General features: G+C 43.4%; 1 protein-coding gene and 1 long non-coding RNA gene across 5 annotated transcripts; one reads left to right on the top strand and one right to left on the bottom strand.

The window, feature by feature from the left end:
* Positions 1–7224: 7224 nt before the first annotated feature.
* On the bottom strand, positions 7225–120205 carry AKAP12 (A-kinase anchoring protein 12). 4 transcript variants are annotated; one of them, XM_061428331.1, is made up of 5 exons: positions 120190–120205; positions 119530–119871; positions 57912–58026; positions 10735–15688; positions 7225–9978 (listed from the first exon to the last, which is right to left on the bottom strand). In XM_061428331.1, the coding sequence occupies exons 2-4, from the start codon at positions 119689–119691 to the stop codon at positions 10743–10745; spliced, it is 5223 nt and encodes a 1740-aa protein (XP_061284315.1). In that variant the 5' UTR covers positions 119692–119871; positions 120190–120205; the 3' UTR covers positions 7225–9978; positions 10735–10742. The 4 variants fall into 4 exon arrangements, with proteins under 4 accessions (XP_061284315.1, XP_061284317.1, XP_061284316.1 ...); XM_061428333.1 differs by lacking the exons at positions 57912–58026; positions 119530–119871; positions 120190–120205 and adding exons at positions 19931–20017; positions 21238–21569; XM_061428332.1 differs by lacking the exons at positions 57912–58026; positions 119530–119871; positions 120190–120205 and adding an exon at positions 33960–34171.
* Positions 35654–36601, top strand: LOC133254192 (uncharacterized). Its single transcript, XR_009738594.1, has 2 exons — positions 35654–36258; positions 36360–36601. It is a non-coding gene; the product is annotated as an uncharacterized LOC133254192 (long non-coding RNA).
* Positions 120206–126118: the final 5913 nt, after the last annotated feature.

The raw sequence follows: 126118 nt of genomic DNA, 5'->3' as shown, positions 1-126118 counted from the left end.
CGTGGCCATTCCCTTCTCCAGGGGATCTTCCTAACCCAGGGATGGAACCTGGGTCTCCTGAATTGGAAGCAGATTCTTTACCATCTGAGCCACCAGGAAAGCCCTTGGAAAAGGGCTATATATTTACATCTTACAATTTAAATGAGAGTCTTGTGCCAAGTTAGCTTCAGTGAATATCTGAAAGGGAAAATCAGAGTGTGCCTCCCAGCCCTTCTGGCAGACAAGGGGGTCTTGAAGACCAGGAAGTCATGGGAATCACTAAGGATCTGATAGGTGAAGAAGGAGAGGTAAACGCCCGCATCCTGATGAAAAGGGCAGGCACTCTGTTCCCCTGCTGGAGTGCAGGCGCTCTTAACAGCTTGCAGCCGCCTCTTCCGTGTGGCAGACCTGGACAATGCCGATTCCCTCCCTAAACCAAAAGTCGAGTACAGATAAAGAAGCCAACCCTACCCTGGGATGCTCTGTTCCCATTTAACCCCAAGAGGTTATAAACTAACACTTTATTCTGAGTTTGGATGGTACCAATTTTTTTTTTTAATTTTTAAAACATATATCTAATTTTTGGCTGTACCGGGTCTTCATTGCTGCCGGCAGTCTTTCTCTAATTTGGGCGGGGGAGGCTGCTCTCTAGTTGCAGTACACAGGCTTCTCATTGCAGTGGCTTCTTTTGTTGCAGACCACAGGCTCCAGGGTGTGCAGGCTCCTTGGTTGCAACACACAACCTGAGTTGCCCCGAAGCTTGTGAAATCCTCCTGGAGCAGGATTTTGCTGCACTGGCAGGCAGATTCGTAACCACTGGACCACTGGGGAAATCTGATGGTACCAGCTGAAATAAGCTTTGGCCATATCAGTTGAAGGTATGAGCAATCTGAACACCCTAAGCTTCAGGATGAATTTGAGCTGCTGTGGTGGCTCAAGACAGTAAAGAATTCACTGGCAGTACAGGAGCCACAGGAGACATGGGTTTGATCCCTGGGTTGGGAAGATCCCCTGGAGCAGGGAATGGCAATCCACTCCAGTATTTTTGCCTGGGAAATCCTATGGCCAACCCTGGCAGGCTACAGTCCATGGGGTTGCAAAGAGTCAGACAGGATTGAGTAACTGACACTTCCCCCACACTCTAGCCCTTATTAACACCACTGGGTCTATTACTTTTCCTTTCTTGGGGAAAACAATAAATGATTCATTCAACAGATGTTGCTAAAAAATAGATTTGTAGGAACTGTAGGATTTTATGTTACCATAGGAAATATGGGCTTAATGGGAAGAAAGCATTCCATTAAAATGTATTTATCAATTATCCTTCAATTAAGCTGAGAAATAAATTAACAAGGTAGCTTGGATAATAACAGAAGAATGGAGTCTAGGGTGGACCTCAAGCCTTGTTAAAGTCACAAAACCGGTCACTATTCTTGTTTGTTAACTTTACCTTGCCAGAAGGGGAAGGGCTGAAACATCCAAAGTGAATGCTTCAATTTCAGAATGTCAGACCTCAGTCACACATTTCAGGGAAAATCCAAATTGCTGTGTTTAAAGAGATAGAAGCACTTAGAAGGATAGTTACAGAGGATGGTATGTACGCGGTACCTCCTGAAATTTGGCTGGGAATTGTGATGGGGGAGGGGAAGCCCTCTCTTACTAATCCACTAGGAATTAATTCTAAGATAAAGTATGAGAACAGGGAGTACAGTTTCTTGTCATGCAATTTAACTTGTTCTTCAGGTTGACTGCATTTTGTATGACAATCTTTGCTTTATTCCTCCATTTTGGTCCAGAACAAGTTATTGCTATATATCACTTGCAGGTAAGAAGGATGCAGACCTAGAAATCTTTAAGCAGATTAAAAAAAAATTATTGAGCTTAAGATACTGATCGATGAAACTTCCTCTTCTAGAACTAGCTCTCCCAAAACACAATTGGAAGAACAGCACTGAACTGTTAACTCTCTAAATGAAACTGTTAGCTCTCTAAATAAAATAAAAATTAAACTGAGAATCTAGAGTATTTAAAAAAAAAAAAAGGACCAGGGTGAAATGATGTTCCATGGTTTCGTTCTTCTCAGACAAAATGTTTTAAACATAAAAAGTAGCTGTGAATTTTTGACTCAAACTTGTGCTAGTCTGGAAAATAGTCAAACCTGCCCTGCTTAAATTCCCTGATTACTGGGAAGATCGCACCTCATGAAGAAGGCATTACACACTGCAGGGCTGAGCACGCAGAGGCAAGATCCTGTACTGGTTGTCTGGGTGCTCCAGGTTTAAAGTAACTCCTCCAGGCTGTCCTGTCAGACACAGGTGCTGTTTCCAGTTAAAGAAATTGAGGCCCAAAGAAGTTAACCAATTTTCTGAGGTTGCCCAGTCAGGATTCAAACCATGTGGCTCAACTCTTACCTTCCCAAATGTGCAAACATCTTTGTGGACTAGAAGTGACGGGGGGGAGGGTTGTCAGGAAAGGGGTAAGTATCTGAAAGGGAAAACTTTTTCACCTGTTAACCTATTCATGCTGCTATTGAGGAGATGAACCTAAATCTGATTTATTGCCTTTACCACAGAGGTTCTAAAACTTCAGCACATCAGAATCTTCTGGAGGGCTTCATAAAACAGACTGTAGAGTATGTGATGTTGAAGCTTTCCAATACTTTGGCCACTTGAAGTGAAGAGCCAACTCATGGGAAAAGACTGATGCTGGGAAAGATTGAAGGCAAAGGAGAAGGGAGCAGCAGAGGATGAGATGGTTAGAAAGCATCACCTACTCAATGGACATGAATTTGGGCAAACTCGGGGACATAGTGGAGGACAGAGGAGCCTGGCTGCAGTCCATGGGGTCACAGAGTCGGACGTGACTTAGCGGCTGAACAACAGCAACAACAGAGTATTTGATTCAGTCGGTTCAGAGTGGGGCCCAAGACTGTGCACGTTGAACAGGTTCCCAAAAGAGGATGATGGTGATGAGGCTAGTAGCAAAATTTGGAGAACCCCGCAGGAGGAGAAGGGGATGACAGAGGATGCGCTGGATAGATGGCATTTAGTGGACCTGAGTTTGAGCAAACTCCAGGAGATAGTGAAGGACAGGGAAGCCTGGCGTGCTGCAGCCCATGGGGTCGCAAAGAGTTGGACACGACTGGGCACTTAAGCACAGCGCAGGATTTATTCTAGGCACGCTACAGTCATGGGGTTGCAGAGTCGGACGCACTTAACAATTGCACAAGATTTGTTCTAAACCTCTCTGTTCTCGTTCTGAATGCCTCTAATCTGAGCACAGAAAAGAATGCAGCCAAAGTAATTAAACACCCTAACTAGTTTTTGAGGAGGCTACCTAGACAATCTTCCTTACTCTAAGAGAGGCAAAGATCTGGATGAGGAAACAAATGGTGGTCATTACAGAGTCCAGGTCTCCCCATCCAGGGTCCTTTCAGAATAATGACGTTGCTGTTTCTGAAATATTAATACCATAAACATCTTTTTTCAGACATGTTCTTTTTGTGCATCATCTGCGTTTCGTATCTTTCCTCCTCTCCCTGTTGCCTTCTCAGTTTCTGCGGTCTGCTAGCCCCTCTTCTAGGGTGGAGGTGGGGGGCATGCACTGTGGGGGAGGGGCTCTGCCTAGGAAATCTCTCTGCCTAGGAAATCCTTCCTTGCTGTTAGCCATTTATTTCTATGATTTTTTATTTTTTTTTGATTAGCAAAAGACAAAATAATCCTTTTATCCTTCCATTTAGATGAAGATGCCCGGAAACAGACAAAGGTCCGAAGGTAGCCAGCCAGAAAGAACTGGGCACCAGGAAGATGCACGGTCTAGGGAGCCCTGGGAGAGGCCTTGCAGGCTTGGCCCCCTTCCAGCCAGAGCCCCTCCCCCACAGTGCATGCCCCCCACCTCCACCCTAGAAGAGGGGCTAGCAGACCGCAGAAACTGAGAAGGCAACAGGGAGAGGAGGAAAGATAAGAAACGCAGATGATGCACAAAAAGAACATGTCTGAAAAAAGATGTTTATGGTATTAATATTTCAGAAACAGCAACATCATTATTCTGAATCTATCTAATTACAACTGTCATCAGGTTGCTTCTGGTGGGTGGTTTTATTAATTACTGATGTTAATGTACTATGGTGCATTTTGCTTTCTAGTTTATCAAGCACCTTGCGAAGCACCTAGTCATACATTCTGAAACGAGGAAACTGCTGAGACAGGGTAAGCCTCATCTTTCTTTGCCACCAGAGTCTGTGCCTGAGATTTTTAAGCAATGTCGTAGGGATCTGTGTAGGTTATTTTCTCCCTTCTGTTTCTTCCAGGGCATAGAGAGGACAGAAGAGCCGTTTATGTCTCTCTGTCTTTTTCTAAGACCCATATATCCAGCTACTGATCCTGCATTTTCTCTTGGGAATCTCATAGGACTCTCAAATTGAACGTTTTCCAAGCAAATATCATTGCCCACCTCTACCCATTTCAGTGTGTGTCAGTGGCTCAGTCGTGTCTGACTCTTTGAGACCCCATGGACTGTAGCTCACCCAGCTCCTTTATCCACGAGATCTTCCAGGCAAGAATATTGGAGTGGGTTGCCATTTCCTTCTCCAGGGAATCTTCCAGACCCAGGGATCGAACCCCAGTCTCCTGTATTGTAGGCAGATTCTTTACCATCTAAGCCACCAGGGAAGCTCATGTACCCATGTCTCCACATCCATCTTGGCAATGCAGAAACTTCATTTTTTTTTTTTTTTCCAAGGCTTGTCATTTTATTTGGGGAAGGGATTGAAGGGGTTTTGTTTTTGTGTTGGTTTTTTGTTTGGTTTGTTTTTGTTTTTAGTCACGCTGCACAACTTGCAGGATCTTAGTTCCCCAATCAGGGATTGAACCTCAGCCAGTGAAAGCACCGAGTCCTAACCACTGGACCACCAGAGAATTCCCCAGAAACTTCATTCTTCACGCCATGGTATTCCCACAACAGTTAATCAGGTATTGTGTCCTGTTAAGTTCATCTCCTAACCATCTCTTGATTTCCCTCTTAGCTCTCCAAGCCAAAGTGTCACTATTTTAATATACTCCAGTAACAGCAACCCACTCCAGTATGGGAGCCTGGGAAATCCCACAGAGGAGCCTGATGTGCTGCAGTCCATGGGTTCGCAAAGAGCCGGACACGACTTAGTGACTAAACAACAACAATTATCTCTTGCTAGCTGGTGATGATGATGGTGGTGGTGATGATAGCTATTACCATAGTAACATGTTAGTCTCCTTCTAACCTCTGATCTTTAATTCTCGAGTAGCAACTCTCTAGAAGCATTGGCATTTTAGGTAGAAACTTCCTTTTTTAAGAAGGGTTGTCCTGGGCCTTGCAGGATCACAAGTATCTTTGGTCCCAACTCATTAACACCCTAACCACTAATCACACCCCTAATACCCTAACCAAAACTTGACAGGGGAGTGGGCAGAATTGGGCACTTGACAGGCAGAATCCCAACACTGCCTTGGGAGAGCATCTCTTCTCTGTTAAACTAGTAACCGTTTAGTTTAAATCCCACTCTTTAAAATGGTCCACTGGCCAATGCGGCTGTACCCTTTCCATAAAGCCTTTACAAGGAACTCTATGTCCAGGTTTTAAGTCCTAAAGACAACCCCATCTGCTTTTCCCGGAATTAGGAGAGCTTCTGAGGCTAACAAGCGTAATTAGGATCAAACACAATGTGGTTTTTAAGTTAACCTAATGTAAAGTATTCTGTGCTTGTTAATTATATCAGGTTATGTGGGAGTTTTAGAACAAACAAGAAAAAGCAGAGGGGCCAGTTAGTGCTAGGACTTAGCAAACATATCCTGTTGTTGGAAAATAACATATTGAGTCCTAATTTCGTCATTTAGGAAATATTATTCCAACTCTGGTTTCCAAATATGAATACTATCTATAGGCAAGTTTCTCTTAAGGTTGGATGTAATACTTCTCTTGTGTTAAAATTTTTCATGTCAACAAGAAATAGGAGAATATGCAAAAAGTCACGAGATTGCTTTGGATACTGTACAGATGGGGGCTTCCCTGGTAGCTCAGCAGGTAAAGAATCCGCCTGCAATGCAGGAGATAGGTTCAATCCCTGGGTTGGGAAGATCCTCTGGAGGACGGCATGGCAACCCACTCCAGTATTCTTGCCTGGAGAATCAAGCCTGGTAGGCTCAAACATGACTGGTGGGCTCAAACATGACTGAATCAACTTGGCATGCACTATACAGATGCCTGTTAATATTTAAACATCAAAAAAGTGTGTGTGTGTGTCGGGAGGTGATTTCTAAGCTGTGACAGCACTTAAAAAAAAAAGAGTCATGATTATATTATTTTCATTACAATGCCATCTCTAAGTCCTGGTCACCTTAGCTACAATCTGTGTGATCGCATAAGGACAGGTGATCTATATCTCAATTTTCTAATTTATAAAAGGAGAGCCAAGTCATTTACCTAATTCCAGCGATATACCATAGGGTGGAGATGGTAAGGAACTTGGTAATGAGGAACTTGCATTTGTACAAAAACTGTGCCAGGCTGCCCAGCAGATTCATCCCTAGAATCACATTAGAGGTGCAGTCATGTGACACCAACAATAGGATATGGGTGGCTAAGGGGACTTCCTGGTGGCTCAGAGGGTAAAGCATCTGCCTGCAGTGTGGGAGACCCGGGTTCGATCCCTGGGTTGGGAAGACCCCCTGGAGGAGGAAATGGCAACCCACTCCGGTATTCTTGCCTGGAGAATCCCATGGACAGAGGAGACTGGTGGGCTACAGTCCATGGGGTCTTAAAGAGTCAGGCACCACTAAGCGGCTTCCTTTTCTTTCTTCCCTGTGACACTGGTCACATTCAGGTGCCAGCCTCTTCCTGGGAATCCTTGCGCTGTGCCCATTTCCTTTTCTGCTGTCAGATAAGGGTTTTCTAACTCTGGTTCTGGTTCCCGGTTGGGATTTCAGAGTGTGGCTATCCAAAAACTGCATAAAACTGTGCTCATTTGTGGGGTTGGATGTCAGCCAGAGACTTACTGAGCATCTAATCAAAGGGGTCCCTAACCCGAAAAGCTAAAGAATCACTGAAGAGATTTCTGTGCACTCGTACAGTCCCAGGAAGCTCTGTGGACAGTGTCGCAAGGGATGATTACGTATAGTTAAAAGTAGAAGTGAAATGCGTGATGAATCTCACGACGGTAAAGAGCAATCAAAATTGAATTAAGGTGAAATTACAGAAAGAAAATCCATGGTATTTAATTAGGTTGCATTTTATTTAGATAAATGAAAAATCTGCATCCCCCCCAAACAGAAGTAAGAATCAAATATTGTCTCAGATTAAAGGAAAACCGCTAAGCTTGAAGCTTACACTGAAAGCTAAAATTTCCAGCCCTTCAATATCTCAAAGGAAATATCGGAACAAAGTTATCTGTGTGGCAGAGAGAGGCAACTCGGGTGTACCATTAGCAAAAGAACCTGAGGGGGAACATTTTATATTCCTCAAGTATAAGAAACGGCAAGTGTACAAGTCTTGCATTCCTTTCTATTGTACATGGCTCCATAGTAATGCAAAAATTAGCAAAGTTTAGGCACTTGCTCCAACTTCTGCAGTTTGCATTTGATGCTTAAGGACTTCACAACAGCAGCTTTAAAATTATAATACAGAATTGTATGTCATGCTACTGTTAATAGCATTCCTCCTGTTAATAAAACAATGATGCTTAACGGACACAAGTACAGAACTTGAACGGGAGTAACCCAGGGCACATCAAAAGAGCACAGTCAGCAAGCAACTGCCACTGAAAAACCAACTGTGATGGCTGGAATGACCTGGCCAAGACCAAATACCAATAGGATGAGCGGCAGGATGGAATTTAAACCCCCCAAAATGATCACCAGAAACTACACAAATCTTTAATCTGTTCAAAACAGCACAAACCTTCTTCCTGACATAGAAAGGAAGTCAGTCAATAATTAGAAGTCTAATGAACTCCTTAAAAACTGCTGTCATCTCCAAATTTCAGTTGATCTTCAGAAATTGACACCAGCGTTTAGGTTTTTTTTTTAAGTCTCAAGCTGGCAAAAGAAAGATCTTCAGATCAGAGGGTATTTTTAATTTGGAGATTTTAAAGTTTAATAATTAAGCATAAGTAGCTATTAAATGTGCAAATAACTCCTAAAAGGATATTAAATGTTCTCCAACTGCACGGCCATATGCTGTTAGCATGAGGGGTGTTTCTAATATGGCCAATATTTTTTTTTTATTGTAATCAGATTTGTTGGTTTATGAGAAATTACTTTCCAGCTTTTAACAGCCAACTTTCGGCTAAAAAATTTAAAAAAAAAAGGACTATTCTAGTTTTGCTTGAGTGTTATGCTTTAAAATAATTTAATCAGCAGTTGAAATTTCAGTTCTCAAACTGGAGTACTGAGTTTACATAAAATTTAAGAAGTGTATACACCAGACCGGTTCTCTACCCATGAAAAAGTAGAAACTCTCCAGTAGATAGGGGATGGTTCTGTGTGTGTAGCAATTGGCTGACAGAATCTTTTGTATATTAGCATGAACTAGAAATCATTTTGATACTTTAAGAATTTTTTCCAAGATCACCGGTTAGGCAAGGCATTCTTACTGCTAAGCCTTCCTAAAATGTCTTTCTAGAGACATTTGTCATTAACACGTATTAACAAAGAAAACTAACCTTTTCAGGAAGCACCACCAGATGGTAGCATTGTTTCAGCACCTTCAATCTGAAAAGCTCCTGGTTTATTTCAGCAGAAGCCTCTCTGCCCTTGACTTCCGCTAACCTGAAACTTAAACCGACGTAAAGCAGTGACCCTGTGTAGTGACTATATTAGAAAGTTCTAGCTTCTCTGCTTTTCGGATGCAGTAAACATAGGACCCAGGCTTCCTATTATCTAAGAAATCCAGCAAATCTAAGTGAAGCAAATGTTTTATTGAAATCGGTTGTCAAATCACAATTTATCCAAATGAACATAATGCTACACTGTTCTTAAAAGAGTGGGCACAAATATGGCACAGATAACAATCCAGCATCTATCAAAATACCATTTGTAAAGACTCTGACTTATTTCGTGCTGTGTGTGAATGGGGATCCAGCATGTAAGGTTGACTCAAAAGCAGTCAATTCTTTTCTTGATACTGTGAAAACATTTCACTACTTTGCCTCAAAATGAAAGCACACGCATCCGTCCAAACAACCGTAACAATTAGGAGAAAAGACTCCAACTTAATCTGCTCCTGAAAAAAACTTCCTTCCAACCTCCACCCGGGGGCTAGGAAGAAAAATTTCCCAGCAACAATGGGACATTCTGTATGTCTCCCCAACAACCCCCGCAAAAAAAAAAAAAAAAAACTTTTATTTTTAGCATACTATGCATAATAGGAAAGGGACCTATTTCAGAGTGATACTGAACATGTAACCTAATCCTTAGTGAATTTTAAAAGAGATGGAGCTTCTGATCAGGAATGTTATTTCTAGAGAGCTGTTTTCAAAGGCTGTAACTGAGGCAGCAGAAAGCTTCCCGAGACTTCACTGTGGCCGCATGCCCCGTCATATAATGTGTGATACAAAAGAATTGCACTACGCTGTACATTTCCTTAGACGTTAAGAAAAAAAAAATATACAATAGATACAGAAGGAGGGTTACTTGAAACATACATATAAATACATAAAGAATGATACTCCAGTTTGAGAAGCAGACCCAAGAATTGCCAACTCCAGTTCCGGGCTAAGAATTGAGGACCTTGAATCAGAAACATTATATGGTACTGAGGGAAAATGTCAGTGTGGTCTTGACAAGAGGAAATGTTATCTGGCTATAGCTCCCGATGAAGCCTCAGGATTGTCAGGGGTTCTCGGGAAATGAGCAGTTGACACGTCTGTTCTTCGGTTTCCAAAGTTCTGAAAGACTGGTCTCGTCAGCAGCATTCGATTTCTTCCCCTACTTGTCTTCACATTCTGGTCTTGCAAGTACACAAGTGTAACTGTGGAAGGAAGTTAGAATCAAAAGTAAATGAAATCTGCTTTTCCTCTCTCATTTCTGCAATAGCACCAAGAGTTGTGAGAGTGAGATGCAGCCAATGGGGACCCTGGTGCAAACCATAGGCTGAACTCCGTAGGAAACAAACCTGGTGAGGAGTCCAAACACAATGTCCTTTGCTACTGAGTGGGCCAAAAAGTTCGTTCAGGTTTTTCCATAAGATGTTCCAGAAAAACCCAAACGAACTTTTTGGCCAATCCATACCCAAACAGCAGTAGTTAGGCTCTCATATGCACAGGAAATGTTTTTAAAGTGCTTGTCACTATGCTGGAAGAAATCAATAATTTTCCCAGAGAGCTTCAAGCAGCAGCGTATAAACCTACTTTGAACTTCTAGTTATTTTTTTAAAAATGCAACAAACTAGCTGAGTGAGCACAGCATAGTTTTTATGTCCTCGGGCCAAACACATACACAAATGCACACTTGTGCGCACACACACAGGCCTCTTTATTTTCTTAGAAAGCAGTCATACTGGCGGTAAAACGAAGTCACTACTCTTAGGACACCAGTAAGACTGATGAGTATGTCAATGAGAAAAAGGAAACTAACTTGGGTCTCCTAGTCTGGTTGATGGTTATTTCCCCAGATGTAGGTTCGGCATAAAATCCTAATTACCTGAACTCATAACAAATCTGCCATCTGAATGGGGGGTGCGGGGGGTGAAGGGGGAAATTACTTTAAAAAAAAAAAAGTTACTTACGTGATGTTTTAGGATTCCGTGGGTTCGAGTTTTGCCAGATCTCTCTCTTGGTTCTGTGTCTCCTCCTGTGTTTGTGTTTTCATCTCTTTTTCCAACTCGCTCTGCACCTTTTCCTCTTGGCTGTCTCCCTTCTCTTTCAGTTTGGGTCCATTTGTATCTAGGGACTCTTTGGTTGAGCCTCCCGAGGCCTCAGCATCCTCTGGGGTTGAGGTTTGGTTTCCAGGGTCACCGGCAGCATCACCTTTTTCATCCTCTCGGGATTCAGATGGGGACTTCTTTCTTTCTCCAAACCCGGCACTGCCGTCATCTTGCAGCACAGACTCTGTTTCAAGGATTTCTCTCTTTTTCTGGGATGGGAGAGCTACCTCTTCAAGCCGCTGGTCGTCTACCCTGGAACCTTCTATGCTAGTGGCTGCCACCTTCTCTGAAGCTTCATTTGCATCTTTGGAAACACTGAGATGCGCATGTTCGCCGGTGCTTAGTGGGGACTCCTCTTTGGCTTCTACGGCTTGTGTTTCATCCACCAGGCAGGCCTGAGGTTTGCTTTCTTCTTTCTCCATTTTCTGCCCAGCTTCCTGGCTGTCGGCTTCTGCCAGTTGAGCCTGGGTCTGGACATCGGTGGCCATTTCTTCTGTACTCCCCAAACGGTCAACGGCTGTCTGAATCACGCTCTCTACAAGTCTGCAGCTCTCCTTCTCAAGTTTCGAAATCTCACTTTCCGCCTTGCCGTCTTCCTCTCCTGTGTTGCTCTCTCTGCCTTCCTGACCACCAACCTGCTCGCCGTCTCCACCCAACTCCTGTTTCTGTGATGTGGTTTCATCTCCTTCCAGGTCAGCGTCGATGCCTTTTCCAGGCGTAATAGATACTATCGTCGGTATTGATTCTGCTTGAGACTCAGTCCCTGTGGATGCCACATCTTCTTCGCCAGGCTGGGCAGGAAACTCTTCGTCTTTTTCTGAGGACTCTTCTTCCGGTACTAGATGAGCTTCTGCAGATTTCAAAGCCTCGGTTGTTTCTACAATCTTGATAGCTTCTCCTAAGACCTTCTCCTCCACGGCTGCAGCTATTAGAGCTAATGCTGCCTCAGAGCTTTGAACTGAGATTCCCGTGCATGCCTCTTCCTCGGAAGCCAGCAGGGGAGAACTTCCTTCAAAACTGACGACTTCCTTTTCCCCATCCATGATGGTGACATTCACTGTCTGAACCAGTTGCTTACTGAGCTCTTCACATACGGCCACAGCTGGTTCGTGCTCAAGTTTCTCTTCATTCCCTTCAGTTGCCTCCACTTCCACTGTTTCCCTTTTCCCTTCAACTACCATCTCTCTCTCTGCTGGGGTTGGAAGAGACTTAGCAGGACTCTGGAGTTCTATATTATTCTCTTGAAATTCAACTTTCTTAGTAACGTCCTCCTCAAGGACAACTTCAGTTATCTTTTTCTCAGTTATTTCTGTGTCGGCAGACAAGGCAAGTCCTTCCATGGATGGTTCTTCTTTGGCTTCCTCATCAGAGCACTGGCCAGTCTCTTGAATCATCTCAGTCTTTGAAAGGATGGCTACAGTCTCCACTGTTCCCTCCTCTTCATCCGTGTGTTCTAGACCCTCTGCCATCTTTGAAGACCTTTCCTCCTGCAACTGAAAATCAGAAGATGCTGCAGGCAGCTCTTTCACTGCAGGCAGCTCTTTCACTGCAGGAGGCACCTCGCCTTCAGGGACCTGGGACTGAGTGCCGGCTGGAACCTCACCATCTTCATGGACATCCATGATCGTGTCTGGCTGGCTTAGATTTGAAGCGTCAAGATCTGCTACTGGGGTGCTTCCATTGGTCTCACTGTCCGTGAGGGTTTCAGTTGAGTCAGGAGCAACAGCCTGCTCTGGGGCAGTCTCTGCTTCTACCCCAGTCCCGGTTTCAGCAAGACAAGTGCTCGCCAGCTCCCTGGCCTCTGCACTGTCTGTGCCTGGAGGAACTTCTCCCAAGCTTTCTGCGGTGGCCTCTGCAACCACCTTCTCCTGTGTCAAAGTCTCAGTTTCAGTATCTTGGACAAGCACTTTGGATACTCCATCCATCACTTCCTTCAGATCTAGGGCCTGAGAACCCTCCTCGGCCTCTTCCACTTTCTCCAGTATTTTTGCTTGTCCTTTCTGGGTTGTCTGGATGGCGTCATCTGGCAGCTGTGACTCTTCTCTAACTTTTTCTGCAACAGCCTGCAGCACCTCTCGGGTCCTTCTCGCCTGGTCCTCCGCGTCAGGCACGCCTCCCTCCACCTCTTGCACTGGTGTCGCTTCCTCGGTGGTGTCTGGAGAGTCGGTTAACTGAGAGACAGCCGAAACCATGTCGGTGGTCTCTTCCGCACCAGAGGCCTCTGTGGTTTCAGCGGCTGTCACAGCTTCTGAGGTTAATTCCACCTCGCTGGCCATCGTGTCATCACCCACCTCCTGGCTCTTTGGCAGCGCTTTGGTAACGATGGGGGTTTCCTCCGCAACGACTTCTCTTTCAAGCACCTCCTCGCTTGGTGGTGTGGCTTCACCTTCGGCTTGTTCCAGCGGTTCTGTCACCGAAGCTGAGATCCAGGAGGGTGCCCTTTCTTCGATGTTGGTAATGGCCCTTGTCCCATCCACGACAGCCACCGACACGGTGTGAACCAGGCGCTTACTGAGCTCCTCCGACACGTCGACATCCACCTGCTTCTGCTCGGGCCCCTCCTGGCTCTTGGGGGCTGGCTGGGCTTCGGTTTTCTCTCTTTCCACCGCGTCGTATTCAGACAGAGGGACCACGGCTGGGATGTCCGCATCGTCCTCGTTAGCCTCCGCTGGCCCCGCCTCTTCGACAGCGGCTGGCTCCTGCTTCCCATCTGACCTTTTCTTCCTTCGCCCAGGAATAAACTTCCGGATGGAAACCCAGGACTCTTCTTTCCCAGGCTCAGCCTCTGAGGCTGCGTGTTCTGCGCCAGACCCAGCTACAGAGTCTTCGCTTCTCTCTTCCAGTTTTGACTTCGATTTTTTTCTCGAGGTGACCAGTCTTTTAAAGGTTTCCCAGGTGGAGACGCCCTCCCCTTCGGATGGGCTGCCGGCCGGCTCGGGTGAGGAGCTTCCCGGCGGTTGCTCGTGGTCCTGGGAACCGGCAGCGGCTGCCTCCGGGCCCGGCTCCTTGTCCCTCCCAGCTTCCTCTGCTTTCTGGCTGTCCCCTCCAAGAGGTTTCGGCCCTGCTTCATCGTCGGAAGAGGATGCTTTTCTGGCTCTCTTCTTGGATGACCCCACGCAAATCAGCGCTTCCCAGGACACGGAGGTGTCGACCTTGCGCTTGGGCTCCTCGGGCTTCGGCTCCTCTCCGTTCCCTTTGGCCTCTTCCTGTACTTCGGAGGCCGCGCTCTCTGTGGAGGACAGGGTGGCGCTTTTGACTTTGTCTGCCTCGTCCTCCTTATCGCTTTCAGAGAGCCTTCGCACGCGTTTCTTGGGCGTCACCATCTTTTTGAAAGATGCCCAGGGAGTGACACCACCTTCCCTCTTCTTCTCCCCGTCGGAAGTGGTCCCTTCCTCCGCCTCCCCATCCTGTCCCGGGGCCTCCGCCACCCCTTTCTCCAGGCAGGTGATCTCCTCGGGCTCTTCTGGAGACGAGGCTGAGCTCTCAACGCCCTTCGGTTCGTCTGGACTGTCGGGAGAATCCATGGAGGCTGAGGGCTGCTCCCCGGACTCCTCGTCGCCGCCTCGTTTCCCTTTCTGTTTCTTTCCAGAGAGCTTTTTCAAGCCGGTGCTCGTGAATAGTTTCTTCAAAGGGCTTCCCTGCACCTTAATTCTCTCCTGCGAGGACAGCATTTCGGCCTCCCTCACGGTGCCCTCGGGGGGCGTGGACGGCGATTTCGCGTCCCCGCTGAGCTCGGTTGCCTGGGAGTGGTCCCTGCTCAGGGCGCCCGCATCTTCCTCCGTCTTCAGCATCTCGGCCGACTCGGCTTCCTGAAGGTCGGCGCTCGTCTCGGTCGACTTTTCGGGCGGCGAGAGCTCCACTGTTTCTTCCGCTTCGGCTTTCGGCTCTTCCTGGTCCTTCTCTACAGTGCTAACGTGGACTTCGGCGACAATCTCGACCTTTTCATCAAACACTTCGGTTGCTAACGGGGCTGGTTTCTCTTCGGGAGGTGCCTGCACTTGGTCTTCAGGGGGCAGCTCCACTTTTTCATACTCGGCCGACAGCCTGGCATCCTGGGTGCTCTCAGGAGCCTCCTGGGCAGGTGGCTGCTCGCAGGGCTCTTCCATCTTCTCATTTTCTTCGGCTTTTTCTGGCTCCTGTTCCTTTTTCTTCTCGGAAGCCTCCAGCTCCTCCTCCCGGGGCTTCCTGAAGCTGGTCTTTTTGCGCCAGCCGGCCCAGCCTTGAGTGAAGAATTTTCTGAAGGGCGAGGCGGTTTCGCTGGCCACGGGACTAGTCGGGGAGTCTGCAGGTCTGGCGGTTTCTTTCTCTTGTTTCTCTTCTCCTTCATCTTTGCCTTCCTCAGCTGCTTGACCAGACTCGGTCTGAAGGGAGATTTCCGCGCAGCTCGGCTCACGTTGGGGCGCCTCTTCGGGTTTCTCGGTGGACTGTTTCAGTTCACCGTCTTTGGGTGTTGCGTCCCCCGTCTCACGGCTGGGCTCCGGGTGGTCACCAGCCCCGTCGGACTCTCCTGCCCCTTCACTTTCATCCTTCTTGACGGTGAGGAGCTGCACGCTGTCAGATTTCTCGGTTTTATCCTTTTTCACGGTGAATTTGAAGCCAACAAACTTGAACACCTTCTTAAATCCCACGTCGTTAGCCTGGGGCTCAGGGGGTTGCATCAGCTCGTCCACGCTGCTTTCCGAGGCAGGGATTGGTTCCATCATCTCAGGCATTTCCTCCTTTCCCTCCTTCGTGATGTCTTGAACCACCGCTGAGTTAGCAGCCATCTCTTTGTCTGAGTCCCTTTCACTCACATCTTCAGACTCTCTTTGTCCAACTATTAACAGAAAGAGGGGGTGGTGGGGAAGAAAAAGATAGACATGATTATAATTCAAAAAAATTAAATATTTAAAAACCATGACTAGTGAATAACATTCCAGCAATTCCAAGATCAAGATCAGGTAATGGTCTTACCAGCATCTGTAAATTTCAACAGATTAGGCAGCTTTCAAATGATCTTTTAAAATTCAGGTTCAAAGGTACTACTCTGCTCTTTCTGTTCCTTTTAGAGGGAAAGTTAACAAATTCAACTAGCCAAAAAAAAAAAATTTGTTATAGGTAAGAGGCCACAGCATCACTGAGGGTCCTGAGCTGCAACAAAAGATCACGCATGACCCAAAGAAGACCTTGCATGCTGCAACTAAGATCAGGCACGACCAAATCACTAAAAAATGTTTTTTAGAAAAGACAAGAGTTAGGGGGAACATTTTTACAGATGAAGTTTGAAACCAAAGCAAGGAAATTATTTGATTGGCTATAGCTTAAGCATTTGCCTTATTTGAGTATGCCCAGTTGGCTGTTTGTCAACAGACTTAAGGGAAAAAAATCACATTTACTAACACTATTCTAATAACTCATTCAGTCAAGGATCCAAAGATGCTAAAACTTTTGGGTGAAAGGCTGTCAGCACACCTACAGTTTTAGAGTATCAACACACAGGTGACTTCATTTCAAAAGGAACTTCCTTTACAATGGAGAAATCTTCCAGGCACTGCCATAACCAAGCCATCAGAATTAACATCCCCAATAAAAGGATAAAACTGTTGTCATGCTTCCTGATATGAGGCACTGAGAAGGCCAGTAAGTCACCTACATAGTACTCCTGACAAAAATGTTTAACAGAACAAAATCATGTGAAAATAGTCAGACAACAGCCCACAATGAAGAACATTCTATAAAATAACTAGCCTGGACTGAAATATCAATGTCACAAAAGACAAAAATCAAACAAATACAAACGGATGTCTACAAATAACTTTCAAATAGACTAAGGATAGAGAATGAGGGGGTCGGGAGAAGAGGAGAGAGAGGAAGAAAGAGCATGAGATAAAACATCAGTGAATGGTGACTTTGGTCATGTGTATAGGGGTGCTTATTCTATATTTTCTGTAGGTTTATATTCTAAAACGTTGAGTGTTAAAGAAGCTAGTCAATGAGATTTAATAAAGGGTGGGATGTGCTAAATCTAAAAAATTAAGAAACCTAACAACCAGAGATGCCAGGCATGGACTTCAGTTGGATATTTGTTAGCTAGAGCAAGTCAGCTCAGTGACACTCCTGGATCTTCTTGGGAGAATGATTTGAGATTCGAGGCGATGCATTTTTACCGAAATGAACTGAAATGAAAGGGTAGAAATTCTTACTGATAAAGAAAAACAGGCTACCAAACAGTCTATATACTACGACCCCACTTTGGTTTAAAAACTCTGTCTCTCTCTCTCTCACACACACACACACACACCGTTCACATATGACTTCTGGAGGATTAGCATGTAATATACTTTAGTTTTACTTGTCCAAATTTTAAAAATTTTCTACTTAGTATTGCTATTGTTTGCTTTTCTACTTAGTACTACTTTATTTTTTTTTGGGGGGGGGGCCTCAAAAATCACTGCAGATGGTGACTGCAGCCATGAAATTAAGAGATGCTCGCTCCTTGGAAGAAAAGCTATGACCCTAGACTACATATTAAAAAGCAGAGACATTACTTTGCCAACAAAGGTCCATCTAGTCAAAGCTATGGTTTTTCCAGTAGTCATGTATGGATGTGAGAGTTAGACTATAAAGAAAGATGAGCACTGAAGAACTGATGCTTTTAACTGTGGTGTTGGAGAAGACTCTTGACAGTCCCTTGGACTGCAAGGAGATCCAACCAGTCCATCCTAAAGGAAATCCATCCTGAATATTCATTGGAAAGACTCATGCTGAAGCTGAAGCTCCAATACTTTGGCCACTTGATGTGAAGAGCTGACTCACTGGAAAAGATCCTGATGCTGGGAAAGATTGAAGGCAGGAGGAGAAGGGGACAACAGAGGATGAGATGGTTAGATGGTATCACTGACTCAATGGATATGAGTTTGTGCTCTGGGAGATGGTGAAGGACAGGGAAGCCTGGTGTGCTTTGGTCCATGGGGTCGCAAAGAGTCGGACACAGCTAAGCAACTGAACTGAATGTCAATTAAAATTGACACACAAAAAGGTCCTAATAATGTTGTAACAATATATTTAACCAGTTTAGATACCAGTGCTTGGAACACAGCAATAAATACTTGAAATACAGAAATTCTTTGGAAATACAGGAACAATTTGCATCTCCAAATCCATCATCCAATTTACAACATCTTATTTTTCCATGAAAATTTTATTCTTTATGTGAAATATTACTAACCTATGTCTACAAATTTCCATCAGAGTATTTATTGGGTTTGACTTTCAAAGTGAAGCCTAGAAAGTTCAGTGAAAAACTGTCCTAAGAACCACCCAAGTAAAGACCAGAGTCGTGTTTGAACATGCTTTATACTGTGCCATATGTGCTATACCCTAGGGGCTTTCCGGGTAACTCAGCTGGTAAAGAATTGGCCTGCAGTGCGGGAGACCTGGGTTCGATCCTTGGGTTGGGAAGATCCCCTGGAGAAGGAAGTGGCAACCCATTCCAGTATTCTTGCCTGGAAAATTCCATGGACAGAGAAGCCTGGTGGGCTACAGTCCATGGGGTTGCAAAGAGTGGGAGGACACGACTTTGTGACTAAGCACACATGCCCGCACACACCTTACCCTTCTTTTTTCCCCTTGCTTTTTCTTTTCTAACATGACCAGGTTTTTTGGATAGTCCCAGATAATGATTGCAGCCCTGATCATCTGGGCTGCTGCTTCTGCTGAGAGGAAGGAGAGATACCGAGGAGGTGCTCTAGCTAACCATGTGCGACAGAGGTGGGTGGGGCCTTGTGAGAGTGCTGCGGTTGTCTCTGTAAGAGTTTTGAGTATCAGGCAATTCTCACTTTTTTCTCACTGATATCAGTCAGAATCTAAAGCAGCATTAAAAAAAATAAAATAAAATAAAACCGAACTGAACATCTAACTATTAATTTTTTTTTTTTTTTTTTGCTGCACCACGCAGGCAGGATCTCAGTTCCCCAACCAGGTACTGAACCTAGGCCAAGGCAATGAAAGCCTGAATCCCAACCTCTAGGCTACCAGGGAACTCCCCAAACTGAACATTTTAGATAGACATTTTAGGAAGACAAATGAATTTGATTAATTTCAAGTGCTCTTCTTAAAGGGTAGTTACCCTTTCCTTAAAGGGTAGATAAGAAACAAATCCTAAACTCTTGTTAATGACATGCATACTTGAAGTGTTCAGGAGTGAAGCATACAGATACCTGCAACTTACTTTGAAATGCATAAAAAAGAAGTAAGCTGCGGGTTTCCCTGGGGCTCAGGGGTAAAGAATCTGCCTGCCAGTGCAGGAGACACAGGTTTGATCCCTGGTTTGGGAACAGCCCACAGGCCATGGAGCAATCAAGCCCATGTGCCTCAACTATTGAGTGTGCTCTAGAGCCTGGGAACTGCAACTGTGGAGCCCTGGAACCTCAACTACTGAAGCCTGCGTGCCCTGGAGCCCATGCTCCATAACAAAAGAAGCCACCACAATAAGAAGCCCATGCACCACAACTAGAGAATAGCCCCCACTTGCTGCAACTAGAGAAAAGCCCACGCATCAAAGAAGACCCAATAAATAAATAAATTATTTTTTTAAAAAAGGATGGATTCATGAATGGATGGAGGGATGGAGGTATGATTAGGCAAGATGGTAAATGTTAATTATAATACCTTAAAATTTTTTCATAAATAAATTGGGGGGGGGAAAGCTCCCTGGGTGATAAAAAATCACTTGGAAATACACATTGGTGACCAACTTTAGATTTTATAAATAAAGGAAAAATTACAGCCCACATTAAATATTGAGGCAAATATCCCAAGAGAGAGAAAAATCCAGACATATGTGACAGACTGTCCCGTGTACCCAGCTCTGACATTCTTTTAAGTCAGAATCTTCTAGGAACACTCTCTCCCCATTATTTTTTTAAAAGTATGTATAATTTTCTGAAATAAGAAGAAAATGCTCTAAGTTTTCATTTGTTCCTATTATAAACCAGCTCTTAAGTTTAAAAATTCTTGAAGTTAAGTAGATTTCCATGAACTACTATACAAATTTTCCCAATTATAAAAGCATACTCACAAGAGAACTTTCTGCAAACGCTTTGAATGCAACACAAGAGATGTGACCTTCTTTTTTTAAAAGGTGGATGGTATCACTGGAAATATACTGGAGGAAAAAATCAAATCCCAACAATCAACTCTATTCTACTATAATTTTACTAGCAACGCATGCACATATAACTTTCCTGCCAGCAAGAGGTAAAAATACTTATTAACTAACCTCTCCAGAAACCATTAAAAAAGGCAGAGACACTCTGCTAACAAAGTGGGAGGCAGCAGGTGTTATACGCATCATTTCTGCCCTACTTCCCCACTCTATGCTTCTAATCTGCATTTCAATCCGAAACACTTCTTATAAAACTCTGGGATGACTGGAATGTTTACAGTCAAAACTTGGGGAGGCAAAGAAGAACAGCAGCCAACTGGCAGAACAAAATCCTATTGAAGGTTCTGTTATAGCCTAGCAATATTCACATGTTCTTGTTAGAGTGATATATGGCTGAAACCCAGTAAAATAGAAGAGTCTTTAGGATCACAGGAAATTTTTAAAAATCCTACCTGGTCTGCAGTCTCTTTTGACCTAAGTGATCCTAGGAACTACTATTGTCAGAACAATCTTCCAGATTGGGCAGGGCCCCTGCGGACCCAGATGGTACCTCTGTGCTTTCTGCACAAGGCTGGACAAACCCAACTCCACTTGCCTTCCGCCCCAGCTGGACCTGTACAGTCCTTACAGAGAGGCCCCATTCCCTAAACTACCCTGCTCTGATCACATCAAGAAGGTAAGGTTTCAAAATTTCCTAAGGATTCCAGGACCTACAGGATAATCTAAACTACCTAGCCTGCCAGCCAAGGCTTCAATTATGTTCTAACACATTAGCCAACTTGAAAAAAATTTTTATTGGATACATATATGTGTAAATGATTTGCTTTGCTGTACACCTGAAACCAACACAACATTGTAAATCAACTATATTCCAACTTTGATCTCAGGCTTGCAATTCAGAGGTCTGGAACCAGACTCAAACCACGTGTGACCACGTGGCTGCCCACTCAACTGGGAGTGAAACCTAGATCCATTTTCACAAGCTCCTTTGGTATTTCTTGGCCATCACTCCACGTGCAGCAGCCCAAGTGGCAAGCAAGGCCCCTTCCATCCTGTTCAGCACCCCCAGGTTCGCTCAGCTGCCTCTGGGCTCTCCAGTGGGGGCAACTTGTGATTTGTTTTGGAGGGGAGGCCTATATCCTTTTCTACTTCGCCTCCCGCCCACCTCCCAGACAAGGACCTTCCCAGGGGACCCCACGCCGCACAGTCTTTATCCCAACCTTCACCACCATTTCTTCTCTGTCCTTGTGTTCCGGGAGGTGCCCCTTTCTGGCAAGAAGCAACCTGCAGCCTGGGACCTCCCTCACGCTGGGGTTATTTTTCACTCTCCAATTTAGGCGCTGGCTGTGGGAGCGGAGGGTTTGGGCGCCTGTTCCACCGGCCCCAGGGGGAAGCCTTGCCCCTCGGGGGCCTCGGCAAACCCAATGGAGCCGAGAAGATGGTTCTGTAGCCCTGGGCATGCAGGCATCCTGGGGTGTCCCTTCCTAACACCACTCCCTCCACAACCACCACTGCGCACTCCCGGGTCAGCGGTTTGATCGAAGCAAAGAGGAAGGCTGGAAACCCACACACCCCTCTAACCGTCCCGTCGCAGGGCGCTCCACGTGATCCCGCCCGCTGGACGCCGGGCGAACCGCCACTGGGGGCGCGGGGCGCGCGCTACTCACAGCAGAGGCTGTTCCACCAGGGCATGGCGCGCGCCGCTGGCAGGCAGGGGCAGGCCGACAGAGGCCCCGGAGGCCCAGCCGTCTGCCCCCGGCTGCCCCATCGCTGGATGGAGACTGGCGGCCGACCCCAGGCCCCGCCGCTGACGAGGGCGCCCCCTGGGGGCCACCTCGCGCGTCACAGAGGGCGCAGCCTCCTCGCCAGCCTGCGAGAGGCCACCCCAACCCCCGACTATCACCCACACCGGGGATCCCTCCTCCAATCTAAACACACTCAAAACAAACTCAAGCACACACACCGAAAACCCGCCAGATCTCCCCAGCCAGAGGCGCCCAAACCTCACTGCCGCTGCATTCCTGAACCACCCCTCTCTCTTATCCATACTATATGCCTTCCAGTAGTTGATACAAAACCCACACTGCCTAACAGAGGCCTGGGGTGTGACAGGCATCCCTGCATGGGTTGGTTTGGTGGTTCAGTTCAGTCGCTCAGTCGTGTCCGACTCTTCACGACCCCATGGACCACAGAACGCCAGGCCTCGCTGTGCATCACCAACTCCCAGAATTTACCCAAACTCATGTCCATTGAGTCAGTGATGCCATCTAACCATCTCTTCCTCTATTGTCCCCTTCTCTTCCTGCCCTCAATCTTTCCCAGCATCAGAGTCTTTAAAAATGAGTCAGCTCTTCGAATCAGGTGGCCAAAGGATTGGAGTTTAGCTGCAGCATCAGTCCTTCCAATGAACACCCAGGACTGATCTCCTTTAGGATAGACTGGTTGGATCTCCTTGCAGTCCAAGGGACTGTCAAGAGTCTTCTCCAACACCACAGTTCAAAAGCATCAATTCTTCGGCACTCAGCTTTCTTCACAGTCCACCTCTCACATCCATACATGACTACTGGAAAAACCATAGCCTTGACAAGATGGGCCTTTGTTGGCAGAGTAATATCTCTGCTTTGGTGGTAAGTGCTTTAATTTGCTGAGTATTAAAATCAAAAGTGAGGACCTCGCGCAGGTTCCTATTGCCAAGCTATCATTTCCAATCATAAAGCCTTAGAGCTGAAAGGTAGAGGTCACCTGATCCCTCCAAATGGTTTTGTTTGTTCAGTGGCTAAATTGTGTTCCACTCAGTGACCCCATGGACTGCAGCATGCCAGGCTTCCTTGTCCTTCACTGTCTGCTGGAGTTTGTTCAAATTCATGTCCACTGAGGTGGTGATGCTATCTAACCATCTCATCCTCTGCTGCCCCCTTCTCCTCCTGCCCTCAATCTTTTCCGTGCTTTGGCCACCTGATATGAAGAGCCGACTCACTGGAAAAGACCAACTGGTTTACAGGGGAATAAACTGACTTCAGAAATGGTGTGGGAAATGCAAAACGGTACAGCCAGTTTGGAAGACAGCGGGGCAGTGTCTTGCAAAATTAAACATGCTCTTACCATTTGATCCAGAAATCCTGCTTCTTGGTATTTACCCAACTATCCTTGGTATTTACTCATATCCACATTTGGTATGAGTTGCAACCATGTTCATACAAGAACCTACCGGTGGGCATTTCTAGCAGCTTTATTCCTAACTGCAAAAACCTGGAAGCAACCAGGATGTTCTTCATTAAGTAAATGGATAAATAAGCTAGTATATCCAGGCAATAAAATATTATTCAGCACTAACGAGCTGAATAGCAAATGAGCTAGCAAATGAAGACATGGAGGAACCTTAATAAGTGCATATAACTAGGTGAAAGAAGCCAATCTGAAAAGGCTACACACTGCACAATTCCAACTGTGTGACATTCTGGGAAAGGCCCATTTGTGGAGACAAGAAAAAGATCAGTGCTGCCAGAGGTGGGGAGGAGGGTGGGATGAACAGGCAGAGCACAGAGGACTTTCTTAGGACAGTGAAACTGTTCTGCATGATACTCCAATGGTAGATACACTTCATCATATATTTGTTCAAACCCACAGAATGTACACACCAAGAGAGAACCTAATGTAAACGAAGGACTCTGGGTTATGATGATGCCAAGCAGGCCGAGGATGGGAACAAATGCCCCACTCTGGTGAGGGATGTTGATAATGGGAGGGACTATGCTTGGGTGGGGGATAAGGAGTGTACAGATACCCTCTGTACTTTCCACTCATCACTGCTGTGAACCTAAGACTGCTCTAAGAAATTATTATTATTTTTTACAATATTATTGTAAAAAATATGTACTGTATATATTACAACAATAATATAAAATATTATTTATTTATTATTTTTTACAAAATAATGAAGTTTGTCTTTAATTTTTTTCTTTTTAGTTTTGGCCTGAAAACTCAGTTTCAGCATGTGGGATCAAGTTCCTTGACCAAGGATTAAACCTGGGTCCCCTGCATTGGGAACATGGAGTCTTAGCCGCTGGACCACTAGGGAAGTCCCCAGAGTTTGTTTTTTGTTTATTTATTTAGTCTTTCTAAAAGAAAAATAAACCCCATGAACTTTCAAAGCATTAAAATTCTTATTCTCCATATGTCATTATAAGTGTTATAATTTATAGATGCCACTTATGATAAGAAAAAGTATTTAGACATGCCAACAAAGGTCTGTCTAGTCAAGGCTATGGTTTTTCCAGTGGTCATGAATGGATGTGAGAGTTGGACTATGAAGAAAGCTGAGCGCTGAAGAATTGATGCTTTTGAACTGTGGTGTTGGAGAAGACTCTTGAGAGTCCCTTGGACTGCAAGGAGATCCAACCAGTCCATTCTGAAGGAGATCAGTCCTGGGTGTTCATTGGAAGGACTGATGCTAAAGCTGAAACTCCAATACTCTGGCTACCTCATGAGAAGAGTTGACTCATTGGAAAAGACTCTGATGCTGGGAGGGATTGGGGGCAGGAGGAGAAGGGGACGACAGAGGATGAGGTGGCTGGACGGCATCACCGACTCAATGGACTTGAGTTTCAGTGAACTCCAGGAGTTGGTGATAGACAGGGAGGCCTGGCGTGCTGTGATTCATGGGGTTGTGAAGAGTTGGACCTGACTGAGCGACTGAACTGAACTGAACATCTAAAGAAACTACTGCTGTATGTCTGATGTGGACAGCAGTTCAAATTCTATTTCAGAATAATAAGCAGTTTTTTTCATGGTTACTGTCATAGTTTAAAATAAGAAAGAACACATATATCCTACTGACTCTTCTGACCCAGATAATGGTTCAAAAGATCACCTGAGCATGCCTGTAACTTATGTCATCTTGTACATCAACTCTACTTCAATTAAAAAAAAAAAAAAAAGATCACCTGACCATCATTTTGTCACTTTGTCAAGGTAAAGACTGGATAAAGGAAGAATCAGTGGGAGCTAAATGGGGGGGAGGGGGAGTTAGGATATTTACATGCCTAATAGTTGAAAGGATGGAGAAATCAGACAACTTAACATCAACCTATGAGGAACAGATGGACACTGTCTACAATACCCTGAGGAAGACACAATGTCACGTGTGGCGAAGGATGCACAACCTAAATTCAATTAACAGAAAACACACACAAAATGCGGGTGATAGAAACGGGAGAACTACATGCTTTGAACATGTCAATATCTAAAAGACAAAGGCTACACAAATGTTCCAGATTAAAAGAGGCCAAAGAGATGTTGACATCATACCTGAGGCTGGGTCTTGTAATGCTAAAGGGGACATTATTAAATAACTGACAAGATTGGCAGACTATGTGAGTCTTGTGACAATGCAAATATCTGACATTGATAATGGTATTAGGGTTACTACAGGAAATATCTCTATTCTTAGGGAATACGCACTGAAGCATTTGGAAGTGAAGAACTGTGCTGTGTGTAACTTACTCTCAAATGGTTCAGAAAGCTTCACACCTCATACCTACGTAAGACTTAACAGGAACCTGGATGCTGCTTTAAGAAAAATATTTATCTGGCTGCTCTGGGTCTTGGTTGCAGCATGTGGGATCCTTAGTTGTGGCGTATGGGATCTAGTTCCCTGACCAGGGATCGAACCTGGGCCACCTGTGTTGGGAGCTCAGGGTGTTAAACACTGGAATACCAGGGAAGTCCTTGTATGCTGTTTGGTTTTGTTTTTATTTTTGGTTTGCTGGGTCTTCATTGCTGCGAAAACCTCTCTCTAGTTGCTGTGAGGGCTTTTCTTTGTGGTGGTTTCTCTTGTCTCGAAGCCCAGGCTCTAGGCTGTGCAAACTTCAGGAGTTGTGGCTCCCAGGCTCCAGAGCACAGGCTCAATAGTTATGGCTTGCAGCCTGAGTCGCTCCAAGGCATGTGAGATTCTCTCAGATCAGGGATCAAACTCATGTTCCCTGCGTTGGCAGGTGGATTCTTTACCACTGAGCCAGGGAAGCCGCTGTATGCAATTTTTTCTTTATTTTGTTTTCCAACATAGACGAAAAGAGTAAATAATGAAGCAAATGAGACAAAATGTTAAGAGGTGAATTTAGGTAAAAGGTACATGACGTGCCCTGAACTATTTTTAATTTTGTTACTTTCTCTAAGTTGTTTTAAACACTCAGAAGACTAAACAAGTGCAGATGACTAATAAAAATAAAACAAAAATGGAGAGGGTAATGGTTCACACTCCCGGCTCTGCCTCACGCGATATACCGTAATACAGATTTTTATCAATGATTAAGTAACCGCCAAATTCTTCTCCCACCTCTCAAAGAAGAGACAGAATTCAGGTAGAAAGGAAGGAGATCAAAGGCCAGAAGTTCTGGAGCAGACTGGTGTTTCCATTTTAGCTGCACCACTTCCTAGCACTGGGTCCTTGGGCACAATTCTTGAAGTGTCTGTCCTCAGCGTCCTCACCTATAACATGGGTGCCCTGAACTACTCCCTGAAAAGGCTAGTTAGGAGGGTAACACATCAGTTGGCTGTCTCTAATAAAAATAAAACAAAAGCCATTAGAATGGCTTTTTTTTTTGCTTTGTTTTCCTCAGAAGTTTTAATTACTTTTACCAATTCCAACAATCATCTATATAAATTGCTGAAGATTTAAAAATACAGAAAATTGGGAGTAACATCCATAAGACAATGTCCAGCAGTAACTGTTGAAAGTGTTAGTTGCTCAGTCGTGTCTGACTCTTCGCAACCCCACAGACTGAAACCCGCCAGGCTCCCGAGTCCATGGAATTATCCAGGTGAGAATACTGGAGTGGGTTGCCATTCCCTTCTCCAGGGGATCTTCCTGACCAGGGATCGAATCCGGGTCTCCTGCATTGCAGGCAGATTCTTTACCACCAGGGGATGGTGGCTCATTATCTGAGCCACGAGGGAATGTCCAGTGATAATCGCTATTAATATCTGTGTCTTCTTCTGGATCAATTATTTAATAGTCTTCAAATGGTTGCATTTTTATGTCTCCTTGTTTTTAGACAATTTCTGTTGGTTCCATTTTTCCTTATTGTACTCATGGGTATAAAGTCATTGTCCAAACCCAGGAAGGAGCTTTTGAACAGAAGAGGGTAGTGTGAGCAGTCTTCAGCTCTCCAGAACCGGAAGCCTTGAGACATTCCTAGACCTTCAGGACCACAAGATGCTATGGAAACCATCAATACATCAAGTTCAGCTGCTCTTTAAAGTTCTGTGAAGTCGAATGCCACATCGCACCTGTTTTTATCTCTTTGACGCCCAACACAAGGACTTCGAGGGGCATTCTGAATTAGTTCCCTACCTGTTCTTTTTATTTGCACCATGAAAAGATCTAGATCTTTCTACCCCATTTTGGACCAAGTGAAGGATCATATGTGACCAAGCCTTTCTTCCTGTGTGGACCTTCCTTCCTCACCCTCCCTGCTTTCCCAGCCCCCAAATCTACACAGTATCCAGCAGCATCACCTCACATTTCCCAGGTTCAGGCTAAAGGTGGAGGTTGGGAGACTGTCAAACATCACGCCCACCTTCCAGTTCGTGGTTAGCAGATAGCTCCTCAAAGGTGTTTCTATGAGAAACACCTCTAGTCTGCATGCAGGTTCTGAGTGAGTTCCAAGATCTTAGCTTGGTCAGCAAACCAGGTGGCTGTTACACACGTAAAAGAATAGCCCAAAAATGTGGGGTGGCAGAGAGAAGGGACCAAGCCAGCAGCTTTGCTCTTGGGAGTCAGGGAAGCTGCCAAATGACAGGAGGCAGATTGTGATGGGGGCGGGAGCGGTGGCAGCTTCCAGGAAAGACCCAGTGTCCACCTATTTGGACAGAGCATGGCAGAATCTACTCTCGACCACACTAATGAGCATTTTATTAACACAAGTCCTTCCCCGCCCCCCCCCCCCATTAATATATTCACTGTTAAATGACTCCAAAATCTGCTCTGCTCGAATTTTTTCGAATTTATTTTTTGGTTGCACTGGGTCTTCCTTACTGGGCACTGGCTTTCTCTGGTTGCAGAGCCCCAGCTCTAGGTGCTCGGGCTTCAGTAGTTGTGGCACTGGGGCTTAGTCGCTCCATAGCACATGGGATCTTTCTGGATCAGGGATCGAAGCCGTTTCCCCTGCATTGGCAGGCAGATCCTTAACCCCTAGGCCACCAGGGAAGTCCTCCCCTGCTCTAATTTGACATCAGCTCCCTATGGAATTACGGTCTGCCTTTAGATTTGTCCAATGGGATAGGAAGAGGAAAATCAAAAAAGCTTGATTATCTAAGCACCACTGATTTGGAAATGTACTTTCTTGGCACCCAAAAAGTCCTTCCACAGGATAACTGGTTTTAGGCTGAGCCTTTCTGATACAATGCATAACTGTCCCTTCTGTGGAACACTGAATTATCCAGCCATTTTGCAGAATGCTGCTATTAATACTGAAAGTCTCCTGAATCTCCATAAAACCCAAACAAGGTGCTCACATATTCGGTGATGCTATGGTTCGCCTAGAAACTCCACATTGTCATCGGGCATCAAAGATGGTCAAAAGGTTGGGGAAAGGAGTTGGTCCGAGTGTCAATGGGGAAGGGCTCTGGGAGGCAGGACTGGGAGATACTTTCATCTTCATGCAGTCCTGCTCGTCAGTGGTCCCAGCCCAGTCACTTCAAAGGGTGAGGAAAGATTACAGTCCTTCCTGATCCACACTGACCAGCAGCACGCTAAACACAGTCTTACCAGTTACGTGGTGTGTGTCAACATGTTTTTCCACTAAAGCCACTTGGGGAAGCAACATCATACAAGTCTTGCTTCTTAAGTAAACATTGGCATAAAAATAAAATATTTCTATTCTTCTTTCCTGGGAGAAGATTCTAGTCATATGTCTTCGTGAGACAGTGTCAATATGCTGGAAACGTTACTTGGAAAAGAAAAAGATGATTTAAAAAATGATGTAGAAAGTGCTTTAACTCACTTGAAAGTGTTAGTCGCTCAATCATGTCTGACTCTTTGTGACCCCATAGACTGTAGCTCACTAGGCTCCTCTGTCCATGGGATTCTCCAGGCAAGAATACGCAAGTGGGTTGTCATTTCCTTCTGGGGATCTTCCCAACCCAGGGATCGAACCTGCATACTCTGCATTGCAGGCAGATTCTTTCCTGTCTGAGACACCTCTGCATATGACCTAGAAGAAGCTTCCTTAGGGTGAATGTATAGCTTTATAGATGCAGGAAGGATAAAGGGAGGTCCCAGGTGAAGTGATGGTACAGTTTCTGAAGCTGTCTTGTCAAAACAAAGACTCGAGTAAGCTTTTTGTTTGTTGCTAGGTTTTTCTGAGACGCATGAAAGATCCCCTTAAAGAAAACAGTGTGGAAAGTGAAACAGAGAAGAAAAGTGGCAGCTGGTCGTGCACCCTTCTGCCGCTGCATTTTAATTTTTAAAAGTGTAAGCTAGCCTCAGTTACTACTTTATAGGACAATACCTCAAATCTGTGACAATAATAATCTGAGTTGCTTAATAGTTTGAACAGTTTAATAAACCCTTCCAAGGCTTAAAAGAAAAGGCGACTGAACATTAGTAAAGTGAAATAAACTTCAAAATATATGAATAGTTGTATCTTCAGTAATGTCAAAAGAAACCCAAATTTGAAAGTATTTCCTGGATAGAAATTCAACTTTGGCAGAGAATTGTCAAAGCTTTTCCTATTTTGGTGTCATCTTCTACCAAACTCTGTTTATCTGCTGATAAATACCCAGTCAATCCCAATTTGTAAAATCACTCACAAGAGGTCTATATACATTTTTCTTGTAAAAATATAATCCCCCACCTCTCAAGATTCAAAGGGTCCCTGATCCCAAAGGTTTAAAGATCCAGTCCCCTGCCCTAATCCCCACACAGACACTTCCCACCCCAGTCTCCAGAAAATGCAAGAACCAGTTGTGAGTCCAAAATCTGCAGGATCGACTTTCTTTTCTTACTCTTCCAAATACTCAGTGATTAAGTGATGAAAATATGACTTATTTTCTTTTACTTCAGAGGTTTAGAAGAAAAAAAAACTTTTAAGGAATGTGTCATATTATAGATTACAAAATGTTAATGTTTTTATCCAAACTTAACTGTTTATCAGAGGAAAAGTGCATCTCGAATACAGTTATAACATCAATTTTTTTTTGTTTTGTTTAGTACAACCAGCTCTTTGCAGTCCCCGAGCACTTCAGGACTGCTTGCTGTGACATCTGGAACTGGTTAGCTTTCCCCCACGATTTGCAGCATTGTCCTGGAATTTCTCCAGGAATTCTCCACATTCTAAATCCATCCCTTATATCTTACACACCAAACCAACTCCCCTTGTTCTAATGCTCATCAACCAAAAAAGCCTCCAGGAGATGTGTAACTGGGTTTAAAACTCAGAGAAGCAAAGGCCAGTATAGGAGCATACAGACTTGGATACTGACATTCCCTGGTCCCTTTTACATCTGAGCTGGCGTGTGAAATTGTGTGCATCACAAAACCAGTATCATCCTTTACGAGAGGAAGAGGTCCTTTATAAATGACTCCACAGCTGTGCTTCTTAGTAGCTGGGAACACCAAGAGAAAATGAGGTTTCATAATAAAAAGGGGATTATAGGTAATCACCTTTTGCAGGATTATTGTGGGAAACAATGATAAGCCACTAGAGTGGGTACTCGGTACAAGGCAGTTACTGAGCCAGAGTTGTGAGGTAATTAATTTCATGTCTCACAAGTCCCTTGGCAGAGAGAAGCAGCCATGTGTGTGTGTGTGGGGGGGGGGGGGGGCGGGTATTTTTTTAATCCTATAAAATGATTTGCATAAAGATATGTATTATCAATAATCGAGAACTGGCGTGATACGGGAGGAGTCTTCCCACTCTACTTTAGAGATCAAGAATACTGTTGCCTTAATTCCTCATATTCTTCATTTAGTCTCAATAATGTGTGTAAGTTAGGGAAAACAGGAAAGATATTTTCCTAATTCAAAACAGTCTTTTTTTTTTTGCTACCATATCACTGATATATGGGTGGAAAGATGATACCTCTCTCATCATCGTCACATTCAATTACTTATTTCCTAGTATTTTTTAATATAAACTTATTTATTTTAATTGGAGGCTAATTACTTCATTTTCTTGGTCATGCCACATGGCAAGTGGGATCTTAGTTTCCTGACCAGGGCTGGAACCCATGCCCCTTGCCTTGGGAGCGCGGAGTGGTAACCACTTGACCCCCAGGGAGGCCTCTATTTTCTACTTTTTTAAACCAAGGCCACTGCTAACACAATGTGAGGGAAAGACTTCAGGAAAGGCAAGAGCATGTGATGTGAATAATCAATCATCTCCTGCTTCAAAGTTTGTTGTATTCATTTCAGGAGGGGGGTGCACAAGGTCTGGGGAGGGGACAATAATGGTCAGTATTAGGTGACAGCTTTCCCCTCCTTTACAAAATGAAAACTCATTCCTAAGCAGTTCTACAAAAATGTCATCAAACCTGTCCAATTCCTATTAAAAATGTCATCAACCCTGCCCAATTACTATTAATTGTGAAACTGAAATACATTCTTATGTTAAGGCCTTCTCACTAAAGAAGCCAAGAGTAACTTTCTCCTACATTATTTAAATGAGCAGTGCCTAAGTGACAAGAAACCTTTTGCTAGTCAATCAATCCTGAATGCTAATTTTAAAAGTCTACATTGCTTTTCAAGATTCTGACCAGCTATTTAAAGAATATTGATTGCAAATCTTCCTCGGTAAAATAACTTGCAGAGGGAAAAAAAATAAGGGGGCGGGACTTCCCTGGTGGCTTGGTGATAAAGAATCTGCCTGCCAAGGCAGGTGACATGGGTTCCATCCCTGATCCGGGAAGATCCCACAAGCCAAGGAGCAACTAAGCCTGTGTGCCACAACTATTGAGCCTGTGCTCTAGAGCCCGGGACCCACACAAAAAGAGATGCTACTGAACTGAAAAGCCCGCACACCGCAACCCAAGAGTAGCCCCTACTCGCCCCAACTAGAGAAAATCCAAGCCATCACAGCAAGGAAGACCCAGCACTGCCAAAAATAAATAAATAAGTAAATAAAGTTATTTTTAAGAAGACAGCTAAAATTCCTTTTTAATTTTCACTTCTACTATAAAATGGTTATTTGTTTTGATTAAAGCTTTGGAGTTTAATATTTTCTGCATACTTTGTTTTAACCAGGAAAAAGTACCATAATTTGTCACATCCTTCATATCAACATTGTAATAAAAGTAACTCAGGAAGCAATCAACCCAGCTACCTAAAGTTACTCTAAAAATGAGACAGTCCTTCCAACATTTAGCATTCCATTAGGAGCATTCCATTAGGATTATCTGAACCAATTTTTTAAAGTCGCCTCAAGTATCACCCACTCCAGTATTCCTGCCTGGAGAATTCCATGGACAGAGAAGCCTGGTGCGCTACAGTCCATGGGTCACAAAGAGTCGGACAAGACTGAATGACTTTCACTTCACAAGCATACCAAGTTGGTGAACTCAATTTTTGCTAAAAAGGACATTTCTTCCCCATAAGAAACTTAGCATGTGATAAACTCATCAAATAGTGAATGATAAAGATGGTACTAAACACAAAAGGCACTCAGAAAAAGTCATCATCATAGAAACCCCACCTCCAGCGGTGACACCCCACAAACCACACTCCCAGGCAGCCTACCCAGGGTTGAGCATTTTTATATCTCATTCACAGAAAACTTAATGATCTGGAAAAAAATGAATTTTGTATTTTTTTATTTTCAAATGTTGTATAGTCTAATAATTTAAAAAAGGTTTTTTAGGCATCAGGTAAATTTTCACACAAGTTAAAGTGTAAAAAGGCTAGCTGAGTTAACTTGGGGAAGGAATGTTAAGGAAATCTCAAAGTAAACAAGTTAATCTATAGGAAGTGAAAGGTATTTTTTGTTTCACTAAACTTTCACATTCATTTCAAATTCCAGAGGAGGAAGAAGGCTTTGCAGAGGCAATTACATTGAGAAAAATTTTAAGTCTTAGAAATGCTACACTGCGCTTTTAAGAAAACATTTATTTGGAGAGCAATGATCTCAAATGTTTAGAGAGGAGCTGATATTATAAACCTAAATTAGCAGATGGAGTTTAATTTTTGATGAGGGGAGAAAAGGCAGAAAGGGGGAGGAAACAAGTAAATTCCTAAGGACTGAAGCTACAGTATAAATTGCATGAAAAGATCAAATGACAAGTTAGAAGAGTCCTGAGTACATTCCAAAAGTTTGATATCTGTAACTTATTTGCTAGAGATGGCTATGATATATTATCATTCACATTCACAGCCAGATTTCTAGAAAGCAAGCTTATGTTAGTCACTAATTTTATAGTAACTATGGCTTTATTGAAACCACCACATAAACCACAGCTAACATTGTAGTCCCCTAAATGATCCTTCATTGAAAGTTCTAATAAGCAGGTCAATATGCCAAATATTGCAATTTCTCAACAAGAATTTTTTTTTTTTTCATGACTATAGCGGGCAGTTAGGCTGTCACAATCTATGTTCAAATTCACCCCACTCCAACATGCATCTTCAGTTCGGGTGGGGCTGTCCTTTCCCTCCACCAAGGCGAGAGGTGCAATCCCATACACACACACACAAAACATTACAGGTCTCCCCTGGGCATTAGGAAGATTCCTGCACGGGCAAGAAGCAAGCCCTGAGTTTGCGTGGCCCTGCTGAACCAGAGAGAGAATGCTCTTCGGATCAAAAAGTCAGCACAGCGAGAGAAGTAGCGGTCCATCAGGGTGCGTCGAGCCAGTTGCCCTGCACCACCCCTCATCCCCACCCCAGGCCAAGGGCAGGTTCCTCCACCTGCCACGGGGGCAGAATATACAGCAGACCCAGCCTCCGCCTTACCTGTGATCGTGAGGACGCCCAGCATCATCCCACAGCGCACCTTCGAGCAGAGAGAGCTGCGAGCCTCGACCTCCTAGGGCGGGTGGCCGGAGCCGTCTTGCCAGCGGCCCCCCACCGCAGCCTACGCTGGGATCAGCAAAGAGCTGAGCGCCAGGCCACCCTCGGAAGATCAGGGAAAACCAGAGGCGCCGTCGGAGCTGCAGCCAGAAGCGGACTCAGGCTGCCTTCCCCCGGCTAATTATACGAGGACCCACCCACCCCTCCATCCACCCACCCATCCGGGCCGGCGGGCCGGGGGGCTGGGAGCTGGCCCGCCCTCCCTGCGCTCCGGGGACTTGGCACGGCGCTCACGAGTCATGTGTTTCGCTTTAAAGGAGAGGAACCCTCCCCGTAGCTGGCCTCTGCTCGTGGTCAGTAAGGCTCTGCGGAGACCCGGGGAGGGTTTCAGAGTTGCTGGGATGAATAACACCAGAGTCAGCAGCATTTTATCTAAACCGTTACTTCATTCCTGGCACCGATTTACTTTTGTGGCTCAGCTTTTTAATATTACTTTTAAAAAGACATTAAAGTCTACCGCCATTAAAAAAAAACACACTGTGTTCTGTATCCTTATGTTTGTTTAGAGGCTGATGAGGTGCAAAAATGCTGTTCCCTTTTTTAGTACCTATAGTATTTTATATTTTCACCATCTGCTTCACACACACACTGCACTGATCTGGGCTTGGCAACCCTCAGTTGTCTTGTTTCCTGAACTCTTTGAGAAGGGCTGTTACAAGGCGAACATGTGTCTTCAACACTTAATCAAGGCAACTTAAAAAAAAAAGAAAAAAACCTAAATATTTGAACATTACTTTTTTTTTTAATGGCAGAAGTCAGCTAACAGACACACAGCATGAAAATCAGTCAGAGCCGATATTTAAAACTCAGAAATTGTCAAGCAGCCCTACATATGTAAAATCTTTTTTTTCAATGCAATTTCAGATTTATTCTGTATAAAGACACAGGATAAGTGACAAGTTGGAGGGTTCTTACGATTTTGACATTATTTCCCATGTTAATTTTCTGTTAGCACAGGTCCGTTTAGGTCCCCTGGGGTTTGTTTCCCTTTTTTTTTCATCCTTTTCCTCTTTATCACTTCATGCCTTGCCTGTCTGACCCCATTAGTACAGGCTCTCCCTCTAAGTAAACCAAAGGTAGGTTTTACTTTTTCTTCGTACAGTGAAGATCTTGCTCATCCCTGCTCCAGGGCCAGGGAGAAAGGTGGGGGACTTGGGTGGACCAGAGTGGGCACAGAAAAAGAGGAGGGAGGAGGGGAACAGAATTATCAAGAAAAACCCAAAAAGCACAGACAGGCAGGCAGGCATGACACGTCGTTGCTCCCTCTGGCCGCGAGGGGGCGCCACGCACTATATCAGGCCTGCACTGAGCAAGGTTAAGGCGGCACCGCTGCCGGCGATCAGACCTCGTTGAAAAAACCGTCTTCTGCCTCTCTCTAGATCCGACTTCCCCCTTATATTTCCGCGAACACCCAGCCTAGACAAACGTCCGCTTGGGAACAGCAGTGATGCGCCTTGTCTTGGGAGCTGATTCCCAGAGACAGCCACTGAGCAGCCTCCTAACCCTTTATCTTCCCTAGGAGTCTTCCCTTTGGTTCACAAATTGCTTCAATCACAGTCCCTCTGGTGCGTGTGAAATGTTGCTGGTGCCTATTGTCCCTCCAGAGTCCTCGTAGCCAAGGGGTCGGAGCAGCTCTGCATTCTTCTGCTCCCCGCCCCTATCTATCTATCCCCGCTCCCTCCCACCCCCAACCCTGGAGAGTCCCTTAGTTGTGCAAAATAAGGGAGAAAGCCAGCTCTGCGAGCTGCTCTGCTGGCCTCTTGAAATAAGTGGTCTACATCCAAGCTTCCAAAACGTGTGCAGCAGCCTGGGCTCCCCGGGGAGCTGAGGTTTCAGCTTCGTCATTTCTCAGCACCAGCTGCTGGGGGCAGCAGATGACTATCACCTGGGGCCACCTCAAGGACAGTCCAACTTCTAGGTGCATCTGTCGATTCTGACCTTGCTTGGCTGTGCCACCAGCTCCTCTCCTATCTAAAAATCCAATTCTGGGACTTCCCTGGCGCTTCCACTGCAGGAGGCATGGGTTCCATCCCTGGTCAGGGAACTAAGATCCTCCTGTACCTGTGCAGTATGGCCAAAAATAATTTTTTGAAATAAATAAAAATAAAAGTCCAAATTCTAACAACAGGAAGGCATCATCTGGATGGAAGAAACATCATCGGGATGGAGAAATATCACAAACGTAAGGTCTATTTAAAACATTTAAAAAGGTAAATGTACTGCTATTCAGCTTTGGTGCTTGAACCTTTTTTTTTTTTTTCTCTTTTTATGACATTGGTGAAGACACCAACACTGCGGACTTGATATTCTTAACGAGGCAGTTTAAACCTGGAGGCCAATCAAGAGATCATGTGGCAAGCTGTCACCTCTCCTAGCAGACAGTCCTTGTTGGATCTCCACCTCAAACAGTAATCAAGGACAGGGCGTGTGGCACAGCTGCCCGATAAGCCTCTGTGTGTCTTGGATTTACAGAGAAAAGTCATCAATAAGGATAAAAGCTGGATGGAGTAACGATCAGACCCCAGGTAAGTGTACAATGCAGGCAACCTTCTTTGGTTATCACTTCCATTCCTTATTTGCTTCTTTTTGTTACATCAGAATTTTTAGAGGAATACATCATCACCCAAAGCAAAAAGCAAAAATGATGGGAAAACGTTTACCAGTATCCTAAATGAATGGATGATTAGGGAGGAAAAAAGTGTTTTTCCCAAACTTCCTGGTTCATTCAACAAATATTTACCAAGTTCTAGCATTGGGGTGGAGAAGGCAATGGCACCCCACTCCAGTACTCTTGCCTGGAGAATCCCATGGGTGGAGGAGCCTGGTAGGCTGCAGTCCATGGGGTCGCTAAGAGTCGGACACAACTGAGCGACTTCCCTTTCACTTTTCACTTTCACGCATTGGAGAAGGAAATGGCAACCCACTCCAGTGTTCTTGCCTGGAGAATCCCAGGGACGGGGGAGCCTGGTGGGCTGCTGTCTATGGGGTCACACAGAGTCGGAAACGACTGAAGTGACTTAGCAGCAGCAGCAGCTCCACGTTAACTGTGCTAAGCCCCTGGGGATACAGTTGGATACTGTCCTTACCCTTGGGGACCTCAGTCTTGGGTGGTAAACACACCCAAGGGAAGAAGTGGGGTCACTTCAATATAGCCCACCTCAGGAAACATCTGAGCTAGCCTCTGAAATGATGGGAGATTTGACGGGGCAGCCCGACCTGAGGATGAGCATACGAAGGCAGTCCTGCAGAAGGGCGGCATGGGGAGAGGCAGGGAAAAGGGGGCATTAGTGAGCTTTTTATAGCTTTGGGGCTTCCCAGGTGGCACTAGTGGTAAAGAACTCGCCCTGCCAACGCACGAGACTTAAGAGATGAGGGTTCTAAGATCCCCTGGAGAAGGAAATGGCAACCCACTCCAGTATTCTTGCCTGGAGAATCCCATGGACAGAGGAGCCTGGTGGGCTACAGTCCTTGGGGTTGCACAGAGTCAGACACGACTGATGTGACTTCAGCCAGGCACAGGCTCAGAGTCAGCTTAGGGAGACTGGGAGCAGGAAGGGATAGAAGTGATAACTAGAGATGAGACAAGACATATTACATTGGAGGCCAGAGTATGAAGGGACCTGAATGACATCTTAAGAACATTGTAACAAATAACCCAATTTAAAAAAAAAATGATCTGGATTCCCTGGTGCTCCTGTGGTTAAGACTTGGTTCTTTTATTGCCACAGCCTGGGTTCAATTCCTGGTCAGGGAACTAAGATCTCACTCTTGGGCCACAGCTAGAGAGCCTGCACGTCACAACTGGAAAGTCCATGCACCACAACGAAGATAATAAATATATTTTAAAAATGATGAAGGATCTGAATGGACACTGCTCTAAGGAGGACAACACAAACGGGCACGTGAAAAGATGCTCAAGGTTATGAGCCATTAGGAAAATGCAAACAAAACCACAATGAGATACCAATTCACACTGACTGCTACTGCTGCTGCTGCTAAGCCGCTTCAGTTGTGTCCAACTCTGCGACCCCATAGACGGCAGCCCACCAGGCTCCCCCATCCCTGGGATTTTCCAGGCAAGAACACTGGAGTGGGTTGCCATTTCCTTCTCCAATGCATGAAAGTGAAAAGTGAAAGGGAAGTCGCTCAGTCGTGTCTGACTCTTTGCGACCCCATGGACTGCAGCCTATCAGGCTCCTCCGTCCATGGGATTTTCCAGCCAAGAGTACTGGAGTGGGGTGCCACTGCCTTTTCCATCACACTCACTAGAATGGCTATAATCAAAAAGACCAACAAGATAACAAACAAAGAAACTGGACCCTCGTACATTGATGTGTTGACATATTATTTAATTATATCGGGAACAGGCAAATCTATAAGGACAGAAAAATGGACTAGCAGTTACTCAGACCCAGAGAGCTGGAGAGAGAGGCTGCTAACAGGTATGGGGGTTCTTTGCCATGAAATGAAAATGTCCTAAAATTGACTGTGCTGATGGTTTCACATTTCTGTGAATATACTAAAACCCAAAAACATGTATACTTTAAATGGGTCACCTGCATGATGTGTGGATGATATCTCATGAAACCTTTTTTTTCTTTTTTTAAGAAAAAAGAACTTCATATGGGTTCTGGAGGCTGCAGGGAACCATCAGAGGCTTTGGAGCAGAGCTAGAGTCACACAGTTTGAACTGTGATTTAGAAAAAGTAACTGGGCAGTAACGACAATGAGAAAGATGCTCTAGAAATAACATTGATGGAAACCATGGTGCCCAAGGTGAGGAAGGAGTCAAAAAGTTGGCTGCACTCACATCTCTGAGATCATCCGAATGGAATGCAGCAGGTGAAGTCAAAGGTCTGGAACACTGAGGAAGATGAATCTGAACAACGGCTCTGAGAATGGACAGAGATTAGAGGCCATCAGGGAGAAACCGGCCTGGAAGCCCAAGGTGGAGAGGACTCAAAGACGGAAACAGCAGAAATAGTGGGATGCGTGCGCATCATAAAGCAGTGACTCAGGATGAGAACTCAGGAAGCCTCGAAGTCCAGCGAGGCTGGACAAGTGGACAAAAAGCTGCAATCAGGACAGAGACCAAGACACCAGGGTCAGCACAGAGGCGAGGTTCATTAACTTCCTCCAAGGAGGCATTTAACCTACACGTGAGCATCGTCGGGAACTAGGGACTTGTGAGTGCATGCTAAGTCCATTCATTCATGTCCAACTCTGCGACCCCATGGACAGTAGCCCGCCAGGCTCCTCTGTCCATGGGATTCTCCAGGCAAGAACACAGGAGTGGGTTGCCATTTCCTCCTCCAGGGGAATCTTCCTGACCCAGGGATGGAGCATTGGGAACTGGAGACTTGGACTCACCCCAAATCTACTCCCAACCCCCATCACCCCTCCTTTCATTTTTCTTTTCACCCCAGCTTTACATTCAGAGGAAAATAAATCCAAACCCAATGAGGTTGCTTTTCCTCTGGCTGCAAAGGGCAGATGAAATCTAAATGAGCCTCTATGCACTGCTGCTCCTTTAAAATGCTTCGAAGATCATCTCGGGTTGAATTAGAAGTTGCTGCCAGCTAATAACCATGAAGAAGATGAAACTATACACTGAATTAAATGACATCGGGCAGGTTCTCCTGGGCTCAGTGTATTTTCAAGTCTTCTCTGCTCCTTTGCTACGAACACAGGCAAATACCAGTTAATTGAATTTTATGGTCCAGTTGAATTGGACATGTTTGTGTAGACATGGTTATTTTGATTCAAAATCCTCAAGACAAATAATCTGAAGACTAGTTCCTCAAAGGGACTATTGTAATACAACAGAAAAGCTAAGGGGGATTTAAAAGTCACTTAGCCAGACAATTTATCAGAAAAAAGGAAAGGGGGAAATTAAATATTAAAAAAAAAACTCAATCCAAATAATAAAAGTGATATAGAATAAGTTTATTTCTCCTCTTTTTGAGTTCACATGTTGTAATATTCGACTTGGCAATTCTACTTTTATTAGCTATACCAAAACTAGAATTGCCAAGTCGAATATTACAACATGGGACCTCAACAAATATTAGCTATACCAAGGAAAAGGCGATGGCACCCCACTCCAGTACTCTTGCCTGGAAAATCCCATGGTGGAGGAGCCTGGTAGGCTGCAGTCCATGGGGTCACGAAGAGTGAGACACGACTGAGCGACTTCCCTTTCACTTTTCACTTTCATGCACTGGAGAAGGAAATGGCAACCCACTCCAGTGTTCCTGCCTGGAGAATCCCAGGGACGGGGGAGCCTGGTGGGCTGCCGTCTATGGGGTCTCGCAGAGTCAGACACGACTGAAATGACTCAGCAGCAGCTATACCAAATCAAAGTATAAATTTATATATGAAAATTTTAACTGCTTGGGATGTATAATATATTTAAAGAACTTAAGTGTCCCAATACTAGGAAAATAGTTTATTTAACTCTTCACTGGACTATCTTGCAAAACAACGTGTTTGAAGCAGTTAAGGACATGGAGAAATGCTTACATTGATATAGAAAGCCACACACCTCTTTGTTAAGTATATAAACTATATATTCAATACAATCTTGATTTTGCTTTCTAAAGTATGCTCACATAAGTGAGGCTGAGCAAAAAAAGAGCCCAAAAAGAAAACTATCAAAAACCAACCATAGTGGAATTATGGGCAATTTCTCTCCTGATATTTTCCTCCACTTTACAAATCTTCTACAACAAGCTCTGTTACTCTCACGGTTAGAAGGCAAGCACATCTGATGACCAGCTTGTGGTTGTTGCACAGAGGGGACCGGCACTGCCAGACCTTGCACCTTCCAGCGATACCTCCGATTCCATTAAAAAAGCAAGGCAGACTTGGGGCTTCCCTGATGGTCCGAAGAATTCGCCTGCTGATGCAGGGGACATGGGTTCAGTCCCTGGTCCAGGAAGATTCCACATGCCACAGAGCAACTAAGCCCATGCATCTCAACTACTGAGCCCCGTTGAGTAGCAGCTACCGAAGCCTGTGCGCCTAGAGCCTGTGCTTCACAACAAGACAAGCCACTGCGACTAGAGAGCAGTCCTCGCCGGCCACAACGAGAGAAAGTCCTCTCGCAGCAACAAAGACTCAACGCTGCCCCAAAATAAAACAAATAAAATGCAAGGCAGTCTCAATCATGATCTTCAACTCCCAATCCTGGACTATATAAACTAGCAAGCTGAAAGCAGATTCACGTCAAAGTGTAATCTTCTAAAAATTAGGATATAAGCATAAAGGTGTTTCCGTACCAAATCTGGTCAGGTGTTGGCACAGGAATCAGATTCTCTGCTGAGTGCCTTGTGTTCAAATCCTTTATTCTTCTTAAGACTCTGAACATTGGTATTTGGTGTGGTCTAAAGAAGATTGCAAAGTCTTAAAAAGGAGTTGTAGTTCTGGTTCTTCTGATAGCAATGTGGCCAGGAGTAAGGAATTCTTCTAACTCTCTGGGCTTCAAGTGATGGGAGAATAAAGACACCACTAACGCTAATGTTATCTTAAGCTCTACCAAGTGTATCTGAGAGACATAATAAATGTTACCTATTATGCCTAAACTATCCGCTTCCCAATGGGGTAAAAATTGGTTCATGGTTGACCTTATTCTTTTATATATGAAGCACAGATTTTAAACATACACATACACACACACACACACACATACACATACAGACACACACACACACACACACACACACACACACACGGCTTCCCTGATGCCTCAGTAGGTAAAGAATCTGCCCACAATGCAGGAGACCCAGAAGATGAGGGTTCAATCCCTGGGTCGGGAAGATCGCCTGGAGGATGAAATGGCAACCCACTCCAGTATTCTTGTCTGAAAAATTCCATGGACAGAGAAGCCTGGTGGGCTCCAGTCCATGGGGTCGCATGGCTGAGACTGAGCACAGCACAATATATAGAGACAGACAAACAGAGGCATCCATATTATTTAAACTGGTGTACAGTGTATCTCTGCTATAAAAATGTTGGGGGGGGGATGAGTTACAGAAAAAAGACTTAGCTGGGCAAGGCAGTGGTGAAAAGGTTGAGAAATACTGCTTTAAATATACTTAAGTCTCATTTTAAAAGAATCCTTTGAAAAAATACGTCTATACAAAGCAAGGATGCCCTTTTATCATCAATTTCTCAGAAATGCATCCTGACAAGAGAAGCATCATCTTGCACTAACAGTAATTAACCTGAGGTTCCTCTGGATCTTTCAGAAGAGAGAGACCATCTTTGATTTGCCTGGAAAGTCCTTCTCAAAAGGAGTGGGAGGGAGAGGCTAGCTGAAGGTTCGCACTGAGAAGAGAGCACTAACGGTAATGACCTACCCACTGACTGACTGCAGCTGCTCATCTGAAACTGATGTGAGCCCACCAGCAAGCCACACACAAGACTTTAAATTTTCTTCTTCTGTCACTTTTCCTTCTTCTCCCCTTCCTTCCTTTCTCTTTCCCTCACTTCCTTTTTTTTTTTAGGGCGGGTGTCTTTCTTTCTTGTTGACTGCACCATGTGGCTTGCAGGATCTTAGCTGCCCAACTAGGGGTCAACCCTCACCCTCGGCAGTGAAAGTGCCAAGTCCGAACCACTGGACCACCAGGGAACTCCCAACTTTAAATTTTCTAGTAGTCACATTAAAATGAATAATACTAAACAGTGAGGTTCTTTCTAATACATTTTATCTAACCCTGTATCTATATTTTATCTAGTCCGATAATGCCAATATGTGCTACAAATGAAAAAATATTAGGAAAATATTTTACATTCCTTTTTGGACTGAGTATTTCACATGAAGAACACATCTCAAATAGGATCAGCCACATTTCAAGTGCTCAACAGCCTCATATGGCCAGAGCACAACTTCTAAAACTGTAAAAATAACTGAACATCTCCATGGACTGAATTGTCTCCTAAGGACAATTCCTGCTTCTTTCAGGACAGTTCCACCCAGCTTCCATCTCCTTGCCTCCTGAACAGAAACCACCATGCTGTCCACTCATAGAACTGTCTTCACTTCTTCAGCATCCAGTCTAGTGATGACTCCTTTGTTTTCTCAGAATCACCCGCATAAGCACAAATCCTATAATAAAGCCCTCCCACCTCCCTGTTACTGAGCCACCCATCCTAGAATCCTCCTTACTATAACAGGCTAAGGAAACCTAACTTGGTTTGACCACACACGAGTTCCTGGTGGCCTCTAAGTGGCAAGGAATTAAATTCCCACTGATAGATTTAATTGGTGCAGCTGTCTCTTTCACAATTTCTTAATTTGAGTTAATATATTGAAATCTGGGGGCTTCCCTGGTGGCTCAGAAGTTAAAGCGTCTGCCTGTAGTGTGGGAGACCTGGGTTCGATCCCTGGGTTGGGAAGATCCCCTGGAGAAGGAAATGGCAACCCACTCCAGTATTCTTGCCTGGAGAATCCCATGGATGGAGGAGCCTGGTGGGCTACAGTCCACGGGGTCGTAAAGAGTCAGACACGACTAAGTGATTTTAAACATTTAAACAAACAAACATATTGAAATCTATTATTTTCCCACCAACTTTCACTGTAATCACACACAATAATAAAGTGTTTAAAAGGAAATATATATATATATATATATATATATGAAACATCAAAGTGAAAATTGCTCAGTCATGACCAAGTCTTTGAGACCCCATGTAGCCTGCCAGGCTCCTCTGTCTCTGGAATTCTCCAAGCCAGAATACTGGAGTAGGTAGCATTTCGCTTCTCCAGGGGATCTTCCCAACCCAGGGATCAAACCCAGGTCTCTCGCATTGCAGGAGTATTCTTTACTCCCAGGGAAGCTCATATATGTATATATATATGTATAGTTATAGTTATATAACTACCAGGCTTCCCTGGTAGTCTGAAACTATATAAGTTGTATATATATATAAAACTGAAAAGGTCGACTAGGGACTTCCTGGTGATCAGTGGTTAAGAATCTACCTGCCAATGCAGGAGACATGGGTTCAGTCTCTGGTTCAGGAAGAACCCACGTGTGGCAAGGCAACGAAGCCTGTAGGTCTCAACTGCTGAGCCCATATTCTAGAGTCCATGCCCTGCAACAAGAGAACTCACCGCAGTGAGAAGCCTACACACCAAACTAGAGAGAGGGCATGTGAGGCAACAAAGACCCAGTGCAGCCAAAAATAAATTAAAAATAATAAAAAAAAAAGACCAACTAGACTTACTTAGACTGGCTTCAAAAATACTTGCAAAGCAAAAATTTACACTTGCAGTAGTAATAAATTTATTTAACCCGTATTCACATGAATTACAATTTACTTGTAAAGACAACTTTTCTACAAATCTAGAGTGTGACAATAAAAGTATATCTTTTAAGTCAAGGCAGAATCCACTGCCTAGATGAAGAATAAAATCCGGATGACAGAATTTACTTCTGATTCTTCCATAAAACAAAGTCCTGCTCACCAAAATTTATTGCATAAATTCCAAGGTCATGGGAATTCCCTGGCAATCCAGCAGTGAGGACTCCACATTTTCACTGCAGACAGCCTAGGTTTTGTCACCCTGGTTGAGAAACTTAAGATCTCACAAGCTGAACAGCTCGGCCAAAAAAAAAAAAAAAGAATGGAATGTTTAGAACACAAATCAGTTCTTAGAAATTAAAAATACAGTAACAAGATAAAATCTAGGGACCTCTCTGATGGTCCAGTGGCTAAGACTCTTCGCTCCCAATGCAGGGAGCCCAAGTTCCATCCCGCATCAGGGAACTAGATCTCACAAGCCACAAATAAAGATCCTGCATGCCACACTGAGTGGAGGCAGTCAGGCAGACAAGGAGAAATGTCATATGACATCCCTTATATGTGGAATCCAAAATGATACAAATGAACTTACTTAAAAAACAAAAGGAGACTCACAGAGAAGGAACTTATGGTGGCGGGGATGGGCAGGCAAAGTGGGAGAGGGTAAAGGAGGGATGGTTAGGGAGTTTGGGGGGAAAATACTTGCAGTGGAAAGAACAGTATCAAGTTTAATTTAAAGAAATCCTTTTGTGCTAAGCAAATAATTCCTCTAACAACATCATTCAAATGTACTTTTGTAAATTATACTCTTCCTGAAACTATTAAATAATCAATAATTCTGAGGGGGAAAAGAAAAAAAAGATCCCGCATGCCACAGCTAAGACCCACGCAGCTAAACAAATAAAAGTATTTAAAAAAAAAAAAAAAGATGAAATCTAACCTTGAGGACATATTCCAAGAATAAAGAGATGCAAACTACATGGGGAAAAAAGCTTTCCTTAGAACCATTCTAGAAGTTCTAAAATCGGAAGAATAGTAATCCCCAAAAGAGATCAAAGAAAAAGAGGGAAAAGCAAGATATAGCTTCCTAGGAGTGAAGTTTCATAGCTTCCTAGGAATGAAGTTTCTAGACCCAAGAGGTCACATGAACCCAGCGTGTTGACTCAATGGATTCACATGAAGATTCATCACTCTAAAATCTTCACAAGACGGAGGACGAAAAGGACTCTGTGAGCCAATGAGCTACCCAGGGGATTAAGATCAGAACAGCATCAGGTGCCAATGGTAATAATACATTTATCAACGTGACAATGATAGAATCCTAGTGCATCAGAACACAGAGCAGAAATTAACACAAGTGGGGGACACTCAGGGCCAAGGCTTGATGAGCTTGAGGAAATCGTCGGATTTCTGTACACTGAGCTTACAAAGGGAGGCCACGAAGCTTTTTGATGGAGATTACTGTTTTACATCATCCACTTCCACTTTATTTTTTTTTAAAGCTATGTTTTATTTATTTATTTGGCTGTACCAGATCTCAGTTGTGGCATGCAGGATATTCCATCTTCCTTGAGGTACTCGAATCTTTTTTTTTTTTTTAAGTTGCGGTATGGGAACTCTTGTGCTCGCTAAGGCAGCACATATGACATGCAAATTCATGAAGCATTCCACATTTTGGGGGGCTTCCCTGGTGGCTCAGTTGGTAAAGAATCCACCTGCAATGCAGGAGACCTGGGTTCGATCACTGGGTTGGGAAGATTCCCTGGAGAAGGGAATGGCTAACCACTTCAGTATTCTCGCCTGGAGAATTTCATGCAATGTATAGTCCACAGGGTCACAAACAGTTGGACACGACTGAGCGACTTTCACTTTTTCTTTCATGGGAACTCTTAATCGAGGCATGTGGGATCTAGTTCCCTGACCAGGGATTGAACCCAGGCCCCCTGCATTGGGAGCATGGAGTCTTAGCCACTGGACTGGTCTGCCAGGGAAGTCCTGACACCCACTTTTTTACAACTAACAATGCCTGGGATGTGGGGGTGGGGGTGGGGGAAATCTTCCACTTTATTTACAACAATTACTTAGGGCTTCCTAGGTGGCTCAGTGGTAAAGAATCTGCTTGCCATTGCAGAAGATGCTGGTTTGATCCCTGAGTCAGAACAATCCCCTGGAGAAGGAAGTGGCAACCCACTCCAGTATTCTTGCCTGGGAAACCCCATGGACAGAGGAACCTGGCCAGGTACAGTCCACCGGGTCACAAAGAGTTGGACATAACTTAGCAACTAAATAATAACAACAATGACTTGGAAAGTGGAATTTCTCCTATTTGTATCCCTAACTGCTCCATCATGTAAGGCTGTCTGCTTACCATCACGGTGAGTGGCGTACCAAAAGGGATGAGCAACAATTTGTCACGTGTCATTTGTCATGTTTTCTTTCATTGACATGGTCTTCATTCTATCTGACGGTAGTTCCTCTGACAACATCCTTGATAGGGGACCTCCTTTCTATGCTTCTGTATCAGTTTACTTTTCTACACCAATCAATTTTTTCAGTACTTAATCCTTGGTTTAAAGCAAACTAAGTTGTTCTCATGTTTGTGAAGAGTCTGAGAAATAAACTACTCTTTAAAAGTGGGAATATTGAAATTAAAACCCAGTTATGCTTGGCAAGCGTCCATCAAGGACATCCATATCTGAACGTATACATCAGCCCTGGCACTTTTCTGTGAATGTGAGGCAGCTTGTTTTCTCTGGGGACGTTCTGCCTGCAGGAGAAAAGATCAAAGACACGATAAACGTGTCTTGGAGGGCCACGGTGTGGAAAAGGGAGCTGAGTTTGTGCTTTGTGGTTCCAGAAGGCAGCGCTAGGAGCCGGCGGCAGTTGGTGGGGGTATATTTTCACTCCGGTGGAATAACGGGTTTCCTTTTATGGAGAGACTCCCCAAACCTTCAGAGTTTAAGCGGAAGAGCCTCCTATGTGGGAGCAGGAGCCTGGCATAGACAGCCTCGAAGTTCCTTCTCCCTGAGGCTTCTGGGTCCCAAACCCGGCTTTCTGGCTGTCAATCATGAACGCAGGTGTCATGGGCTCAACTGCATACTCTCCAGATTCATACGATGCAGCCCTAACTTTTGACACGTGGAAATGTAGCTTTATTTGGAGAGACACCTTTCACAAAGATGACTAAGTTAAAATGAGAGTGGACCCGAATGCAACCTGACTGGTGCCTTATGAGAGGCCATTAGGACACACAGAGACACCCGGGGTGGGCAAGGCCACGGGGCCAGAGCGAGAAGGCGGCATCGAGAAGCCGCGGCCGAAACCAAACCTGACGCCACCTTGGTCTTGACTTCCCAGCCTCCAGGACTGTGAGAAAATACATGTCTGATATTGAAACCAGCCGTTCTGTGATGTATTATTTTGGCCGCCCCAGCAAACTAACACAGCAGGATAACTGCCTCATGCTTTGGTGTCAGCTGAAACAGGTACATTTTAAGACACATTAAAGCAACCGGTTCATTCAGTTAATTCAATCTAGCATGTATCAATTTTCACCAAAAGTAACTAATGCATGCATTGTTAACTGAGGGGTGGGGTGGGGCTGCCTGATATCACATTGTGAAAGTGAAAGTTAGTCACCCAGTCGTGTCTGACTCTTTGCGACCCCATAGACTGTAGCCCATCAGGCTCCTCTGTCCATGGAATTCTCCAGGCAAGAATTATGGAATGGGTTGTCATTTCCTTCTCCAGGTATCACACTGAACCTACTCGTTAATTATAAAAGCAGTTAACAAACATTCAAAGTATGATGCTTAAGAACAAGGCTCAAGTGATAGGCTAAAAAGCTGTAGAACTTAAGCTCTTCCAGAGATACATACAAATATAGATCAGAGGATGTACATTCTCAAAGCATCCTTTCATATAATACAGGGACATTGTGCTTGGAACATACAATGCCAGAACCATCTGGGGGATGCTATATTAAGTGAAACTGTGGCTGTTTTAAGAATGTCTTTGAGAAAACATCTAAAGGATTTTTATTCAATAAATGCTAAATTTAATGTTTCCATTCATGGCTTCATCACCATTAGAAAAAACCACTTATTGCCATGGTCCCGCCAAGGAAAAGTCTGAATCTTGGCAGGTTATGTAGACAAGTCCACAGGCCATCTTACCTAGGCTCCTCCTCACCTGGGCCAGAGCATCCATCCTATTCATGGGTGTACAGAGCATTCACCCTCTTCATGGGTGCCCTGGAAAACTGCAGCCATCTGTAGGTAAAGCTTAGCAGTAATTTAAGATTACTGACAAGTCTTTGGGGGCCTTTATCAACAGTTTTCACTCATCTTACTGGGCCAGAACCAGATGCTATTACATGATTCCCATCTTACTTTGTGGCCACACTTAGGAAGCTCCTATCTTTCTTTCATATCTAAATAATTACATAGGGAGACTTTCTTGAATGCTTTCCCAGCTGAACTTTTTGTTCATTAAAGTAAAACTTCAGAGACTTCTCTGGCGGTCCAGTGGTTTAGACCCCATGCTTCCGATGCAGGGGTCACGGGTTTGATCCCTGGTCAAAGAACCAAGATTCCACACACTGCATGTTGTCGTTCAGTCACACATGCCCTCCTCCCCCCAAAAACCCAACAAACACTAAAATAAAAAAGCAAAACTTCAAATCTAGAAAATGGCTTATAAGATCAGACTGCAAAGAAGAGCATAAAAGTGTTTTTATAAAAAGGCATAATGAAATTGCCAAGTAGATCCCTACCTACCCAAAGTCACCTGTGTATCTTCACTGGCTCATCCATCATTTGGTTATTTTAATGCCTGTATTTCCAGCACTTATGATGTGACTCAGTCATAGAATTTCAGAGATGGATGAGGATGTTCATTTTACAGATGGAAACTGATGCTCAATGAGATAAAGGGATGTATTCAACTCAAGGTCACAGAAAAAGAGAAAGGCAGCCTGGCCCGGGTTTTACTCTCCTGCATTGAACTGATGGACAGAAGTCTTACTCATTCTTTCTCCCCTTCACACCAAATTTTTCAAGTTACAATGAAAGCAAAGTTTCATCGCCCTGGCAGACTTAAATATACTTCAGAGAGGGAAAAAAAATCTCTATATAGCTTGGTTGTTAGTTACTGAAAAATAAATCTGTGTTTCTTTAAAGATGAAAGCAACAGAGTATTTGTACCAGAAATTTGTCAATGACATAAGTAATTTCAGAGAGGCACGCTAAAAATATTGCTGCGGAGCAGAGGGCTGAATTAAAACCAGTTCCCAGAAACTGCAGACTGTAGGACTTTTGCCTAAGTTCAAGGCCTATTTTGTGAGTGTTTCAAAACATTACAAAACAGGATACAGCTTGAGAAAATGTCATGCAATAATACTGTATTTGAAATACCAGAGTGTTGGAAGGGAGACCCCTCTCTCTGTCTACCCAGCCCTCACATGTGAGAGCATTGCTGGGAGTTATCATTTAATTGCAGGCAGGTCAGGGTCTGATTTCATGTTTCCAGGCAACAACACCTGGATAACCAATGGTGGGCACCTTCAGAGCCCAGCACTGAAAAGCAGCTTTGTTAGTGCTAATGCAACACAGGAAACAAACAGAGCCTTGGATACACCTAAAGAGCCCTGCATCTGGGGATGCAGGGAATGAATTGATATAAAGGGAAAAATCAAACAGATCCTCCTCTCCCATATGAGTGAAAATGTAATATTGTTAACTCTAAGTTGAAAAACTCTGTGTTTTCACTTATCCAAGTACTATTTGTGAGGGACTTCCCTGGCAGTCCAGTGGTTAAGACTTGGTCTTCCAATGCAAGGGGTGTGGATTTGATCTCCTATTGGGCAGCTAAGATCCCACATGCCTTGCAGCCAAGAAATCAAAATAGAAACGGTATTGTAACAAAGTCAATAAACACTTCAAAAATGGCCCCCATAAAAAAAGAAATCTTTAAAAAATATTTTTTTGAGCACTTATTGGGCATCAGACATTGTTCTACGCTCAGGGGACTCAACATGGAAACATACAAATCCCATCCCCACCCCCCCATGCCAAGAAATCTCTGCTCTCACGGTTCTTCTTTTGTAGAGACAGGCATACTGAATGCCAGATGTTGACAACATCTGACATAGAGAAAGATAAAGGAAAGTGGGTAGTATTTGAGCAACAGGTGCGCCTTCATGAGAAAACTAACAAGGTACCAGTCATGTCACAAACTGAAGAACAAAAGGGACTAACTCATAAGAACATTTCTTCCTGGCTAGGAAAGCCACCTCTCACAGAAAAGCAAGTATTTTGCAGGGGGGAGGGGGTCATCTTTGAACACCGACCTGGAGCAGTGCTTGGGGTACTCAGTCTCCAGATAAAGTTATTAAATGATCAAAAAGCAAAGAACAACAACTTGTAACCTAAGAATGGATTTTCTGTAAGGTAACAAGTTCCACGGGGAGAGTTATGAGCACTTGGAAATAACCTCTGGCCTTTCCCTACCTCAAAGGTTCCAAACACCAGAAGCTGGAAGATTTAAACAGCAAATTCTATTTGGCCAGGACTGTGACATCAGCACCATCAGAGACATGAAATTCTTCACAATGCTGAAAATTCAGCTTGTTGATAACCTCCATTTTTGTTACTATATCTGTGGGGAATATATCAGAATGTAGGAAAGTAGAACCTTGAGAAAGGTAAGGAGCACACTCTCTTAAAGACCGCTGCTGTGGGACTTCCTTGATGGCCCCATGGCTAAGACTCCACGCTTCCATTTCAGGGAGCCCAGGTTCCATTCCTGGTCCGGGAACTAGATCCCACATGCGCGCAACGAAGATCAAAGATCTTGCGTGCCTCCACTAAGACCCGATGCGGATGAATAAATAAGACTTTTGGGGCTTCCCTGGTGGCTCAGTGGTAAAGAATCTGCCTGTCAATGCAGAGACACAGGTTCGATCCCTGGTCAGGGAAGATCCCACGTGCCACGGAGCAACTAAGCCCGTGCATCACAGCTACTGAGCCCCTGCTCTAGAACCCGGGAGCCGCAACCACTGAACCCACACACCCTAGAGCCTGTGCTCTGCAACGCAAGAAGTCACCAGAGTGAGAAGCCTGCGGACCACAAGAGAGTGGCCCCTACTCACTGCAACTAGAGACAAGCCCACGCAGCAACAAGCACCCAGCACAACCAAAAATAAATAAATAAGTTTAAAAAAGACGTTTGCTTTAAGTGACAAGATGGGGGATGGGGGGGGTTGGGGGTTGTTTATTTTTCTTGGTGGTGAGGAGGCATTTTCTAGGACCACTCCCAGGTCAGAGGGATCAGAGCTTTGTTCCACGTGCATGGTTCCAGCAGAAACCTCCTCATCGCGCTGTTCAGCAGAGCAAAACCTGCTCCCCAGGGTGCTGGCTGATACCTGCGGTTGACCCCAGAGGAGCAAATGGCAAGGGCAGAGGTTCCAACAGCAGCTCCATCGCATCTGGTGCAAATGCCCGCACTCAGGGTATGCAAACAGTATAAGGGATATGTGAACAAAAATTCAAAAACCAAGGACAGGATCACCACTGTGTGTGTTCTTTCACACAAGCAAATCTGGCCTGGGAAGGATGGAGAAAACATAACATCCACGGGCTTCATCACATTTGCTGTAGCTACTCTGCAGAAAGACAAATCTCCAAGAACCCCAGAAACAAATGCCTTGTAAATGACACATTCAGATGGTCTCAGAGCACAGTCACGTGACTGCTCATATACGGCAATGAGTTTTGGAGGCTTTAACAAGTATGTGATTATCAAAACAAAGAGGTCTTAAGTTTTTTGATTTTGCAATACTGACTTTCCTCATCTGTTTGCGCCTGGGAAGGATGGAGAAAACATAACATCCACGGGCTTCATCACATTTGCTGTAGCTACTCTGCAGAAAGACAAATCTCCAAGAACCCCAGAAACAAATGCCTTGTAAATGACACATTCAGATGGTCTCAGAGCACAGTCACGTGACTGCTCATATACGGCAATGAGTTTTGGAGGCTTTAACAAGTATGTGATTATCAAAACAAAGAGGTCTTAAGTTTTTTGATTTTGCAATACTGACTTTCCTCATCTGTTTGCAAAGAAAATAATCTGATCAATGTATCAGTTCAGTCCGACTCTTGGTGACCCCATGGACTGCAGCACCTCAGGCTTCCCTGTCCATCACCAACTCCCGGAGCTTGCTCAACTCATGTCCATCGAGTTGGTGACGCCATCCAACCATCTCATCCTCTGTTGTTGCCTTCTACTTCTGCCCTCAATCTTTCCCAGTATCAGGGTATTTTCCAATGAGTCAGCTCTTTACGTCAACGGATACTTGAAAAGAAAATCTAAAATTTTAATTTGTAGAAACTTGAAATTTAAAGTTGGACCCAGATCAAGACAGAATTTTAAAAAAATCCTTCTTGTTCAGGCACTCATAGAGATTCATAGAAAACCATATAAGCCACAGACTATAGAGCAAATGACAATCTGAGGTGGGAGGGTTCTTTGTTAAAATCAGAATCAGGGACTTCCCTGGTGGTCCAATACTTAGGACCCTGTGTTTTCACTGCAGGGGCATGGGTTCGATCCCTGGTCAGGGAACTAAGATCCCACATGCTGCTAGGTGAGGGCAAAATAAAACAAAATCAGCATAAGATTTTCCACAAAACTAATGGCACTTGTGAAGCTCCTATGAATGCTGGGTGTGGCATGGCTAGATAGAGCTTTCTGGTTGGAAAAAAGTTGTATTTCTATATAAGTAGTTGTGATGAATGATAAATTGCCTAAAAAAGAACTCAGAAGGGACTAACTCCAAGGCTAAAGTTCAGTTCAGTTCAGTTCAGTTCAGTTGCTCAGTCATGTCCAACTCTTTGAGACCCCATGAATCGCAGCACGCCAGGCCTCCCTGCCCATCACCATCTCCCGGAGTTCACTCAAACTCATGTCCATCGAGTCAGTGATGCCATCCAGCCATCTCATCCTCTGTTGTCCCCTTCTCCTCCTGCCCCCAATCCCTCCCAGCATCAGAGTCTTTTCCAATGAGTCAACTCTTCGCATGAGGTGGCCAAAGTACTGGAGTTTCAGCTTCAGCATCATTCCTTCCAAAGGCTAAAGTAACTTGCTATAAATTGCTTTTTAAAAAAAATTTTAATAAATATTTGTTTTCATGCTAATTGTATATTCTCTAAAAGAAAGCCCCCAGAATTACATAATCTTCAAGCTTCCTTCAACACACATATACACACATACACACAAACGTATATCTGAAACTTATTGCATAGTTTAGAAAATATTTAATAAGCAGATCTCGTTTTCTATCATTTAAAGAAAGGTTACAAGGAAACAGGATTTCATTTTCATTATGGGAAGAGGCTTGGTTCTGAATTACCAGTATTTCTGGTTTCAGAAAACAAGCAAGCAAGTCAAAGTGGGAAAATATTGTGCATTCTGGCTGTGTCCAAATATTGTCTGTCACTTTAAATCAAAACCTTTCTAGGAGAAATGTCCCTCATTTGTAGCTTTCTCCTCTCCTGTCCATTGGTCCACCTAAGGCAGGAGCAAATGCCACTGTGAGCCAATCCTCCTAGGGGCCAAAATGGCTCAGACCTTTTCTTACTGAAATGGGCAAGAGCAGAAACCAAGGTACCCAAAATCCTACAGCTAAGCATTACATACCAGATTATGTCTCTATTTACATTGCAGTAAGCTGATATGCAGAACACAGTCATATCTGACTTTTTTAACCCCATGAACTGCAGCACGCCAGGCTTCCCTGTCCTCCACTATCTCCTGGAGTTTGCTCAAATTCATGTCCATTGACTCAGGTGATGCTATCCAACCATCTCATCCTCTGTTGCTCCCTTCTCCTCCTTCCCTCAATTTTTCCCAGCATCAGGCTCTTTTCCAATCAATCAGTGGGAACAGAATCACTTTTGGTAAAAATGTTTGCTCCTTGGATGAAAAGTTATGACCAACCTAGACAGCATATTAAAAAGCAGAGGCATTACTTTGCCAACAACAGTCCATCTAGCCAAGGCGATGGTTTTTTCAGTGGTCTTGTGTGGATGTGAGAGTTGGACTATAAAGAAGGCTGAGGGCCGAAGAATTGATGCTTTTGAACTGTGGTGTTGGAGAAGACTCTTGAGAGTCCCTTGGACTGCAAGGAGATCCAACCAATCCATCCTAAAGGAAATCAGTCCTGAATGTTCATTGGAAGGACTGATGCTGAAGCTGAAACTCCAATACTTTGGCCACCTGATGCAAAGAACTGACTCACCTGAAAAGACCCTGATGCTGGGAAAGATTGAGGGTAGGAGGAGAAGGGGACGACAGAGGATGAGACGGTTGGATGGCATCACCGACTCAATGGACGTGAAGTTTGAGTAAGCTCTGGGAGTTGGTGATGGACAGGGAGGCCTCGTGTGTGCTGCAGTCCATGGGGTTGCAAAGAGTCGGACATGACTGAAGGACTGAACTGAACTGAACTGAATCACAGGGCTGAAAAGTGAAAGAAATCCCATCTGGACTAAAGAAAGATAGCCAGATCTCTAGTAAACGTGCCACAGATTAGATAGGATTCCAGGCTACCTGGGATGTTCTGGGAATAAGGGCATCTGCTGCAGCCTCTCCCTTTTCTTATCAACACTCCACACCAGTCAGATCGAAAGCCCCCTCGAGGCATATTTCAGTGATCTGCATTGCCTGAATACTTTCTAAACTCCCCTCAGCTTTCAGAAGAGCTCTCTAACCCAGCCCCTTTTCCCTTCTGGGTCTCCATTCTGCCCCTTGCTCAGTGGACAAGCCTGTGGATGTGTCCTGCACAGCTCGTGCTTGGGGAGATGCTGGTCTGGGTTTAAATCAAGACAGGACCCGTCTCATCGGGTTACTGCTAGAGGTCATTCTGCACAAAAAGTGCACCTCCAGGACCCAGGATCCTAAAAGAAATCAACCCTGAAGGTCTGACGCTGAAGCTGAAGCTCCATTACTTTGGCCACTTGACGTGAACAGCTGACTCATGGGAAAACACCTTGATGCTGGGGAAGACTGGGCAGGAGGAGAAGGGGGCGAAAGAGGATGAGATGGGTGGACGGCATCACTGACTCAATGGACATGAGTTTAAGCAAACTCCAAGAGATACTGGAGGACGGGGAAACCTGGCATGCTGCAGTCCATGGGGTCGAGGAGTCGGACACGACTTAACAACTGAACTGAACTGAACCGGGACCCACAGTAAACGCTTGTGAAGTGTCAGCTGTTTTATTTCCCACCCCCACCCCTTGGCTGGCAGCCCTTGTCCCAACAAATCTAAACTCAACCTCCCCTCAGGCCCCAGACCTCATCCTACTCCCTGATCTCAAACAAGGGTTTCATCAGAGCTCTAAGGAGCTCTTGTCTCTTGCAAGATTCATTAATCACCATGTTGCCCGGTCTCAACCTCATTTTCATCTTATGGATCCTTCCATGTACTCGCGTATCTCCCCTGATGGGCCATTTTAGCTTTTTCCATCTTTCCTGAAGCACGGGGCACAGTGACTTGGCTATGGAAGGCTCCAAAAAGGCTGTGGCTTGATTTGATTCAGAGGTTAACCATGGGAAGGACAGAGCGTGGGACTTTGGAGTCTGAGTTGGGGCCGTTCCAATTATTTTGGTAGAGATCATTTGAAACTCTGACACAGGCTGTGCAGATCCTCCTTGTGTGAGACTATGTATTTCTAACTTTATAGGGTGCCTGTGGTGCTAGAGAAGGATCACAATTCCCACCAACTTCAAAAGCAGCTCCCTGCTTGCAGCAGCTCCACAGGGGCGGTGAACACAGGAGAAACAGGTTCCACATGTTAGATGAACCTCATCTCACCGAGGCAATGGCCAGTCTCCTTTCACAAGACTTTTCCCTTCATTTGTCTTTTTCACATTACATGTAAGCATCCGTTTACCATATGCCATCATTCTGTACATCCACAGGAGTTATTAAATCATTCCTTTATGACTAAACAAGATGATGAGACAAGAAACAAGAACAAAGGAAAGTTCTTCTTCCCTTGCAAGAGCCCAACTTGTCAAGGTGCTTGATTCTGACCCTGAGGTATGGTCCCCACCCCGTCCATGGGCTGAAATCAAACCAGTGATAATGTGGTCTCACAGATTTGCTTTCCAATAACCACCCCTCTATGATTTCTGGGATAAAGGTTATAACATGCGCAGTATATTATAGTTGGAGCAAAGAGGTGTGCACCCTGAAATATGTTGTTATTGTTCAGTTGTTAAGTTGTGTCCGACTCTTTGTGACCCCATGAACTATAGCATGCCAGGCTTTCCTCTCCCTCACCATCTCTTAAAGTTTGCTCAAGTTCATGCCCATTGAGTTGGTGACACCATCCAACCATCTCATCCTCTGCCACCTTATTCTTTTGCTTTCAATCTTTCCCAGCATGAGGGTCTTTTTGAATGAGTCAGCTCTTCCCATCAGGGGGCCAAAGTATTGCAGCTTCAAGCATCAGACCTTCCAATGAATATTGAGGGTTGATTTCCTTTAAGATTGACTGCTTCGATCTCCTTGCTGTCCAAGGGACTCTCAAGAGTCTTCTCCAGCACCACAGTTTGAAAGTATCAATTTTTGGCGCTCAGCCTTCTTTGTCTAACTCTCACATCTGTACATGACTACTGGAAAAACCATAACTTTGACTATCAGGACTTTGTCTGCAGTGATGCCTTTGCTTTTTACTATGCTGTCTAGGTTTGTCATAGCTCTCCTTCCAAGAAGCAAATGTCTTCTTGAAATACACACTACTAGAAAGAATTCACCTGCCAATTCAGAAGAAATGGGTTTGATTCCCCAATGCGAGAAGATCCTACATGCGACAGAGCAACTAAACCCACACACTACAACTACTGAAGCCTGTGTGCCCTAGAGGCAGTGCTCAGCCAACAAGAAAAGCCACTGCAATGAGAAGCCCAGGCACCGCTACTAGAGAGAGGCCCTTGCTCACCAAAACTAGAGAAAAGCCCGTGCAGCAACAAAGACCCAGCACAGCTGAAAATAAATAAATATAAAATACTTTAAATACATTAACAAAAAGAAAGCAATACAGACTACCAGAAAAATCTTCACAAGGGCAGTAGGCTACTCCAGAGTGAGAAATACTGACTCCTAAACCAAGACCCCAGCATTTTCAATAAGAATCCAACACCAGGCAAGTGGTTAGAACATGGCAACAATAACAACAACAACCAAAGCATGGTTTCAAGATAAGGATGTCTGAGAAAAATGAAAAAAAAAAAAAAAGACTTCATTTCATTATAAGCATTGCTATAACCTCCTATACCAAAATATGGGGGCTACAATGGATTGCTTTTGTTATCAGTATGATACTGAGAGTGTATGACAGGTAACACGACAGGGCAAATCCTGCCTAGGTTGTTTTTAATTGTCCTCTGAGGACTCCCTGTTGGTGTTGTTTGCCTTCCATCCCCTGGCTCTACCCAGAGCCAGGCAAGGCGGCTTACCATCTGTGACAGTCACTTCCTCCTCTTGGCCAATCAGGGCTTCCTCCTGGAGGCCGAGCTCGCCTTGCTCAGCTAAGCTGTTGACGGTGGACAGCTGGCCATTCTTCTGCAGGAGCTACGGGGAAGACAAAACCATGTAAACTTGATTTCAATCTTCATGACCAAGTTAGAAACAAAACCGTAAATTCAAGAATATAAATCATCTAGAGGAGAAATGCAGAGAAATGGAGGGTTAGTGACAATGAAGATGTAAGCTTTTCTTTTTTTTTTTTCCCATTGGAATGATCCAGCTATCTTATAAAAGATACAGGGAGCTATAAGTCAGCAGATAGGGCTTTGTATCTGGGTAAAGGTACACACCATTCACACATTCATTCATTCTTCTGGAAACCACTCACAGGCAAGATACACATACCCATCATTCCAGGCCTACTCGAGATGTCACAGTGACTAAGGCGGGTGTGGTCCCAGATGCTTTGAGCTTACAAACTACCATGGAAGACATGCATGTGTGCATGCTAAGTTGCTTTAGTCCTGTCCGACTCTTTGCGACCCTATGGACTGTAGCCCACCAGGCTCCTCTGTCCATGGGATTCTCCAGGCAAGAATACTGGGGTGGGTTGCCATTTCCTTCTCCAGGAGATCTTCCTGACTCAGGAGTTGAACCCAGGTCTCCTGCTTTGCAGGTAGAGTCTTAACCACTGAGCTACCAGCGAAGCCCTGGAAAGCAAGGAAGGCAGACCTATGGAAGACAGACCTCTGAAAAACATTTTTTACTTTAAAATAATGTTTCCTTGTGATTAGATGTAGGTTATGCATATTTGGCTGGAATATACCTAAGTGACAAGGTGTCCTCAGGGAAGAGGGCAGACATTTAAATAAATTACAGCTATGGAAGCTATCATGCAGGAGGAATACATACAGCACATGACAACAAACAGAAGGCCATGACCTAGGCTGGGGACAGGGGGGTTGTTAAGGCTTCTCAAAGGAAGTAAAGGGAAAGCTGAGCTCCAAGATGCCGGAGCAAGGGGTGTGTGAGCAAAAGGTAAAGGGGAGACAAGTGAGAAGGCCCTGTGGTTCAAAGGCTAGTGAACAAAGAAGAGACACCAAACATGTCTGTTCAAGAATCATTGTCCTTAAAAATATTACTAAAATGCTCGCTTGCAATCACCCCCATATGGATAGCCCATGCATGACAACAAAAGACCCAGTGTGATGAAACGAAGATCCTGTGTGCTTCAACTAACCAAATAAACAAACAAATAAATACTTTTTAAAAATAAAGTTTTAAGCCAAATGAAAATTGCACAATAACCATTAGGAACCTAAGAATTTTAACAATGCTTTATTTCTCATTTGCCTTAAAACCAACTTTGGGCAAATTCCCCGGCGGTCCAGCGGTTAGGACTCAGAGCTTTCACTGCCAAAGGTCTGGGTTCAATTCCTGGGTCAGGGAACTGAGATCCCACAAGTCAAGGGGCAGCCAAACAACAACAACAACTTAGGGAGGTGCTACTGTTCCATTTTACAGGTGAGGACACTGAGGATCAAAGTGATTACAGAAGGGGAGGCTGGCTGACCACAGGTCTCACAGCTCAGCCATGGCCCAAAGGCCAGGTTCACCACCAACTACTTCCAGGGAATTGCCAACAACAGATTTTGGAGGACCTGTTACCATGCACAATGATAAAATGCCTTAAAGAGTATCGCATAATACCCAGACCTGAGTTTTCCAAAGAAATCTCAAAGCTGGTCACTTTGTATGCATCATTTCATGCTGTTTACAGGCCAGTGGAGTACCCTGGCCAAATCACTGAGTTCTATCAGAGTCTTGAAGGGACTGGATCCAATTCAAGACAATCAATCCAGAAGGCTTGCACAGTGCTGAAATTGATTTCACCTGGCTGTTCCCTGCTCCCAGCAAAGATGCCCTTCAACTGTGAGAGCTGCCTCCTGAAATAATATCACTGTACTTTAATGCTCTCACTACAGATGGGATCACTGGCTTCAAAATGCCCATGCTGAGTCCACGTATTAGACACGATGCTCAGATTACATTTCCACTTAAAGTCTTCTCTTACCAAAATATGAAAGATGGGAGTTTTAAATGAAACTTAAAGACAAAAGCAGGGGAGACTGGGGTGGGGATGGGCTCTTGACAATGCTCATCAGCAAAAATGTTGGCATTTAAGAGTGTTTTAAGTAAAGTTCACCAGGTCCTATGCACAAGTTAGACGTAGATTTTACTAATAATGTGATTAAAAGCCAGTGGGGGAAAGCAAGAAATGCGAATTATTGTGGGCTACATGCTCAACAACTGGGCTTCCGGTAAAGAATCCGCCTGCAATGCAGGAGACATGGGTTTGATCCCTGGGTTGGGAAGATGTCCTGGAGAAGGGACTGGCTACCCACTCCAGTATTCTGGCCTGGAGAATCCTATGGACAGAGGATTCTGTCAGTCCATGGGGTCTCAAAGAGTCGGACATGACTGAGTGACTAAGCACAGCACAGCACAACACAGCACATGATCAACCTAAAAAATGTTTAAATAGACACCATGACATGGCAACCTAAGTGGGGGAATAAGAGACAGTTATTCTAATATCTCGCTCTCAAGGGATAAAAAGTTGGTTAACTGTGCTTCTAGTTTAGGATCCAGAACTCTGAAGTTTATGATAAAGTCTAAAGTTCTACAGAGTTTCTATGATTCTGAAAGATTTCTCACAATTCTTCGTGAATTGTCAAATCCAAGACATCTTCGGACGGAGCCAAATTGAGTATCTTTAAACTTGAGAGATTCTCTAGGCACACATTTCATCTATTCTTAGAAATTTTACACATATATCATGATGCACCGTAGATGATATAAAATAAAATGTATCTTTGAGATCACCCGCCATCCTTCTTTATCAAGTGTGATAAGTAAATTGTGTGGATTTCTTATTTCCAGTGACCACAGGGCAACGGTCTCTACCTCAGAAAATTGCTGATAACTTTGGTGACAATTTACAACAATGAGAGTACCAAACCTGAGTTTTGAGCTTATTGTATTATATGTATAGCTTGGGTCCAGCAAGGGGCGTTGTCTGGCACGTTCAAGCCTGAGACACACTGGTGCTACACACAATGACACACAATCCCCTGTGCTCTTACAGATGGGTAATTCACATTTTTGCAACCCAAAATATGTATATGTAGTGTCTTTTATTTCTTTTTCTCCCATTCTCAACCAGCTAATAATTCATACTATTATGAAGGGTTCAGGCATTTCTGAGAGTTATCAGTATGTTCAAATCACCTTGAATCACAAGAAATCTAACCCATGGTTCCTTAACGGTTAAGTTCCTTCTGTCTTTTCTATGAGTGTTTATATGCACACAAGCTTTCATTAATAAAAAAAAAACAAAAGGAGGGCTTCTCTAGTGGCTCAGTGGATGAGAATCTGCCTCCAATGCAGGAGACACGAATTCGATCCCTGAAGCAGGAAGATCCCACTTGCCAAGGAGCAACTAAGTCCACGCACCACAGCTATTGAGCCTGTGCTCTAGAGGCCAGAAGCCAAAACTACTGAACCCACAGGATGCCATCAGTGAAGTCTGTGCGCCCTAGGGTCCACGCTCCATAAGACTAGAAGCCACTGCAGTGAGAAGCCGGTCCACCGAAACTAGAAAGCAGCCCCCCACTCACTGCAACTACAGACAAACCAGCACAGCCATGAAGACCCAGCACAGCCAAAAATAAATAAGTAAAATTAATGTTTTTAAATGGAGGATACATGCTTTTATAACCTGGCTGCTTCACACATTGCAGAAGCATTTCTTTGTCACTAAACACATAACTGACTTGTGCTCGGTCTTTCTTTTCTCTGTAACTCGAACGCGCATAGATGACAAAGCTTTCCGTTAAGCCCAAAGAAACCCTGAAAGACATACAGACACAAGTCAGTGATCCACAAGATGGGAAGGGCTGGAGCCAGATCAGATGAGAAGGGTATTTAAATTAGGGAGAAAAACGGGTGGGATTGAAGTTTTCAAACTCATTTACTCTGAAGCTTCCTCACATAGCTTTATCCATCCACCTAGTTCTTAATGTCTTTTGAGATGAGAACTGGACTTCAAAGGCATGCTCTTTGCACTAAAACACAGCTAGCACCAGAAAACTTATTTTCCCACTGGATTTGTGCTTCAAAAACCGTAAACGCCTCCTTTGAGCAAATCAAAACCCTAAATGTTTTCAAGCTTATATCCCTTGAGTGGGTCAGCCAGAGTTTATTCCCGTAAAGTATTACCACATTACAACTAAACAAGCTTCGAAAGAAAAAAAAAAAATCCCGAATGCTTCCAACAACAGTGTTTTCCTTCTCATTCCTCCAAGAACAACAACTGAAAATTTCAACATGGTAGCCAAGGCATGGATTTCCCAGGCAGCTCAAGAAGTAAAGAATCTGCCTGCCAATGCAGGAGACGCAGGTTTGATCCCTGGGTTGGGAAGATCCACTGGAGTAGGAAGTGGCAACTCACTCCAGTATTCTTGCCTGGAAAATGCCAGACAGAGGGGCCTGGTGGGCTCCAGTATATGGGGTACTAAGAGTTGGACACAACTGAGCGTCAGCACATGAAGGCGTGGCAGAACAGCTACACAGTGTTTCCGCTTCGTTTTTTTTTTTTCTTTCTCCATAGGATGGTCCACAGCTTGCCCTGAAAGCCCCGGCAGAGTAGGAGTGTCATGCTCTTTAAAGAACATGCAGAACCATGAACACAACAGATGAAATTTTGACAGCTATCAGGACACTGGGGAAGAGAGGGTGAGCCTGTGAACCGTTTCCTTCACAGGAGCGATGCTAGCGGCTCCACGTGGCTCCACCTTCTCCCTGGAAGACCAGCACAGGTGGGAGTGGCTAGAGTCCTGCAGCCCGCGTGGCAGAACAGGCTCTGGGCACTACAATTGCTCCCAATAATGACAGCAAAACCCAAGAAGGAGAACTGTTACACGGCTGCCACCAGGAAAGAGCCAGCATCTTGTCAATATGAGGAGGACACATGCACACTGATGAGAATAAAAAAGATAATTGGAGGGGAGTTTAAATCCCATGACAAAACTTCTAAAGAAAACTCTTCAATGTGTTTTTTTCTTCAATTCTCATAGAAAGTGTTTGGAAAGCAAACCTTAATTTTAAAAGGTCAAACAGAAGAAAGCAAAAAAAAAAAAAAAAAAAAACCCAGAGAATAAAGTAGTAAATATCTTTGGAGAACAATTTGGAAACAGCTATAAAAACATTAAAGTGTGCATAACCGTTGGCTCCACCATCCCATGCCAATAGATACGGCTTTACATACCCAATAATTTATAAAAGCACAAAACTTTAAGAATCCATCGGTAGAAAGGAAGAGTTAAAATATCACATATCCATGTAACAGCGTTGAAAGGAATAAGGTAAATTTTAGTAGTAAATCTGCTGAAGGGGGTAGATGTCCCCAATTTAAGCAAAGAAAAGCAAGATGCTAAAGAATGTTTGACTCCTTTAAGTGTTTAAAATAAAACAAAAATAACTCACTAACAGGGAGGGAGCGGGGCAGAGGAGAGGAAGAGTGTTTGTTCCAATGTTTGTACAAGCATATTTTTTCCAAGTCTGGAATATAATATATTCTAAAACTTTATTAATGGCCATCTCTGTGGAATTTCTGTTGTTGTTTGGCTTTATTCTTCGGAGAGCAGTTAGGGGAACAGACATTCCCTTAACTTCACTTTATCGTTATAAAGGTGAAAATATTAATACTTTCAGGCCTAAAGTCCACAGGTTCTCAAAAGCTATCAGGATACTATGATCCTAGCTTTCCAAGGTTCATAAATCTTTCCAGATCATCTAAGCCAATGGACCAAACTGGCCTCATGGAGCTTTAACTCTTCTGTTCATTGTACCTCTAAATGGGATTAGCATATTAATGACCTCAGTCAAGCCATTACACAGAAAATACTGGGGAACTCCCTGGTGGTCCAGCGGTTAAGACTCCACGCTGTCACTGCTGAGGGCGTGGGTTTGATTACCGGTCAGGGAACTAAAATCCTACAAGCTACACTGTGCAGTCAGAAAACAACAATGGCTCAGACTATAAGTCACCATCGTGACAATACCAACCAGACTAGGTTATGTTTATGCAAAAATTTCCCCTCTAATTTAGGTGCAATTTACTGAACGCTATCAGAATCAGATCAGATCAGATCAGATCAGTCGCTCAGTCGTGTCCAACTCTTTGCAATCCCATGAATCGCAGCACGCCAGGCCTCCCTGTCCATCACCAACTCCCGGAGTTCACTGAGACTCAACGTCCATCGAGTCAGTGATGCCATCCAGCCATCTCATCCTCTGTCGTCCCCTTCTCCTCCTGCCCCCAATCCCTCCCAGCATCAGGGTCTTTTCCAATGAGTCAACTTTTCCCATAAGGTGGCCAAAGTACTGGAGTTTCAGCTTTAGCATCATTCCCTCCAAAGAAATCCCAGGGCTGATCTCCTTCAGAATGGACTGGCTGGATCTCCTTGCAGTCCAAGGGACTCTCAAGAGTCTTCTCCAACACCACACTTCAAAAGCATCAATTCTTCGGCGCTCAGCCTTCTTCACAGTCCAACTCTCACGTCCATACATGACCACAGGAAAAACCTTTTGTTTTAAAAAGTAACCATTTCTATTTTGAATGAATCTAACCAGAAAACTTTGCAAAACCCAATTACAGGCAGAAAGTTTTGTAAAATTCAGGTCTAAACATGGTATAAATCTTTAGAACAGAGAAAGGTAGAGAAGAGGGAATGGTTTAACTAATTTAATAGAATTGGTCCAATTCTTAACACTTAAGTCTGATTCTAACACTAACAACCCTTAAGGTCACTGTAAAAACAAAAGAAAAAAAGTCAGAGGATAAACAAAAAAATTATAGCTTAGAGTCAGAAACAATTTCTAAATGCCCCAAATATGGGAGGAGGGGGTGGTTACAGCATGTCTTCCAGGCATTAAAAATGCTATTAACAAAGCACATGAAATAGAGTTGCATTTTATGTTGTGACATTAAACTGAAAAAGCAAACTAAACAATTATACATTCAATATGATTATAAACATACACTAGAACATACCCCTAAAAAGCCAAACATATGGTAATATCAATATTACCAAATCACATGTGCCAAATAATCATTGGGGACGAAACTATGAATTTTTTACATTTTTCTGTTTTTCTGTGTTCTATATCTAATTCTTCTGATCACTTTTACAAGTGGGTGGTAGGGAAGAAGCTTTTCCTTCATGAAGTTACTTCGTTTTAATTTGCTTATTGTTAGTATGGCTGGGAGACAGTTAAGAAAATTTTTGTTTTACTGTGAAGTATTTTAGTTCTAATTTCTGCCAGTCACATGAATCTTCATGGGAAAAGAGACCTGCTTTAAGATAAAAACTTGACAGTGAAAAATCGTATTTCAGGAGCCTTTTCATAGAAACTAACCCCTGTTCACTCTCCAACCCTGGATGACATGGCACGCTCAGAAGCAGAGAGAAGGGCTGGGTGCTCCGGGCACGATGAAATGCTTCAGATCTAGGATTTTATAACTGTCCCATCACTGTCAGAGGCTGACACTTGGTGATTCCAGGTCAGCAAACAGGAGGAGCTAGGAGAGCTAGCTAGAGGGTCACACACCTGCCATTTACCTGATTTGTGGCCTCGGGAATGTTATTTAGCCTCTCATATGCTCTTCTCTTTTTCTGTAAAATGAGATGTAAATTCATTTTCACCCACCACAGTGAGTATCTGGAACATCACCCCGCACGTTAAGTTGCTAATAAGTCAACTATTAATGTAAGTGTTTAGCAATTTTTGCTCTACCATTCGCTCAATAACTTCAGTCTAATGGGGATGACTTGTCCCCTACTCATTTCCCCTCTAAAATGAATGCTCCAAGGGGACTTCCCTGGTGGTCCAGTGGTTAAGACGCTGCGCTTCCACCATGGAAGGGTGTGAGATTGATCCTTGGTTAGCGAACTAAGATACTGCATGCCACGTGGTTCAGCCAAAAAATAGAATAAATAAATAGTTAGACAAAACAAGATTGGCAAAATGTTCATTACAGTTGAAGTTGGGTAACGGGTACATGGAATTGGTTGTGATTCTCTACTTTTGTATATATTTTGAAATTTTCCAGAATTAAAAGAAAAAGCTTATTTTCTTTAGTGAAGCTTCTCAGAGTTTTTTGAGGTATTGCTGATAAAATCTGTATAGTCAAGAAAACCTCATTGCTGTCAAGAAAATTAAAAATTTTTTAAACAGTAGAATGTTTCACCCCTTGGCAAGGATTTAATTTCTAATTAGCTCAAGTATACAGTAAGCGGGGTTTTCCCGGTGGCTTAGATAGTAAAGAATATCCCTACAATGTAGGAGACCTGGGGTTAGATCCATGGCTCGGGAAGATCCCCTGGAGAAGGGAATGGCTACTCACTCCAGTATTCTTGCCTGGAAAATTCCATGGACAGAGGAGTCTGGGATAACAAAGAGTTGGACACGACTGGGCGACTAACACTTTCACTTTCTTCATATAGTAAGCAGGGCTAAGGGAATTCTCAAATAGTAACACAGATACATTTCTAGTCTATGAATTAAAAAAAATAATAATACTTAAGGCATTCCATGAAAGAAAAATGAGGAGAACTTTTAACTTTGCAAAGCTTTTCAAAGAAAGAATATGAACTACTTATCAAATTTCAGAGGCTCTGTCGAAACGCTCTGCCAAAAGCTCTCTCAAACCACATGAAAAAGAGAAGAGCGTGTACCCCAGGTCAGGAGTGCTTCCAGTGACCTCTAAAAATGAGACGTCCTTGTCTTCAAGAAACTAGCCTTTAAGGTCTCTTTCTGATCTGTTTTCCTCCTTGAAGGAGGACGGACCCTCCTGTCAGTGTGGCAGTCGCCCCACTTCTTAAAATATTGATGCCCCGAAGCCTCTCATCTTTAAATAAAACCTCTGTTTATTTTAAATTTCATGCTACTTTTTTTCCACTCACATATTCAGCAAAACCAAACCAGCATACCAAAACATCCCCTTACTGGCTGGCAACATTGCTTTAAACATGAGTGAGTTAATTCAAAGGACCTTAAGAGACCAGCATCTCATCACCATCAACCAATCAGTGCGGCCCCTCCCCTCCAGCTCCACCCAATGACAACCGTGGTCCAGCGGTCTGACCCTGCACACACTACCCCCCTCCATCCTGCTGGTCTTCACTTAGAAATCCGACTGAGTCCGAGGTGCTGTTCAACTCGACAATGTCCCCCAATCCACAGCCAGAAGTGAAAATATTGGCCAAAAAGCCATATTTCACCAAGTGTGGACCTAATTGGCTTAAGTAGTCTTGTTGTGCTGCTGTTGAATTTTATTCATTCCATTTAATTCAAGTGGAAAAGATTCTCACGTTCAGGATATAAAAATTAATCTTATTTTGCTTTTGAAATTGTACTGCTCCCTATTAATGAAAAGTTTCTGGAACATCATCAGCACAGCACATGAGAGCCACATGGGGAAGCGTGTATACACCAGCTGGAGAGTCTCTGGGCACTGCCTACCAATCACTAGTTTTCCTGTTTCTCATAGTTTTCAGTAAAATTTGTGAAGATTTCTATAACCCAGTTTTAGAAGGAATAACACAGACTCACCCCTGGATACGAGAAAGAATGAAAACAGGAGAGATCCGCTAATGTCACTAGTTTGCTTTTAGCCTCCAAAATTAAGTTTCAATTCAACTGAATGTTTCTACTCTCATATTCAAATTGTTGAATGTCTCAGAAAGTAATGCATCTCACATTGTTTATTTAAATCCCAAGGGACTTGGACACTACAGGTGAACTCATTAGGAGTGAACTCATTAGGAGTGGTGTCTACAACTTAGGCCTCTAAATCTCAAATATCAGCACTTTTCAAACTGGTATTGAAGAATATCAGTATACTAGATGTATCAATGTCTGTGCACCAGGCTTCTCTTAGAAGTGCTCTGGGTTCAAATCAGCTTGGGAAACCCTGACCTAGATAAAGTTAAGTAGATTTACTTAGAATCTGTTGTTGTTCAGTTGCTAAGTCGTGTCCAACTCTTTGCAACCCCATGGACTGCAGGATGCCAGGCTCCCCTGTACTTTACCATCTTCCAGAGTTTGCTCAAATTCCATGTCCATTGAGTCATTGATACCATCCAACCATCTCATCCTTTGCTGCCCTCTTCTCCTTTTGCCCTCAATCTTTCCCAGCATCAGGCCTTTAAAAGTGAGTTGGCTCTTCCCATCAAGTGGCCAAAGTGTTGAAGCTTCAGCTTCAGAATCAGTCCTTCCAAAGAATATTCAGGGTTGATTTCCTTTAGGATTGACAGGTTTGATCTAAATTCTAAGTCCCCCTTGGAAGGGACTTAGAATTTAGAGACTCTTCAATGCGTATCCTGAACCTCTAAGAAAGAAGTCATTATAGTATTTTCTAAAATGACTTGCTCACAGAACCCTTTTAGAACCACATCTATTAACATCCACCATAAGTAAAGACACCAAGATAAAACGCAGTATGTTTTAACAAATAACGTTTCAGTCAAACATTCCCCTACATTAAAAAGTTATAGTTGTTTTAAAAAGTATTAAAACTCCTGGGTTCTCTGGGAAAGTATGCAAAAGAAAACAAAGAGCTCTGAATCTGGTGAGATAGGAGATCAGCCATGCTGATTTCAAGCAAAGGGAATTTATAAGCTCTCTGCTTGAGATGAAGAAAATAAAAAGTACCGCTAACCAATGACAGTAATTCACTGCATCAAGATGGGTGACCACAATCAATACGTGAAATGCTACCTGGCAATGTCTGGCGCCCCCACAACATTGAGGTCTGTATTCATACTCAGGACAGAGAGATGCTCGATAAACAAAAGTTAAGAAACCTAAGTGGGGACTTCCATGGTGGCCCACCAGTTAGGACCTCTGCCTGTCAATGCAAGGGGTGCCAGTTTGATCACTGGTCAGGGAGCTAAGATGCCACATGACCTAAGCCTAAACCGCTCCCCCTTCAAAAAAAACCCCAGAATGTAAAAACAAGAGAAGCAATATTGTAACAAATTCAATACCAACTTTAAAAACAAAAAGAAACCTGAGGGGACAAAAAAGTCAGAGGACTGACACTACCTAACTTAATATACAACTATAGTAATCAGAAGACAGTGTAGTAATCAGAAGACGGTGTAGTAGTCAAAAGACAGTGTAGTAATCAAAAGACAGTGTATATTGGTGAAAGAATAGACAGACAGATCACTGAAAGAGAGTAAATCACCTGGACATCCTGGAGGAGCAGTGGATAAGAATCTGCCTGCCACTGAAGGGGACATGGGTTCTATCCTTGGTCCAGGAAGATTCCACCTGCCTCTGGACAACTAAGCCCAGATGCCACAATTATTAACCCATGAGCCTGTGCTCCACGACAAGAAGCACTGCCACAGTGAGAAGTCTGTGCACTGCAACAAGACCCAGCGCAACCAGTAAGTGATTAATTTTAAGAAACAAGCAAATAAAAAAAAAAAAACCAAATGATAGAACTAGAAAAAAAACTGCTCAGAAACTGACACACACAGATATAATTTTGATCTCTGACAAGGGAGCAAAGGCAATTTAATGGAGAAAGAGTCTTTTCAACAAATGATCCTGGAAAAACTGGATATTCACTTGCAAGGAAAGCTGCCTGGACATTCATGTATGAGTCTTTGCTTGGATTCATGCTTTCATTCCTGCTGGATAAATACTTAGGGGTATTTCCTGGGTCATATTTTAAGTGTACATGCAAATTGCTTAAAAACTCCTAAACTGAACAACATGAATTAACTTCAAGGTAATTATGCCGAGTGAAAAAAGCAAGAGAAATAATACATGTGGCATATTCCCTTTATATACATCTCTAGAAAACCAAAACTGATCATAGTAACAAAAAGATCAAGATAACAGATAGGAGATTACAAACAGGCATGAAGTTTGGGGATGTGCTTGATACAATCACTACCTTTTTTTTTTTTTTTGGTGAGGGGCAGGGCATGGCATGAGGCAAGCAGAACTTCCCCGACCTGGGATTGAACCCATGATCCGTTCATTGGCAGCGAAGAGTGTTAACCAGTGGATCGCCAGGGAAGTCCTGTATGCTCACTATCTTGATCGTGGTGGTGATTGGACAGATGTAAACAGATGTCAAAAGGTATCAAATTGCATACTTTAAATATATGCAATTTACTGCATGTCAATCATTTCTCAATAAAGTGCTGTTTAGTCGCTAAGTCGTGTCCGAATCTTTGTGACCCCATGGACTGTAGCCTGCCGGGCTCCTCAGTCCATGGGATTCTCCAGGCAAGAATACTGGAGTGGGTTGCCATTTCCTCCTCCAGGGAAGCCTATAAGTGTCTTAATAAAGCTGTATAGACGGTGATTCTTCCCCAGAATACTTAAAGTAGGAGTAAAACCTCTGTTTGTCCTTATGCCTGAAGTTCATCTGTTTTTTCTTGTTTTGTGAGTCATTCTGAGAATGTACAGAAATATGCAGACACTGCCTCCATTCATCCCGCATCTGTTTGTGTGCAATTCGGTTATTCTGGTTTAAGATCAGAGGCTGTGAATGTAAATGTAACAAAGTGAAGTAACTGACTTAGAGTTGGGCATCCTGCCTTAAGCCAGCATGGTTTTCAGCGCTGGAGTCTCCAAAGGTCGTGCCCCGGCACTGTATCGGGACCACTGATTTGGTTTTGTCTTTGGCCATCTTGAGGAAGTACGTAAAGAGACGTCTCCTGCACTGGCAGGCAGGTTCTTTATCACTGGTGCCAACTGGGAAGCCCAGGGATTAGGTGGGAATTAAGATTGTGGCTTCTACAAGAATGAAACTGATGCAAAGGCTCCAAAGGAACTAGGTGTGAGAATTTTGAGACATGTTTCAAAACACCAATCTTGTGTTTTCAGGCTTCTCATTTTTATCGTTCTCTTCACAGTAATATTTTGCATTTTTTTGCATTTGGGTTTTGTGGAGGCATTTGATTTCCCCAGTACATCTTGCAGATGTAACAGCTCAGAAGGAAGAAAGTAGCTTCTCTTAGACACAGGTGCTCTGTCATAACACCAGAATGTAAGCTTTGCTGGTCTGTATCCTTCAATAGTGGAGAGTGAAAAAGTTGGCTTAAAGCTCAACATTCAGAAAACAAAGATCATGGCATCCGGTCCCATCACTTCATGGGAAATAGATGGGGAAACAGTGGAAACAGTGTCAGACTTTATTTTTCTGGGCTCCAAAATCACTGCAGATGGTGACTGCAGCCATGAAATTAAAAGACACTTACTCCTTGGAAGGAAAGTTATGACCAACCTAGATAGCATATTCAAAAGCAGAGACATTACTTTGCCAACAAAGGTTCGTCTAGTCAAGGCTATGGTTTTTCCTGTGGTCATGTATGGATGTGAGAGTTGGACTGTGAAGAAGGCTGAGTGCCGAAGAATTGATGCTTTTGAACTGTGGTGTTGGAGAAGACTCTTGAGAGTCCCTTGGACTGCAAGGAGATCCAGCCGGTCCATTCTGAAGAAGATCAGCCCTGGGATTTCTTTGGAAGGAATGATGCTAAAGCTGAAACTCCAGTACTTTGGCCACCTCATGGGAAGAGTTGACTCATTGGAAAAGACTCTGATGCTGGGAGGGATTGGGGGCAGGAGGAGAAGGGGACGACAGAGGATGAGATGGCTGGATGGCATCACTGACTCGATGGACCTGAGTCTCATTTGGTGATGGACAGGGAGGCCTGGCGTGCTGCAATTCATGGGGTCGCAAAGAGTCAGACATGACTGAGGGACTGAACTGATCTGATCTGATCCTTCAATGTCTAACTGGACACGATCTATAGTTTCATCTTCTTGGGGCCCACAGTCCAATAACCAACCAGCAGATGGTAGGTACTCCCGTTTCTGTTAAACAGGGAACTCCAGCAGGATTTGTAGTTTCAGGAGTAAGTAACTTGTGTGGGGCTTGTTGCCCATCCTAACACGAGAATCTTTTCAATTGTTGGGCTGTTTATGCTTAGTCTTTCCCCCAAGTTGGACACTTTGATTCAACCATCCTTTACTCAAGTAGGATGGATTGTATCATTCCCAACATGATAGAAGAAAGATTGTATTTTCTTGGTTTAAGCCAAGTTGGGGAAAAAAAGAATACAGTTCTTCAAGTTTAATCCTTAGAGTTCATTTCTGTTTCCATGAGGCTGAAAACTGACCATGCACACAGACACATAATTGAGATCACTGTCAAAATTAAATAACATAATCAGTATGCAAATTTAAAGGTCATACTGCTTTCAAATTACATCGCTTAAAATGATTGCTGATTTTTTTTTTTTTAATTCAGTTGGAGGGACTTCTCTTGTGGTCCAGTGGCTAAGACTCCACTCTCCCAATGCAGAGGGCCCAGGTTCGATCCCTGGTCAGATCCCACATGCCACAACTGAGGATCCCACGTGCTGCAACAAAGACTTGGTGCAGCAAAAAAAAAAAAAAAAGTCCAGTTAAAAATTATTGATCATCCTGTTGCTACTTTAGTTCTAAGTCTGCGATCCATTTGACTGAAAAATTAAAAAACAGGCAACATTGCTTGTCTTATTTTCAATACAGTGAACTTAATTTGCAAAGATGGCCTATCTAAGATAATGGGATTTACCCAAAAGTAAACAATGGCTATCCTATAATGTTCTACTCCACATATTTCTTGGAGAAGGAAATGGCAACCCACTCCAGTACTCTTGCCTGGAAAATTCCATGGATGGAGGAGCCTCGTAGGCTGCAGTCCATGGGGTCACAAAGAGTCGGACACGACTGAGCAACTTCACACTTTCTCTTCCACATATTTCTAGCACGATCACTGGAAAAGATCCAGAGAAGAAAATGTGCCCACGGCTACTCCACAGAGCCGAGCTTCGTTTGCTGAAGAGCGTCTGTTGCCTCCTGGGCTGAATTTTAAACTGCTTTTCCATCGATTAACTGTCTGCCCAACACGTGTCTGCTTCTTTCTCAGGCCTGCTAAGCAGGGGGCTTCCCTGCACAGAACCCCTCCTGCCTGGAGCTTTTAGGAAAGAAGGAACCCAGCAAGGAAGGAAGGGGAGGGGCTAGGCAGCAGCCTGAGAGCTATGTTAAGCCACCCCTAGCGATGTCCAGAAACACCTCCTCTATGTGGAAAAAAAAAAAAACAAAATAAAAATGACAGTTTCTTGTACACCATGCCATGGATTATTTAACAAAGTTATTAAACATTTAGCTCTGATAATGGGCTTGAAGATGCCATTTTGGAGGAATCCATTTAGGGTCTGTGGATGGTTGATAGCAGAATTAAAATGATAAATGGAAATGGGTTTCTCTGACGTGTGTGCTGAGCCCTGCACTCCCCGGAATTCAAATGGCCTGCTGCATACCAGCAGTGACGTGATCCAGTCTGGCAGCTCGGCCAGTGTTTATCAGTAAGTCTGGCTGGAGTAAAACAAGGCCTTTTCTAGGCCCACGGATTCACAAGGCGGGTAGTGGCAGGACCCTTAACTGGAAGAAAGGCTTCAAAGCTCCTCTGGACCCACACAGTGCAGTGCAGTAAATGAAAAGCATGCGTTACCAGCAGACAGGTGGGGACGAAGTCCAGATCAGCTGCTTATTAGCCTTGAGACTTTGAGCACATTTGCCCTCCTCCGAGCCTCAGTTTCTTCATCTGTACAATGGGGATAATACTAGGCAGAGTTGTCATTGTGTCCACATTCTGTTCCAGTTAGGCCAGAATCTCTGGGAATGGGACCCAGGAGCATAATACTGACCAAAGGAACCTGATCATTGGTGAATGGTGACACCAGTTTTGGGTCATTTGCAGAGACTAGAATCCACCTCTCAAAAGGAAAACAGGGAGCGGGGAGGGATAATCTAGGAGTTTGGGATTAGCAGATACACACTACTATATATTGGTTTCCCTATGGCTCAGAAAGTGAAGAATCCGCCTGCACTGCAGGAGACACAAGTTCAGTCCCTGCGTTGGGACGATCCCCTGGGGAAGGAAATGGCAACCCACTCCAGTATTCTTGCATGGGAAATCCCATGAATCCCAGAGGAATCTGGCAGGCTACTGTATACAGGGTCACAAGAGTCAGACACAACTGAGCAACTACACCACCACCACTACTATATATAAAACAGATAAACAACAAGATCCTACTGTATGGCACAGGAACTATATTCAATATCCTGTAATAAACCACAATGGAAAAGAATATAAAAAAGAATATGCATATGCATGTATAACTGAATCACTCTGCTGTACCTCAGAAATTAACACAACTGTAGATCAACTATGTGTATGCGTGTGTGTGAGTCACGCAGTCGTGTCTGACTCTTGGCGACCCAATGGACTGTAGCCCACCAGGCTCCTCTGTCCATGGAATTCTCCAGGCAAGAATACTGGAGTGGGTTCCCATGCCCTCCTCCAAGGGATCTTCCCAACCCAGGGACTGAACCCAGGTCTCCCACATGGCAGGCAGATTCTTTGCCATCTGAGCCACCAGGGAACATACTTCAATTTAAAATTACCTAATTAAATTGAAAAGAAGAAAACAGCTCTTTAAAAATTTGGAGAGTTGTCAATAAATAGAAACTATGTATTAAAGAGAGAGAGAACACACACAAGAAAAACAAGGCAAAGTGCAGGTAAGCTTCTAGGAGGTAAGTTTCCATGAACAGGGAGGGAATGTCCACGCAGCTAAGTTGGTAGAAGGGACACAGCCAGAGTAACTTCTTCCCACACAAACCACCCCCATCCCAGGCCGAGCCACGTGGCATAAGGGATCTTAGTTCCCTCCACAGAGATGGAACCTGGGCCCCCTGCAGTGGAAGTGAGGCGTCTTAGCCACTGGACTGCCAGGAAGTTCCTTGGGAGTAACTCCTAAGGGAGGGGGTAGGAGGTTCCTTGCCGAGGGGACGAAGGGAGGTAAAAACAAGAAACTGGTGAGGGCTGGAGTCATGGCCGAGGGCAAAAGAGGAAGGTGGCATTTGGTAATAAGGTAGTGAGGAGTCCTAACTAAGCGCTCAGGTCTCAGTGCCGCGGACCAACGTGGATGGCCGGAGACGGCCCTGGGGAGCACTCAACCCTAGCTAGGGACTCGGGGAAGAAGTAAGACAGCAGAAGTGCTGCTTCTCCATGATTTCAGCCTGAGACTCGGTGCGTCCAGCCCTCCTGCAGGTGTCCAGCCAATGTGGCGTTGTGGCCTCCCAGACACTGCTTGCGTTCTTGTCACCCAGACGACCCTGAGCAGGCTATCAGGGATCGGTGGAGAAGGACCATCCTAATACTAGGTCCTGTAAGCATTCCTGGGCACTAAAATAATTTTTTCCATAAAGAAATAGTGACTCTAGACTGGTACAGTCACTATGGAGAACTGTATGGAAGTTTCATAAAAAAACTAAAACCATTAACACATGATCTAGCAATCCCACTCCAAGGCATCTATCTGGAGAAAACTCTTAAGGTACATGCCCTCTAATGCTCACAGCAGCTCTTTTTACAACAGCCAAGACATGGGAGCAACCCAGATGTCCACCAGACGAACGGATAAAGAAGATGTGGTACATACATACAATGGAATGGTGTTGTTGTTTAGTCTCTAAGTCGAGTCTGACTCTTTTGTGACCCCATGGACTGTGGCCTGTGAAGCTCCTCTGTCCATGGCATTTCCCAGACAAGAATACTGGTTGTGGTGGTTTAATCGCTAAGTAGCATCCGACTCTTGCAGGCTACAGGACTACTGTAGCCTGTCAGGCTCCTCTCTCCATGGGATTCTCCCAGCAAGAATACTGGAGTGGGTTGCCGCTTCCTTCTCCAGGGGATCTTCCCCACCCAGGGATCGAACCCTCATCCCTTGCATTGGCAGGCATTCTTTACTGCTCAGCCACCAGGGAAGTCTGACAGTGGAATATTCAGTTCAGTTCAGTCGCTCAGTTGTGTCCAACTCTTTGCGACCCCATGAATCGCAGCATGCCAGGCCTCCCTGTCCATCACCAACTCCCGGAGTTCACTCAGACTCACGTCCATCGAGTCAGTGATGCCATCCAGCCATCTCATCCTCTGTCGTCCCCTTCTCCTCCTGCCCCCAATCCCTCCCAGCATCAGAGTCTTTTCCAATGAGTCAACTCTTCCCATGAGGTGGCCAAAGTACTGGAGTTTCAGCTTTAGCATCACTCCTTCCAAAGAAATCCCAGGGCTGATCTCCTTCAGAATGGACTGGTTGGATCTCCTTGCAGTCCAAGGGACTCTCAAGAGTCTTCTCCAACACCACAGTTCAAAAGCATCAATTCTTTGGCGCTCAGCCTTCTTCACAGTCCAACTCTCACATCCATACATGACCACAGGAAAAACCATAGCCTTGACTAGACGAACCTTTGTTGGCAAAGTAATGTCTCTGCTTTTGAATATACTATCTAGGTTGGTCATAACTTTCCTTCCAAGGAGTAAGTGTCTTTTAATTTCATGGCTGCAGTCACCATCTGCAGTGATTTTGGAGCCCCAAAAATAAAGTCTGACACTGTTTCCACTGTTTCCCCATCTATTTCCCATGAAGTGATGGGACCGGATGCCATGATCTTTGTTTTCTGAATGTTGAGCTTTAAGCCAACTTTTTCATTCTTCACTTTCACTTTCATCAAGAGGCTTTTTAGTTCCTCTTCACTTTCTGCCATAAGGGTGGTATCATCTGCATATCTGAGGTTATTGATATTTCTCCCGGCAATCTTGATTCCAGCTTGTGTTTCTTCCAGTCCAGCGTGGAATATTATTCAGCCATAAAAAGAATGCAATAATGCTATTTGCAGTAACATGAATGGACCTAGAGATTATCATACTAAGTGAAGTAACTTAGAGGAAGAAAAATATCATACTAAGTGAAGTAACTTAGAGGAAGACAAATATCATATGCTATCATTTGTATCAGAGAAGGCAATGGCACCCCACTCCACTACTCCTGCCTAGAAAATCCCATGGACGGAGGAGCCTGGTAGGCTTCAGTCCATGGGGTCACTGAGGGTCGGACACGGCTGAGCGACTTCACTTTCACTTTTCACTTTCCTGCATTGGAGAAGGAAATGGTAACCCATTCCAGTGTTCTTGCCTGGAGAATCCCAGGGATGGGGGAGCCTGGTGGGCTGCCGTCTACGGGGTCACACAGAGTCAGACACGACTGAAGCGATGTAGCAGCATCATTTGTATATGGAAGCTAAAAAAATAATACAAATGAACTCATTTACAAAAAAGAAATAGAGTCACAGAAGACAAATTTATGGTTACCATAGGAGAATAAATTAGGAGTTTGGGATTAACAAATACAAATTACTATATAGAAAATAGGTAAACAAGGAGCTATTGTATAGCACAGGGAACTATATCCGGTATCTTCTAATAACCTATGATGAAAAAGAATAAATTTTTACATATATGTATAACTGAATCACTTTGCTGTACACGTGAAAGTAACACAATATTTCAAATTGACTACACTGCAATTTAAAAAAAATTTTTAATTAAAAAAAAATAGTGACTATTGGAAAAACAGGTTGAGGCTCGTACATATGCTTCTTCAGTCTCACAGGTAGGCTTCCAAACCATCTTGTTCATATGCCTCTTTCCAGGATGCCTTCTGGACAAATGAAAGCATCCTAAAACCAAACCAAAGCAAACTGATGCAGACCCTAAACACATAACCACTGTGTTACCTAAGGAGTAAAGAGTCACAACCTGGGTCACATAACCAACGTCTCTTAAGTGAAGCATCTTTCTGCCTTTGCTTTGAATGAGCTGAGTCAAGCCTGCTACTAGAACCTCACGAAGGAAGGTGACAGTGGGCAGCTCCAAATTCACTTACAAAACTGGCCCGCCTGCAGCAGCTACACTCCACAGCCCTTGTATCTCCTTACTCTAGGAAAATCTCGACTGGCCCTGTCTGTACTAAGGAAGTTATTCTGAGAGACAAGGCTGAGACTGCAAAACAGCAGCTCTCACTTCCTTTCTTTCTTATTTTCCCAGTTTTTAATAATTACTCAATAGAGACTCCCCTGGTGGTCCAGTGCTTAAAAATCTGTCTTGCAATACAAAGGATGCAGGTTCGATCCCTGGTCAGGAAACTAAGATCCCACATGCCTTGGGGCAAGTAAGCCTATGCACTCTGGAGTCTGCTACTGCTGCTGCAGTCGTGTCCGACTCTGTGAGACCCCATAGAAGGCAGCCCACCAGGCTCCCCCGTCTCTGGGATTCTCCAGGCAAGAACACTGGAGTGGGTTGCCATTTCCTTCTCCAACGCAGGAAAGTGAAAAGTGAAAGTGAAGTCGTGTTTGACTCCTAGCGTCCCCATGGACTGCAGCCTACCAGGCTCCTCCATCCATGGGATTTTCCAGGCAAGAGTACTGGAGTGGGGTGCCACTGCCTTCTCGGAGTCTACATGCTGCAATTACTGAAGCCCAGGAGTCACAACTAGAGAGTCCGTGCACCACAATGGAAGATCCCACAGGACACAACTAAGATCCCGTGCAGCCAAATAAATAAATATTTTACAAAATATTCAATAAATGTATATGTTATGTACACTGAACGTAACATCAGCTTTCTTAGGGGATCTGACTCTACACAAGGAAAAGGAGAGGACATCTCTAAAGAAGTGGGCATTGCACAGAGCCCGTCCAAAGCCCTATAAATGCCACATCAACTACAAGATGTCAGGGAGTTTTTTGTTGGTTTGGTTGGTTTTTGCTACCACATCTTATCCTCACACTTCAGCTTCTGACACACACAGGTGGTTCGAATATTCTGTATATAATATAAGTATATATTATATAAATATAATTATAAGTATAATATATATTATATATATAAGTATATATTATATAAATATAATTCTGTATAAAATATAAGTAAACACTCTATAAAAACCATCTATAAAAACCATCACCTAAAAAAAAAAAAAAAAAAAGCCATCACCTAAAAAAAAAAAACAAAAACAAAAACCATCACCTAATTGAAAATGCATTCACAGTCCAACAAATGACCATGTTGAATCTGCAGAGGAACTTAAAGCTAACCCCCTCTCTTAGCATTGAGGGTGGAGAATATCAGCTTGAAACTCTTTAACTGCACTCAAAGAGAAGAAGAGAAGAAAAGGTCTCATGCCTAGTTTATAAAAAAAAAATCATCCAGAAAAATACAAGTTGAAGGGGGAAAGCACTTGCAGTAGGTACTTAATTACTACTTGAATACGTGATCTAACACAGGTGCAATTCCCATTTAAAAAAGGAATCCGTTAGCCTAATTTATAAATCATAAGTTATACTTGTCAAAATAGCTTTTAGAGCTGCCAGCTATTACAGAGAACATGTAATAATGTCACTAATACCTTACTTTTTTTCTGCTTTATAAGTAATACAGGGGAACACAGAATGGGCCCCATCCCTCACATAAACACACTCAAAGCATCTGATGCAGGAGGCAGGCGGTCTTCATTTGGGAGAAACTCTTTCTGTTCTCCATTCTGAGGTGGGGTGCGAACAGGGAGGGGAAATTCAGGTGTATCCCAAACTCAACAACAACAACATCAAAATGAATTAACTACTTCAGCAGATCTCTGTACTTCTAAGTTGCAACCACCAAACTCAGAATAACACCTATTATTTTAGTGCCTACCGTTTGAAAGTCAGTTTGAAGAGCATGCCCCCGATTTTTTTTTTAACTAAAAATATATTTAGCCCCACCTCGGCTGGCTCAGCCATCCCAACCACTGTGGCGTTGGGTCAACTGCTGCAGTTCCGGTTCTTGTTTGATTGTTTTGTTCCATAAAATAAAAGCTCTGACTTCCTTTGAGCTCTAGCTCTAACCTTCTTTGAATCGGCTCCTATTCAGGACTCGCAGTCAAGAGAAGAAAATTACTCTGCTTTGAGACCTGGATAGAATAGACAAAGAAAAGGGTGTGTTTCTTCCACAAGCACTTCAATAAATAAAAATGAGCGTCTCAGTGGAGATGACTGATTCTTTTAACCATCTGGCAAAAGACTTGTAAGCAAACTAAAGGATTTCCAGAAGTGTGGACTTTAACTGCTGGTGAAACTCCCATCTGAGGGACTAAAGAAGGAAAGCTCCTTTGTGTTCATGTTTTTAGAATGCAAGGAACACCCTGTCTAACTAGGGGTGGGGGCCCCTCAAGACGCGGTGAGGGCTTCTAGGAAAAGGCTCACCCACCCTGCTGTTGACTCTGAACCTTGAGAGCAAGTGGGGGAAAAACTACTCGGCTACAGGACACAGAGCTGGGCGGACAGGTGCCAGCCTTCCCCGATGACTTTATTTGGAATGTGAACAAACTCCTTTCAACTCAAGGCTGGTTTTCACCAAGTTTGCTTCTCCAGGGAAGAGGGCTGTGTCTAAACAGTGACCAATCGGTGACCCTCTCTCAAAATTGCCTTCATTGTTTCTAAATTACAGTTTACAAAAGATGATCGTATTATACATGCGAATGATCACAAGCCCATTGCTTTTTTTGGATTAAATGCTAACTTCCATGAAACAATTTGTGTTCTATCAAGCATACAAAAATTGTCTTAGAGACTGGAAAATATATTTGATGTTCTTCATCATATCGACTGTTCAAACAATTTCCCCTTCCCTTTACAACTCACCCAAAAGGTAAACTATAATACTATGAATATTTTTCTGTTTTCTTTACATCATCTGCTCTCCCTTTTTGCAGGAAACTATTATTTTTCCCCTGAAAAAGAGTAGTCTGTGACTGAAGAGGTTACTGTAAAAAAAGAACTTCTGATTGTCTTAATACTCATTCATGTCTAACTTCTGCATCATTCTTTGTTTTTTAAAAAATCTTCTTTTCATCTTTTCCATAAACTCTCCATTAAGGATTGAAAGCTCTCCAGTAATCACTAGTTTGAAAATGATGCACACAGAAAATGAATAGTTTTCTTTGATGGGTACGACCACCTCCCGGGGAGGAAAATAGTTCAATAGAAAACAATAATGCCAAGACAGGAAAATATTATTTGGTATCCATTCATACTATAATGGGGAAAACTGCTTTGAGAGTGCAAAGTTTTTATATCCATTAGATTAACAAATATTCTATAAAACTGTCTCTAGTTATAACCTCTGGGGAATAGGGGACAGCATTCTGCTTTAATACATTTTTATGATGGAATAGTCTTACTTGAACTCAAAAGACTCCCTGTTCCATTGCTTCATAAATTGTTGTTCACAGTAAGTATTCTTAAAGTCACAGATTCTCATAATGTAAGACCACTACACACACCTCTTCCATTGCAGTCTCTTGACTGACCTTCCAAATTCACATTCCAAACTCATTGTATGAGTCTGTTTTAGCTGCTGTAACAAAAGACCACAGACAGATTTTCTGTTTTAAATAACAGAAACCTGGGAATTCTGTGGCAGTCCAGCAGTTCAGACTTAGCTGCTTCTGTGACGGGCCAGGGTTCAAACCCTGGTTGGGGAACTAACATCCCACAAGTGGCATGGCTTGGCCAAAACAAAGACAGGAAATTATTTTTTGTGTTTCTGGAGGCTGGGAAGTCTGAGATCAAGGTCCTAGGCAATCTGGCTTCTGGTGAGGGCCTGCTTCTCAGCTTGTAGATGGATGCCTTCTCACCTTGCACTCACATGGCAAAGAGAGAGCACCCCCTGGTGTCTCTTCTTATAAGGACACAAATCCTTTCAGGCCCTGCTCCATGATTCCCTTTCACCTTAATGCTTCTTCTCCAGGACTTCTCTCCAAATACGGTCACAGTGGGGTCAGGGCTTCAACACATGAATTTGAAAGGGACTCAATTTGTCCACAGCATGAAGTAATCACTACAAGGGCCCACAGGGAGCTTTCTGGGGCACTGGGAATGGTCTACAAACTGACGTGGGAGCTCTTGGCATGCGTGTGCTCCTTCTGTAAGAAGGTCTCAGGCTATGCACTTTAAGGTCTGTAAGTGGACCATAAGCAGATAAACCTAAAAACCCCTCAAACCATCAACCTGGCTGCCCAGTGAACAGTGGAATGAAGGAGGCCAAGAATGGAGGCACGGAGGCTGTGGCTTCATCCAGTGCAGAGCTGGAGCAGGGAGGAGAACCTGGGGACAGGAACGAGCAACCCGAAATAATGGACATGAAGCTAACTGGACCTGCCAACGAAAAAAGAAGGCCTCCCAGTTCTGAGGCTGGGTTATGTTAGCGATTGGTCCTCGTTCATTACTTAGAACCCTGAGCTTTCTGTCTTTACACTGAATTTCTCTCTCCCTCTCCCTGTCTCTTATGCACACATTATCTGAGCCAGAATGTCTACTCCTGACAAGAGACCTGAGCTGCATGGTTCCTTCATCTCTACATGGTGGCTCTTTCCTCATGGGCAGAAAGAGGATTTACAAGGTTACTTGCACAAGCTGCCTAGGACGGTGTCTGAACAACAGTAGGCACTCAATTAGCTATTAGTATTACAAAAAACAAATCACCATTCTTGTTACCCTTTCCCTCTATTTTGCTAGCCGACTGTTTGATCACTTCTTCTCTTGACACTATTCCTCTCCAGGACAGGAGTGTACATTCCAGGTACAAGAGCCTAGGTACTTGGAAGATCATCTTGGGTTTTCCTGCTCCTTGTCTGTCCCCACGTTGATATTCCATCGAGTACCATCATCCCTTATATCTTTAGTACTGTCTATACCCATCTTTTTTTTTTTTTGGCCACATTTCGTGGCATGTGGGATCTTAGTAGTGCCCTGACCAGGGACCGAACCCACAGCCACTACAATGGAAGCACACAGTCCTCATTACTGGACCACCAGGGCAGTCTCTGTGCCCATTTCTTTCTACCCTAGTTCAGGCATCAACATTTCATTGAACCAACATTTGATGTACTGCAGTATCCTAAGAGCTGATCTCCCTGATAATGCTGGTTCTCTAACTCAACTTGCCACTCCAGGCTCTTTTACTTCCTAACTGTAACTCCTCGTCATCTACTACACGAGGCCCAGGCTCCTTAACTAGAAGCTTCCACGTTCCCATGATCTCCCACAGCCCTGTTCCTTAAAGGCTCAGTCCTGGGCTAATCAGGAAGAAATTCTCAACGTTCTTCACCAGTCACCTCTGCAGTTTTACACAATGCAGGCTATGCTGTAGGAAGCTTCAGGGCTAAATCAAGATAAAAAATCTAAACTCTAGGAGGGTGGGGACACGCCCAACACCTTACACGGAATATGCTTTAGGTAAATAATTACTGAATTCAAGTGTGACTAACTTGAACAGAAACTGGAGATAGATAGGAGGAAACAGATGAAGTCAACAGACAAGAGGCAAAAGGGAAAAGCAATTACATCAGAATGATACTGCAACAGGAGGGAAGGGGGTAGGCACCAACTTTAAAAGAATGACATAGCCCAAGGACACAGTAGAACTGATTAGAACCAAATAGGTCCAAGATGACAGATAAGTAGACTTCCACTAGACCTTGAGCCTCAAAATCACTGCAGATGGTGACTCCAGCCATGAGACTAAAAGAAGCTTCTCCCTGGAAGGAAAGTTATGACAAACCTAGACAGTGTATTAAAAAGGCAGAGACATCACTTGGCCAACAAAGGTCCATATAGTCAAGGTCCATATGGTTTCTCCAGTAGTCATGAACAGATGTGAGAGTTGGACTATAAAGAAGGCTGAGTACCAAACAATTGATGCTTTCAAACTGTGGTGCTAGAAAAGACTCTTGAGAGTCCATTGGACAGAAAGGAATCAAACCAGTCAATCCTAAAGGAAATCAACCCTGAATATATATTTGAAGGACTGATGCTGACGCTCCAATACTTTGGCCACCTGAAGTGAAGAGCCAGGTTATTGGAAAAGACCTTGATGCTGGGAAAGAATGAGGGCAGGAGGCAAAGGGGGGCGACAGAGGACAAGATGGTTGGATCACTGACTCAATGGACATGAGTTTGAGCAAACTCTAGAAGATGGTTGAAAGACAGGGAAGCCTGGCGTGCTGCAGTCCATGAGGTTGCAAGGAGTTGGACACAACTTGGCAAATGAACAACAACAACTGAACACCAACAACCTATGCTCATTGTAACACATCAGTAAGCTAAGTGACACACCCGCCAGCACCGTGACAATTCTGAGGCCCACCAGCAAATATCAAACAGTGGACAGTGGCCCAGTTCCCGGAAATCCCCACCCCTAATCCTCCCACTCATTAGCCTACGAAATTAGCCAGCCTATAAAAACTAAGCATGTCATATTTCAGGGCCACTCTTGCCTTCTGAGACGACACACTCTCATGTCTGCAGAGTGTTTCTCTCTAATGAAATCCACTTCTTACCTATCACTGTCTGTCATTGAATTCTTTCTGCAACAAGACATCAAGAAAATGAGTTTCATTAAGTCCTGAAACCAAGTGTGTGATCTCGGCTAAAAGACCATGGGTTCAAATCCTAGTCTGCGTTACATGGTTTCAATACCACCATTAGGGCTTCCCTGGTGGCTCAGTGGTAATTTGCGTGCCAATGCAAGAGACCCGGGTTCAATTCCTGGATGGGGAAGATCTCCTGGAGAAAGAAACAGCAACCCACTCTAGTATTCTTCCCTGGAAATCACATGGACAGAGGAGCCTGACGGGTTGCAAAAGACTTGGACCTGACTTAGCAACTAGCAACAACAAATACCACCATTAGATCCAGAGCAAAGAGCTTCTCCCTCTGGAGAGTCTATTCTGGCCCTCTTCTGGCCATTCTCTCCACATAGGAACCACTTCTGGAGCTGGGTGACCTTAGTTAAGCTGCTTCACTGGTCAGCCTGCGCCTCAGTTTCCTCATCTGTAAAACGGAGCTAATAGTAGCCATACCTGAAAAGGCTGTTGAAAGGACTACATGAGTTCATATTTGTGAAGTGCCTGAGACAACCCCTGGGCCACAGTAAGCACTGCGCGTCTGTTAAAGAAACAAAATGTATGTGGAGAAAAGGAGCCACAGGAAATTGTGTCCCAACCTCACTAAGAACACGTTACCCACAAAATCCAAGATTTAAAATTCTATGGTTTCATCAGGATATAATGGGTAAAGTCAGGCTTCTGGGCTTGGCTTGGAAACCCAACCCCTACATGTAGGAAACTTCTAAGGGAAGCCACTTCCGACAACTCAACTCGCTAAAAAAAAAAAAAATCAGAAAAAACTGTTTGCTGAGGGACTGCCTACAGATGGGAATACAAATGTGAGTTTTGAAGCATATTAGAAAGACCCCAATAGATACAATGGGCAAAGCATGCTGTAACGTGAGACTAAAGCAGAAATGGACACACGATAATGTATTCATCTGCTCTAATAAAGTAAAAGAATACAAAAACCAAAGCAAACTTAAGACACCATCCCTCACCTGTCAAAGTAAACTAGCAGTATCAATGATGCAGCAATAAAATCTGAACACGTAATTTGTTCCCAGTGGCACCAAAATTAGCATAACTTATAAAAACACACCCTTAACCACTAATTCGTAGAGGAAGGCTCACAAGTTAAGCCACTTATCTGGAGTAAGTGGCAGACTGAAGATTCAAATCTGTATCTTGATGACAAAACACTTGTTTGTACTGGTGGTGAAACCTGGAAGTTTACCCTCAGGAAATGAGAGGAAAAGGTCACAGAAACAAAGGCATCCCTGCAGAATGGAAATCAGTGTGGTCACTGGCATTAAAAAGAATGAGTTAATCGCAATGTATTTTTTTTAATGACATAGAAACACAAGGCATTCCATAAGTGAAAGCAAAAGGGGTGTGCTTCAAGCTAACTGCAGCTCAATAAAAATCCATATGCTTATGAATCACAAATTATGGATTAAATATATTGAATTAAATACATATGCATTTAAAATTAATATGCCAAAGTAGAGAATGTTTTGAGTATTTTGTTAAGTATCTAGTATTACAATATTTTAAAGAGGGAGGGGGACATAGAGTATAATTATGAAGCCTTAGAGCTTGATGTGTTCATCTTCAAAATCATCTAGAACAGTCTGCTGAGAACCCAGCCTTGAAAGAATGCTATTATGTCCAAGGTCACAGACCTCGTTAGGAATAGAAACCATGGTAAAAAATTCTCAGCTTCTAGCCACTGTTCTCATCTCTTTCTCTATTTTAACTTTTTTAAAAAGATAACACTTTCATAAGATATTACCAAGTAACACAATCTCTTAAAACAATAATATGCCTTCCCAAGAGTTAGAATAAGGTTCTGGCTGTGGGTCCTCTATACCACAGAAGCATGTAGGCTGTAAGACACTCAGGGTTTGTTGTTCTCAAGTTCAAATCCACTACAACTGCTCGCAAATTTCTTCAAGACTTTTAGAACATACGAATGAGGTTGTTTCGATGAAGGGACCCTTTTAAACTCAAGGTTCCAACTAAATTATGAACTAGACATTATCCTTCAGTCACTGCAACACTAATAACATCGTTATAGAGAAAAAAGCAGTCTCCAACACAAATGTGTTCACAGAACGAACCTTTCCCAATCCTGGAGTCCAACTCGATTTATGACCGTCTTTGAAATCAAAAACAGCACTTAGATTCTCCCTTATTGTGAGTCTATCCGCAGTCATACGTTGCCAACTCAAAGATTTCCTTCCATGTAGAAATTAACATAACCCTAACTCATGAACTTTTCAAATGCTATCTGAAGTGACAGGTTTTCATCATTGTAGATTTCAAATAAAATATGAAAGGGAAGAGAAACAGTGTTGACTACCCCCCTTTCATAGTAGTAGGAAAGAAGAAATGCTTCTCCTCTACTAGAAACACACACACACACACACACACACACACACACACACACCCCCATTAGTTATTCCCTAAGGATCCGAAAGGGAAGGCTTAACATGTCTCATATATTCCAGTGATTAATGCTTTATTTAATTTTAGGAACAAACACCAGTGCCAGGTGAAGCAATACGGTTGAAGAACAAATTCTTACAAAATTCTCACATTACTCCTAAAATCTGTTCCTATATATATTCCTATTAGCATTTAAAATGCCTTTTATCTCAGTTCAAAAAGAACAGAAGCGAAACACTAAAAAGAAGTAAGATTTATAGCTCTGTTAAAATACAGTTTATACTAAAGAAAATAGTATAGTTGCAGGTTAAGCCTGCTCGTTTTAATCAGCAAACAGGTTACCTTTAAGACCTAAGAGTTAAATTCATTCAATAAACACCTACTGAGTTCTATTATTTATCAAGCATCAAATTCTGAGCTAAAGAAATGCTAATGGGGAATTTTTTCAAAGTATTTCAGTTTACAAAGTTCTCTTGTAAACCGACAGATGCTTAGAAATTACATGGGTCTTCTTTCCATTCATTATGCATTTGAAAAACTCTATCTCAAGAGGAGCAGATGCAGAAAAGGAGCTTTATCTGTCTGGGTGTGGTTATATTAGAAGGATTCCATTTGCAAAGAAAAAAAAAAAATCCAGGCTTTCTCTTAAATTAGGAACATACACAGTGCTAAGGGAAGCACTCCAGGCTATGTAACATTTGTAAGTGACAAATGGTTTTTGCAGCCCCATGGATTGATTAATAACTGCTCAGACATTTGCTCCGATGGAAATCTGGAGCCACAGTGCACAGAACCCACCTTGAAGCAGCTGCAGAAGTAATGATCCCTACGAAAGGATGGATGCATTTTCTTCCGTTATCTGCCAGAGTCTGTAAGTTGCTGTAATTGTTTTTAGGCTTGCTTGTTTTTCCTGTTCACTAAATGACCTCGAGCAAGATTTGTTTAAAGTCGAGTATGCACCTGTAGAAATGCACACAAGAGGCATGCCACCTCAAAACCACCGAGAAAAAGGTGGTCTTTTCATATCGATCCCTAAAGGGTAGTCTTTCAAAGGACAGGTCCCCTTGTATTCTTACTAACTAGATAAACCAACAGAACCCTATGTAAACCCTTCATAAAAGACAGGATTGTGATCAAACATAATCAGCGACTTCCTAGGGGGGAAAGGGAAAATAAACCATAAGTAAATAAAACAAGTTCCTCCAAATCTTCGGATCTCCGGGTGTATTGTGCTCCAGGAGCCACTCCCAGGCTTCCCTTTGTGTGAGGCACCGGGAGCTGTGTCCACAGGGAGAGAGGATGCAAGGGATGGGAGGCAGGTTCAGAGCTGGAGGGAACCCTATCTCTTCAGCTGCCCAGACTGCTGACAAAGCTAACCGTTTTATTAGCCATCCTCTCTCAGTGTCACCAACGCTCTAAGCAAAACCAGAAATGCAGTCCAAGGCTTGGCATCTATGAAAATGTCTCCAACACCTTCAGACCTGAAGCAAACACTTGCAGAAAGAAATATACATTTTCAATTCCTTCCTGGCTCCCCTAGCAAGACTTTGCAACAATGACTAACCATCAGAACACCATGCTATTAAAATGAACATTTTCAGCTGTAGCTTTGCTACATTTAAATTCTGTGCAAGATTTTTTAAAAGTGTCCTGGGAACACAGGAAGATTAAAAAAACAAGATAAGATTAAAAAAAAAAAAAACAGGTGATTCATTGTTCTACAGGGAAAATTGTTTCTACCCTAATGACGTTTAAACACAAAATTTCACTCTGATCAATCTGACAATCCTTAGACCAAGAAAAATGGTCAGGGGTGTCATCAATTAATAATTATGGCCAATCTAATTTTTACCCTTTACTAGCTATTTCCTACCTGCAAAGATGAATGCTAGACACTTAAAACCTGTATAGATGTCTAGATAATTAGAATGGTTTTCCAAGTCAATGAGGCATTTTATTGGTTTAACCTACATAAAGTCATTCAACAAAAGAATAGAAACAGCCCTTCTGCAATCCCACGTTGGAGTGAAAAATGCAAATGCACAATTTACAGACAGACAACAAAATGCAGGTGGTCTTTTTGAGACAGATGGCAGGAAAATAATTCTTTAAAATCTTACTCCTTCCTGTGAGTCATAGTATAAGATTTCTTATTGTTAACATTCAAAGTACTAAATCAATATAAAATGTATAAAGTATTCTGATTTAAAAAAAGAAAAATATTGTTACTGATTCTTCAAATGTCTTCTTTAACAAAAATATGAGCCTTGGAAATGTGACTCTTATAAGGGAGTTAGGCGGTTTTGGGTAACACCTTGTGGGAGGGTAGATTCCGCAATGGCACCCCAGTACTCCAGTACTCTTGCCTGGAAAATCCTATGGACAGAGGAGCCTGGTAGGCTGCAGTCCATGGGGTCGCTGAGGGTCGGACACGACTGAGCGACTTCCCTTTCACTTTTCACTTTCATGCATTGGAGAAGGAAATGGCACCCCACTCCAGTGTTCTTGCCTGGAGAATCCCAGGGACGGGGGAGCCTGGTGGGCTGCCGTCTATGGGGTCGCACAGAGTCGGACACGACTGAAGCGACTTAGCAGCAGCAGTCTTCAACGAGGGTTTCCTAGGTGGCGCTAGTGCTAAAGAATCTGCCTGCCAATGCAGGAGACAGAAGAGACTCCTAGGTTTGACTCCTAGGTTGGGAAAATCCCTGGAGGAAGACATGGCAACCCACTCCAGTATTCTTGCCTGGGAAATCCCATGGACAGAGGAGCCTGGAGGATTGCAGTCCAAAGAGTCAGACAGGACTGAGCATCTGAGCACACAGTGGTCAGCAGGTCTTTCCCTTTTCTAGATGAAAATGTACATGCAATCTTCAAGAGGGAAGATGATGGTTTAAGTACTCTTGCTGCCAAGCTCAAAATAGCCATTGGGGTGGCTCCATGAGCACCACAGGTTGACCACTTATGGGTCAAACAGCTAGTTTATGACAACTAGCTTAGGATTTTTACCTCTGTTTTCATCCCTTGTCTCTATGAACCTGAATTTGTATGTGTGCATTTTTAATGCTTTTGAAGTTAGAAACTATAAAAAATTGTGAAATGGCACCAAGTCACAACATTCCTTCTTTTTTTTTTTTTTTTAAGAATATACAAAAGAGATAATGGTTGTGTTAACTTGGAATTTCCACCTTCCCCACCCCTGCTACTTTTTACTTTCTATAATTTCTAATTTCCATATTTATAATGCATAAAGACCCTTATTGGTCAAGGAACTTTTTTGTTATAAATTCACAACTTCCTCCAGGGAAAAGGAAAAGAGAAGAGCATTTCTGACAAAATATTTCTAACTCACCTTAATGAAATTAAGAGTCATTACTCTAGTCAACTGCTTTGCTGCCCTTCCACCACCACCACTCACATGCAGACAATCATCAGGAACAGAGGGTAACCACCACCTTGATCCTGTTCTCGAATGAGATCGAACCAGTCTAAACAATATTATCTAACCATTCTCTTGTTCTATTAAATGTCCCTACCAAGAAGAGTCTGATTGGGCCCACTAGATGTCTCTTTCCTTGAGGTAAGTTTAAAATAAAAATTGGACATATGCTCATAACATTATTGTTAGAAAAATTCTATTTTGGGCACACCACGCAGCTTGCAGGATCTCAGTTCCCTGACCAGGGACTGAACTCAGGCCGCAGCAGTGGAATCACCGATTGCTAACCACTAGACCACTAGGGAACACCTTGCCCCCCAAAGTTTTTCTTTTAAGGGGAAAACAAAGGGAGAGAAGAGGGTAAAAAGGAAAAGCTCTTTTCTACAGAGGAATGCCAGATGTAGAAATGCAGAAAAAATGAGGGATGAGAACCTTACCATTTTGCACCCCCAGAAGGTGATTCAGGCGAAGTTCATCAACGGATTCTAAAACATTGTTTGGGAACAGAATAATCAGGATCAAACTCTCATATTATCCCACAGGGGAGTCAGACCTTCCTCGTGAAGAGATCTGGTGGGAATTCTGAATCAAACCATCGAAATCAGCATCTCCCCGGAGTTGTATGACTCCAGGTGTGATATAATAGTCAGTACTGAACATCACCTAGGTATATTCTTGTTAAGAATGTTCAGCCTGAACTTCCCTGGTGCTACAGTGGCTAAGAATCCACCTGCCAATACAGGGGACACGGGTTTGATCCCTGGTCAGGAGGATTCCATATGTCGCTGCAGAGCAGCTAAGCTTGTGCGCCACAACCACCGAGGGCAAGCTCGAGAGTCCACGCTCTGCAACGAGAGAAGCCCCCGCGAAGAGAAGCCCACACACCGCAACTAAGAGTAGTCCCCGTGCAACAACAATGACCAAGTGCAAGGATGTTGATCCTGAATCTAATCACAGAAAAGCTAATCTGACGAATCCACGATGCAAGAAACTAGCCTGGACTCATCATAAACATCAATCACACAGAAAACAAGAAGGCGAGAGAAGTATTCCACTTCAAGAGACTAAAAGAAACATGTGCTGTGCTTGGTGTGCTTAGTAGCTCAGCTGCGTCTGGCTCTTTTGAGACCCCATGGACTGTAGCCTGCAGGCTCCTCTGCCCTTGGGGATTCTCCAGGCAAGAATACTGGAGTCGGTTACCATGCCCTCCTCCAGAGGATCTTCCCGACCCAAGGATCGAACCCAGATCTCCAGCATTGCAGACAGATTCTTTATTGTCCGAGCCACCAAGGAAGCCCATAACTGAATGTAATTTAGGACCTTTGATTAGACCTTGGATCCAATTTTTTTTAATGCAAGTATAAAATAAAAAATAGCATAAGTTTGAATCCAGACTCTATCTTAGATGATATCACCAATTTTATGTGAAATTTCTGAAGTGTGATAATGATACTGTGATTAAGCAGAAGAATCCAAGAACGTATTCTTAGGAGAAGTGCTAAAGTCTTTAGAAGCATTTTGATGTCTAAACAAGTTCAACACATACACACAGACACACACACACAAACATACACACACATACAAGATACAAACAAAAGAAGGAAAGCAAATCTGGCAAATGTTGATGACTGGTGAATTTTACAGAAGAAGCTGCTTCTGTGTGTTTGGTGAGAAACATATTTAACCAACAGAAATTCTCACCACCTCCTCACCATGGAAACATTTAATTATTCCAGCAACTCCCCCATCTAGACACAGTATTTCTTACCTATTAAGTCAGGACTGTAAGAATCATTTTTCAGAGGCCAGAAGAGCACACGCTTTAATTGCTACGGATGCATAATGCAGACTGTTTCCTTGGAACCCCTGTGCTGCTTGTCATACAAACAATCACTTCAGAAGGCATCTTTAATTTTTAGCTTTACCTGGCTTTTTAAAGAATATTTAGTTTGCTAAAAAAAAAAGGGGGGGGGAGGGGATCACTGGCCATCAGAGAAATGCAAACCAAAACCACGATGCCATACCGCTTCACACAATGATGACTACAATCAGAGTGCAGTTAACAAGTGTTGGAGATATGGAAAAACTGGATCCCTCTTATACAGCTCATGGGAAAGGAAAACCTGTCATGGAAAACAGTCTGCTAGTTCCTCAAAAGATTAAACAGAGTTAACACACGTGCGTGCATGCAAAGTCGTTTCAGCTGTGTCCGACTCTTTGTGACCCTATGGACTATTGCCCACCAGGCTCCTCTGTCCATCGGATTCTCCAGGCAAGAATACTCCATGGCAAGTGGGTTGCCATGTCCCCTCCAAGGAGGAGCATGGGGATCCCCCAACTCAGGGATCAAACCCGTGTCTCCAGTGTCTCTTGCACTGGCAGGTAAGTTCTTTACCATCAGTGCCACCTGGAAAACCCCTAGAGTTAACATCAGTTCAGTTCAGTTCAGTCGCTCAGTTGTGTCCGACTCTTTGCAACCCCATGAATTGCAGCACACCAGGCTTCCCTGTCCATCATCATCGCCCAGAGTTCACTCAAACTCATCGAGTCGGTGATGCCATCAAGCCATCTCATCCTCTGTCGTCCCCTTCTCCTCCTGCCCCCAATCCCTCCCAGCATCAGTCTTTTCCAGTGAGTCAACTCTTCCCATGAGGTGGCCAAAGTACTGGAGTTTCAGCTTTAGCATCATTCTTTCCAAAGAACATCCAGGGCTGATCTCCTTCAGAATGGACTGGTTGGATCTCCTTGCAGTCCAAAGGACTCTCAAGAGTCTTCTCCAACACCACACTTCAAAAGCATCAATTCTTTGGCCCTCAGCTTTCTTCACAGTCCAACTCTCACATCCATACATGACCACTGGAAAAACTATAGCCTTGACTAGACGGACCTTTGTTGGCAAAGTAATGTCTCTGCTTTTCAATATGCTATCTAGGGTGGTCATAACTTTCCTTCCAAGGAGTAAGCGTCTTTTAATTTCATGGCTGCAGTCACCATCTGCAGTGATTTTGGAGCCCCCAAAAATAAAGTCTAACACTGTTTCCACTGTTTCCCCATCTATTTCCCATGAAGTGATGAGACCAGATGCCATGATCTTCATTTTCTGAATATTGAGCTTTAAGCCAACTTTTTCACTCTTCACTTTCACTTTCATCAAGAGGCTTTTTAGTTCCTTTCACTTTCTGCCATAAGGGTGGTGTCATCTGCATATCTGAGGTGATTGATATTTCTCCCAGCAATCTTGATTCCAGCTTGTGCTTCTTCCAGCCCAGCGTTTCTCATGATGTACTCTGCATAAAAGTTAAATAAGCAGGGTGACAATATACAGCCTTGATGTACTCCTTTTCCTATTTGGAACCATATAACCTAGCAATTCTTGGTTGTTCAGTCACTAAGTCGTGTCCTACTCTTTGTGACCCCATGGACTGAAGCACGCCAGACTGTTCTAACTCCTCACTATACTGCAGTTTGCTCAATCATGTCCATTAAGTTGGTGATGCCCTCCAACCATCTCATCCTCTGCTGCCCCCTTCTTCTTTTGCCTTCAATTTTTCCCAGCATCAGGGTCTTTTACAGTGAGTTGGCTCTTCCTATTAGGTGCCAAAGTATTGAACTTTAGCATCAGTCCTTCCAATGAATATTCAGGGTTGATTTCCTTTAGGATCAACTGTTTGGATTTCCTTGCTGTCTAAGGGACTCTCAAGGGTCTTCTCCAGCACCACAGTTCAGAAATACCAATTCTTTGGTGCTCAGCCTTCTTTATGGTCCAACTCTCATACTTACATGACTACTGGAAAAACCACAGCTTTGACTATATGGACCTTTGTCGACAAAGTGATGACTCTGCTTTTTAATACACTGTCTAGGTTTGTCATAGCTTTCCTTCCAAGGAGCAAGCATTTTATAATTTCATGGCTGAAGTCACCATCTGTAGTGATTTTGGAGCCCAAGAAAATAAAATCTGTCACTTCGTCCACTTTTCCCTCTTCTAATTGCCATGAAGTGATAGGAATGTTGAGTTTCAACCCAGCTTTTTCACTCACCACTTTCACTCTCTTCAAGAGGCTCTTCAGTTCTTCTTCACTTTCTGCTATTAGAGTGGTATCATCTGCATATCTGAGGTTGTTCCTGTTTCTCCCAGCAATCTTAATTCCAGCTTGAGCTTCACACAGCCTGGCATTTTGCATGACATATTTTGCAAAGAAGTTAAATAAGCAGGATGACAATATTCAGCCTTACTGTACTACATTCCCAATTTTGAACCAGTCAGTTGTTCCATATCTGGTTCTAATTGTTGCTTCTTGTCCTAAATACAGGTTTCTCAGGAGACAGGTAAGATGCTCTGGTACTCCCATCTCTTTATAAAAATTTTCCAGAGTTTGTTGTGGTCCACTCAGTCAAAGGCTGACTAGTTGATGAAGCAGATTCTGGAACTCCCTGGCTTTCTCCATGATCCAACAAATCTCTGATTCCTCTGCCTTTTCTAAACCCAGCTTGTACATCTGTAAGTTCTTGGTTCATACACTGCTGAAGCCCAGCTTGAAGGATTTTGAGCATAACCTTACTAACGTGAAATAAGCACAATTGTGCAGTAGTTTGAACATTCTTTGGCATTGCCCTTCTTTAGGATTGGAATGAAAACTGATCTTTTCCAGTCCTATGGCCACTGCAGAATTTTCCAAATTTGCTGATATATTGACTTCAGCACTTTAACAGCATCATATTTTAGGATTTGAAACAGTTCAGCTGGAATTACGTTGTCTCCACCAGCTTTGTTTGTAGTAATGCTTACTAAGGCCCACTTGACTTCACCCTCCAGGATGTCTGGCTCCAGATGAGGACTACACCATCACGGTTATCCGGGTCATTACGATCTTTTTTGTATAGTTCTATGTATTCTTGCCACCTCTTCTTAATCTTTTCTGATTCTGTTAGGTCCTTACTGTTTCTGTCCTTTATTGTCTTCATCTTGCATGAAAATATCCTTGATATCTCCAATTTTCTTGAAGAAATCTCTAGTCTTTCTCATTCTATTGTTTTCCTCTATTTCTTTGCATTGTCCATTTAAGAAGGCCTTCTATTCTATTTCTCCTTCTTCAGCTATTTGTAAAACTTGCTCAGACAACCACTTCTTGCATTTGTTGCAAACTTCTGTAGAGCTTCTCTATCTTCAGCTGCAAAGAACATAATCAATCCGATTTTGGTATTGACCATCTGGTGTTGGCAGAGTCATCACAGGGTTCTCGTGGCAAGAATACTGGAACAGGCTGCCATTCCCTGGCCCAGTAGACCATGTTTTGTCAGAACTCTTCACTATGACCCATCCACCATGAGTGGCCCTGCATGGCATAGCTCCTGGTTTCACTGAATTATGCAAGCCCCTTCGCCACAAGGCTGTGATCTGTGACTAGCAATTCTACTCCTAGGTAAATACCCAAGAGAAATAAAAACATATGTCTAGGCAAAAACTCGTACACTAATGTTCCTAGCAGTTTTAAATAGCCAAAAAGTGGAAAAAACAACCCAAATGTCCACCAACCAACGCATGGATGAATAAAATGCGGGGTTGTCGTTGCTGCTTAGTCACTCAGTCGTGTCCGAGTCTTTTGCGACTCCACAAACGATAGCCCTCCAGGCTCCTGTGTCCATAGGTTTCCCAGGCAAGAATACTGGAGTGGATTGCCATTTCCTCCTCCAGGGATTCTTCCCAACCCAGAGACTGAACCCACGTCTCCTGCATTGACAGGTGGATTCTTTACTGCTGAGTCACCAGAGAGGCCCTAAAATGTGGGATCTATCCATGCAGTACAATATTATTTGGCGATTAGAACTTTGCAAACATTATACTAAGTGAAAAGAGTCAGACACAAAAGGTCACATACTATATGATTCCATTTGTATGAAACGTCCAGAATAGGAAAATCTTGAGAGACAGCGAGGAGCTGAGTGGTTACCAGGGACTCCAGGGAAGAAAACGGGGAATGATTGCTAACGGGTATGAGGTTTCTTTAGGGGGTCAAAATGTTCTACAATTGACTGTTTTGATGACAAGTGTATGCAACTCAGTGAATATATTGGGTTGGCTGAAAAGTTCATAAGACATTACAGAAAAACCTAAATGAACTTTCTGGCCAACCCAATACAACAACAACAAAAGAACACTGAATTACACATTTTAAATGATAAATTGTAGGGTATGTGAATTATATCTTAATAAATTCTTCTAGAAATTGAGATTGGGAAATAACTCAGAGGGAAAGGTACCCGTGGATATTTTCCTGGGGTAAACGTATCTGTTTATTTCCTGTTAATCACAAACAAGATCTACAGTGCTTCTTGAGCAACAGTAAAAGTCATGACAAATCAGATTTAAGTGGTGTTGGTTCCTAAAGGAATCCTTTTAATTATGTAGGCCTCCCCAGATGTTTTGGCCACTTCTTACGATAGAAATCAGCTCCTTTTCCACTAAATTTGGAGGGGAAGACTGAATACAATAACAAATGAGTCTCAAGTGCTATTGAAAGATATTCTTTACTAAATTTTAAAATTTTAGGAAGGATATATATAAAACTTGAAAATAAAATCTTAAAACTCAGGTGACATTTTGATACTATCATCCATCTTTGAACAGGCTGACTGACAGGCTATAGCTGTCTTTAAAAAGACAGTGAAATCTAAAAGCCATGTGTAGCTTCTATATTCAGATGTCTGCAGAAATCTTTTCACCTAAGATGGAACATTTTTTATCTTGACCATGAGATTTAGTCATTAGATATTAAGTATTTTCCATACCTATTGGTATGGAAAGCACTGGGGCTTCCCTTGTGGCTTGGATGGTAAAAAATCTGCCTGCAATGCAGGAGATCCGGGTTTAATCCCTGGGCTGGGAAGATCCCCTGGAGAAGGGAATGGCAACTCACACCAGTGTTCTTGCCTGGAGAATTCCATGGACAGAGGAGCCTGGCAGGCCACAGTCATGGGGTCATAGAGAGTCAGACACAACTGAGCGAGTAACACATACCTAGTACTGGGAACAGTTTCCTTCCAGCATTCTTATTAAAATAAACCTTGATATGCCCCAAATTCCAATTTTTTTTCTGTAATATTAAAACAGAAAGTGTTAGAGAAGACTCTTGAAAGTCCCTTGGACTGCAAGGAGATCCAACCAGTCAATCCTAAAGGAAATCAACCCTGAATATTCATTGCAAGGACTGATGCTGAAGCACCAATACTTTGGCCACCTGATGCAAACAGATCCATTGGAAAAGACCCTGATGCTGGGAAAGACTGAAGGTAGGAGAAGGGGATGAGATGGTTGGATGGCATCACCAACTCAAAGAACATGAGTTTGAGCAAGCTCTGATTGTTGGTGAAGGACAGGGAAGCCCAGTGTGCTGCATGCAGTTCATGGGGTCAAAAAGAGTCAGACACAACTGAGCAACAAGAATGTTAAAACAAGGGTTTGAAAGTTGGTCAAATATCCTGCAAATTATAAATACAGGTCTGTTCCAAAACTGAAAGTTTCCAAATAATGTAGTATTTGATTAGATGCCGTATCTTCTCTTCTCTTGTTAAAAAGAAAAGATCAATATTGACAGATTCACACTAAATTTAGTTAGATATATACAGCTGCCAAATTTTTATTTTTGTTTTAAATTCATGTATTTTTGAGAACATGTTCCATTGTTTTTTTTTTTTTTTTTTTGCCGTGCTGAAACATGTGGGATCTTAGTCCTCAAATCAGGGGTTGAATTGTGTCCCCTGCATTGGAAGCTCGGAGTCTTACCCATTGGATTGCTAGGGAAGTGCCTCCCATTGCTTTAGTAGTTACTACTAGCTTGGTCCCACACGAAGGTTCCTGGATCTCACTTAGAAGGAAAAAAAAAAAAAAAATATATATATATATATATATATATATATATGGTGAGGGTCTTGTGCAGGGGGTGGCTAAGTGGCTTCTGTCAGGCAGAAAGGTGATGCCCAGTGAGTGTGGACAGGAATCAGAGCAGCTGGGGAGGCGGCTGTCTCCATCAGCAATACCTAAAGGTTCGAAGAATGCGTGTTTCCCTATTGGCAATGGAAAAAACTGGTAGCCTGGAGACTTTGCCTTTGAACTATCTCCACAGCCACTAAAAAGAAACCACACCCTGCACCTTCCCTGGAACCTCTCTCCCTCCGTTCCTGCCATTATCCCTGGTATTTTTGCCTGTGAAAAAGCCTCATTAATTTAACACTGGTACATTTCACCTCAATCGGCCTGCAATGCAGGAGACCCAAGTTCATTTCCTGGGTTAGGAAGATCTGCGGGAGAAGGGATGGGCTACCCACTCCAGTATTCTTGGGTTTCCCTGGTGGCTCAGCTGGTAAAGAATCCACCTGCAATGCGGGAGACCTGGGTCTGATCCCTGGGTCTGATCCCTGGGTTGGGAAGATCCCCTGGAGGAGGGCATGGCAACCCCCTGAAATATTTTTGCCTGGAGAATCCCCGATGGACAGAGGAGCCTGGTGGGCTACAGTCAAAGAGTCGGACACAACTGAGCGACTAAGCACAGCACATTTCATCTCGCCAACCTGTGAGAACAGATATGTGTCTTTCCACGGTTGCATTCTAGACATTTGAGTAAGTGAGTGAAAGTCGCTCAGTTGTGTCCGACTCTTTGAGACCCCATTGACTATTCAGTCCATGGAATTCTCCAGGCCAGAATACTGGAGTGGGGAGCCTTTACCTTCTCCAGGGGATCTTCCCAAACTAGGGATCGAACCCAGGTCTCCTACATTGCAGGCGGATTCTTTACCAGCTGAGCCACAAGGGAAGCCCCATTTTAGACATTTAATAGACCCCAATAACAGGAATTGAAAATGGTTTACAGTGGCTACAGACACAAAATCAGTCCCTTTGTTCTACAAATCTATCACTTACTTTCCAACATGAAGCGCACAGGAAACGAAGCTGGCACTCTGAACATTACTCTTCTCAAAATAACCCAACTCCAAACCCCACCTTCTCTCTGTTCATTAGGGTTTTGTGGGTTCTGCTGTGATAACTTTCTCTCCAGGACCTGAAAATATTCATGAGTTTTTTAAGGACCAAAATCTACACTTCTGATTTTAATGCAGCAATATCTGGACTCTGGAGACTATTTTTAAAGTCTTTATTTTTTGTACAATAATCCAAATGGACACTGACCAGTGCAAACTACATACACTCTTTCTATTAATACAGTGTGGAGTATATTCGGTATGAGCCACCTGCTCTCATTTTAGATAAGAGCTAACAAAAAATAAATTAAACCTCTAGTGTTTTACTTCCTTTCTGTTTTTCAACTAATTCTCTTTCATCCTAAATTCCCTCCCATGTTGACCTAGAAGTTTCTCAATAAGCTTAAAATGGGAAAATATTAAAGAGAGTTTTTAAAAGTTGAAATCATCTTGAGGCTCCCTTGGTCATCCAGGGGTTAAGACTCGTCCTTTCAGTGCAGCGGGTGCAGGTGAACTTAGGTCAGAAAACCAGAGTAGAAACAATATCGTAACAAATTCAGAAATTCAGCAAAAGACTTAAAAAAAATCTTCAAATAAAAAGAAGTTGAAATGATCTAAAACAGTCATCCTAACACCTCTTCATTTTCTGGCACTCGCTTCATTGTTTAGGCACATACAAACACTTGTATTAGACAAGGTTCTGCATGTTTTCCACATTTTGAAACCATAACCGTTTTCCCAAGTTGCTACAAATTCTCTTGTGTTCTTCAAAGACAAAGGATCAGGTGTACGTACCACACATAATTCACTTAACCCGTCTTTCAAAATCTCAAACAAGACACAGATAAACATTTGTAACACATTTTATGGAACGCAGTTTACCTTCCTTTGTATTATTTTTATTTGCTGAATTTCCAGAACCAGGTGCACTGGAACAAAGGATGTGAACGCTCACATGGCTCCATGTGTTGCCAGACTGTTCTATATATATATATATTTGCAGCACAGGAATGGGCTTTAAAGCATTTCATCAGGGTGTTTTTCTTCTATTCTATCAGAGGCCTTCCTCCCTGTCCTTCCATAGATCCAGTGCCCTCCTGTCTCTACTGGAAGCCGTGTGTCTGCCTGCTAATCTGGCTCTCCTCTTTATCCCCAGACGCTGTCACCATACCTGCATTTGAAAAAAAGACGTCACCCAGCATTTGCTTTCTAGTCTCTTTTAGCTTCAGTCAGTCTGAGACATCTGCCTTCAGTTCTGATGCAATGTGATAAAACAGCAGGCCACCCTTACCAGGAGGATCAATCAATTATGTTCACTCAACTGTTTGCATGATTAGACCACATTTACAAGGAGAGGGGCTGAATGACTTAGTTTTGTCAAATATCTCACGAAATCCAGAACCATCAGTCCATCCCCCCAAAATCTTATAGTTTAGGAACCTGAACAATAAAAGACCAAGAAAGGAAGAAAACAGAACAGAAAAAGAAATTTGATTATTAGATTTATTTTTAAGTGAACCCAAGCTGACCCCTAACAATCACCAATTTTTTTTCTCACACAACTGTTGAGCAATCCATTCTAGGCCAGGAATAATCACCATTATCTGTGGTTCCTATGATAAGGGAGGATGACTGAAGGGGATGAATGGGTAAGGAGAAAGAATGGCTTTTATATAGCTATGCATATACTAATAGATTTTTAACAAACACTATTATTCTTTTAAAGACACCACTTAATTATTTTTAAAATTCTTTTTAGGTTTTACATTTATATCTGTGATCCAGTTTTAAAAATTTATCTAATTTTAATTGGAGGATAATTGCTTTACAATATATGATCCATTTTAAGTTAGTTTCTATATATGGTGCAAGGTGTGATCAGTTGTTATTGCTATTTTTTTTTACACAGAAGTATTCAAATTTTCTTGCACCATTTGTTGTTCTGCATCCTGTATCATGTGGGATCTTGGTTCCCTGTCCAGGGCTCGAACTCATGCCCTTGCATTAGAAGGTGGAGTCTTAACCACTGGACCACCAGGGAAAGTCTCCTGAACTGTACACTTTAAATGAGTAAAATGTATATTAGGTGAATTATATATTAATAAAAACTGGTGCAGAAAGAAAAGAATGCTTTCATTTACATGTATAAATTTAACTTTGTCCTTAAAACATAAGCTTTTATTACAAATTCTATTTACTATACTCAAATTGAGTCTATATCATCCAAATAAATGAGATTTTTGAATTGGAAATAGCTTTTACCAGAAATATTACATACATATTTATATAAAAATCTATCTTTAACATGCATTTGTGATTCCTGCTATCTTGATGAAGAATTTGTTGGCAAAAGAACCATCTAGAATTTTGCATTAAACATAGATCTTATTCTTTCATGATATTAGCAAGCAAAAGTAGCTAACTGCTTTAAATGTATATTATAAAACTAATAGGCTTTGTCGGCCATTCATTTCAGTCTCCTTGCGGGAATGCTCCTGGCTCAAGCTTCCTTCTTGGCGCCCTTAAGCTGTTGGGCCATCCTCCAAGCTCAAGTCCTTTGTTCCCTTCCTCTCTGTCACTCAGTCCTTTCTGTCACCCACTAGCTTTTCTCACAGAACAGTCTCCTGTCCACTTGTCCTAAGCTGGAGACTGTATGGACCATCCAGGAAGACATCAGGGCAGATACAGAGTTGAGGTAGGTGGGCTCAGCTTGAAGGGATAAAAGACAATGAACTAGAGGTGTCCCTGGCAGAGAGATAATTTCAGGATTCGACAGCATGTAGATGTAATGGAAGCCAAGATGCTGTGTGTTTCCCAAGAATTCGTGGAGCAAAAGTGATTGAAGAAATAGCAACAGGAGTTTAGTCTGTGTTGATCAGATGCACCAATGACCAGCCTTGCGTAGATATAGCTAAAAAAGATCCGAGTTAGAGAAAGCCGAGGAAGTAAGGGGTGACTCTAGTTCAGGAAGTAATGGTAATTCTCCTGCCATCAAGTTTTCCACACTCTCAGAGATTCGCCATGTGAGTCAAAGAGAAAATTTAAGAGAAGACTCTGGAAAAGTCACATGAATACATTTTTCACCTATAAAGAGGAAATCTAAAGGCGAACAACTTCAATGAATAAACTGTCTTTTATATTCAGGCAAATAAAATGGGTTTAGGGTTCTGAAGAATAAGGAAACTGAGACCCAAAAAACTTGTTAAAGCCTTAGACTTGAAGTTGTGAAAGGTCTTTTCAGCTTAAAAAAAGAAAAAAGAAAAAAAAAAAACTGTGGGATGGGCTGAGGTCACCCTGTGGGATGTTTCCACCTGAGAAACAGTCCTGATAAAGACTGGCTTTGGGCTTCCCTGGTGGTTCAGTGATAAAGAAATCTTCCTGCCAATGGAGGAGACAAGGCTTTGATCCTTGCTCTGGGAGATCCCACATGCCTTGGAGCAACTAAGCCCATACACCACAACTACTGAGCCTGTGCTCCAGAGCCTGGGAACCGCAACTACTGAGCCCAGGCGCCACAGTTACTGGACCCGAGTGCCCTAGGCCCCATGCTCCGCAACAAGAGAAGCCACCACAATGAGAAGCACGCAACTAGAGAAGACCCCTCACAGCAACAGAGGTCCAGTGCAGCTAAAAATAAATAATAAATAAAATCATTAAAAAAATAGAAGAAGAATGGCTTCAACAGAAAAAAATTATAAAATGCTTTAGGGATTTTCTCTTTTTTGGAGGTGGGGAGAGGAAACGGAAAACAAAGAATTTCTAAGCTTTATTTAATTCATACCAGATACTTGCTTGTTGAAAATGCCAATAAATCAAATGGTTGAACTTTTTAAGTCAACTGGATATGTTTCTGTTTCAGATAGAATCCCCAAAATAAAAACCAACCTAATGGAATAACTGTATAGCCCAAACTATGTTTCTATACAAATATGATCAAGATGCCACAGTTTGCATTTATCTGAAGATGCCCATGGTGGTCGAAAGTTGACTTCAGTTATGTAGACATTTCTCAGGGGCCACGTTATTGCAGTTCATGCAAAAATATTTAAAATCAAACAAAGGCAATCATACAAGGAAGAGAGCTTCCTTGTATGGCTACATTCATTGACTGAATGAAAGAAAAATATGTGAAAGAGCAACAGAAAGCAGCTAACCAACTGTTGGTTTTTATCTTTTCCAACCCTCAAGATGCAACGTTAGGAATAAAGGATAATAAATACATGGGTATATAAGTGGGGCAAAGAGGAAAAGTCTGGAAGGACAAATACAACTGCAAGTAGAGCCCCCCCGCCCCACCAGATCACAGAATTCCAGGTACTTCTACCATCTAACTGTATCTATAAAGCAGTCATACACACAGAAAAATGGCTAGAAGCAGGAAGACTAGTTTGAAGACTAATGTTGCAGTACATGGCATGTGCCTGTGCTTAGATTCAATCATGTTTGACTCTCTGCAACCCCATGGACTGTGCCCACGAGGCTCCTCTGTCCATGCAGATTCTCCAGGCAAGAATACTAGAGTGGGTTGCCATGCCCTCCTCCAAGGGATCTTCCCAACCCAGAAATCGAACCCAGGTCTCCTGCATAGCAGGCAGATGCTTTACCGTCTGAGCCACCAGGGAAGCTGAGACAAAGGTCTGAGGAAGCAGCTCTAGAACCAATGGGACTTCATGATGGCCTGCACGCTCTGCTGTTGCTGTATAGTCGCTCAGTCATGCCTGACTCTTTGTGACCCCACAGACTGTACCCTGCCAGGCTCCTCTGTCCATGGGATTTCCCAGGCAAGAACACTGGAGAGGGTTGCCACTTCCTTTTCCAGGGGATCTTCCCCACCCAGGAATCAAACCTGGATCTCCTGCATTGGCTGGCAGTTTCTTTACCACTGAGCCACCTAGGAAGCCCCAGATGGCCTAGATACTGGCAAATGAAAAGCCAGTAAGACAGTGATACCATTCACTGTTCTATAAGATGCTGAAGGCACTAGAGAGTTCCCTTATGGGAAGAAGAGGCAGGCAAAGGGGACAGAAGAAAACACTGTTTTTGAGGTGAACTTGTCCAACAGATAGATGCATGTGTGAGACTGACACTTGGTGGATATAATGGGGTGTTAAAACCCCGGGAGAGGACAGTATCCCAGCAGGACAAAGCCCTGATCGGGATGGACAAATTAGCCAGGGGATGATCCTTAGGGAGGATATGGAAAAGGGTTTACACGGGTACAGCAGGACAGACAGATGATGTGCTGGGAGGTCAGGATGACCGAGCAAAATGAGAAGGGAGAAGACGGTGGCTATAGGTGCCTGGCATTCAGTTACACCCAAATGGAAGAGAAAAATGAGCGGAGATGATTCTTTAGGTCGTGACTTGGCTCCAAACCCAAGGAGCTCTTATAGGCTGGCATCAGCTATCTTCCCATCAGGAGGGAATGGGAAGAATGAGGACAGGCTTTGAAATAACTGGATGGCCCACAAAGATAAATCGTTTGCCATTTACTTGACAGCAGATAGAGCGATACATCCTAAAACACCTAGAGAGGCAGAAAGTCCCGGGACCTGAGGAGGGTCTAGTGTATCAGGAGCTGTCTCCTCCTCAGCATCACAGCCAAGGCCAGGTTCACATCACAGTGGTTTCGTTCCCACCAGCCTCAACCCAAGGAGCTGATGAAACCAGAAGACCTCAAGAGTCAGTGAATTGTGGGACTTCCCTGATGGTCCAGTGGCTAAGACGCTGCACTCCCAGTGTAGGGGGCCTGGGTTCGATCCCTGATCAGGGAAACTAGATCCCGCGTGCTGCAACGAAGACCCAGAACAGCCAAATAAATAATCTTTTTTTTTTTTTAAGAGTTAGTGAATCAAAAGTTTCATAAATGTTTACTTTGTTGGCACCCTTTTAAAGTGAGAATGATACCACTTACCTCATAGAAGTTATGACTGAAAAATAAGATAGGAAAAAAGATGGGCAAGTGCCCTCCAAAACCGTCTGATACCTAACAGTACTCAAACCCAACAAACGTCAGTGAGCTGACGGTGAGAGAAGGGACTATATTTTTTTCATATTTCTACATATGCCTGATCCTTAAGGTTTAGGCCTTAGTTAATCCCCTACAGTTTTCACCCTTGTAATCAAGCCAGAAACACACAGTCAAATAACTGTGGGAAGAGCCCTTGAACATCGGCAGAGGACACAAAGCTGACACAGCCAGGCTCCCCTTTCACTCACAGGACATTCACGCTTTGTGTGAGCACAAGCACAAGAAGTCACACTGAAGAAAGGGGCCACTGCGTGGGGACATCAACCATATTTCTATGTGAACTAATTTTTAAAATAAGTACAGTATTAGTAAATGTTTACTAAGAAGCAGGAATCATCATTGAGCCTAGATTGAGTTGCTCCCACTTAAATGGCCTGAAGCAATCTTACAAGAATATTGATTTTTAGGCTTTCCAAAGAAGCGACTTTCTTAAAAATTTCATTACACTCCCAGGATGCTGTTATTTGCTTTGATTTGCTTTGATCAGACTCAAGGAAAAAATAAATCAGTGTGCGTCTCAGCTTCTTATCCGAAGCCGAAATAAGCCAGCTTGGTCAGCTCATAGCAAAGGAATCAGAGGCTTCGGGGATTTTTTCCCTCTTCATGACCATAAAAAGCAACAAGCGGGTGACATTTCCCTTTACTCTTATTTGCCAGAAGAAGAATTTGTAGCTCCATTCAAGAAGGCTCTGTTTTGACCTTCGCCTGATCTTCGTTCAAGTTCACATACAGTTACAATACCTCCAGTATTCACTGCAGGCGCTGGAGAGGGTTTGAGGAACACAATAATTTACAGCATTTAACTCCACAGTAGTCCAATTGTCTTTGGCCCCAGAAAATACGGTTAAGGGAGAGTTTTAGGACATAATGTCGCTTGTGCTAGGATGTTCAGCCCTATGGGTAATTAATTAAGTGCCACAGAAACTGAGCCGATGGGTTATTGGACTCACCACACATTGAAAATAAAAACTAAGTCTAATATGCAAACTATCTAGATTATTTGAAAAATGAAGTGAACCCAAAGTATATTCAGTTTCCAAATTTTCAATGATCCTACTGTCGCTCAATTTTCTACTTCTTTCTCTTTCCCTGCCACCCCCACCAAATACATCAGGAATTCTAGACCTAACTTAATAAGGACATAAAAATATGAAATATTTCATCTTAGGATAATCTGAGGCATTTTCCAAATCATGTACATTTAAAAGCTGGGATATATCCTTTATTTTCATTTTAATCAGAGTAAGAATCTCTCTACATTTATTTCATTTAAATGTTGGATATAAAAGGAAATAATTTTTGTATGAATGAAATGAAAATCCATGCTGCTTGTTCCCCTCCCCAAAAAGAGAACAAATTTCCTTAATATCTCAGAATTATTCTCGAGGTCTCAGATTTGAAATAAAGTTAAGTCCTCACCTCCATCCGAACAAATGGAGATGTAGACCTCAATTAATTACTGGTTTCACACTGCCAATTTCAAGTAATGCATAAGTCCCATGCCGGTATTCAAATTCTCCAAGGCGGAGCCACAGATACCTCTCCTGGCTTCTCACAATCACTGTTTTCTAATTGTGTCTTCACTAGCCTGGCATTTCCCAATTGCATTTGGGTAAAGATGCATATTATATGTCCCCTTTAGGAGAGGCATAATTAATAATAACATATTAAAAGTTTCTGCAAAAGTCCTGTAGTTAAAAAATGAAATCTTTTTGATGTGGACCGTTTTAAAGTCTTTACTGAATTTGTTACAATATTGCTTCCTTCTGTTTTATTTTTTGTTTTAAGGGTCACATGGCATGTGGGATCTTGGTTCCCAAATCAAAGATCAAACCCTGATGCCCTCTGCATTGGAACGTGAAGTCTTAACCACCGGACCACCAGGGAAGTCCTCCAAAAAGAAATCTTTAAGCCAACTTCTCCTACACTATTTTTCACTCAGTATTTCTTCCAAGATGGTGAGGTTCTCTCTTGCCCCCTTACTTTATTACTTTTATTATATTAAAATTATTTAATTATTTCCTTGCCTCCTCCTAAGCATCTCCATTCGTCAGCAGTTCACCATAAATCCCATTTCCTCTGTCTTAGTTTGATTACTATGAAAAATTACCATAACCTGAGTGGCCAAGATGATAAACATTTCTTTCTCAGAGTTCTGGAAGCTGGAAGTCCAAGATTAAGGTGCAGGCTGATTTCGCTCTCGTAGGAGTTCTCTACCTGCTTTGTAGAGGGTACCACTTGAGGGTGGGGAGGGGATGTAAGCGCTCTGGGGTCTCTTCTTATAAGGGCACTAATTCCTTAATGAGGGTGTCACCCTCATGACCTAATTACCTCCTGAAGACTCCGTCTCCTAATACTATCACACTGGGGATTAGAGTTTCACCATATGAGCTTCAGGGACACACTCAGTCCATAGCTTCCTCTGTGCCACCTTTCTTGGTACCCCGGGATGTGCTTTCTCTTGCCTTTGAACCCTGTCTTATTAGTGCCTCTTCATCTGGCACTCAGCAACAATTCACAGCAAGAAATGGTTTCCACAAATTTAAGTCCACAAGAGACTATGGGCATTATGGCCACACATAGGGGATCAGCGGGTCCCCACTGTCCTTAATCCTGGTTGCAAAGACAGACCCCCAGCTCACTTAAAAGGTACTCCAATTTTCCGAAATATACTTACACATCATCTGCCTATTTACTCTTTTTTTTTTTCATCTGGCTGTATGGAATTTATTTGTTTCTTAAAACACTTTTAAAATATGCAAAATAAATATTTGCTTATTTATTTTGCATCTTTAAAACATTTAAATGCAAAATATTTTTTGCATTATTTATTTTGCATTTTCAAAACATTTTTACTCCAGGATTGTGCAATTAAAAAAAACCACTTATCACTCCTGTGATTTTCTGGTCGCTCGTATATAGCCCTGTGAGAGTCGCTCAGTCATGTCTGACTCTTTGCGACACCATGACTGTAGCTCACCAGGCTCCTCTGTCCATGAGAGTCTCCAGGCAAGAATACTGGAGTGGATAGTTGTTCCCTTCTCCAAGGGATCTTCCCAACCCAGGGATCGAATCCAGGTCTCCCACATTGCAGGTGGATTCTTTACTGTCTGGGCCCATCTATAGCCCTAGCTCTTTATTTTTGCTGTTGGGAGAGCACATACATGTGGGGAATCTGTTACTTTTAGTCCAGCCCTCCCAGAGACTAACAAGTTAATTTAGACACCTAATTTGCCTAAGACTAAAGAACCCCGAGTAAGAAATTAGCAGGGATCCAATGATCACAGGGACTGCTTGAGAAACTTTCTCTGACAAATGTAATGCTTTAAACCATGACCTACTTCCCTGAATACTTCAGCATTCTTTGAATTCCTCTCTGTCCTGGAGGACTGTTTATCAGGCACAGTTCCAGAAGTGACTTGAAACCTCTGTCACTGTTGCAATTCTAGATAACATTGAGGGTGCTCTTAGCTCCATTTAGGACAAAAACCTTTTGAGCATTTTGAAAGACCTTAGTGTGTCTTTAATAGCAAAAATTAATAACAAAAGAACAATCAATCTGCATTTTAATCAAAGCAAAACAAATTTCCTATATTATAAGCAAAACAGACAGATCTAACACTGCCATCAAACTGAATTTAAAGGAAACAAACTCCTGAAGGTTAAAAAAAAACAATCAGTTATAAAACCAAATTAATTTGAGTTTTGGCCTCATGACTGCCAAGTATTTTTTATTTAAAATTTCATATACTAGCTTTTGTCAGGATCGGAGGGAAAAAAAACCTTGATAATCAGGACTGATTTAGTAAAGTTTACTGGTAACATTTTCCACTGCTTTTCAGTAACTGACTTCATATAAAACAGAGCAGAACAAGAACAAAAATTTCCATTCAGATATTTAGATTAACACTACAGGAGTCATTAACTCATGTCTAAATATTGGTTAGACGTGCCTCTGAAATAATTAAGAAAAATTCATCACCAAAAAACTGTCTAATCCTTATCAATTTCTTGTAGATTGCAATCCTTTCTCCATCCCCTCATTTCCACCCCAGTTGGTATAGCAGTATATAGTCATTGCAAATCTAACCACATCTAAGGCTGAACTTTGCATAGCATTCAGGGTTACAGGTGTGGAATAAGACTGCTTTACATACATACCCAAGTGAAGGATAATTTCAAACAAATGTTCCTTAAGAAGCATTATACAAGCAGTTTGTTACCATAGTGAAAAAGTAGCACCCAGAACTGAAAATGTAAAAAAATAAAGAAAGGCTAAGCTCCATAACATACACCAACATTGTTTTATGTTTTGTTATTGCTCTGTGCGTCACAGCAATATGTATTTCAAAGAGCAAGTAAAACTATCAAGGATGTAATGAAACATGTCTTCAATAAGGATGGTCAATATCAGGAGTAAGGACAGAAAATTGATCACGAGGCAGACAAAACCCAGAGCCTTATGTAATGGCTTGATTCAATAAGAAATCATACGCTCAGACATGAAGAAAAATAGCAAACCATAAATCGTCCTCCGAATGACACACCAGAGGGCATATGCTGGAGGTGGAAAAAATTGCGAAGAAGAAATGTCTTCTTTGAAAGTGAAGATAAACATTCCCCAAGCCACCTAGATTCTTTGCCTACAAATGGAAGAGATGCTAGTCCACCATCAGCCTCTTTCATTTTAGGTGGACTCAGATGCGTGGATAAACTAGTCACTGTCGCCTGATGAAGCAGTGACCCAATGGCTATTCGACCCAATGCCGTCTGTTTTATCTAGTGTTCTCTTTGATTATCATTCATTGGTTCCACCTTCTCCCCAGCTACCACTCTCATCTCCTCTGGTGCCATCAGCTCTTACCCTGTGATATTAACCTTCCCTAGGAGCTCCCCACTCCGCCAATCTGGATTGCTCACAGAGCCTGTGATCTGGGCTAACGCAGGTCACTACTCAGAGACGCACTATTGATCTCACAGATGCTCTCTGTCGTTTTCCTAGACTCTGATGCAAACTTCTTCCTTATGTTAAAAAAAAGGGGGGGCTATAACTGTCAAGTGACGTTCTCTCTTCTAAAGATACACCTGGTATAAGTCGTTGTTTGGCAAGGTTGGCTACAGAAATAAACAACTGAAAACGACATCAGGAGGGGAACATCCTTGTCTACTGGAGAAAATGAAGCACTCCATATTCCAAGCCTTGAAGTCTCAGCTGTTTTTGGCTGCCCCTGTGCTGAGCCTACACTCTGTACCCATCCCATCGCTCAGGTTAATATCTGCCCCTTACACTCCTAGGGGTGTCCTCTCTGCTGAGTGTGAAAGGGTCTGCCTCATGGCTTTCTTTTTATCAGAAGCCTCCACTTGGACGGCGCTCTGCAGCCTGTGCAGCTCTTACCATGCTGCTGCTGCTGCTGCTAAGTCACTTCAGTTGTGTCTGACCCTGTGCGACCCCATTGACGGCAGCCCACCAGGCTCCCCCTTCCCTGGGATTCTCCAGGCAAGAACACTGGAGTGGGTTGCCATTTCTTTCTCCAATGCATGAAAGTGAAAAGTCAAAGTGAAGTCGCTCAGTTGTGTCTGACTCTTTGCGACCCCATGGACCGCAGCCTACCAGGCTCCTCCGTCCATGGGATTTTCCAGGCAAGAGTACTGGAGTGGGGTGCCATTGCCTTCTCCGAGCTCTTACCATAATTGCCTGCAATTCTTCCCATTATCCTCTTACAAACATTCAGCTCCTTCATATGCCCTGTGCTTTCCAGCCTCCTGACTAATATGGCCTTTATCTGCTTGTGACACTTGGCGAAATCGTCTTTTCTTTGCACATCGGCTATCCAGACAATTCACTGAACAGACACGTACCAACTAAGGGCAGTTCTTCTGTTGCCTGCCCAACTTATTTGAATCTTTGTTATTGAATCTTTCCTCTAAAGCTGGAGCCCCCAACCTCCAGGCCCGGGACCGGTTATCTGCTGTCGCATCAGTGATGGCGTTAGGTTAGAAATAAAGCGCACACTAAATGTAACGTACTCAAGTCACCCCAAACCATCCCCATCCCCCACCCCCGGTCGGTGGAAAAACTGTCTTCACGAAACCAGTCCCTGGTGCCAAAAAGGTTGGGGACCCCTTACCTCACCTAGATCATGAGGTGCTCAAGGATAACGCTGTGCTATTTACCTCCTGAAGCATCTAGAACCAGGGCCTTTCATAGCATAAGTGGTTAGGAAATACTTGAGTGATTATTTTCAATGAATAATATTATTATATACCAAGAAAATAAATTCACTTCTGAAGACAACACAGGCTCCCCACTTTTTAGTATGTATCTATTTATTCTCTGGTGGCTCACACAATAAAGAATCTGCCTGCAATGCGGGAGACCTGGGTTCGATCCCTGGGTTGGGAAAATCCCCTTGAGAAGGGAACGACAACCCACTCCAGTATTCTTTCCTGGGAAATCCCATGGACAGAGGAGCCTGGAAAGCTACATACCATGAGGTCACAAAGAGTTAGACACAACTGAACAAACTAACACTTCCTTTTCACTAAACTTACCATAGCCATGAGACCAGGGCACGCCCTAACAGTGCCTGAGATGTAAAATATACAAATATTTCAAACCATGGATCTGCCATTAGAATCGATTAGATTTTTAGCTACTCTCTTAATGCTTTTAACAACGTGTACAAATAAACAGAGTAGGAAACATTTTAAAGTAAAAGAAAATCAATAAACATATATGTGAATAAGGAAACTTGAGACTATTTAATCAATGGTACTGGAGAACAGTGTCCTGTATGGAAAATGAATTTAGACCTCTTTCTCTAGACAGAAAATGATAATCCCTTTTAATGGAGCGAAGAGACGAATACATGAAAGGGAGCACTTTGACTCTTTTTTAAGCACCAAGCTCTTGGATTTCTCTCTTCTTTGTATCCCCAGTTCCAGGAATACAGGAGCCAGCAGAGAAATGTTAATGAAATCAAGACAGAACGGCAACTATGTGGTGAGGAAAGCCAGACAGCCCTCTTCTGGGCTCATCCTCAATGACTTGGTTAGGTGTTAAGATCTCTTCACCCGACATTCAGCCCAGCCAAAGGCCATAAATGAAGCCAACAGCTACTGCCTACCAACTCAAGTGACGTTTTCAACATGATAAATGAGGGACGACAGTTAAGAGGCATGGGGCGAGGGGGGGAACAAAAAAGTTAACGTTGACAAGTAGATCCTGGCTCAGAGAAAAGAAAAGAACATTGGATTCCATACCTATTTACCTTGAAGAGTACATTCCATTAAGAACAATACTATTAATATTAGCAGCATGTATAGTCTCAAGACAGCAGAATAAAGGAGTAAAACTATGTCGGGGAGAGGTTTCCCTTTATTTTCTCCCCCTTGCTCTTCTGGAAGCCTCTCTGCCACCCACATGAGTGCCAACATCACTCAGTGGGTGCTGCCGCCACCTCTCCATTGCCTCCCTCAGCTCCGACACCCCGTAATCCACTTCCAGACAACAGTGACCACACCAGACAAATCAGGACCCCGGATGACCATCAAGGCTACAAAATCTCAGATGCTGGAATGGCCTGGGATTCTGACAGAATCATCTAGAAGGGGGCCGGGTGGGGTCTTTAAAAAGCTCCCCAGGTGAGTCAACTACACAACCAGGTTTGGGAACCACAGAAAATGTAATCTCTCCAGATGCCCACAATTTGCACGCCTGCATATAACAAACAGCAGATGGGCCACTAATTTATAGTAATCTCCCCTTCCTAAAATTTGGCTTCTCTCATTTACACAACATCATGAAGAAACTGCAGGGAAGACAAAACCCTTTGAACTTGAATAAATACTTGCATTAAGAGAAGCCTAAGTGTCCGGGAAAGACGCTGTAGTTTCCAGTGCTTTGAACACCTACGTTTTTCTGGGAAAACATATTTATTCCAGTTAACAGAGCCAGGCTGTCATTTGTTATGAGAACTGAGAACGGCGCCCAGGGGAGGGGACTACTGTTTTCCCAGGAAGTGAATTTCTACTGCCCACAATTCCTGATTCCAACATTTCATGGATCAGATGTATGAAGAAATTTCTGGCAACTGGATGATTTTAGATTGTTCCCAGAGGAGAAATTTTTAAATTGATAGCTAAAGAAGTAGGTCATTGCAAAGTCGATCCAAGCAAATAAAATTAAAGCCAGTTTACTAATTTGGGAAGGAAAGGGAACAATACCTCAGCCTTGTTTTTATTCTAAGCTTGTTATTTCCCAATTCTGATTAATTTCTGGGAGGGGAAAGTCTTTTAAAATTAACTATGTTCCCAGGTGGCTCAGTGGTAAAGAATCCGCCTGCCAATGCAGGAGATGCAGGTTCAATCCCCGGGTCACGAAGATCCCCTGGAGAAGGAAATCGCAATCCACTCTAGTATTCCGGCCTGGAAAATCCTATGGATGGAGGAGCCTTCTGGGCCACAGTTCTTGGGGCCACAGAGTCAGACACGACTAAGTAACTGAGAACTCAACAGGTAAACAAACTATAGCCTATGATGTTCTGAAAGTCAGTCGAGTTCCTGATGAAGTGCTGAACAGAAGAAACGCATACAATCAGTACACCTGACAGGGTACTCAACTTCATAACTAAAAGTGCCCTGAGGGAATCCAAGGTGCCAACTGAGGTACAGATTGGCAAAGACTAGAAAATCTGCTATCCACTGAGGCATGGGAAAGTGAGTGTCGATCTCCACAGAGCAGGAATGCAAAGTGGCTGAATCTCTTTGGCAAGTAAATTTAGCAAGGATTATCAAAATTTAAAATGCATAGAAATCCTATGATCCAGCAACCCTACTTTCAGAATCTCTCCGAGAGATACATTTGCACACGTACAAAGATGTCTGAACTAGGATATTCCGTGTACCAATTTAGTATAACAAGACTAGGAAAGTCTAAATATACACACAGGGGATTGGTTAAATCATTGTGGTACTTCAATCCATACATAAATGAGAAATTCATGTAGCCAATAAGACCGAAGGGAGATCTTTATATTTTGATGAAAAGACAGCCAAACCCTAAAGTTGCAGAATTTATGTGTTGGGATCTCATTTGTTAAAAGGAAAACACCGGGCTATTCTTATTCATACACTTGCACAGGCATAAAGGTTTTAGAAGAATATGCAAGAAACAACCAACATTGATTTCAAACTGTTGTTAACAGTGAGTACTTCAGGGGTGGGAGGAATAGGATACGTTCCCTTTTTATCATCCTCTACAAATTATAAGTTCTCAACCATTAACATTTTTAGAAAAACAAACATTAAATGAATCTTGTCTGCAATGACTTTAAATAAAAATCATTTTAGGGACTTCCCTGGTGAACCAGTAGCTAAGACTTTGGCTCCCAACGCAGAGGTTACCGGCTCAATCCCTGATAAGGGAACTAGATCCCATAAGCCGAAACTAACAAGAGTTTGCACGAGGCAGCTAGAAAAAAAAGATCCTCTGTTCTGAAATGAAGACGTTAAGATTCCAAGTGCCGCAACTAAGATACAGGGCAGCCAAATAAATAAATAAATCATTTTAATAAGAGTAAGCAAGTGCTTTTGATCATCTTTTAATAAAGCCTTATGATTCAAGAATGATGCTGTCAGGCCTGCAGTCAGATTTAAATAAATAAACTTAATTATTCATAATAAGACATATACATGTATATATAACTGAAATTATTACAGATTAATATCTTCACTTTAATCCTTTTATTAGATGTACTAACAGGTAGGATCACAGGTATAAACCCCTACTCTTACATTCTTTAATAAGGTACTAACTTGCAGGAATCAACCAAAATCTAAACAGACAAGACAAATAATTATAATTATAGATTTTAAAATAGTTTATTGAAAATAAGCTTTCATATTCACAAGATATAATGCATCTCCCTCCCAAACCCAGCTTTTTTCACATTTTTCTTTAAATTATTTAAAAATGAAACTTCTCCTAAATTATAATTTTTTAGGGTATGAGAGAACTAAGAATTAGCTTCAAGGATATTTAGTTTTATAGTTTTCTTGCACTAAAAGTACCGAAGTATTTTTCTCACATCACTAACTGCTGTAAGTTCTAATTTCTCACTTCTTGAATGACTATAACATAAAGAATTATATTTAGCTGATTTTCCTTTCGTTGGTATTCTGTAACACTGACATTTGTTAAAATGATAAAGAAAATGAAATCATTTCTTAATGCCTTTTAAAACAGAATATTTTCTTTCCATTTTATTAATTATCTTATAAGATACCAAACTGGAATCATCCTTTTAATGTAGTCTAAAGTGATCCTGGCACAGAGATTAGTGGGCACACACTGAATTCAGAGAGGATGCACATTTGGAGGCTGTCCTTCGCCCAGGGAAGTATTTCAAGTGGAAATCTCTGCTGATCTGACACATCTAAGAGCCTAAAAGCCTATAATGGATTCAAAGGAAGGCAATGCACCCCCCACTGGCTCTCAGACCATCTTCACACCCACAACTCCAATCTCCAGACTGTGTTCTAATCAGCAAGTAGCACCTCTTATAATCTGAGGGAAATTCATATACAGGCAGCCACACCCAGAAAACATCACTCTGTTAACATATAATTCTTTTGAAATCTTAAATTCTGGCCCTTTCCACGTAAAACCAATGACATAATCACATGACAGCCATCTCTAGTCCCATCTTTAGTAAACACGGGGCAAGTGGGAAACAGCACGTACCCTAGGCTGGGACGGGAATTAGGAAATGCAGCTGGCCGACTCAATTGTCTGTTTAATGCACAAAAGGTGGAGACATCCTTAACTCATCAGGACAATAGACTCTTCTATTTGCATGCATCTATTTGAGTCACAGCTCTCGCAGCCAAATGGAACCACAGCTTGAAGCACTGACAAGGGTCTCAGTCTCCCCACCCGCCAGGGACGCAGGCCTTACTCTGTTGAACTGAGAACTGTTTTATTTCCAGCTCTAAGTTACTAAACAGAAAAGACAGAAGGGTTAATTTAGAGGATTGTGATTGTCCAGATTTAGCCTGGAGCTTGGCTCCAGAGATCAAGATGTGTCAGAGAAAAGGAAGTTCGTCACTGGCCACCACCACCCGATGCCGCTACCAGAATGAAAGCAGGCAACTGAGGAATAACATTTGGCTTTGTTTACCACCTGTGTTCAGGTGGTCTAATCTTCTGTACCCTGCAAACTCGCAAAATTTAACCTGGAAAATAACCGATCAAGCCATTTTGCCTCACAATTAACATATAAAGATTGTAAAAGATTGATCGGAAGATAAGACTCCTTCTATTTCCATTAAAATACATCACAGATAAAATCAGGATTTGTCTCAGCGCATCTAAATGTCAGGCTTGTGTAATCAAGTTTAACCGGGGGGGGGGGGGGGGGGGGGGGGGCGGAAATCTGCTAATAGCCTTTAATTAATGATCAGCATTCTGCTAGGGGGAGGGGGATGTATTAGTCTAAACCTCCCCAGATGACAGACTCAATCAAAAAAGCTCAAGATGTAATTCATCACTAATTCAATGTATGAAGTGGTCTCATTTGAGCCACTTGCATTTATCATGCATTTGTCTACTTGAGATTAAAGGCAATTTGAAATGCAATGGTAAACAAGCCATTCTAAAGAAAAAGAAAACTGAGTTCCCAAATCTTAGTTTTCTGCTAGATATTCACCTGGTCTGAGAATAACCAGAACTGACGTTGACTGAGTCACTATCTGATAAGTGAGACAGATCATGATGATAAAGTCAAAGAAAAAGTAGACGGTTGTTTATCTGTTATACCCCAATACAAAATTAAAAGTTTTAAAAAGAAAGCAGATGGACCAACGTATTCCTCAACTTGACCGTCTCCAATCAAAATCAAGGTGCCAGGATCATCCTACATGCCAGCCACACACTCCATACATGGAGCAATACCTGTTATGAGCAAACCCAGGTATGGTTCCTGCCTTTGTAGAGCATTCACAGCAGCCAGAAGAACACTTAACTCATCAAGTCACTAAACTCACAAACATGGAAACTGCTGGCAAGAAGGGTCCATGGTGCTATGGGAATCCAGAATGGCAGATGCAATTACTCAGAGGTCTGAAATTAGGGTTGAACAGGGTGAAGAAAGGAGACAAAAGCTACATGCTGAATCATTCTTAATTAGAGAGTCCTTTTGAAAAGACTTAGGTCTTCAAAACTTGAGTAATAAATTTTGCTAGTCGCAATGAAAAACTACACGTTTTCTAACATGTACATGTAAGTGTATTGATTTGTCTACAAATTGATAACTGGGCAGTCTGCCAGAAAGTTCAATGATACTCAGGATGTCATTTAAGTAATTTTTTAAAGGAGGTCATCTCACTGTTTCAAGATGGTTGTGACTAGGAAAGAGGAAGAAGGATGATGTTATGGAAGGAAGATAAAGAGAACAGAAAGGAAGCAATATTTTAAATGAATACACAGAAGTTTATTGGGAAGAGAATAAGTACCATATCTTAGTGTGAACTGTTACTAAGACCTGAAGGGCTGGTAAAAGCCAAAGAAAAAAATGTTCCCCAACTGCAAGCTTTTAGCAATTATGTCTTAAAATTATCTTTATTACTGGACTCTAAATACTGGTTATGCAGCCATTTTGACAGTAGTTGACATCAAAAAGTGAGATACAGTAAATACTGAAGCATAACTGAGGCACTTCCCTGGTGGTCCAGTGAAGTCTGGACACTGAGCTCCCAATTGGGGGTGGGGCAGGGGGTGCCCTGGGTTGGATCCCTGGTTAGGGAACTAGATCCCACATGCTGCACTTAAGACGTGGTGCAGCTAAATATGTGTGTGTATATACACACACACACACACACACATAACTGAGACCTCAAAAGGGTAATAGATTTCTTAAGCATGTCTTAGAGAATCTAGGCATTCCAGGCATAGTAGCCACTGGTAAGCATTTATAGCTCTAGGGACCATGGGTTTTACAAGGAGATATGTTAATGACTAGAGGTAATCTAGACTACCACAGCTAAAAGGTCAAGGCGATGAGGTCATAATTCTGTGATTTTTACCTAGATTTCCGGGTTTTTTTTCCCTTACACTTATACTTCCTGAGACAACTCTTAAAGGTCCTCAAGTACTCTGTATATTCTCAAATTTAACACGTTTCTCTCTCTTTTAAGTATGGTTACCCACATCTTCCCATAAAACTATCACAAAATGGGTGGGGTGAAGCCTGGCCAATGAACATACATGCTGGAAAACAGATCTAAAAAACAACGATCTGGACAAGTCACAATCTGGGCGGCTGCAATTGCCAAGAATAAATATTGCAGCCTCGAAGACCTAAGACTATAAAATGTAAAATGTCTAGGACGTTCAGCACTGCTTCCATAGACCGGGATAGACAGGGACTACTCCCTTACGCCTTCGACTGCATCCTTTGAGAACTTTAACTACTCCTCCAGTATTTGTTTATCCCACTGAGTCCAGCGAACTGAGCGAAAAGGAGGACGCCGCGGTGTTTGCGAACCCTGTCATTCCTTTTGGAAATGCCGCGTCGGCTCAGGTTTTCTTTGGCGGCGAGTGAGCTACACCCCAGGCTTTCTCTGCATCGGGAAGGCGGTGTCGTCTGCTTCAGCCGCCTGCCGCAGGAGGACTGGGTACCAAACCCGGTCGCTCCAGACACAGCCGGCAGCAAAGACAGTGCGCTGCGGGGAACCCACGGGTGGCGGAGTCGCCAGGCTGCAACACGCGTCACGGCCCAACAGCTGACTTTCCGCATAGGGAGACGGGGTGGGGGGCTCGACACGTTTGGCCGGGGGTCAGGGCTCCGCAGACACCCCCGCACCCCCACCCCCACCACAGGCAGCTCGCCGGTGTTGGGTTGGGTCCCTCCACCGGAAGAGCGTGGAGAAAGGCTCAGTTAGCGGCGGGCAGCGGGCGAATTTTATTACTGCGGATGGCGCAGTCGCCTCCCCTGGAGACCCACGACAAAGATGCGAGCCCCCCTCGCCGCGCTCGCGGATCCTTTGGTCCCGCCCCGGCGCTAAAACCCTGAAAAGCCTAGAAAGAGGGATTCAGGCTCCCGAGTTTGCAGATGGGCTGGACCGGCCAGGAAGTTACTGCAGGCGGAGATCGAGGGGACCTCCCCCTCCCCCTCCCCCCAAAGACCCCCGCCGTTCCGCCCCACCCTCCTCTCCTCCAGACAGGTGGCCCGGAGCGCCCCTACCTTGGTGGCGGGGTCCGCAGGGGCGATGGCCGGGTCTCCCGGCGTGCCGGGCGCCGCCTCCGCCGCAGAGCCGCCGCCGCTGGGCTCCGGCTCGGCGGGCGTCGCGCTCCCCGCCTCCGGCTGCTCCGGGCTCCGCTGCTCGGTGGAGCTCCCGGCGCCCATGGCTCGTCTGCGGTTCTCCGGTGGCTAGCCGCTTGGTGAACGCCTTCCCCAAATCGCAGGGACGCGGAGAAGAGCCAGAAGCCGTGCACTCGCGAAGTCCCAAGAGCGCCTCAGTCTCCCGCCGTGCTCCTCCAAACCCGCCCAGACAGCGAATGAAGGAGACGCGCTCGCGGCAAACTCCTTAAAAAAAAAAAAAAAAAAGCCACCTCTTTGCCTCCTCCTCCTCCCCCTTGTTTTTCCCTCGCTTCATCACATGAGCGCAGCCCCAGACACGCCTTGCAGCAGCATCTCCCCCCAGGCTGCTAGGACCCGACGAGAAGCCGGAGCCCTGGCGAGCCGCCCACCTCGACCCCCAAGGCGCCTCCCATTCCTATCAAGACTGCAGCTAGGAGTCCACCCAGGGGTGCCTCCCCAAAAGTGAGGGGAGAACGAGAAAAGGGAGCCCCCCAGGGGAGACCGGAGTCGCTGGGCGGGGGTGGTTATTAAATGATGGATGACCTGAGGCAAGGCTACTGCTGCAGCCCACTCTCAACCGGCCCAGATGCGAACCTAGATCCCCGTTTTCCTTCCTTCGGACTGCTTGCCTCTGAACATGCGTTCCTGCCTCCTCGCCGGGAGCCGGAGAAAGGCAAGCGCTCCTGGGCTCCGCCGGAGTCTGACCATATTAGGGCACCTCACGTGTCAGGAGCAGGGAACCAAGAGGTTAATGCAATCAGACCACGGATGAGGTGGGCCAGGCGGCCCCACGCTCTCCTATCACCCAGAACAAGTGATATCAGGCGATGCCATCGGCAACACCGCTCCCCTCCTTCCCCGGGGAAACTGGGGAAGTGAGACTGTTACTGGAAATGTGCCTGTCCTTAAGAGCATGATGCTGGAGTCCAGGCCACCTCTCGCTTGCGCACGGCTGAAACAGGATCACACGGATCTGTTCATTTGCCGTCAGTGTTTCTCCATAGATACAGTCTTTCAATAATAACAACATCAGGGCCTTGCATTCTGTCCCTTCCTACTCCTGAAAAGAAGGCTTGTTGTATGAATATAGCAGGCAGTCGGTATATATTTGAACTAAATGAAAATGTTAACGGAATCATCCGGGAGGTAAGCATGAAGGCAGTGGGGCTGGAAAAAAAAAATTAGCCCAGTTTTAACCCGCAACTAAGCGCCTCGGTTTTCACAGAATCTCATTATAAATGAAGAAACTTGTGGAATATTGCCCCAATACTAGATACATACCCAGATTTGGGACTCAGTGGCAGGAGAATTGATGTAAACAGCAGTTGGGCACCAGGATATCTGTGCCTAATTAATTACATGTAGTAAAACGGCCGGGGAGCCATAGGTTAGTTATCCAACATACAATTTTTCTGAATTTATCATTTTATCTGAAAGGAGTACATAGCTGCCACTTTCTCTGGAATCTGTCATTTAAGAAGCAGTCTATTTCCAAAATGGTTGGTTTTCCAAATTTTTAAGCATGCCACCCATTTTGACTTAAATTTTGAATTATTGAGGAAACATTTGAGTACTTTGTACCAGACATTGGGAGTGCACTTTGTGTGTGCAATCACATTTCATCCTTAGAGCAGTACTACAGTAGAGATCCTATTGTTCTCAGGTTACCAACATGGTGAGAGAAAATAGGCCCAGAAAGGTTAAATCAGGCCCTCAAAGATCCACAGCTGGTAGTCGGAAGAGCAGATTCCTTCTTTTGGAATCACTCCCCAACAGGTTACTCCCCTTCTGTGGGAAGCTTCAAAACATGCTCTCTCTTCTTCTCAGGGATGTGGGTGAAAAGTGCATTTAGACCTCACCTAGCATGTTAAGAAGGAAAAATGCTGTTAAAACCTATTTGAGAGTGATTAATGTCAGCACAAAGCTAGTGGAGGTGATGGAATTCCAGTTGAGCTATTTCAAATCCTGAAAGATGACACTGTGAAAGTGCTGCACTCAATATGCCAGCAAATTTGGAAAACTCAGTAGTGGCCTCAGGACTGGAAAAGGTCAGTTTTCATTCCAATCCCAAAGAAAGGCAATGCCAAAGAATGCTCAGACTACCGCACAATTGCACTCATCTCACACGCTAGTAAAGTAATGCTCAAAGTTCTCCAAGCCAGGCTTCAGCAATATGTGAACCGTGAACTTCCAGATGTTCAAGCTGGTTCTAGAAAAGGCAGAGGAACCAGAGACCAAATTGTCAACATCCGCTGGATCATGGAAAAAGCAAGAGAGTTCCAGAAAAACATCTATTTCTGCTTTGTTGACTATGCCAAAGCCTTTGACTGTGTGGATCACAGTAAACTGTGGAAAATTCTGAAAGAGATGGGAATACCAGACCACCTGGCCGGCCTCTTGAGAAACCTAAATGCAGGTCAGGAAGCAACAGTTAGAACTGGACATGGAACAACAGACTTTCCAAATAGGAAAAGGAGTACGTCAAGGCTGTTTATTGTCACCCTGCTTATTTAACTTCTATGCAGAGTACATCATGAGAAACGCTGGGCTGGAAGAAGCACAAGCTGGAATCAAGATTGCTGGGAGAAATCTCAATAACCTCAGATATGCAGATGATACCACCCTTATGGCAGAAAGTGAAGAGGAACTAAAAAACCTCTTGATGAAAATGAAAGAGGAGAGTGAAAAAGTTGGCTTAAAGCTCAACATTCAGAAAATGAAGATCATGGCATCTGGTCCATCACTTCATGGGAAATAGATGGGGAAACAGTGGAAACAGTGTGAGACTTTATTTTTCGGGGCTCCAAAATCACTGCAGATGGTGATTGCAGCCATGAAATTAAAAGATGCTTGCTCCTTGGAAGGAAAGTTATGACCAACCTAGATAGCATATTCAAAAGCAGAGACATTACTTTGCCAACAAAAGTCCGTCTAGTCAATGCTTTGGTTTTTCCAGTGGTCATGTATGGATGTGAGAGTTGGACTGTGAAGAAAGCTGAACGCCGAAGAATTGATGTTTTTGAACTGTGGTGTTGGAGAAGACTCTTGAGAGTCCCTTGGACTGCAAGGAGATCCAACCAGTCCATTCTGAAGGAGATCAGTCCTGGGATTTCTTTGGAAGGAATGATGCTAAAGCTGAAACTCCAGTACTTTGGCCACCTCATGGGAAGAGTTGACTCATTGGAAAAGACTCTGATGCTGGGAGGGATTGGGGGCAGGAGGAGAAGGGGACTACAGAGGATGAGATGGCCGGATGGCATCACCGACTTGATGGACGTGAGTCTGAGTGAGCTCCGGGAGTTGGTGATGGACAGGGAGGCCTGGCGTGCTGTGATTCATGGGGTCACAAAGAGTCGGACACGACTGTGCAACTGAACTGAACTGAACTGAACTGAATGTCAGCACATATGAAAATGTATCATTAGGTAGTAAAAATACTATAAAAACTTTCCATTCTGTGAGATTATATTTATTCAGTTCCTAGGAAAATCTTGAAGCTTTTCACATCTCACTTAGTCTTTGAATTTTCAGAAGAGATTGCAAGGTCAAAGATTTCAAGCCAGCAAGTACAACCCACAAGCAAAGTAAGACACTGCCAATGTCTGATTAGGCTAGCAATTGTTTGCTTTGTGTTTATTTTTCAGGCTGTGAAGTGCTTAGATTCTTAGTTTTTAAATGCAAAATCTTACTTTAAGAAATGTGCATGTTCTAGTACTTCCTGTTCTGCCTGAAACAGCACCATGATAAGGAGGTATTAAGAATAATGGACTCCTTTGTAGATTCACACAAACACACATTAAGTTGTTGTTCAGTTGCTCAGTCGTGTCCAGCTCCTTGTGACCCCATGGGCTGCAGCACGCCAGGCTTCCCTGTCCTTCACCATCTCCCAGAGCTTGCTCAAACTCATGTCTATTAAGTCGGTGAGGCCATCCAACCATCTCATCCTCTGTTGTCCCCTTCTCCTCTTGCCCTCAGTCTTTCCCAGCCAGGATCTTTTCCAGTGAGTCAGCCCTTCACATCAGATGGTCAAAGTGTTAGAGCTTCAGACAAACACACACATTAAGTTCCTTTGGTTTTAAGACTGACCAAAGAATCCTTTCCATTTTACTCACAGACTGGGGAATTACTCTTTGTATTTTTTAGGTGCTTCATTAATTTTATTTTTTGATTTATTCATCAATTTTGAAAAATGTTATTGAAATGTAATAAAATTTTTATTTACAAGTTGACTGACAATGTTGTGTTAGTTTTAGGTGTACAGCAAAGTAATTCATTGATTCTTTTCCATTGTAGGTTATTATAAGAAACTGAATTTAGTTCCCTGTGCTATATAGTAGGTCCTAGTTGGCTATCTATTTTGTACATAGTGGTGTACATTTGCTCTTTGCTATTTTCGTAAAGAAGAGTGGTTTTGTTATGTATTATCCCCAGCAATGGGATGTCCCAACCTATTGCACATGTATTCAAATCTTATTCACTCCTTCACTCTTTCAACACGTATTTAGCGAGTGCCCGTTATATGCCTAGCACAGCATTACTGTGCTTCTCACTCAAGGCTCCAAGTCAAGCCACCAACGTTTTCTTTTCCAGAGTTCTGGAGACGCCTTCAGAATTGCTGGAGAAGGCAATGGCAACCCACTCCGTACTCTTGCCTGGCAAATCCCTCGGGCGGAGGAGCCTGGTAGGCTGCGGTCCACGGGGTCGTGGCATCGGTGGCAGCCATGGAGAGGCAGGCCGCTGGTCTCTAGTTTGCACTTCTCAGTCCATGGCTGTCAGTTAACCTCTATATCTCGTTTCCTCACCAGCAACCCTGTCTCCTCCAAACAGCAGGACGCAGGTGTCCCTGCACATCTCCTCCCATGGGGGCAGTTGGTGGTAGTCATTTCCCTGAGAGAGTTAATAAAAACAGTTTGAGATTTCTCAAAAACAAGTACACGTTGCTGTTACAGCAGGCTGAACTTGTATGCCTGTCTCATGCTTACTTCTCCAGAAAGACAGGTCACGCAAGATTTGCCAATAAAAGTTAGAGTCATAGCCGGGCATCTTGTGCACACACCAAAACAATAGTTCACAAGTGTTAACTTTGACTATAGCCCCTTGAAAGCACAATAATTACTAGAGTGTTTAAAACGGAATTTAAAACCAACACTCTAACCCACAGATCATTTTCTCCATACAAAACCTTCAGACAATTTCACATAACACTAGCACCTCTTCTCCCCTGAAACTACCACTTATAACTTATTTTCCTTAAATAAAGTCTATTTTTTCAGAAGCAATTACTTACATCAAGATTCCTAAGTCATCTAAGAGCCCAACTCCTACTCTCCTGCATTTGCTGATTATTAAATAGAAAACTAGAAAAGTTAATAATTATATTCAATTAATGAGTAGCTAATAAACCAACACTCATGTAGAAACTACAGACAAAGTTCAACATACAGATTAAGCTTAAAGGTCAGGGAGTTCCCTGGTGGTCCAGTGGTTAGGACTCCACACTTTCCCTCCCCAGGTCACACAGCACGGCACCCCCCACTAAAGGCCAACCTCCTGTAGGTATACATTATGTGTATAGGCAACTGTTACTATTCTAACTTTTAAGGAATATATTGCTTTGGGGTTTAAGTATTAAGCCAGCTATTCATATGTCTGTTTCATTTGAAAGTGAAAACCACCTGGTCATGTCCGACTCTTTGCGACCCCATGGACCATACAGTCCACGGAATTCTCTAGGCCAGAATACTGGAGTGGGTAGCCTTTCCCTTCTCCAGGGATCGAACCCAGGTCTCCCACATTGCAGGCAGATTCTTTACCAGCTGAGCCACAAGGGAAGCCCAAGAATACTTGAGTGGGTAGCCTATTCCTTCTCTAGCAGATCTTCCTGACCCAGGGATTGAACTGGGGTCTCCTGCATTGCAGGTGGATTCTTTACCAACTGAGCTATCAGAGAAGTCCCTGTTTCATTTACCAAGATTTAAAATTGGCCAAGATTTAAAACTGACTTAAATAAAGATTACTCTAAAGTAACAAAGGGAGGGAACCAGGAGATGAGGCTTGCTGGGGGCATTGTTTGATGGAGTGGTTAATTCTTTCATTCATATAATTTATATACACATGTGCCCCACCCCCAGGGGGCTTCGCAGGTGGTGCTAGTGGTAAAGATCCTGCCTGCCAATGCAAGAGACAGAAGAGACACAAGTTTGATCCCTGGGTCTGGAAGATCTGGAAGAGGGAATGGCAACCCACTCCAGTATTCTTGCCAGGAAATCCCGTGGACAGAGTAGCCTGGTGGGCTATAGTCCATAGGGTCTCACAGAGTTGGACACGACTGAAATGACTTAGCACGAACACACATCTCCCCCACTTGTCACCAGCCACTGTGGAAAACTTTATAGAAGCAATTATTTACAGAGAACTAGTTTAACATAGCTCCCACCACTTTGCTCAAGATATGTCTAACTATAAATGAATA

This window comes from Bos javanicus, chromosome 9 (genome assembly GCF_032452875.1).
Source record: "Bos javanicus breed banteng chromosome 9, ARS-OSU_banteng_1.0, whole genome shotgun sequence".
NCBI lineage: Eukaryota > Metazoa > Chordata > Mammalia > Artiodactyla > Bovidae > Bos > Bos javanicus.
This window is presented reverse-complemented; position numbering and strand designations above follow the sequence as displayed.

What these genes read in the sequence shown, in the direction of transcription:
- AKAP12 (XM_061428331.1), bottom strand. Translation starts at nt 119,691, where the DNA reads ATGGGCGCCGGGAGCTCCACCGAGCAGCGGAGCCCGGAGCAGCCGGAG. An exon ending in CTGCGGACCCCGCCACCAAG is followed by an intron (nt 58,027 to 119,529) that starts GTAGGGGCGCTC and finishes TCTTCCCCGTAG; the next exon opens with CTCCTGCAGAAGAATGGCCA. An exon ending in GGAAGTGACTGTCACAGATG is followed by an intron (nt 15,689 to 57,911) that starts GTAAGCCGCCTT and finishes TTCTGTTAATAG; the next exon opens with TTGGACAAAGAGAGTCTGAA.